Here is a 143854-nt window from a genome sequence, read left to right on the forward strand (position 1 = left end):
GTGAACCCCGCTGAACCACCACATCAAGGAAGCAGGCACCAAACCATTAAGTTAAATCCCTCGGATCCCACTCCCTCCGCGCCTCTTCCAGCCCTTGCTCAGCTTCATGCCCATCTTCTCCTCCCCACTTTCAGAGCCGCTGACCGGCAGCAGCCCCAGTGAAATCCAGCGAGCTGGGAACGGTTAGGATGGTGGAAAAATCAGGCTGTAAATTCAGAGGTATGCAGCCATTCAAGTTGCACTCCAACGGAGAACTGTGATATGAGACATAAACCTTGTGGTGACCGCTGAGAACAGGCTTGACTCAGCAGCACCAGCGCTAGCTTTACTCAATAGACGTTAATCCCAATTTATTTCCCAGGTCATTCCTCTTGCCCCCTGTTCCCCAAAGCGTTTTTGATGACCCCTGGCATGTCCCAGCCGTCACAGCCACCCGAGCCACCCTCACCAGCCCCTGCTGCCCTCCTGTCCCCACAGCCAAAGCCAAAACTCACCCAGCAAACGCTACAGAAAATTTCAGAAAGCAGATTATATTGCCATGCTCTGCAAGGAACTTTCAAAAGAGCTGTGAGCTCCCTTTGCTAATGAGTGGAAGACATGTATTACAGTAGAAAGCATTAGAGTTCGTTTTTCCCCTGATTTTTCCCCCCCTCAACTCCCCCTTTTTGGCAACAACTTTTTTGCAAAAGATACATTTTTCTAGGTTGGAAAATTTCAAATTTTATTCCTACTCAGCCCTGAATGATCTCTGAGTTCATTTCTTCACTTGCAGACTTCTCATTCTTTTTTTCCCCCTCTTTTCCTTTTTTGCTTTCAGTCTTTTCTACAGCACTTCCTCCACTTTGGAATCATTTGAGAGTGACCAAGAAAATCAACCAAACTGGGAATTTTCCAGTTCTAGAGCAATTTTGAAAAGTTACAGAACAGAAAAGGCAATTAAAGAAAAAAAGGAAAATAAATTTTAAAAATTACATTGAAGGGGAGAAAAAGCAGGAAAAAGAGGGGAAATCAAAACAGTTAAGTATTTAAAATTATTTTTCAGCAGTATTAAATCTTTAAAATGGCTCAATTTCAAACCTGAAAGAAGCAGCAAATTTGATTTTTTCCACAGACACATATAAACAGTAAAAGGATAAAGTACACTGAGATTAAATAAGAAGGAAAATTATCCTTTTACAGACAGAAAGTGATTGAGGAAAGCAGAAGTCCTTACGCACTCGAATGCTCTCGGCATTCAAGCCACCGAGACCTTGTGCATCTCAGAAGCAAAGGCTGAGGGGATGGGGTCCAGGTTCGTTTCTAACCACGTCTCCTGGCTTGCAGGCCATTAGGCTGAAGACAAAAAACTGCATTTCACACAGGGACGTGGAAGCTGCTTCCACACCAGCCAACGTCCCAGTGCCAGGGAGCACTCCCGCATGGTGGCACGCCATCACCGGGTAGCGTTATTGATGCCGTAGACCTCTCGCCCTGGACAAAGCTCTCCCTAGCCCATGCTAACACCCCGTCTTCCCCACAGTTTCCCATGATCCCGGAGCCGACGGGGCTTTTGCAGGTAAAAGAGGTCCACGGTACGGCAGTGGGATGCTCTGCGCCGGAGCGGTCCCAGACACGTTTGGTTTTCTGGCATGGCCACGGAGGTGCCCGCAGCTCTACAGGTAGGTGGTGGCCTCTCGGCTCTCCCGCTCTTTAGCCTGGGCGACGGCGACGTTGATGCACTGAAGCCACTCCTCGGCGTTCTTCTCGTCTTTGGCCTTGAAAACGTAGGTCTTGCTGTCGGTGAAGATCTCAAAGGCTCGGGGCAGACTGCGGTCCCTGCGCTTCTTTGCCACCACTTTAACGCTCTGCACCTTGCTGAGCTCGATGGGGCAGTCGTCGGGGTCATCTTTCTGAAACAGAGGGAAGACAGACAAAACCAAGTTCATCTAGTAGAGCTTCCACCACCTTAGCAAACAGTTGATGTCTCTAGAGCTGGGCTTGTAAACATTGCTCGTGTGGGCAAACACACTGATGGCCACTTCCCAAAAATGCCTTAGGGGAGTTAGAACGCCCCTTCCCACCCCCACGCGGTGCCACACTCCCCTACTGAACGCCATGGGCTTTCATGGGCTGTCATGGTCTACGGCACCCAACGGCCAAGGGTCCACGCTGATGCCCATGAGCTCTTCCCCCTCAGCATCTGTACTTTTTAGTTCCAGCTTCAGCTGTTAACATGGGCTTGGATCTTCCTTTCTCTGGCTTTTAATAACGGTGCCGGGCACAACTGGTCCCAATTGCAAATACTTCCTAGGTACAAAAATCAGCCAGTCCTTGGGGACTGAAGAAAGCTGTCTTCTCTTAAGCAGTGGTAAGTTGTTTCCCTTCTCAGAGTCTCCACCCGAAAATGGAAGCAGGAACTCCTTTTGCTGGTTTTGAAAACAGAAGGGATACCTTGAGTCTGACCCAGGAATGTGAGGGAAATCATGGCATTTCTCCATGGGGAATGTAGAATACGGGATGGCTCAGTTGCAGTTTTGTTTGAAAACGTATAAAGTAGGTAAGTCTAGGAAATCTTAGTGTCATTGTAAGAAATATGATGCAGGAAGCATAAGAGGTAGTTGTACAAAATCATGGAAGTTTCCTGCGGGAGAAGAGGTTCGTGAGCTCATTAAAAATGTACAAATTGGGTCTCTAGGTGAGAAGTTTAAGCCCAAGGCCCTGACTCCTCCAGAATATTTTATGTTTCTTCTATTGAGCTTCTTACACTTTTTACCAAGAGGAGCAAGGCAGATTTTCCAAAAGCTTTCTGTGCCTATCCTACAGGAAAGGTCTGGACTGATCCGAGTGAGAATTAGTGGCTAATTATCTTGCAGGAGCTGAGCATGACTGGGGAGAGGCTGCAGTGTGGGAGCTGCTGTCTCCGGACCTGCTCTGCCTGCCCCAGCATCGTCTGCTCTCCCGGCAGGCCAGCTCTGAAACGCAGGACCAGAACTGGGCAGGGACACTTCTGCTGCAATAATGTCTCAGTCCTTCTGGGAAAGAACCAGGAACATTTTACTCTTCTAAGGAAAAGCTCATCTGAAAAGACCATCCAAAAGAAGTCCTAAGCCCAATGGCTGCGGTTCCCCTCTGGGATTTGATAGTCCCCTACCATTACCACTGACCTGCCATTTTTCCACATCCATAATGAATACCCAGGATGCGTTTCCCAACTTTTGGAGCTCTTCTGTATTGTATACATATGTATTATTTACAGTCAAGCTCTCCTACGTTCCTGAAGTGCCACGGGCACTTGCCTGGGCAATCCCCTCCTCTCTAACTCAAAACAGCACTGAAGTCCATCCCTTGACCGGAGCAGCTCTCCGGCAAGAGACCCCTCGGCAGCGCCAGCGGCTGGGTGAGCAGACGGACCCCTCCGGGACACGGGAGGTCCCTGGGCTGCGAACGGCAGGGACGGCGCAGAGCCGTCATCCTCCCGGCACAGCTCCATCCCCTCGTGTTGCTGTTGCTCGTTCTGGGGTGGAACTTTTATTTGTCTGCCTCATTCATTTTTTATCAGGGATCCTATTCCACATGTGAGAGGTTTTCTTTAAATGGATAATTTCCCACTAAAATGTTCAGTTCTGACCAAACGACTTTCCATGAACAATGAAGTTCATCTCTAACTTCACATGGGAACAAATGTTTCCAGAGCCATCGTTGGTTCCCCACGCACGACCACAGGACCACAGCAGTGGCACACCCTCCCCTGCGTCCACAAACACCAATTAAGGCTTTATCGACAGTGTTAACTGGCTCTGCACTGAAATCTGACCTGGGATAAACATTATGAAAATTTTATCACGGAAAATGCAAAGCAACAATAGACTCGAGAACGAAAACTTTGCACCCCGTGAGCTAGATCCTTATACTTAGAAGCGTACCTAGCAAAAATATATACTCCCTTCATTACCACACAACATTTGACCTCAAGTTGCTAAAGAAAGTTGATTGTACCCTAGGCACATTTCTGTGGAAGGAATTTACCACAATTTTCCAGGAGTTTAGGATGTGGCTCTTTTTTGGACCTCTTATATTTTGGTTTTCTCCTGCCTCCCCTTTACCCACTGGCCATACAGTTGCTTACACAGAGCAAATATTGTCCACATGGTTACTTGACGAAGGGAGGGTTCGTGGTGGGGCTCCAGGAATAAGCAGGCACAGCCAGCTGGCCATCTCACAATACCTCCTCTGTGTTAGGTTTGTATTTTTAAGTGAGCAGCATGTGAAGTCCAAACACCCACGCAGCACCCAGCCCTGCTCTGCAACGCCAGAGATGATGGGGCAGAGCTGTCGTGCTCGGCCAGGCAAGCTCCGTCCGGCCTCGAAGACTGAAACAAGCACCAGACAGAGCCGGGCAGGAGCCTCTACCACCGCTTTGGCTGGTCACAGCCTGTAGCCCCGCGCTTGCGAAGCTTTCGGCACCCGTCCCCGGCCAGCGAGGCGCGGGGCTGGTCGTCCCGCCGGGTGCCGGAGGTGTGCAGGAGCAGACCTCCTGTGAGATCTGAAAATCACATGCTTTTATTGTCCAAAACCACTTCTGTGAAGCTTCAGACCTCCAGCCCTGCTTAAAGGGCTTAAAATTTTGTGTTTGGTGTCTGCAACAGTCAACCCAGGGCACGCGTGCGACCTAAACCGGTGGGCTCGGGGTTGCTCCAGGCTGCAACCCAAGCAATGGTTAACTTGACTCTCAAATTTAGGCCAAAAATGTAGAAGTAACAGGATATAACGCACCAGCTTGAAAGACTGATTACCAGGCGCAATAACCCTGCTGCTGTCCCGGGGGCGGCTGGACGCCAGCCTGCTACGCTGACGAACCAGTCCAGGTATTTGTGTTCAACTTCAAAAAAAAGCAAAGCAGCCTCGAGTTTGCCAGTTAAAAAGGGAAAGTTAATCTATATGAATTACGCTGTTTTGCAAAATCTGCTGGTCAACAATCTAATCTGCCAGCTTCACCCACCTGCGGTGCATTGTACGGTCACCACGTGAACACAGGGAGCACGGAGAATGCAAATCTAAGCAGGTGACTGCATCCCAGGAGTAATCAAGGTATTCTGTTGTGCCTTATGCCTGGCTTGTTTGGAGAGCTAATTAAAGCCATTCTGTTAAATACATTTCTATAAGCCAATCAACTTGCTAAAAAATGACAATTATTCTGACACTCTTTCAAAAGTGAGCATCAGCCAGTACTGAGCTGCAGCTATGGGACATGTATAGATTAAACCGTCTTCAGAATCTCAACCAAAACATCAGAAAAAGTCACTAGAAAGTAAGGAAAAGGCTGCTTCCTGAACTACCTGCTTTTAGAAGGATTGTATTGTCCCACAAAAGGCACGTGTTCCTCCTAGGCAGGACACCCTGTTGTATTTCTTATAGGAAGGGGCTCAGAAAGCCATTTGGGAAGCTTAAAAAGCTTTACTAAGTTTCTATAAAAATAAAGATTATTTACCAGAAATATTAAGGTTTGGCTATAGTTGGAAGATGCTGCTATTCCTGGATTATTTAACAGAGAGCTCTTGTAACAAAAATAAGTAGACTATTTTGCACAATGTTTGATAATGCTCATTGCAAAAAGCTGAAGAAAATGAGTTTCTCATAACTGAGAAGTAATAACTAATGAGGACTGGATTCAGTTACCTGCTCTTCCACGCCCTGGGACACACTTGTCTCTGAGTCCTATCGGTATAAATTTCAAACAATTTCACAGAAATTTCAACAGAATTTCTCTGAATTTAGATGAGGGTAGAAGTGAAAGCAAAAAGCCCTCTGTTCCTCTGCGAGAAAAGCATTTTAGCATCACCTTGCTCTATATACACAAGTGTATTTCCTGCACGTATAACACCAATTATAATGCTGTCATCTGAAGAACAGTTATTAATGTACAAAAACAGGCAAGCCTTTCAAGAAAGGTGAGCAGTTGCTTGACTTTGGAGACTGCCCTGAGGTGTTCAGAAGGGCCTGACTTTCCAGAGGTGCTGAACAACCATCTCCCCAGCAAACACTGCTGGTCCCATGAAAACTGGGGACCCAGAAATGACAGCTCGCTTGCAGCACGTTGGCTGTGGCCGCTACATACCTCGCTGTCCCATGCCATGCGCTTTGCAAGTGGAAAAAGTATATTTACCTGAGCAGAATTTATTGAATTTGTGTTTATTCAAGGAAATAAAGAATCACTGGTCAAGACTGGAAACGATTTTTTTAACCCACTGTACTTCCTTCAGGAACAGAAGCTTTTGCAATACCTGAGAGGTGGCCCTGGGATGCCTCGAGGCAGAGGGGACGATGCTCAGGCACAGGTCACCAGCTAGCAGGGTGTAAATTACTGAGTCGCAGCGCTGAGCCCTGGGCGTTTGTTGGCTGAGCAAGAGCAGCGCCAGTCTGACGCTGAGCACTCTCGAAAACCTCACGCTCTTGATCCAGAGAGAAAAATATAACCCAAGCTGGTGAGCAACCCCGTGGCTGAAGTTAGCCACGCAGCGTACAGAGACCACGGGCAAAGCTGAGCGGTAAAAACCTCTGGGGAATGGTGCTGGGGAGGGGGGAAAGAGAGAAATCAAACTGATGGTCTTCCGACTTACAGATTTTCCTTTCCGAAAAAGCAGCTGGTTGCCAGCCAGAGTGAAGTAGCGAGTTTTCCACCTTTTGATAAACTTCCACCGGACTTGCTTCTCTTTAAGCTTGCCTTCAATCAGAGGTTGGCCATCCTGATTTACAACTGCGGAGGTGAACACACAACGCGGGGGTTATTTCTGTCCTCCCTTTGCCCCAGCTGAAAGCCAGGCTTTTGCTGCGATGCAGAAAAGTTATTTTGCAGTTTAGCTGTGTCAGCTCCAAGACCGCATTCCTCCCGACCTCAAGCATTCAGCTGTCACTTCAGAAAGACATTTCAGCCCTTAGTCATATTTGCTTGGGAGGCCTAGCAGATGGAGCTGACAGCTCGGACTCCTCATCCATCCAAAAGTCCATCACTTTTTCTGCTCCCTTAGCCATCACGTACTTCTCCCCACCATCACGCGCTTCTCCCCACCATCACGCCTCCCAACTGTTGTATTATAAGTAATAATTTTTAATTTCATGGAATTGAAAGTAGTTATTTATGTTGTCTCTAAGGCTTTAATCCACACTACAGAGCTCGGTACAGTTATGTTCCTGCTGTGGAGTATTATGGATAGGAATATTTTGAGGATATCACTCTCCATTAACTGCAATAGCTTGCTTCATCGCAGCAGCAGCCCTACGGAGAAGGAATTAAGAGCCAGAAGTGGGATGCGTGCGTGAGGCTGAGAGACCAGGTGCCATCCCACTGGAACAACTGCCAACCTCTTGTAGGTAATTCCAGCCCAGAAGTGTGACTTTTTGCTGAGAAAGGGGTTGGTGAGTCCCAGGGCTTTGTTTCCCAGACATGACCCTTCCCTTCCTCACCCTTCTGAGACTCAACTCCTTCTTCCCTTGGGAAAGGGATGCATTTATTATCAGCCCTCCCTTATCCAGTGTTCGAGAAACAATCTAGCCCTGCATTTTGTAGAGGTCACTCCCTGTTAAATCTTTATTATCTTTTCTAGTTTTCACTTCAGGAATATTTCAAAAGTCATTTAACATTAGCAATCCATTTTGTAAAAAATAATCCTTACGACAAACCCAGAGTTACTTACATCCTGTAAATCTCACAGCACTGACCAGTTGGGAATGTGCTAATTTCTATCATTTTTGCATTTCTAAAATAACACAATTTATTTTGACATGTGGACTGCCAAAGGCCGGAGGAACTCACAGCTCAGCCCCCAGGGACCCGGTGTCTGTCCTGCTCCCTCAGGAACAGTCAGGGTCATTTCATCATGTTACCCATTGAGGACATGGATGTTTTTACCATCTTATGGCAAAATTTACTTACAAACTATTAGCGTGTCATTGGCCAATAACACTGCCTCGCCTGTGCCCTGGGCGGTAAGAGCTAAACCAGCATTTCTGCCATGTGTTCACCTAAACGCCGCCCTTACAGAGCCTACTTCAAATACAAGGGTGGGTAACTCTGCCCAAGGCAAAGACAAGGAAGGAGGAGAAGGAGAGACGCAAAAGCTTCTGTCCCCCCCGCTGATGACCTGCGCTACAGCACATTACCCAAGAATAATCTAAAATGTATAGAGTTCAATAACTGTAATGACTGTAATCAACATGGAAGCAGGAATACAGACACGCTCAGCTACCTTACCTGCAGCTCAGCCACTTTCCAGTCCGTTCATCTTCTATAGTGGCCTGAAAAGTGGCTTCAAGTTGCCTTAGAAAAATAACTTATGTTTGCCACTACAGATTTTCCTTCAATCAATTCCCTTAAAAATAAAAACCAAATAAAGTCTCTAGGAAAGGGAAAGAAACCCTTTTTTTCCCTTATTGCAAAATTATTGCTATATTTAAAATTATTTTCAGAATTCAAAGCACTGCGTGAATATTGGGAAGCCTTGTGCTTTCATTTACAGCGTGTTTATAAGGTTGTGGCCACTTCTACCACCAGCCCTGTGACCACGGTGCTCACCTGTGATCAATATTCACTGGCACTTACCTCGGCTAGAAGCACGCGAGGTTTTGGGAGCTGGAAGAGCATTCCCAAACCTTGCACGCAAAAAGGAATTTTCCAGCACAAGAAAAGCCCAGCAACCAAGGGGATCACCATGGGCTTTAAACCACAACCGCAGAGCAAGCTCGAGCCACTGCCCTTTGTGTATGGAGCAAACAATTTAAAAATTCTCTAATACCACGGCTGGGTTTCTTTTTTCTTTCTCTTCTATTTTTACATGGATAGACAGGACATGATGGATCAGATAGACTGAAGAGCAGTCCAAGGCGTAAGCAGTCTGAGAACGGATGTTTTTTGATGTGCTGTTTGCCTTGGAACCCTTCCCAGCATCTGTCAGACGGTCAGTTATCCTCTGGCTGGCCGTACTCACATACCTTAGCACGAAAGTTTATCCAGTAACGCTTTTGCTCAAAAGTGTTTGCTTTTGTCTGTGCATGAGCCTTTCAGAGCCCAAAATGCAGTAGGTTGGTGTGATGCTAAGGACGCGAGGTGAGTGGGGTGGCCAAGGTAGCACCTGGGGTTTTAAAGGCTTTATAGCTTTTTGGACACATACCTCTCTTCACTACCTCCTGTCTGGTAGAGGAAAAACAAACAATGCAAATATAATGCATCAGATTTAGATAAAGAATGTATTTTTTCCCCAGCTTTGTTTATGTTGGCAGAGAGGCAGGCTTTGGGGGTCTTCAGTGTGTACTATTTCAATTTCCTCAAGAAAGACTATAAATATTTCTGTCTCTGTAGATAGGGAGTTTTTGGAAGGAGATGGACTGAATGGAAAGGGGGGGTGGCCAAGTTTCAGCTTCGACGGGGAACTGCAGCTGTGATTTCCATGACAAAGCCAGGTCATGCTCTGCTCCTCGCAGCCCGCTGCTCGATGCAGCAGCTCTTTTCCATATATCTGCATGCCAGCACCAGTGCGTTACACCACCCAAACTGGCACGGGACAAAGTAAAACAGAGGCTTGCTCTCTCCCTGCGTAATTTCTGCCACTGCAAAACGGCACAAATTTACAGCGAAGCTGGTTTGGGGCTGCACCCATTGCACAACACACTCCTTAGTGGGACAGAGCCACATTTTACTATGTGTCCCTTAATAAAAACTTTGCAATTGTCTTAAATATCGTTCTCAGAACTACTACAGATACACATTTTCACTTGTTTTAGAGATTTCCTCAACTGACAATCTTTTATCCCCAGCCTTTCAGAGAAGCGTGGCCAGGGTGAGGACTGTTTTCAAATAAATATTCAGTTTATGTGAAAATCCTGGAAATGGGACCAAGAAAATGCAAAGCTGAGGGGGTTTAAAGTCTTCCTTGGCCATGAGGATGTTATGACGTGCAGTGACGTGGTGCTTCTGCGATAGCTCTTTGCAGAAGGTGGCCGCTGGCAGCCTCTGTCCTGCCTCTGTGCCCTGGTCTGCTGCCGGGGATGTGCACGGGAACAACACCCAAAATGATGGATTTTGGGCTGGATCCCTCTGCCTCCCTGACGTGGGTTTCTGAGGCACTGGTCCAGGGCAGATGCCTTTGTGAAGGAGCCTCGTGCCACGCAGTCTATGCTGAATTTACACTTATATAAAACACGTAGAATTAACTGCTGATGAATTGATGGCAAAAAAATCCTGCATGGGCACAATACCCATTTTCTAGACAAGAGAAACAATACCCCGTGGCAAAGCTCCCTAATAACAACTAACCTTGTTCAAACAGAGCAGAAAGCAGCTGAAATCCAGCTTACAGAGGTAAAAAGCTGCACACAAGATATCATCAAATGCCACTGAACAAAAAAGTACTGGAAAAAACAATAATCCATTTTGAGCAAGGAAAAAGCTGTGGGTTTTTTTTTTAGATAAACTTGTTTCTGAAAAAAAAAAAAAAAAAAGGGTCCATCAGACTTGAGACGAGCCTTGGCTTTTTCACCCGAGCAGGACCGTGTGGTCATTTCTGGCTGTGGCTGCACTGATGTCCTGTAAGAGGGGACACCAACTGCCAACAGCAGCTTCATGGGGGAAATGTACTGGGAACAAACGGCTGTTTTTCTTCCTAAACAGCTTTCTAAGGCTGTATCAGGTATTATCTGGCATTTCTGCAGCTGAGATTTGCTGGGTTACCCATAACAGTCATTCTTAAGAGTCATTCCTCTTTGGGAGCTGAGCAAAAGGACAGTCCCACAGGGCCGGCACCAGGTCCAAGTACAAGTCCTGGTGCTCTTGTATCGGCCACTTCATCTTCTGGTGACTTTGTTCACCATTTATAAAATCAGCATTATAATTTGTCAGATTTGTGAGAACAGATAAACAGTTTTAAATTTTTATAATTGGTTTTAAACAGCATCTAAGCTAATATTTTGCTTATTGTGCAAATGCCTCATCAAATTTCTAACTTAATGATGTACAGGGTAATATCCCTGTCATTCCCATAATTTGCCACTCACATGTGAACTCTCTTGGTGGAGGATGTTTTCTCACTATGAGAATATGCAGTTTGGTGTCAGGAAATTACCATCTCAGTAGCATGTGGGTGATAATAACAGGGCACGGCTCCATATCGTCTCCCAAGATGAAGTGTCAGAACCGCTATGACAAAGTCTACCCAGTGAGAGACAGAGAGCAAAGAGCTGTGAATCTGAGAAACTCAAACCAGCAGCACCAGGTAGCAAGCTTTCCTGGAGTGTGCATAAAAGAAAGAGGAGAAAACTTGACTTTAATAAAAAATGACAAAGATAGGACAGGAAAAGAATTTTTACTCCTACATGATAACAATAAAGAATTCATAATGTGCACAGTGACTTTCAGAGCATGATGACAGCTGTATAAACATCTAGATACAGCAAAAGAAGGACTTGATATGAAAAGACAATTGCTCAGTGGTTGGGTCTTGTGCATCTGCCTGGCTCCTGGTCCCGCAGGAATGGCCACGATACTGATTCCAGTGCAGTACAAACATGCTTTAACCCAAACTAAGAAGGTGTAAAGCACAAAAAGTTCAGAGACCAGAAGATACCGAGATGGTTGGTGGTCAGGAATGCAACATGAGAGAGAAAGTGAATGTGCAGTTTTGGCCGAAAGTGGATTCTTATGGCCAAAATCTTTCAAAACCAGGATTTACTAAAGAAACGCTGATCTCTCTTTAAGCACACGGTGGCTGGAAGCAATGCTAACAGAGCACTTCTCGTGTACATCCACAAAGAAGCCCATGGGGAATTCTGATGTCAGCTTCCAAAGTCGTCGTAATGAATCTGATGCCAGTATGTCTGAGGGCCTGATTAGAAGAAAAAGATCCATGAAAGATAAGAATGAAGCTATTTTCCAATATTTTTCTAAGTCCTTTTGCTTATTTTCATTGTGGTTAACTTCACAGAATCACAGAATAATTCAGCTGGAAGAGAGCTGAAGAGGTCTCTCAACCAACCTCCTGCTCAAAGCAAGGTCACCTATGGGGTCAGACTAGGTTGCTCATGGATTTATCCATCCAGGACTTGAAAATCTCAACATCATCTCTAGGCATGCTGTTCCAATGCTTGATCGTCCTCATGGTGGGAAAGTTTTCCCTCGTAGGCAGTCTGAACCTCTCCTCTTCCAATTTATGCCTGTTATCTCTTGCCCTCCCACCACACACCACCGAAAAGAGCCTGGCTCTGTCTTCTTGATGACCTCCTTGTAGTTACGGACAGACAACTACGGAGTCGCCCTTCAGCCCTGCCTGCACCAGCTCTTGTCCCTCAGCCCCTCCTCACGGGCCAAGAGCCTCAGCCCCCAAACCCCTTGGGGAAGCCTGTCCCAATCCCCATTGGGATTCTACTCGGTCACCACCGTAGCCATTCCATACCTGCTGTGTGCAGAGTAGGAGTAAGTGCACGGAGCAAAGGACATCATGAGTAAATCCATCCTGCCTCAGAAATGCAGAGATTTACTCTTCTGTCTGAACTCTTCCCAAACCCAAATGCAGTAGCTGGTGACTCCCACTGCTTTCCATGGCACAGAGCAAGCTTATTTGAAAGAAGCATCTGCACTTCTAATACAGTTAGAAGATTTTTTTTAAAATGCAATCAGCTGCCAATTGGCGTGTGCATATTCCTTATACATATATTAATTATTGGAAAGTTATGTCTGGTTTTGATTTCTTCACCTTGCATGAAAAAGGACAAATTAAAGGACTTCAGGAAAGTGATAGAAGAATTATTTAAGACTGATCTTTCATATGATTATTCATATCACGGGAAACTAATGACATGTGTTCTCCTTAATTTGCCCAAGCAAAGATCAAGATGTGACATGGTGAAGTCTACAAATAGAGATCTTCTGCATAGCAGGGAAGGGCGTAATGTGATGCAGTGTTTAGAGATAGACTAGAAATAAACCCACATTTTAACAGTGTGGTTAAATTACCTGAGCAACAACTTGGGCATGTCATGGGTTCTCCTTCACTTGACTTTTAAAAATCAGGTTTAGGCATCTTTAGAAAAATATGAAAAAGTAATACAGATCAAAGAGAAAACATTTCTTTGATATAAGCATTACTGGACTAGATTCTTTGACTATTGTTTTATACAAAGTCAAACTAGGTGATCACATCATCTCTGGGTTTGAAATCACTCTGTGTTCTGGTATGCTGACATGTATGTATAATGAGATCTTTAGCTTGAAAAAATGAGTTAAAGGATTCAAAAGGTTGTATTTACTGTATATTTTTCATCGCTTTTTTCCTGCAGAACACACAATGAGGCTAAAAATATTACCCAAACTCAAAATGAAAAATTATTTACTGTAATGTCCATTGCTTCCTAAACCGTCTCAATATAGACACACTAACTCCAAAATCAATTTAACCCTGAATAGTACCCGCTGATGTAAGTGTCCATTGGAATTATTTTCTATTAATTGTATCTTGCTTTCTCTGCAGAGCTACAATGCATGAAGCTTTAAGTAGTTTGGGTACTGGATAAAAAGTTAAAAAAACCTCCAAACTCTTCCAAGATGAACTCAAGACAGATAAAAAACAAAGCATTCAATCTTGCATTTGATGAAACATAGAATCATCCACAAAAATTCAGTCCAATCATGAATGATCTCAATGATAATAAACCTCTATTAACTTGAAAGAATGGAATGTGTGGGTGGCAAGCAGATGAAGATAAATGCAATTAACCTAAGGGAATATGGATTCACTCTCTCTCATTAATCATCACATTTGGTTTTGTTGAAAACCTGGAAAGGGCACATTACTGAATGCCACTTTTTATAATTTTCAAGCAAGCATTATAGCTGGGATATTTCAGTTCACTAGATAATCACCACTGCTAGCAAAAGATAAATGTATTCAGAAGTTAATATGGTGTAGGCTATTCTGAGTGAATTGCTTTTTTAAAGAGGAATTCATAAAAAAACCCCTCAGTTTTACCCGAATCATTGCCCATGGGCACAATGTCTCTTCTGCAGCCCACAGGGATTACTGCAATTTCTTTGTAAGCTTCCAGAATAGGGAATGTACTGCAATTCCCTCTCCGGCTATCAAGTGGTTTTACTGAATTTTTTTGTGCAAGAGCTTGTGAAGCCAACTGTCAATACAGGAGGTTATGTTGAAATGAGGCTCTTAAAGGCCAGCTTTTCCTAACAAGAGGCACACACTGCATTTACCAAAATTTCAAATGTCTTGTATCTGTGCTTGAATGGTTGTCATTTAAAAAAAAAAAAAAAAAAAAAGTGTAACCTGGTTTTCCTAGCTCTGAGACCAGCTGCACAGTCAGGGCACATACGTGTATTTGAGCAGATGAGTGGGATTTGTGGGAATGCTCTTCCTGAGTGGCAGGAAAAAAACAATTTGGGAGATTTAACAGCACTTCTGGAGAAGCATGGCTGTATAAGAAATGCTTTGCAATCAGAAGAATGCATGAGAAATATTCAAACTTTCTCTGGGTTAATTGCCACTTTGGGTACACCCACCACATTGCCTAAGCATAACTGCCTCTTTCCTCACAAACTCAGTTTCCAAGTGTAGTCCGGCTCCAAAAATCCTCCCAGCTACATCCGAAAAAACCATCATTAATCTGGCATCCTAAGGCAAGATCGAGGCTTTAAGGCATAATGCTTTCCTAAGTCTGGAGGATAAATGGCATCTTGCAACATGGCATCCAAAAAATGCAACGAAAACCAACATTAACAAAAAACAAAAGACAATAATAGAAGAAGAATTTGCCTCTGAATTCCTTCTTTAAGAAGAATTTAGTTGGTAAACAGCATTGCTGAGAGGAAGAAATTACTTTCTTGTCTTTCTAAAATATTTGGGATTTCAAAGGGTCTGTCCCATCGTGGAATGAAAATAAAGATGTTTTACAGCCTTTACGTTTCTTACCAATGCAAGGAGACCTCTGAATCCTCTTTCTTGTGTCAGATCTTATAAACCCAAAAAACCCTGGAGTGTTTCCCACTCTGGTATGACTCTTCCCAGCTGCCACAGCTCTGCATCACCAACACTAAGGCGAATTTGTCATTCACCTGCAGATTTTTATTCCGTTGAGCACTATCTTCCACTTTCCTTTCCTACACCTGAGCTTTCATATGACCCATTCAATACTTTATTTTCTTGGTCTTCTGAAGGCTTTTAGAACTGCGAAGCAAATCATGATATTCACAATGTGCTTTTCTTACAAAATTTTCTTTAAACTGAGACAAATTGAGACAAAGAGACAGCCCGGTGGCCAGGCAGGGAGGAGGACAGGCTGGAAACCTTTGTGAACAGGGGAGAGGCAGGCAGACCTGTGGGCAGCGATAACCCTGCAAACTCCAGGTATCACCCTCGGCGCCCGCCGTGCTTGAGGAGGGAAAACGTTCTTCCAAATGTCCAGGCATCCTCCATGCAAGAAAGCAAAGTCTCAAGTTATTGCGTCTGCTGAGAAGGTAGCATTTCACTTAGCGCCTTAATGCTGTATTTGCATTTTTTTTCCATTGGGCTTTAGTTGACATCATACAGACACAAGCTAGAAAAAAGGTAACTAAAAAAAAAAACAACCAATCATTTGTTTTTCCACTTCTAGAGGAGGCACTAGATTTACAAAGGCCTCTATAAATATCAGCATATAGGAATGAAAGTCTAATTTGTGCCCAGGCCTGCTGGGTGAGCTCCCATCACCCTCCGCAGTTGGGGGGCAATGAGGGCAGCCCCCCCTCGCCCGGCTGGCCAAGTGCTCCCATGCTCGCACATCTCCCCGCAGAGCAGATTTGGGCACTTCTTGGGAAGGAGAGAACCGCCGTGCTGCCGGGTGGAGACCGCTCAGGCTGTAGGGCAGAGTTTTGAATGCGTTCATCCCTTCCATTGACCCCAGAGCGTGAATGGAGAAATGTATTTACACTCTCCGGGAAGTGGGATCAGCACACGCATTTCATTGCAGCCTTCTCACAGCAGCTAGGGGAAACGGTGAACCCTTAGAAGAGACGTGGCCTTCTCCCTCATCTCTGTGGGATATCGCAACACCAAATCTATTATCTACAATGCTGAGACGTGATTTTTCACCAGCCTGAAACGATGAGTAAGTGGGAAAGGCGGCGTGCCGAGCTCCACGGCAGGCGTTACGCTCCCGAGGACCGCCGGCGTCAGACAGAGTATACAGTTTACCCTACTCGAGATGTCTGCTCAAGTGCTCTGCAAACAGACTCAAGAGCCTCTTGTCAGCGGTACAGAGACGTTCCCCGCTTTCGTAAGCTCTTGTTGCGCTAACCAAAGAGTACTGAAGAGCTCACTGGGAATTGCTGCCTGCTGTCGCAGCCTTTTAGTGCCGTTTGCCTTGAGTTCAGACCCATTTGAAAATACCAGCTCTATACTGGTCGTACCGGTGGGATCTAGATCCCAGTCCCAACACGGTGCTCCTCTCAGCAGAGCCGCGGTGCTGTGCCACATGGACCAGCCTGTGCCGCGTCCTGCTTCCAGGACCTTCCTTCTTAGACCTCTCCTTGGAGGACATGGTGCTTTGGCAGGAGAGCAACAGGGAAGCAAGGTGTCAGCTGTCCTTTGAGGTCTCCAGACTAGCGTCATCAGCAAAACCTATGGCATCAACAAGGAAATGGTGCCTCACATCACCCCCAAGGTTTGCCTTTGCCACCTTCATCTGGTCTGTTGGCTCCAATACAGCTGTCCTACCAGCATAATCAATAGCTTGCTACAAAAACTCCCCTTTTTGGACTAGTTAAATGTCTTTGAAAATTCAAAACAAAGCTATTTCATTAAGCTTTGAAATTTTAAGAAAGACAGACTCCTTTTCCTTGTAGCTTGACATGCATCTATCACCGATGTGATGGACAAACCACAGCAAGACCACAGTACTGAGATGAAATTTCAGCTCAAACCGTGATTTCTTTTATGGTTGTTGAGTCCCATGAGAGTCGTGGAAGGAGGAAGATGGTCAAACACCCACGAAATGAGCACGGGCAGCCCGGCCTGAAGCAGAGGCTGTGCCACTCTTGCAAGACTTACTAAATTCAGGTTTGATGAAATATAAAGAGATGCTAGCTGTTAAAATAAATAGCTGAAACAGCCAATTATTCAAAGGCTTGGCCCAAATATTCAAAATTCTTGGCAAGAATTGTGCAGACTTTTACAGAGTGGCAAAAAACATCTAAGAAAAAGGCCATTCCTCTGAATTTCAGTACACTGATCTAAAACACATGAGTATCAGAAAACTTCAAAAAAAGGTCACCAGGATCTTTTACCTGGGAAAAGTGTAGTTTCCACTCACCCTGTTTTCTGATATAGCTGAAGTATTACGGCTGTTCTTGAGCTTTGCCTTGTTCCTAAGAAGATGCATACTATGGATTCGATTATATTAAAGCAAATGATTCACGTCGTCTTCGTTCGCAGAACTGGGTGTAGTATCTATGCCAACGTCGCCTGACACGTGGCACCTGTGCAGTCTCCAGAGGACCTGGGACATGGTCCAGCAGATGCAACTCTTTTATCCGGACACCGCAAGATAGGTGCGGATCCCTCCCACTCCTCAGGGGTTAGTAGTCATGCAGATTTATGAGTCTACATTAATTTTTGGATTGTATCCCTCTAAGCATAGACCAAATAAGGTTTGTGCTTGACTGTCTCTCATCAGAGATGCTGAGACGAGAGGAGTTTAATGGAGAATTCAAATTAAAATAGACGCTGTCTGGGCTATGCTGGAAAGTTTGCTTTCCCTTTTCCCAGACCTCTGCCACCATCACCAGAGACACAGCGTTATCTGTGAGCTCCGCTCTCCACCCACCACAACTCCACCACCGCGCGCAGCCCACCAGCGCCGAAGGCAGACCGCTTACCTGTTGCCTTTTCAGGGTTATTGCACATGAAACACTGCCAAGTTCCCGCTTCCTCGCTGTAGCCGAATAAATCAAAGAACCTCACTTCTTCCAGGTGCATCTGCACGTGGTCCAGGTCCTAGGCCAATAATGAGAAAAACCAAACTCACTCACGAGGTGAACGGCTGTACGGTTAACAGCTCGTAACCAGAAATCACAGAGGGACGCGCAGCGGGCGCCAACGAGCGTCCTTTTCCATATGTCTCCTGCGGACACACAACCTGCCGGGGCAAATGTGCTAAGTAGGACGTATCTCTCTCTCTATCATCAGTAGCAGCTAATATATAAATCATATATTAGTCTGTAGGAGGCAGAGGACTGGTCTGGGATTTTTTTTTTGCCTCTTCAACACTGCTGCCAGCAGCACGTTTCCCACCAGCTGAACCACCTTTATTATCTCCAGCCCTCTCTCAGGACTTTTTCAATGAGCCAGAAAGTAGTGGTCTCTGCTAACATGCTGCAGTGCTGGGGGCTTCCTCCTGTCCAGCTGGATCCCCCATCAGAGCAGAGGAGTTAGTGGCTGGGGACCACTTTACTTTTACTTTTTCTTTTTTTTTTTTAAAGAAAGAATGTAGGCTCTGAAACCAGCCCCCTGTGAGAAGCACTAATATGAATGTTTAATATGAATGTTAATACGAACTTTTTCAAAAACACAGCAACAACGGGACTGATTTAGCTCACACAAAACATACCCAGGGAAATAAGATGTTATTCTGCCAGTGACAAGCCAGGGAAGTAAGGATTATGCATCTGCAAAGTAAACTGAATGTCTAATTTGATCAAAGAAACCTACAGAAAGTATACTTGTAGCTTCAAGTATGGGAAAAGCTGGAGGATACTCCTTTTGAGGCGATTAATAACACTGTATAATTCAGTGTGTTTTAAACTGCGTTATTTAATTTTAAAACAGAATGTGATCTCGCACTTAAACAAACGTTGGTGTTAAATAACAGCAACCAAGTTACTCGCTGCAAACACAAAGGGAATTGCCAGGACCGCTCAGAAAACACTCCTATTTATTTGTGTGGGGTCTTCAGAGATCTGCAACACTGCACGCTGCAGCCCAAAGAAAACACGGATTTACGCAGTCAGTGGGGAAAATGCCATCCCTTGCCAGGGACATTAGTTCATCACACTGAACAAGGCTGTGCAAGGGACGGAGTTGTTCGATTCAGGCCTTTTCAGAAAAGCTTTAGTGAAGGACAAGGGAGCAGGAGGCCGGCTGGCTCAGGGAGACCCGGCGGCACGGCATCTCTCTTCTCCAGCCTCTTTCAACCCGAGAAATGGGCAGGAGCTGGCTGTTTTCGCAAGAACCGAAATGCCCGAGACCACTTCAGTCCTCTGGCCATCGCCCTGGATAACAAGCTCAGCTGAGCCAAACATTGAGTTTTAACTTAACAGGGGTTCTCAGGTGCCCCCCGCTCCTGCACACCAGAGGCCATCTCCTGATGGATTTTAGGCTGTCTGAAGGAAGGATGGCAAGGCAGAACGGGGAGCACGACTCGCGTCACCCGAGAAGCTCCGAACGACAAAGGTTTTCTTCCCTTTCCAGCAGGAACATGCAGAGAAATGGGCTTCACAACACCCGGGAAGAGAACGATCGCAGGACGAAGGGCTCGGACACACGTTGGCTTTGTTTGCAAGATGGGTTTGCAGGGCAGCAGCCCCACAGCCCGGCTCTTTGCTCTGCCCTCGCCCGGGAGGTGAGCGGCCAGGCTGCAGCAGAGAGGTCCCCTGCACTCCCGGGATCCCTCGTAACGTTTGGCTTTGCAATTCCGTATGCCTCCGGTGCCTGCTCGCCGGGGTCAGAGCTCCATCCGTACCTCCGCGCAGCCGGCTGCTGGGCTGCCCTGCCCCAGCACGCTCAAACTGGCTTATACTGGGGATCGTGGGTAAAGCTTGATTATTTTGCTCTGTAACTGCTCTTTACACATTGCTGAAGTTCTTACTTTCCTCCAAAGAGGAATTCTGCACACTGGAGGAATTTAGCTGGCTGCTGCGCTACGCAGCAGGAGCGCCGCGCAGCTTCTCTCCCTATTTCTCTGGCCGAGAAAACGGTCCGAGGCTCCCTGCCTCCCTTCAGACACTTTGCGCGTGGTGTGGGATCCCGAGCAGATCCTCCCTGGGCCGGAGAGCCGAGTCCTCGGGAGGGACAGACCGCAGCAGCCCCCCCCCCGGGGTCTCCTCCCCGCTGCAGGCTCCCGACGGCGGGGCAGAGCATGGCCAGCAATGCGCCCTGATCCTCCTCCTGCCGTGGCATCTGGGAGGACGGAAGGTGGGCAAAATAACGATGGTGCTGCTCTCGGGGGGGCTGTGGTGGGGCGTCGTAAGGGCACGTGGATGACGCCGAACAGAAAGCCTGGGAGCTTCTCCATCCCGTGAAAAAAATCTTTTAGTGGCTGCAGTGAGGCAACTCTAGACTGAAAGAGAACAAGTATCCCTGAAATATCAATGCAGCAATCTTTCTTTTCCACTCTGTACTCTAGTACACTTGAAATAATCTGCAATAAGCCACTTATTTCAGGAGGGGAAGCACGAGGAAAAAGCTTAATTGGAGAGGAGAGATTTATCTCATCCCCATGCTCCATCATCTTGAAAACTTCAGTGACTCCATTGTGAAAACACCGCACTTCTTTCTGCTGCGTAAGTGAGATAGCAAACAAAGGCGAGGGAGGAACAGAACTAACAATAGCTTAAAAATGTTAATTATTCTATTGCAACACTGCTTAACAAAAGACTCTCTTTAAGGCATTACATGGGGCTCGTAAAGTAGTTACCATCTCACTCTTCTGACACAGCATGAGTCAACACAAAGAATTCAGCAACGAGCTCAAAACGGGCTTAGTTTTTGTAATGTGGCCTGCCTGTACTTTGATAAAGAACTATGAAGCAACCAAACGGAAATCTGTAAGGATGTACATCTGGAAACGCTTTACTTCTGGCACATCTTAAGCCGTGTTGTATAAATATTTTTTGTGGCATGAACAGGCTTGCCCAGTGAAACACGACATGCTTTCTGTAAGCCAGGTATTCGCTGCAATTCCTTGCACACGCATCTTCGGCCAAATTCAGAAATCGCTTACAGTGATGTAGATCTGAAACTATTTCTCAGAATTTACTCTGGAACAAATCATTGACGTAACAGATTTTTCTCCAGGTTTGCAAAATGCTTTAGAATACATACTGAAAAAGAAGTCTAAATTCATTTACCCTGGATTAGCCCCAGGGTCAGAGGGGTCAGACCTTCCCCACGTACTTACAGCACAGAAATTCCTCAGTTCTGATAAAGCATTCAGACATTGCTGTCACACTACGCATAAAACTTAATGCAAAATGTAATACAGGATGCTGACACTGCATTTGTATCAATAGATTTCAAAATATTTTAAATTTAAAGTGCTATGCTTACTGAAACAACCACACCCCCATAATTTTGCTTCCTGCACTACTGGCAGAGGAATAATATAAATGACTACAATAATTTTGTCAATCAATTCACAATATTTGAAGTTCTATTGGCAATGGGAAGAATTTCTGAAACAAAAATTTCAGATCACCGCAGAAGCTTAGTCTGTCAAGCAAAGTAAGGACTAGGTCATCCCAGGAATGCTGTGGCCAGATTTTTGGGGAATGTAAAAGCTAAAGGAAATCTTCCTTAGGGCAGGCCTAGGTCTCGCTCCCAGAAAACGCAGTGGGATTTTTCTCAGTAAACTGAACGGAAATTTCACTAGAAACAAACTCAGGTTCTGTATTAATAAGCAAAAACAAAACTGAGAAAGTAAATCCAGCAGCATGCTGTGGAGACCAAGACTGAATATTAAAGTCTTCTACCATTTTAGATGCTTTACACCTGCATGACTATCTTCAGCCTCCGAAGGCTGTTAGGCAATCTGCAGCTCCTGGAGTTTCCAAACTTCGGTTCACTGCTTAATTCATTAAATCAGTGAAGATCAGTATCTCATTTTCCAGCTCTGTTATTTTGGGAGCTCAAAGATACTCCTAATGTCATGGAGTGATGAAAGTTCCCAAAATAGGCCAAACACTAGTATCCGAGCAGTAGTAGGATTATGCAACTGATGCACTGGAGACTAATCACGTTTCTGGGGTGTTGGACACATTTTGTAGACTTTGTGTGCATGATGCACTACATCTAATCCTACCCGTGAAGGCACGCTCTTTCCTAAGCTCTTTATTCACCCCAAACTCCTATACACTCCACCAGCTCTGACTTTTGACTAGTAGATCTTGGCATGGACTCAAGTTAAGCCAGTATTGAACAGAAAAGCAGTTCTAATGCCTTTGGATGAGTCAGGCTAGGATTTCAATAGCAGCTAAAATACTTAGTGCAAGCCCCACTGTGTCTAAGTAAAACCGGCCCATAAGCTGGGTCTCAGATGTGGGGATCCCCTGCTCCTCTTACAAGCCACAGCAGGAGTTCCCACTTCAATGCAACATTATCCTGGGGGTTCAGAAGGTGTTTCAAACAGAAGTCCTGTTTTCAAATCAGCCATAACCTTAGTAAATTAATCTTATTCAGTCAGACATCTTCATGCGTACAATATTCTGAGAAAGAATATTTCAAAATCACGTTTGACAATTCATTTCATCCAATTGAGCTGGATCGAGATGTTGACGAATAAATAGAAATTTGTTTTACAATCCTACAGCGTCCTTTTCCAAGAAGCCTGATTAATAGCTTTGAAATAGCATTCGCTGAAATCCTGGAGACAGTAAACAGCTTTGAAAGAGTAATCTTTTAAACTGATGCGGGTAACTAACGGTGGAGGCGCAAATGATCATTTCCATAAAATCCAAGTCTCTGCTTAACTAGGTGAGTTTCCAAGCGGCTGCCAAACAGTCCATAGTGGCAGCTAATCTGAAGCTAGAGTTTGAGACTGCAAGCAGGAAAAAAATCCATATGTAGCATCACTAGTTTTCATCACGTCGGGAACAATCCACATGAAGCATGTATGACGGGCTGGAGAACAAGCCTGAAGCCCTTTCAAAGCACAGTACAAAACAACACTGTGGACCCTCTGCAGAGACTGAAAATGTAATGGCTGGTGAACATTTTTCAACCTCCCCACAAGCCGAGTGCTTCACGTGGAAGGGAGGTTAGAAGCACGCACTATGGATAGCCGTATGGCCATCCAGGAGAAGAGGACTTGGCATGTCAGTAAGTGCAAATGCTCAGAAGACGCCGGAGCTAAGGCAAAGAATGGGAAGGGGCAGGGAAAGAGGTTTTTTTTTCACGATTTGAGCACAGCAAAGACTTGCTGTAGCTATTGTAAAGGTCTTTGTACAGCTGTTGTAAAAGTCAGTGCAAAGTGGTTCTTTTTTTTTTTTTCTGAGAAAAATAAAAGCTTACCTTTTGGTGTGGAAATGTAGACTGGATCATGGCAGTTTCAAAACTGTGTGTCCCCTTGAGCTGTGTCTTCTCCCACAGGGCCTTAAGGACTTGCACAGAATTACTCTGTATGGACAAAGGTTCTGCAAACAAGCTCTGAAGAAAATGTTGAAAACAGGATTTCAAGCATTTTTGACTTGGCCATTAACAAAGAGTATCTTGTTCTTGCAGTGGGACAGCCATGTGAATAACCACGGATTAGTTCATTTCTCCATAAGGAGTTACAACTCATCAATACGCACACAATTAGATAAGTCCTCAAATATTTCCTTGGGGTTTTTTTTATTGTATATTACATGTCTTTAAGGTCTGTGGCTCACCAAAGAGTATCTATCAACTACCACTACGCATAGCAACATGCATGTCATTTTTGTATTGAAATGCTAGTTTATCAAAATGTTAGCAGCACTGGCCCCTGCGAACCAGGTGTAGATCTCAGTGGCGTGCATCTTTTTGGAAAAGATGTGTCATTTACCAGCTAACGTGGAAAGATGCTTAGCACCACTGCAAGTTTGTATATGTTTATTTGGACCTGACTGCAGCTCTTGGTCCTTGTGTGGGGAAGAGTGAAAGTGCAACGTTTGCAACTGCGCTGAACAGACAGGGGGATAAAATGCAAGAGAAAAAACTCCACAGAACACATTCGACACAGATTTTGCTGGCAGAGGACAGGAATTTTCGTGCCCTGAACATTCACAAAACAAGATGAAACCTGGGTTGGGTTGGGTGCTCTCACCTCCAAAGCTCCCTGTTTCAAAGGACAGCAAGGATACAACCTTATCCTGCCTTGAATTATTCTAATATTTCAACTGCATTAAGTTCCTCATTGTATAAACTGCGCACAAAATCAATGTTACAAGAACACTACTGCAGCTGAGAGAGCTTAGCGTTTCTGCCTCTCCTATATCTGTTACATGATCTTGTAATTAAAAAATGCATTTGCATGCAGAAGCCAAGTTAAGCGTGTACAAGCAAATCTGATTTTCCATATTTCAAGTATTTGATTTTGCAATACGAACAATGTCCTTTTAACGTAGGTTTCCTGGATGGACATTCCTTCTTCTCTTTCCAAACAGAAACCCAGCAATCCTAATCCCACTGTCTGGCATCCAACTGACACAGACACACTTCAGTAAGACTCAACCAGGAATTTTACCGTGGCCGAGGCAAGGCGTTTTTTCCAGCTAAGCTGTCAGAAACAGCCAGATCATTTTGTCCAAATTAAAAGGGAGAAGGAGTCAGCTCCAGGCAGCCACCTGGCAGGAGAAAATGGCAGCCCAATTAGTTTGTGTTTGGCAAAGTTATGAGTGACTCTAGGGAAGGCGTTAGAAAGGGACGCGTCAGGCAGCCCCTTCCTTGCTGGTGCTACCACGGCGGTGTGACACTGTCCTGCCTGATGAGAGAAACAAAACCATAAATCAGGATTATTTTAATGAACGAATCTGTGAAACTAAGCACCCTGTCTATTGAATAATCTCTCTAACATCACCGCTTATTCTAGTTTTGTTTGTTTTGTTAATCATCTCTGATCTGTAAGGCAATTTCTCAGATCTTCACTGACCTATGCTTCTCTTCCTACTGCCCTGCAGTAATAATTTACTGTTTCACAACTTCCATCCAAGGGTTTCAAAACAGGATATAACTATTCACTAATATTTTTAAAATGAAATAGAAAGCAGGGTTATGAAGTTAAGAATCTGTTCTGGAGACCTGAGAGAAAAAGTCTCTCTTCTCCCTTTTACTTTTGCAGAATGCAGCGTCAAACAGAATATGGAGCGACTGACAAAAAAGGAATAAAAATATGGCAACTGGTACTGGAATCTTCAGAAACCGTTTATTAGTCGCCTGTCTGTGAATCTATGATGGATCTGCTGAAAACTACATTTTTATCACCAGCATTTCATTTAACTTATTATTAACACACTATAAATATGTTTTATGTCAGATTTATCTCTTGTACAATTTCACAGGCTTAAATAACATTATCTCAGGGCTGAATTTAGTGCCCTGTATTTAATTTAATAATGGTTATATATCCAGTACTTAAAAGCTTTAGGATTTCGAACAAAAGAAAAACATAAAAAATCTGACATTAAACACCGCCCCGACGCACAGCCGGCTCAAACACTCTGTGCAACATAAGAGGAATCATTTTTTTTCCCCGTAAGAAAAAAGTTCTGTGTTTACAACATATTTGCAAAGACACAAAACCGAATTGCATTGCTTTGAGCCTGGCCCCAGCAGCTTGGGGGGATTCTGCTGGGGGGCCCTTGGCACGGGAGCTCGGGGCCGGGGGTAGCACTGGCACAGCCAGAGCAAAACTAGCAAGACCGTAGGGAATAAAAGCAAAGCTTCAGGGAGAAGTGGGATGGGGAAGGAAAGTAATATTGCCCCTGTGAGCTGGGAACTATGCGGAACTCGATAGTCCTGATAAAAGATGGAACTAGCAGGGCCAAAATCAGGGTAATCTGGGAAGGGGTTAAAGGGAGAGGTTTTTCAATGAAAAACGTATCGGGAAAAGGCTAGGCACCAGGGATTAAAGGTGGATCAGTGATTAAATTGTCAGTGCGACTGATTCAAACCATGAACCACAGACAGAGCAGAGGTCATTGCGTTAAAATCTGGTGGCAGGGGCGGCGGAGGCTGCACAGTGGCGAGCGAGGTATGCCAGCTCTGCTGCCCGTCTCCTCTGCTTCTTGTCCTCCTTTCTTGTTTTTGTGTGGCTTAGTATTTTTGTCCATATTTTTCAACACCTGTTTTCCTCTCATCAGGAATAAAATGATATGTTTGTAACATAATTCATTTATTCTCTCTAGGTCCTCTTAAAATTCAACCTCCTTCTTCAGGTTTTCACTTACAGAGTAATTCACCTCTTTGTTTTCCCCTTTCATCTTGTCTTCTCATTCCTGTTTCTGCCTCTGCTTCCTTTGCTCTGTTCTGTCACTGTCCTCTCCTTCCCTGACTACCTCCTACTGACCTGCATTTTTTGAAAACATTTGTTGTATTTATTTCTAGGAGCAAACACAGGGAAGAGTGATTTGAGCTGTTAAATTCACAGCATAACTCACCGTGCGTGTTTTAAATTTCAGATAAAACCTTTGTATTTCTAAGGTTGCATTAGGGTGGGATCAACTGTGGTGAATGGCTCTGCATAGGTTAAGAAACTGAACCTTACTATTTTAACACAAAATCCATCTGTTTCATCTTGAAGTGTGAATGTAGGGTTTTCTCTTACAATTTCATACTATTCGTAACCTATTAGGAAATTCCATGTATGTCCAAATACTGGGCTGTATTTCGAAACGGTATCACACATGAGAAAATAGCTCTAGGGTAGGTAGGAGAACAGCACTGATCAGCTTTGCAAATCCTGCTCAGTCAAAACTTCTGCAGTAAAAAAATCCCAGTGGGTGCTGCACCTCCAACCTCCACCCGCAGTCTCAGGGTTGATTCTGGTCCCCTGCAAAACCACTGCAATGCTCCTGTTCATTTGCAAGGCACCTGGGACTTTACTGGAAGTTTTGCCTGAATGAGGACAATAAGGTTTGGTCCCACTTTTTTATCCCCAGACTTTGTAATCTCTCCAGACAGTTTCAATTTGTTGTATTTTGTAGAAATATAAAAACTTAAAAACTGCAAACCCACTTCAACCTACTATAATGACTTCTGAGACATCACAAGGGTCACAAAGCACTGTGGATTAGAAGCGTATTTAAAGAGATTAACCATTAAAACATTTTTTTCCCAGTACAATGTGAACAATATAGAGGTGCCACTAATTTGTACTGCACGCACCTGCTGAAAGAGGAACATGATATGGATCCACAGTGGAGGCTGCTGGCTGATGAGGGTAAAACTGGATTTACTGTACAAGCAGTAGTGGCCCTTCAGGGGACAGCTGAAGAACAGCTTTGCTACACAACTTCTAACGGTATCTAGAAATAAATATGCAGAATATTAAAATCAGCTAAAGACAGAAACCTAACTGTACCAGCGTACGTGCAATCAAGCAGTGCGTAGGCATACATTTCCACTACGGGGTATCGGTCTGGGTCAAATCCTGCGGCGTTCAGAAGGGCATCGCTGTGTCTGCGCCCTTAAAATAAACACGAGCCATCTGACAGTACTAGAGAAATCTAGTCTCCGGTGCTTTAAATCTTACGTAGTAATCATTTACTCCCAAATGCAAAAGGTGCAAGACAGCACAAAGAAGATAAACAGCCTGACCATGTGCTTTCTCATGCATTCTGTAGAATCGTTTAGCTTATCAAACCAGACAGATCTGTCAAAACTGTGCATCTCTTATTCTTATTTAAAGAGTTTGCTGGAAAAAACATCCCATATTAGGAAACAGCCATATGGGGGCCTGACATCTGTGGGATCCTTGCCGAGACTTTGCGCAGCTGAAAGCTGGTGTCCGTAGGGATGGAGGAGTGCGGCGCGGGGCTCCCAGCTAGGAACGGGCTCGCTCAGCCGCTGGTAAAAGCTGCGGTACTTCCCCTTTGCAATGGATTCTCCAGAGCCAAAAGATGCATAAATCGGTGTACAACGCTACCGTGCGCATAGCATGTTTGCTGCACAGGCCGTCCTACAAATTCATCACCAGAAATACCACAGTTTCAAAGAAGAGCGTTAGCGAGCATCCACTGAGCCCTGCGTCCCCGCGGAAAGCCGACATGCCAGCTCCTGCCCCGCTCCGCGAGGGCTCCCAGCCGCAGCCCCTCTCCCCATCCACCCGGGAGCTGCAGCCCTAGAGCCCAGGTCCACCTGAACCTGCCCTGCCTACAGCTTGGCTTCTAAGGGCTCCAGGTCCTACAAACCCCGCTTCTCATCAAGCCTATGTGCTACAAGTCTGCTGGTCTTCCCTGATTTTTTACACGCTGAGCCAGGGAGCTGCAGCTTTTGCAGCCGTTCCCCGAGAGGGACAACACACAAGGGAGAGGAATCGTTGCTGCTGCCGTGCTGCAAGGGACAACGTGGCACGGTGACTTGCTCAAATCAGCAAGCCAGTGCAAGGGCAGCCACTGGCAGAGCCCACGGGCCACAACGGCCAGCACGGCCACAGACTTTGCAGCAAAAAACACACAGAGAAGGAAAAGGCACGGAGCTCCAGGTCCAACCGGACAAGAGACTGCAAATGCATTCAGAGTTACGCACCGGGACAGGTGGGATATGTCCGTTCGCAGCTGTGATTCAGTGTCACCCACTCAACACACAGGTTTTCTGCCAAAGTGCAGTTTGACTCACAGTCCCAGCTCCGGGACACTACAGACAGACAAAGCATCTCCAATTCTCGCTGCTCTGTCAAATATCAACCATTTATGCCACCTGTGATCATGTCATCTGTTGATAAAAATCCCGCCGCAGCTACATGCAATCCGAAGGTGTCCTTTGGGATCAACTGCTCAGTACAAAGCCATATGCTACGTAATGTTACCTGACTCTGAACTTCCTGTGCTGGTTTTAACTGGAAACGAAGCCCTTGAGATGCACAATTCTGCTTTTGCAAAATATCGACCTTGAACCCTCATTTTCTGTCTTTGGATGACTACTTATAATGATAACAGCATGTTAGGCATAACCTAATCAGACTTCTTTATTAACTTAAAATAGCGGTATCGTTTTATAGCCCCTTTGAACAGGAACAAGCAGCCATCCAAGGTAAAAAGGCATAGAAAACAAAAGGCGGAGATCCTTGGATGATGACCTTGATGCAAACACAGGAGAGAGCGGGACCCTCTTCACCCAGCTGGAGAGCTGACCTTGGAAGGGGAGGGGAACAACCAGTAGCCCCAGCTGCTGCTGCCGCACTTGCTGCCTAGCTAAAGGCAGAAATGACAGACAGACAGACAGACACACAAACCACCCTGCAGTGGCTGATGAGCCCGTCAGACTGATCCATGCACAAAGCCACCACTGCTCACCTCTCCTGAGGTCCTGGCCTGCCAGCACCTGCAGGGTCAAAGCCAAAGCATTTTCGAGAAGAGAGAGCAGCGTAGGCTCCTGCGGAGTCGGCCAGTCACGTCTCACCGTGCAGCGACCATAAAATGAAATCACGCAGTTGAGAAGGTTGACACAGGCCAGCTGTGCAGGGAGCATTACTCAGAGTCTCATGCTATCCTGGTGAGTCACCATGCGCTGAAGGTGTAGGAATAAAACGCTGTAAGAAAATACCCTAACTGGAAAAACGAGTTCTAACTCTTTAGAAAAATCTGGGTAACGGGAAACAGTTTAAATAGCACAGCCTTCTGGATCTACTGACAATGAGAGCCAGCAACAAGGAAGACTGATATCAAAGGCAGCCTTTCTGTCCAACAACAGAGCATCTTGAAATACTTGCGGTTTTTAAACATTTTTCATCTAATCAAGATGTGAAAGCATAGGAGAGAAATGTAATAAATTCAGTATTTCACATAAAACCACGATGTATGAGGAATGAGTTTATCAGAGGTACAAAAGTATGGGTCCCTAGACCAAAAGTATCAATGGATCAGATAGTTACTGAAAACGCAGAATATTCAAAACTGGGATGTTGGAACCTGCTGAAGATGCTACAGAGAGGCCAGGTGGCTGTTAGGCTGGGAGAAAAAAAACTTCAGAAGCTGGCAAGTGGAAACCACTCTATTATCCTTTGACAAAGCTGTTCGAATTTGCTGAGAAAAGGAAGTCGCCAGTGTCAAGCAGGGGCTGCAGAGCTCATCGAGACTCCACCGTAGCACAGGAGATCTGAGATGTAAAGACACGGGAAGATTAGAGTTCACAAAAACCACTAGAGTCACTACACATACTGTGGGGAAACACACACAAGCCAAAGCAATGCGTAATTATTTGGAAGTGAGCACAAAAAACAAACCAGACTGTAGCGACCATAGAGCAAGGGATGACAACAGCACTCCTTCCTCAGAGGAACACTTACAGGGTATAATCAGCAACATCACAGCAGATGAAGCTTGGATTATCTGGACACTAATGGGGTGTTCGTTAATCTTTAATCATAGGCAGTCACATAAGCCAATATGGGGCCAGAAGGAGTGACAGTGAAAGCAGAAGAAAAGCCACAGGCACTAGGTCAGAGGGTCAGACCAGGCGGTGAGCTTTCCTCCCAGGGACGGAGTTCACGAACCAAGTCAAAAATGATGTTGGGCTGACCAGGACTACAAACATCATCCGGATCACTCCCCTCCAAAGAGACGGGATGAAGGACCTAGACTGGCCCCGGCTCTCCTAACACATGGGTGGGCCAACAAGAAAACCCATCCGTATTTGTCTCTAGAGAGTGCATTTAGCAGAGGGCAACTTTGAAGATGTTTTGCTTGCTTTGAGACAGCGATGGAAAGCAGAGCTGAAGTGGGGCCACTTCTCTTGGCTTCACCAAACATACCAAAAAACAGAGGCACACTTATTGGTGTTAGGGAATATGGCACTCCTTCCTCTTGTGCAGGCCTGAAAAAATGACTATATTACAGGAGAATGTTGCCTTGTAGAAGGGAAGAATCTTCATAAAGTGGTGGCTTGATGCCAAGCATTGGGCATTTGTAGGCTGCTCTTTGAAGAAGACGATATTGATTTGTGCACATTGACTAAGTCCTGTGGAAGTGCTGTTTGGGCCATGTCAATCGCCTGAGCACAAACATACTCCAGGATCCACAGCGGGACAATATTAGAAGCGTGCATATGGCTGTAAGCTTTCAGCAGCAGAAAGCCAGGGCTTAAATTTAGACCAACAAAGATGCAAATGCTGCTAAACTGAGATAACAGTTCTGAAAAGAGAACTAACTTAGCTGCAGATCACAGATACATCATGCCCATAAGCAGCACACTCAACTTAGCAGGGAAAAAAGAGGAGGCATAAAATCCACCACTCTTGGATTAGTGCCTATGGGGAAAATTTGAGTTTAACCTAATTACCCAAACCTACTGGTTCATACCCAAACCTGCCAGTGTTCACATTCAATATAAAGAAGGAGTTTGAGAAACTGAAGGGGTTAATTAGAGTGACCCTAAGTCCTGGGACATATTAAAGCACAAAATTAAACGATGCCTCCAAGGAGGCTGTTGAGAGAATGCTCTTCCAACAGCATGGTCCAAACTAAAGACCCCTGGTTTATGCACCACAGATGCTAACAAAACCTTAACTTCAATATGCTCAACCAGAAGTGGAGGCTTGGCCTCGGTCCATGTGTGTGAAAAGTTTAATGCTTCATTATGGGAAATCACTCTTAGCTAAACGTGACCATAAACCACGTACTGCCACTGCAAAAAGGAGCTGGCAGTCAATGCCTTCCTCTTCAGTGAGTACAGCAGTTATTTTTTCAGTTACAAATGTATGGATTGACAAGAAACCTGGGAGGCATTTAAAGGCTGCAGGCAAACATTGGAGTGCATTAAACAACTGTGCAAGGCAGCAGAGTCCAGAGCTAGATTTCTTGTCACCCACAGTAAGTCCACATCAAGCTGACTAAATCCCACCTGGGCAGTCTCCCACAGAAGTCATCGCAGCTGCGAGCAGAAGGTGGCAGAGCTCCAGGATACCAGCCCCTGGTTAGCAATTAAGAAAGGGTGCCCAGTGCTGGGTGGGAGTGTGTTTGATGGGACTGTGGAGGAGGTTCCTAAATGCTGCAGAAGAAAAAACTGCAAAGGATACATGGAGAGACACAAAACCCTAACAAATTGCTTAGCAAGCCATTGTGGATGACACTGAGAAAAATACTGAGGCTACCAACACGTGTCAAAATAAATGTCGGCTCAAGTGCTGGAGTCCACGCTGGCTGAGCAAAAAGTTAGTTCCTGGAAAAACGCAGCATTCATTTGTCAATATCAACTGAAAAAAGCCTCCTACTCAGACAATTTTCAAACCTTTGGTATGAGATGAGCGATTACTCATAGCTATTTCTGCTACATTCGATATGCTGAATTTGGCAACGTCTGATAACAAGCCAAAGTTTACCATGTAAGTTTTTCAATTGTTTGCAATGAACCACCAGTTTCAACACGTAACAGCTAATCTCAGTTATCCCAAAGTCAGTAGAAAGTGGTATTTAAATAATAAATCTATTCTGATGAAGACTAAGATGACCCTGATCCATATCTAGCACTATTCTATTGTATTTCACTCAAGCGCAAACCAACACACCAGTACCATGGGAATTCATTTTTATGGTCATGGGAGACCTGTAAATAGATAGGCAAGGCAAAATGAGTTTCTTGTCATCATCTGGGCACATGAAACTGCCCAGAATGAAGCTCGGCACATTTTCAAGAAAATGACGTCAGAAAAATATTTACATTGTGCCATTTCACAAAATGTTTAAAATGGAAAAAAAAAATCATTTTCATGAATAGCACCATCAGAGACTGACCCACGGCATGTGAGATTGGCTCACTGGACATACACACACTGCAGAATAACCAGTGGCCCGTTGTATCACTAACTCCTGCACGGAGACAGACCTCTAACTAAAAATACGAATTGTAATAGTCACATAGGTTGAGTCATCGTCTTCCAAAATTTGACAGCATCCACTGAAGGAGCAGAACTAAAAGCACTGCTTTCCTGCAGTACTGCCCACGGGAGCACTTCCCACCTGGGAAAGTACAATTCTGCTTACAAATAACCAAGCGCTCAAGTGTTTGGCCAAAGTTTTGAGAGATCTTTAACCACTGCAGCTTTCTCCTTCTAGCATTATGAATAATAAAATAGGTTTAAACTTTTATTCAAATATAACCATGTCAGTAGAGTTCTCTTGTACTACATCCCATATAGAAACATTGCAGATGTTGCAAATACTGTTCAACAGGTTATCACAGTCTGTTGTGCTCAAAATATCCCCCTAAATGTCTGTATTGTACATGGCAAGTGTTATCCTAACACCCAGCGGTTGTTAGACACTAACTTTTGTCTGCTGCGTTTTAATTTTTAAGAAGCCACACCAAAGCATTGAATGTTTCTAGAAATGACAATATTACTCTTTACAAGTATTTCCCCAGTTGTGTAGCAATTTCGATTCAGGGTCTATGCACTGTATCCCACTGTAGCAGAGTAATAACATTCACCATGGGGTTTGATATTTCTAGTATAATATTGCACTTTCATAATATCTTATTCAAGGATCCCAAAGAACCATTATTTAAACCTCAAAATGTTCATCACAGTAGGTCATTTTTGCTGTACCTTGTGGATAAGTTAGAAGCGTGGCAGGATCATTTAGGAGCCAAGCATGCAACACATCCATATTCGTACTTGTACTCAGACATACTCTAACCGAGAATGAAAAAGGTGCTTTTAAAATCATTGCAGTATTTATGAATTGCGTGTACTTATGTACTCAGCATGATATGCAGTTTAAGAAGATACATTTTGGGTTTTCCTAAAACACAAGTACGTAAATCAGCTGAGCTTTAGGTGAGCTATGTTGCATACTTTTCCCAGTCCATCATTGCAAGTTAGGTAAACCACCATGAATCAAATATCAACCTTGTGTAATCCCACAGGATTTCAGAGGAATTAAAGCAGAGTTACAACATAGCAAGACCCATTCACACCTGTGGGAACGCAGTCATTTCTAGAGAAAACAACTCACTGCATTTGCACTTGGCAATGCACAGTGGCTGACAAAGGGGAATCTGATGAGTCAGCAGGGATCAGGTCTGTAGGTTTAGCCAGGAAAGAATCATAGAATTGTTTAGGTTGGAAAAGACCTTTAAGATCATCGAGTCCAACCGTCAACCCAACACCACCATGCCCACTAAACCATGTCCTGAAGTGCCTCGTCTATGAAGGGCAGCATACAAATGTTTTTGCTAGGAAGAACAACAACAAAAACCCCAAAACAACACTTACAGGCTTGAGTTAGTGGAAAAGCTTTGAAGGTGAAAAGAAACCAGTCTCAGCCTACAAAGGTGGAGACAACTTAGTTCCCTGAATCTCTGTGTAATTGCACGTGTGGAAACACATAACTGCTCACCCTGACTTCGCCTGGTAAGGAAAGATTAATTTAGCCCCAAGAACCTTTCAGGATATCAGTAAGATACAACACACAGGAGACTCCTGTCAACAAAACCTACTTGCTCTGCAACAGCTCCCCCAGCACACAGCACATCTTGGCAAGTGCTGGTAATCCAATGTCGACTAAAGGTCCTTTTGATGTGATTTAAAGCAATGAAGTCCAAATTATGGCAAAGATGGATCTGCAACTCTTTAAAATAATTGGTCAAAAGTATGTAGGGGAGAGAGGAAGCAAAAAATTAACTGATTTCCTTGAGGACATTAAGCCTATTACATTGGTCATATTTAAGCTACGCATTTACAGACTCTAGAACCAGTTCTGTACTTTAAAAACTACTGTTGCTTCTAAATGTGGAAAGCAAATTTGAAGCAGGATGTTTATGTGAACTTCTATTTCACTGAGTAACCTACCCCATGACCTAAATTAGGATTTATGGAAACACCATTTCAACCACTAGATCTGTGACTCTAATAGCACTTCTATACTGCTTGGGCTCACAGAGGCTTTGACTGTGGAAAAGAAAAAGAAAAGAAAAAAACCCAGAGACAGACTTGTCATATGACTATTTAAGAGTGCTAGCTCTTGGAGCTGAACAATGGATACAGTCATTTTTCTTGGGCCAGGAAAATCCCTTGTACATATCAACGTATCAAAACATACTGCACGAGGAGGAAAAGGACACTTCAGGGACAAGATGATGTGACACCAGGTATGTCTTCATTGTGGCATTGACTTAGACGGGTGAACGCACACACTGCCCTGGTCTGAACGCCAGTCACCCCCCGAGCCACGCTGCTGCTGTATTACTTGCATGAAAAATGAGCTTCTCATGCACCTGTGAGCCGCTGTCGGCTGAGCCACACTCTGACTTTCTCAGAATTACGGCACATTTTGTGCATCTTGTCAGCACTCCCTTTGGTAACAGCAGAGACACCAATTTCTCAGCACACGGGATCTCAGCCTGTGACCCCGTGTCTAGGTGGAACAGTGGTCAGCCTGGATCTGCCCCACACTCAGGGAGAGGCCAGGGAGCTCTGGTGCAAAGCAGGTTTATTAGGTGAGAAGTCTGCGTACGTTGATGAGAGTTTTGTTCAGGCTAAGCACCAGCTCAGTTAACTCAGGAAAGGAGAAAAGTTCATAGCTCTGCTTCATCTCATTAGCAGCAAAGTCATATCTACTGCTGCTGAGTATCTGGGGTAACACACTGAACAGGCAGAACAAGTGCCTGTTTTATCCAACTACTATGAATTATCCCTATTGACGAGCACCTAAGAGCAAACCTAAACCACGACATTTTAGAGCTCTGTGCATCCCTCCGCTCAAGCAGCTTCTCATCTCAGCATGCCCCTGGGCATCGTACCCCGCTGCACCCACGTCCTGCTCTCCTGCTTCGCTGGCAGCAGCAGCTGGTAACACTTGGGCACATCTTCTCCATAAAGAAGGATGAGTTCTCCTCCTTCCTCAGGCTGGCTTTGGCTTGGAAGGAGAGTCCGAGTAACACAAGGAAAGGATTTTATAACATGAAGAATATGTGAAAGGCAATGCTAGGCACAACACCCCCCCCCCCCGCCCCCCCATAGTCACCAAATGCCCCAGATGGCAGAGACTGATGAAGATCCCAAGGAAACTCTCCTCCCAGTCAAGAAACATTTCTCATCACATCTGTTGGCAAGTCTCAAACTTCTAGCAAGAGAATAAGTAACTACTTGTTTTTCTTACAGGAAACAAGAGAATATATGTTGCAATTTTAAAGTTCACTACTAAGTGGCTGTGCCTGGGGAAAAAGAACAAAATATAAACAGAAGAATGTCAATAGAGTTGTTAATTGTTGTTTATTCCAGCTTAACATGCTGGGCTAAACCAGGAGGGACACAGGCAAGTAGGTACAGAGTCACTGGTTCTGGGAACAGTTAATGCATTATTTGATTTACATTGGTAATCCTTTACTATTAAATAAAATCTGTTAATAGAAGTGAAAGTATGTTCATAAATTTCCCAAACAGAATCAAACCCACCCATAACATGAAACCAGGGAATAAGAAATGGATACAACTTTTTAAATTTAAGTTTTAAGCATTTTTCAGCTTCCTCAGTTTCCTTTGCCTGATCTTTTCAGTTTGGATTACAAATAAGTATGCAAACAATAAATATGTTTATAGGAGAAAATGCTAATTTTTAAAGCAACCAGCTTCAAGAAATGCTGATTTATGTATTTTTTTTAACACTACTACCTTTGCATGCATGCCATAACTCAGGCCAACAGACTTCACCTCCAGTAAGTTACACAAAAATTAATGAAGAAAGCATGACTATAATGGGGTCTGGACAGCCACTACAACGCACTCAATACACTGGGTCCAAATCTGAGTGGCGAAAGCCACGTTTGACAACATACAGATTAGCTTAACTTTATAAACCCCTCTATCTTCCTTCCCTTTACCATCAGGGCAATGAAAAGCCTCTGTCATTTGGGAAGGTACACCAGTAAAATCTCTCTGCCACGTTGTCCCATCTTCAGAAGCAAAAGTGCATTTACCTTTCCGCTGCCTGTGTCGATGCCTGAAGCGCAAAGAGCCCACAAGGCGTGCGCAGGAAAGCGGGGTCCTGGGAAAATGTCCCACTCCTGCCACTGCCGGGCTCCTCTGTGTCCCACCCGCATCCCTTGGGTGCCTCTGCCCAGGACCCCCAGCCTGGCAGAGCGGGCACAGGCAGCTCCTGGAGGAACCGTTAGCTCCATCCTTGTACGACCCAGAAGCTCAGAAGTCAAAGTCCTCTGGTTTGGCTTTTCCCCCAGGAGAGTGATACCACCACCCCAACCAGGAATCTCCCAGCTACCAGGTAAAGTGCATCTGGAGAGCAGCCTGTTTAAATTGATGCTTCCAGATTAGGTGTAAAGCACACATGATTTGCTATTATCACGTATGTGAGGGCGGCAAGTTATGAGCGCGTTCATGTTCCTATTACGCTCCCCGTTGTGCTGGGAGTTTCTCCACGGTCTGACGACGCAGATCACCGTGAGCACGATGGCCATCCTGTGAGTTAGCACTTCCATTCTCACTGCTGTCCTCACATTTGGGATGCATTTGAAATACCAGTCCTGTAGAATAAAATGCCAACTAATATTTTTTTTTGGCCTAGCAGCAGCAGAGTTGATCTCTGGAAATGCTGGCCTGAGCCTATGCAACTTTGTGATCCCACTGAAGGACCAGAGGTCCATCTGTTCCAAATCAACGTTTGGCTTATGGAATGCTGGAATTTATCAGACCAGTGCAGGGGTGAGCACTGCAGGGGAGCAATGAGCTTTTCCATCTACACCATCATATGGTACCGATTATCTCTCAGTACAGCACAAAACATAATAACAACCAGATTTAGGGCCAGCGTACTGCAACCTGTTTCCCCTGCTGCCTCCTCCTCTTTCAGCATTCTGTCATTAATCTCACAAAATGCTTGCTGTTTGTATTTCCTCCTGTAGGGCACTAAGGAGCCAGGAGTGACTTACTACTGTAAAATGGTTATAATATTTTTCATTGGATGGCATTGCATTTTGAATGTGCCTTCAGTGACCGAGGACTGAATGATGCATTACATCTCCCTGGGCTCTATCCTTTGGAAAAGGAGGGTAGGCAGGCTGGAGGTGTACAAATCCTTCAGCATCCTCTACACACAGATATTATCAAATGCTTTCTGTCCAACAGCTTGCTTGACACTCAGTGCTCTGAGCTGTAGGCATCAATGGTGGCATTCTTATCCTCATTATCTAAAGAGCAAGTAGAACTAGAGTGGAAAACAAGGACCTGCCCTCAAGTTATAATCAAATCCAGCAGCCATACAGGCTTGTGTCTGGGAACCATCTGACACCAGCCGCTCCCAGAGGCAGGATACACATGGCCATGCATTTGATTCACCAACCCTACATGTCTGGGAAACAAGAAGAAGTCAAAAATCATCCACCCTGCAGGGTTCGAGGGGAGACCCAGCAAGGCTAGAGGAGGTGGAGCCTGCCCGCTGCTCAAGAGCCCTGTGCTGCATGCAGGGGGAATTGGGGCTACAGCAGGTAAAACAGAGCGGGCTCAGGTCTCAGCTGGATGTTGTGGCACTCCCCAAACCAACTCTGGCAGGTCATAACACCAATAATGCCTAACACAGGAATGCCATCTTTCACCTAAGCCTTTCAAAGGAACATACTCAAACCATTGCCAGCACTATCTCCCCAGACAAGTACATGAGACCTAGAAAAGCAGAAAGGCTGAAGGACCTTTCAGAGAGTACCTACTGCAGCCAGTGGAGAAACTGCAAATGCAACGCAGGGATCTTGAACACGGGCTCTTGTTCTTAATCACCGGGATCCCAGCCACACTGAGGCAGCGGAAATCCTGCCCACTGTACGCTGAAAAGCAATAACCAAACTCGGGAGTATTCAGGAAATTATAGATGCACGAGTCTGGGCCACTGCCATCTGCAAGATCCTGGAGGTACTGATAAGATATAAGATCACAAACCATCTGGAAAAATATGGGCTGGTGAAAACTACTTTGCTTAGCTCCATGGAAGCTAAAGTGCTTGACGAATATGGTGGCGCTTTTTTTTTTTTAATTTTTTTTTTTTTTAGAAAAGATCCGCAGGATTAAGAGGATTAAAGTGACGAACATGACATAAAAGAATGCCTTGACATTGCTTAAGGTATGGCAGAGATGCGAATCTGGGCAAAGTGGTTCAAACTAAGCAGGAACTGAACAAAATCATCAGCCCCAAACTGAAACAAGCTAAAATAAATGGACTTTTGTGGGTTTGGATACTTCTTTCTGCCCCAGTTTAAATTCCCTCTCTGACTGCAGTGTTAGTTCTAAAAGACTCACTTATGCACATACACACACACATCTGGTAAGCTGCTGTAGCTTGTCTATTCTTCAAAACACCCTCAACTTGACCATTTTCTTAGTATAAGACATTCTGGCCAACAGCCCGGTCTTAACCCTGCTTCTGCTGTAGGACCATCACCCAATTCACAACTGTTCTCTGCCTGAAGCACATGCAGCCAAGAATAGTAAACACTAAACGAGATAACAGAGCTGAGGACATGTCAATTTTTCAACGTGTATAGGAGGCATCTTCAAACTGTCACAGACAGATCATGGATCCACCCTCACAGTTCTTAACCTGTATCCCTTCACACCTGTGACATCTAACACTTGAGTTAATATTACATAAATTTTTAAATATAATTTGATTGAGCTTATAAGTAAGCAAAGAGATGGAAAAAACACACCCTGTAAAGCAAAAATATTTTGTGAGGGCTAAGACCTACACAGCAAATGTCTGACTCAAGAGCAAAAAAGAAAATTTGCAAATCACAGACAATATTACAGAGCAGAGGATGCAATCAAAGACATGCAGGAGACCTGGAGCCATCATCGGATCTGCCCCCTTACCCACACTCAGAGTCAAGAGTGCCTATGACACTGGGAGTTGTAGTAGCAGTGCAGCTGGCTGATGGTGTAAGGCAAGCTTCAGAAGAAACAAACTCTTATGTTAAATCAACTGATGTATGTGAAAAAAACCAGAAATGTTTTAAGGAGCACCAACCCTTTTTCAGATCTGTCAAACCTCGCAGCCTTGCCTTGCCTTGGCCACCTTTCCAGCTTTCCTTAACCTCCACAACCTCCTCTGCCAGCGCAAGCCAGACAGCTTTTTCTACTGTTTAAGCTGAATCTTTTTTATTGGTATATAAGTTCATTATTTCTTGCCTTGTCCACCATGGGCTGTTCCCTTAACTGTCTTGCACAGAGCTGAAAATTCTTATTAGGTCCTCCCTCACTTTTCTCCTCCTTTGGTTAACAAACCAAATTTTCTCAATTTTTGCCCTTTCGAGGGATGTTGGAATGGCAATTCTGATTCGAGTCAGAAAGTCCCACCAGTACCTTATCCTGGTATTAGCTCGCAAAGGGCATGTAAAAGAGCTGTAAGCGAGGAGGGCAAGAACAGAACAAGCACACAGCAGTAATTTCCCTCCTGGTACCTCCATCTGTGGCTCTGGCATTTCCAGAGTCAGGGGTGGTATTTTGATAACCCTTGAATGGCTCTAATCCATGAATTTACCTAATCACTTTTGAAACCAGGTACCCTTTCAGCATATTTATGTATGTACTGTAGCAATCAGTTCTGCCATTTAATTACATGTATCTAATTATGTGTTAAGAGGTGCCTATTTTGTATATTTTGAATTTGCTTCCTGACAACGTCATTACATGTTCTCTAGTACCTGTATTAGGACAGACAGTGAGCCAGCACTCCCAATTAATCTTCTCAGTCATTCACGATATTGCAGATCTCTATCAGCTGTCTTTTTTCCGGGCTGTGGAGTCCGAGTCCATTTTTTTTCATGTGGAGGTCTCTGATTATCCTCATACTCCTGCTACCGGTCTATTTTGTCCTTCAAGATTCAGGCTCCAATTAATGCAGACAATGACATAATGATGTCATTTAATCTATCTGTTTTTCTTAATAATTCTTCTCTTGTCCATCTGCTTTTCTGTCAGCTGCTGAGCACTGAACTGAATGTTCTCTGTCTTTCTGCAAGGCAGTGACTCTGCATTTGGAAAACCTTCAGCAGCCTCTTGCTTTCATTCCTACTGCTCTTGTGCCCCGAGATCTAGCAGGGGCCATGCACGCTAATTCTGGGTGTACCCAAAGGCACGCAAGCTTCTTCTGTCCTCACCAGTATGTCATCACAGCACCCTTTCGGGGATGCCACCCAGTCTCAGTTTTAAGCAATAGGGAATTCACCGTGTTCACAGTCTGCCCAAAGGTTAGACATCATTGTCATTAGAAATGCAAGCAAGGGTTTGAATTCTGTTTAAGTGAACAGAATTTGACCTATCATTACTCAGAAATTCTTACAACTGACATTAATGCTCTGTTAACCTGTGTGCAAGCTGCCACTTGAAAGCCCAGGAAAGGCATGACTCTAATGAAAGGGTATGTGGGGAAACTTGCACCCTCCCTTATTGGCACACTGCAGTGCTATTTTCTTGCAACGCATTTTGCCACTGTTTCCTTCAAGTACTCTGTTTCACAGGAGATTGCTCTGAAGTGCCTATCTTTTCATATTTTCCACATTTTACTTAATAAATTTCCAGTTCAACAAACTCATACATAACCAAAATAAAATTAGCCAACTATGTATGTTAATATTTTCTAACTTTCTTTTACTATTTTCTAAACATCTTATTTGAAAAGTAAAACAGATACATTTGAATGGGCCTTTATAGTGTGCGAGAATCACAGAAGTCCAATAACTACAATGTTTTTGATGGAGTGGTTTACGTAATATCTGAAATATTAACAAAGCTGTCCCCTGCGTAATGAGCCAGACTGCATTTCTTCAACATATTTAGAATGAGTCACATAAATCTCCTGTTCTGCACATGTGTCCCTGCTCAAAGAATTTCCCTAAGAATGCTAGTTGAGGATTTTCAGGAAATTACAATAGTTTGAATGAATTTAGAAATAGCCACATGCTTAGAACACATCATAATAGGTACTTCAGAAAGGAAACTAAGCAATACATTTAAAAGTATTCAACATACTGTATTTGATTAGTGCAAGGTCATAGCATTCAGCACTTCAAAAGCCAGATTGTTCATTCTCATGTTTCCACTGTAATTTTATGAAACAAAAGTTTTATCATTAATTCTACCAAATAACTGTTTCAAATAGTAAACCTGGAATTTAAGATATTTAGGAAATTCTTCAGAAACATAAGCTTTTAAAACATATATAGTTATAACCCTTTTATGAGTGGAAACTGCTTTTCAACTTCTTGACCACTGAAAAAGTAAACAGACAAATATTTTATCAACAAAAGTTGATATTTGATAGACCTCAAGTTACATAGTATTAGAAGATGATATTTTAAGTGACTGAAAATTAATTTAATTTATTGAGTCAGCTACTCTTTGAAATCAGTGTGACCCATTGAAGGGTTGGGCTGTAAATAGCTCACGACCACCAGCAAGCAGTTAGATGCACACAAATTCATGTTAAAGGGAGTGACTGCTGCTCAGTATAAGCAAGAGGTTCACAACCCAACCTAAAGTATTTACTTCAAAGAGGAGTATCAAAGACCCGTCTTGCAGTGTATCGCCCACCTCCCCCGCAATCTCACAAAACCAGCTTCCTCACACTTGAAAACAAATACCCACCCTTGATGAAAGCAGAAAATATTAAACAACCCTAGGGAGGGGTGAGATAGGATCCAACCCAACCCAAAGCACTGGAGATCGCATTCTGTTGCGCCTTCAAGGAGCTTTATGTCTGGACTGAAATGTACTGACCTGAGGGTCCTGACCTGCTTCATTTCTGGGGTATCTTGTAAGTCAACTGATTTAATAATATGATAATAATGAGGAAGAAGATACAGATCTGCTCTAGACCAACCCAGCAGGCCAAGAAGAAGGCTTAAGTATTGGCACGTGCTTACCCACACGCCTGCGTGGCCAAGTCCGACCCATGGCACGTGCACTCCGTTGCACTCGACGCTCCACGACTGTTAACACAGCTCCGTAACCTACAGCCTGGAGCTGGGTGACATTCCCCTTGCCTGCCTGCCCTGCAGACGTGCCCAGAGGTATTGCCAGCTGTAGCCAACAGCCATGGCTCTTCGGCTCAGTGTGACAGGTCCTGCCCTTTTCCAGAGAGCTCGAGGTTCGTTCTCTATGACAGCCAAAAGGCAATCCTCATGTTAACCTTCATGGGAATCTGGGGTAGGTGGGGATTGCACTATACCCCTGAAGGAAAGAACAACAGCCCTGGAAGATTTCAAAACACTGCAATTTGTGAATGACATTGTTTTATTAAACTAATGTTCCTCCCCATCCATGAGCTCTGTGCTAGAGGATCTTTGCTACCCATTTGCTTGAACCCTGGGAGGACTTTCGGTGTAAAGTTCTTGCAATTGGAAAGGCTCAGACCTCTTACCTTCAATAACACATTGATCGGGGATAGGAATTTTCCTCCCCATCTCTGTGACATATGCTTTCACTTTACCCAGGTTTTCCTTCAAGTGCAAGTAGAGCTTGTCCTGGTATTCCACAGGTCGTGTCACTGCCTCTGCGCTTCCTTCGAGGGTCTTTTCTTTAGTAGACTCTGGCAAATTTGCTGATTCCATGTAATCGATACTTTGGTGTGAAACCAAAGAATTTCCCAGTTGCATTGCTTCAGTATCAACACTAAAAGGCAATTTGTCATTTTCTTGGCTAATGTAGATCTCGGTGAAGGAGATACCAGCAGTTATCTCCCTGTTCTCCTCGTCCTGTCCACTCTCTGAGTTTACCCCCTTCGCGCGGACTGCATGCAAAGCGAGGCTTTTGGACCTGGAAGGTGATTAAGGAGAGAAAAAATATTTTGGAATAGAGGTAAGACACAAAAAATCACGCGAACACATGCTCTTCCGAGTTACCTCTGTGCAGCTGGTTCAGAGAGCTGGGTGTGGGGCTCATTTAGCCAGAGGCAAGTATCTTGTGGTAAATATGCATTTCAAAAGCAAAACTCAAGCCACAGCTTTAATAAGCAAATGAAACTAAATAATATCCATATATCACAACATCTGCATGACATGGAGGGAGCTAGTCAACCTATCTGCAAGAAACTTATAACCCCAGGACTGAAGTATATGCTTTATTGATCACATCATAAAAATGCCATCCAGCAGCCATTTAACTGAACCAAGATTCAGCCTCCAGCTCTTCATTGCCCTGTACCTATATGCTGAGGATGAAGTTCAGCCTCCGTAAGAGTAAGAAGGGTGGAAGCAAAGTGACTGAAAGGGCAAATACTGGAGCAGGAAGAGAAAACCTCTGCTGTGAAGCTGCAGTGCACAGGCAGCCTAATGAGACCATGGGTGCACGTTGCTGTCTGAGCCCTTTTCTCACCTGGGAGAGTCACACTCATCTCACACAGTGCATGGGCAAAATTTGATTCCAACATTTGATACGTATGAGCAATAATACCCTAAGGAAGGTCTCTATCTTCCTTTCTAGTAATATCTGTATGCAAATATTTTCCTATCCCTTGTGCTGTTTTAGGGCACAGAAGAGATTAAATAAATAATCTAGAAAGATTTTATCCAGCCCTTGAATTCATGGATACGAAACTTGGTTAAAAGTAGACTTATGATGCCCACAGGTATCATGCAAGCAGACCAAATTCTCAATGTTTGGATAAAGGTTTATTACAAAACTGATATTCATGAAAACCACTCACACATTTTACAGGGCCATACCTGTTAAATCTCATATCCTTCCTTTCTTCTTTAGAAACCTGGCCTAAACTGTATCTCCGCACTGAGCCAGGAGTACTGTTGTCGACATTTATTTTCTCTTCAAAAGCCTGTATTTTAACTTGAAGCTTTTCATCTTCTTCATTTCCATTCATAACAGATTTTAAATCATCCAGTGGTATAGGGGATTCTGTTCCAGTATCATTTTCCATCCTAAGGAAGTAAAAAGCAGAGATTTAACCATGGTACATTGTGTTCATACTGATGCTGCATTTCTGCCTGTGACCTGTATTATGTATCTGGTAAAATAATTATGTTTCAGCAGAGATTCTCTTAGAGGTTAATTAATCATTTGCAGAAACATATTCTAGATCAATGTCTCCGTCAGATGGATCAGAAACATTGAACATCTCTGACAACCCTGGATTAGAAACTGCATGTGCTATATCTGCAGAAGCAAAATCCAACTCTTTCCCTGATAGTCCCATAGCAAAAAGGTTTTCAACTGAACTTAAACCATTCTCTCAGGCTTGCTAAACAGCGGCTTATTACATTATTTTTGTAAACCAAAAGTCAAGCTAATTGCAGAGTTTATAGAAATCTGTGGTTTTAAAGGTTTGACAAAAGTACATGCAGTTCCTACCACATTATTGTACTCCGAGTAAGAAAAGTATCTTTTAAAACTCAGCACATGGACAGAAACAGGCTCAGGAAAAGTTCCAAGCAACGTGACTGAAGTTCAGCAAAAGAGAATGAGAAATGAAGAGTTAAAATGAACTTGTAGGACTGCAGGACAAGCTGCTTTATTTTAAATTTATCGTTATGTTAGTCTTTGAATATGTAACCTTTTAATGCAAAATTCAAAGTCAACTTTAAATTTAAAATAAATTGAAGGGAAGCTGTTAATCTTAAAGGACAAAAAGAAATCTGCTGTCAAATATACTGCTGGTAAAGACCTGCTTTCTAGACATTAAAATATGCTCTGACCAGTGAAAAACGTTGTCTTCGCTGGAGGCCCAGCCGTGCTGCCGCAGGGGCAGTAATCACTGCTGGCCAAAGCCCTCGGGCGCAGCAGAAACCCTCTGCAGAAGGGTCCCAGGATGAAAGGTCCGCCACCCCGGCCCAGGGCAAGGGGAGACACACCGATGTCTCACCCTACGCCAAGGGCAGCCGTTTCCATGCCCAAAACTACATTTCCTAGATCAAAGTTTTCAGTCTGAGTGCTAGATTCCCCAAAACAGGGCTTCTGAAAACGGGGCTTGCTGGGTTCCTACACAGCTCCCAGCGAGACTCAGCTCCTCCAAATATCGGGCCATTTGCCAGAAACCTAAACCTTGGGTATCTGTACTCTCCCTTGAAGGTGCTGCTTGCCCTTTATGCAGCAGCAGCAGGACTGAATTTCCTGGGGGACCAACAGCACACTGGGGCAAAAGCCCTGTTGCTCCTTTCCCTCTTCTTCAGGGAGGTGCCTTCTGCTGCAGATTTACATGTTCCCGTCTTACTCCTGCAACTATGGAGTAACTGGACCAAAAAAATCATGAAGACAGTACAAAGGCAATCAGAAATCTCTTAGAGAATTAAGGGATATTTGACAGTATTTACTTTTTAAACTACCCACAGCTCTAAAACAAGCTTGTTTTCCTTCTGACCATTTCTTTGTGGGTTTTCTTTTTTTCCTGATGAACAAACATCTGAATAGCTAAATCTGTAAAATAAGGGTACGTAAAGCCACAAATGAGAGTTTTAACAGAGCACTTTCAAAGCACCAGAGTCTCAACAAGTCACGCTCACAGTTGGGAAGCCTATTAAAAACTCCCAAGTATTGCAAATTACCAATTGTGGAGACAAAAAAGCATGTTTTAAAAAAAACCAACCATGAATACTGCATCACAAAATGCAGTTTTTCATTTGTTTTGATAAAGGCAGCTCAGGATATTTCTCAGGGGAGTTGGCAAGTTTTGTCTTGTTTTGTTTTTAATTTAGGCAAGATCTCATAATACATTAACACTGCAGAACACTTTGAAAAAAAATATTCTTCTGTAATAAAGAACCGTGGCATGACCTTTACTAACAAATCTTTCTGGAGATGTGGGACAAGATTTAATTTATTAGAAAGCTGTCACTCCAATATAACTCTCAACACTGCTCCCATTGTGGGAACTAAGCACTAAGAAAAATGTCTGTTACATACGTAAATACATTTAAAGCCCTCTGGCTATGGAGAGGGGATTGATGGACTGATGGGGTTTATGAATGACAGACCCAAACCAGCAAGCCTTGATGATGTTTGGAAATAAAAATGGCCTTTTATAACAGCACCTTTTTGTCCAGCATTCTCCCGTTGAGCTCTGATGGCTTTGTGAAGGATAGACAAGAAAATGTTTCTGCTAAAGAAACACATTAATTAATCCGGTTTGCCGTACGTAAAGCAGCAGTAAGTTAGTGCACATGGGGCTCATCACTGCCTGGTGCTCCTCGAGCTATCACCTCAGTTTTCACCCTGTTGGTGCCCAGGATTTCAGAGCAACTGCAAGCACTGCGGGCGGGAGGCAGAGCGCTCAGCCCCGGGTATGCCCCACGGGACCACTTGCTCTCACGTGTACCCGCTTTGTGCTCGCATCAATTCCCGGGAAGCCAAAATCATGTACCCTAAGCGAAATGTTCAATGAAGCCTCCGCCCCGCACCCAATGGGATGCCTGGCAGGCCTTCCTGCTGGCCTCCCCTTCCAGCAACAGTCAAATAAACTATTGTTTGAAATCTTGGCAAGAGGCATTCGGTACATTGCTGAGGTTGCTGGAGCAGGATCAGCTTACCCCAAAGCTCAGGCTGTTTTCGAGAGGAAAAGGATGCATGAACCTATCAAGAAATCATAAGGACCTGGCTTGCAAAGATAGTGCTATGCTACCCATCGTTTCACTGCTTTTAAATTCTGTGTAGAAAGAAACCTAAATACACAGGTCAGCAAGTCAAGAGTTATACAGTAATTTGAAAAGCATTTCTCCAGGCCACCAGCACCATTATCAACATCACCAGTCAGGTGCTTAAAATGGGAAAAAAGAGCATACACAAATAGAAATTGCTAAAAATACACTCGAGATGGGATTGATTCCAGGGCTTCAGCTCTGATGGAGACAACACAAATGAATTGAGTGTGGGTCCTTGTGGTTTGTCAATGTACAGACATAATCACCTCCTCAAATACGACACGCAGGTTTGAAGGCGGCAAGTGGTGGATAGCGATGGCGATCTCAAAACCTCTGGCTCACGGTTGGGAAGCCCATCAGGAGCTTCCAAACATTGCTAGGAACGATCACGGAAACATCATCAGCCAGGTACCGTTCAGGGCTGAGGTGTCACCAGGAGCAGGAGGCTGCGCTCTCCGGCACGTCCCACGCAGCGCCGCTCACAGCCTCTGCTCTCACAGGTACTAATGGTGGAAGCCAGAATGTTTTAATTGCTGATGCCGGCGGACGCAAGGCAGCAGGCAGTGGCACACGCTGCCTGGCCTGCCTGCAGGGCAGCTGCTCCTACGGGCCAGGCAGGACACGGAGCGGCAAGGGGAACGGATGCTTCTCGGTGCCTGCACTGAATTAAATCACACTGTAGTCCCTTACTGGCATAGGAAAGTCTTAGATGCTATTACAGCTCTATTCACCACTAGGAATGTTGATTTAAAGAAGGACAAATACTGTAGAAAATGAAAGGCAAATGAATGGTAGAGGAATGCTCAATGATGCCATGTGCTAGACCTATCCTCTGCTTTAAGGAGAAAAGCTAATTTCATCCAGCCACTACACTAAAATAAGTAGCACTGGTATAGCCTGTTATGCTCAGTTCTTACCCAGAACAAGGGCTTGGAAGGGTCATTAATTTTTCTTTCTTTCTTTCCTTCCTTTCTTGCCTTCTTTTGATTGACCATGCTATACTTCTAGGTTGGATCAGTTCATTAAAACTCTGTATGTGTTCTTAAAAAGCACCTCTGAGACTGAATAACTTGCAATTTTGTGACAGTATGGGGCAACAGAGCATCGCATGGTTTTAATTATACTCTCTACTAACTGCATGTAAAATTTCCTGTGTCAAACAACTCCAAGCCAGCCATCGCTCTAAAGAAATCAGTTTCTTCTTATGTAAACACATGATTCTGGAAGGAATGGTTATAATCCAGCCACACATTTTAAAATCCTATTTTCCTTTCACAGCATAAATACTCTGGATTGCTGTTCTTTAAAAAACACTGCTGTTCAGTAACTGCAGCAGCTCTGGGGCTAGGAAGGTATTTCCATGTCAATGTCTGAACTGGTCCCACTTAACGCTAGTACAAGTCAGAATAAACTCCACTTAAATCGGCAGAGGAATGCTCATTTTAGCCTTAATTGCTGTGCCATACTTGTTCTTGTCCTATTTAGCTGACACTTTGCTTGATACAGGCCTGAAATGTAAAACCAAATACCTAAAAAGTGTAATTGTGAAAAATCAGTGTTTCACTGTGATCTCTTATAGCCACATTGAGATCACAAGCTGGTGGCTGCTGCAAGCAACCAGGGTCACAGAGGATTGGGGGGGTGGGATAAAATTTGGAAAAAAAAAAAAAAAATTCAAGCAGCGGTCAGAGAATAAGAAGTAATTTCAGAAAGGTTTGTTTGAAAGGGTCCAGGCCTTGCCACTGGCTCAAGACAGCTGTATGCAGGGCAGACCCCACTGCAGCAGACACATCCCGGGAAGCAATTCTTTACCCAGGAGCATGAGGAACAGGTTTTCCTTCCCATCACTTCTGGCTACACTCACGCCTGCCTTGTGGTGAGCACAGCTGCATCACAGGGACTGTCCTGTCTCATAAAAGCAGCAATTTATCCACAGAAATGTTAAAAACTGACAACAACAAAACAAATAGTGTGGAGGAATTTTAAGTTCCTTCCACTGCAGACTTAAGGCCAAACTCTGCCTTTCCTTAGACCAGAATAAACTCTGAGCTGCTCCACTGCAGCCCTGGGATAAGGTGGGTTCATTTTCCATCATCTGCACCTACATATTACCCTTCAAAGTCTGGCCCTCTGACCCCACAGTAGCTTTCATATTCCAAAGACAGCAGTTACATTTTCATTCCCTCTTACGCATGGCTGCGTTCAAGCTTGTCACTCAGAAGCAAATGCAACTTAAACAAGCAAACAACCAAAGCCTTTTCCTTTCATGCTCAGTAAAATTAGTACAGTTTTTCTCCTGAAGGAAAATAAGGATGCTTTCTGAAAAATCCACTGAAAAATATTATCATTTCCTCCCTTCTCCTCCCCTAGACTCTCCACCCAGACAGTATTTTGCATCTGTAACCACACTCACACAGATAAAGCTTCCACTCCTCAACAAAGCAAGTCCTTAACAAAGGGTAATTTGAGAGAGAAATGGGGAAACACAGCAAGAACATTTTAATGAAAATCTTTTTTTTTGTACTGTTTTTTATCAGCTCTAGAGATAGATGTTAATCACAGAAAGGAATAAGGAATAGGAATATCACAACATTTTAGCAAATAAAGTAATCTTTCTACCATAAATCAAGGGACCACGATGGGCTGTGTAAATAATTATTATGCTTTGTTACTGAAGCCTCATTTCCTGTCCTGCTTCATTGCAGTTCCCAGAGTACATGATATCCTTCTGGTCCCCTTCACTAAGTGGCACACTCTTCTTCACAGTTGAACTTGACTAGTTTGAAAAACATGTATGTCATTTCATGCTCGCTTTGCTATCTTCACTTAGGCTTTTTCACTATCTTCAATGAAAATTTTTTTAATAAAACGTGTGCTGAGGGCTCGATTTCAGCTGAGGTTTCTGTCACCAGGTGAAGTTCAGATGTTTCTTACAGCCTTGTTGCAAAATAAGGGACTATATCAGGGTTCCTCTCCTTTTTCATTTTTAACTCTCGCCAGGATACCAATTAATTGTTTCTCGAATGACCTCAATGTTTTGGCTCCAACTCTACAAGTCTGTCTCTAAGGCTATCCTTCATGGTTATGAGTTTTCTGACATCTGTGTTAAATTTTTTCAAAGAATCACTATTCCTTTGTGCCCTCTTGACCTATTTCAGTGTACACAGTACTAATTATAAGTCTCTCCCTAATTAAAAGTGACTGCTACCATATATTTAAATAACACTTATATTTTTACAGTGATGAATGCAGCAACACTCCCAATGCTTTAACCTTAGGATACACATTTAAAAGAAGCTGAGCGAGCAGAACATCTTTTTGTACAAGCTTGAGAAATTTTTCTCAGACTTTTTTTAGCAAACCTTTATCAGAGCTATGCCAGTCATTGTTCTCATCAGCTTCAGTGGTTATCTTCTAGAATAAACTCAATGATAATTGTGTAGCCCGACTTCACAGATTTATTTTTAACTGAAGCTTTTTAGATTGCCTTAGTCTACTTATCTGAGACATGGCTTTCTTCCTATTCTTTAAGTGCTAAAACTTGAACAGCTGCTTTATTCTTCAGTGCCAAATGACGCAATTTCTGTTGTATGATGTTCAGAGGTCATTCTGCCTGGTAGCATGAAGCTGGTGTCTGCAGTGCACCTACATCTCTTACTGTCACTCTTTATTACAGATTTCTGCCTTAGTGTCAATCATCCTTATGCTTGCATTTGAAATGCGTACCTCAGGTTACTTCTACAAGTAGGGATGCTGCCCATCAGGTGCCTGTAAACTATTTTGTATGCTTACCTGACCCTATAAATAACACAACCCAATGGCTGAGTGAGTATATACTGGAACAGTACACGAGGGATATCAAGATCAATACGAAAGTGGCAACGTAGCAACTTACAGGAACTGCAGTACATCTTGCTTTCAGCTGATTGTTCATTCATCCCAACTTGAATATATTTAACATAAGTTTATACAGCCTCACACAGCCATGGAGATACCTGTGGCTTTATCATACAAAAACTAGCTTTACCTGGCTCCTGATGTGTTGTCATTCTCTAGCTGTCGGACAAGGAGTTTGGCTATGGCAGTGAAACTGTTGCTCATGCGGTAGATATCTCTGCTCTGGGTGCCCAATATGCCCGAGAAGGTGTCAGTGAGACTCTTAATTTCCAGCAAAAGAATATGGTGAAACGAGTGCTCCATGTTGGCCAGCTGGTTCACCAAATACATCAAGCATATTCTGGCTCGCTCCTAGACAACACGAGGAGGCAAGAACAATTTTAAACAAACTAATTTATTGCGTGCTTGTGCAAGGGAGGTTTGTGTGCATGCTGCTGATTAAAGCATTGTCACTGGGGAGTAGTGGCTACCCCATGATAACTAACAAAAAGGCAACTGCATCAAACACAGAGTTGATTTTTGTGTACTATTGACATTACATTTCTACCTCTTGGTATTACCTAACCCAGCCTAACTTCAGTACACCTTGTCTCCTCCTCAAACGTAAAGTCAGAGTCCCTAAAGCCTCTTTGAAGGGCCCTGCTTTGCTCTAGGGTAGTAGATCAGCCTGGCTCAGTGATCGGAGCATCGGCAGCAGACCTAGCTCCCCTTTCATCTTTGAGGAGTCTTATGAGCCTGGCCAAGCTACTCCACCTCCCTGTACCCAGTTTCTGTACCCTTTTTTTGCTTTATCCTGTGCTGTTTGTGGCAGGCAAACTCTCTTGTAAGGGGCCAAGCGCTCACGCACGCTGCTCCAGTTCACAGGGTCTTCTCCTCCAGGGTCTTTTTCCTTGTGTCCATACCCCACCTGTTGCACATTGAACTCGCAGAGGCATTAGCATGGACACAAACATGTTGTAACCTGCCGGCAGACCTCAGCCTAACAAACCCTGCAGCTCAGGTCTGCACTGGTTTGTGGCACTGCATGACCCATGACAGATTGCGGTTTTGTGTCTTCGTTACAGCCTCATTGTATTAATGGGCTAATGTCCAGATTTTTGCTTTGTCCATGTTACTCTCCACTCCATAGCTGCAAATAATCAATGGTCACCAGGAAATTGCAGTGAATTCCGCGTATGCCATTAGCTGTTACAAATACTTTGCCAGGAGTGAAATCTATTTTTCAGACCGTAAAATATTTCCCAATCACAACTTCCTTTCTGGACCTGTTGGGTGTTGCTGATTTGCTATATTTAGCAGTGTCACCTAAGAGCCTGTCGTCACTGATGCTACCCAGACTAAGCAGGATTCTTCCGGCTCAGCGTCGGCAGAGGAGTGAGGTGCAGCGGGCAGGAGCGGGGGGACTTATCAGCATCTCTTCTCGCTAATGGCAAGAGATTAAAGCACCTCGTAAATCACCGGGGTTCTCTCCTTTCATAGCAATTCATTTAGGAGCAACACTCAGATTAGACCCATGACTAACACTGCAACAAAGAGAAGTTTAAAATGAGATTTTGTTTTAAGATCTCATCACACGTGATAAGGCACTGTCTGGCAGCTGTATCAATCACTGCCAATGCACTGAAGTCTGATATGCCCTCTGTAGCCAAAGTTTTGCTAGCCAATTTTTCAGGGGGATGTGATCTCGCAAATATATCAGAGAGATCACATCCCCCACAAATTAGGATTAAAGGGGCTGTTTCAGATCATAATATTAAACACGCAAATATTTTCTAGCAAAGATACTTTATCATCTCTGCTTGGCAAGGGCACACAATTCCAGTTCCAGCTATTTCTGTATGTACGTGTACAAATTCACATACTAAAACAGAAACCCCAAAGGTGAAGAAATGCATTAGGGTTCCTCTGTTTTGTTATAATTGTCCTAAGCGTGTTAGGTTCCACAGTCCTAAAAATATCTAAGTGGGAAAAGCAGCACAGAAAGCAGCAGTTAACTCAGGAGTTCGTATCAGATCCTCCACTGGGTTAACTGGGGATGGCTCCGCTCAGTGAAACCCACTTGGTACTCAGCAGATTGTTACAGAAATTGGGAGATATTTTGCTTTTAGACCCTGTGCTGAAATGCAAGCAAAGGCAAAAATGAAAAATTCTCTTCTTCCCAAGGGTTAGCAGAAAAGAAGGGGAAGTCACATGCCATGCACATACTCCAAACACTGCAGGACAATAACATTATTACCTCTTGTCTTCTGAGACCTCGTAACAGGGGAGAAAAAATTGCTGAAAGTTTGATTCCAAATACAGCTGGGCCATAAAAATACACGGGAGACTTTGGCAGAACATGGCCCGAGCATCACAAGCAAGAGATTTTTTGAAGAAAAAGTCAACTTATTTCAAACAAAAGAGGATCTGCTACACCATGCCATGACAGAGATAAATGAGAAAAGCATATCAGACAAATTGCTTCCCTTCAGCCATATGTGGAAAAACTACAGCTACATCCTCAGATGGGCTGGATGGTGTGATGGAATGAGCTTTTTTTTCTCAATGGCTTGAAAGAGGTTGACTTTTTGGTACATATTCACTAGTTTATTTGGAAGACGATCCTCCCTCCAAGAGATAAACACAGGCTCAATTAACATTTAAAACACATTTTTGTTTCCTAAACAAACTGTGCAGCAGACGTAACTGGAAGAGAAATTTTGACCATTTTCATGTCACTTTGATCCAGCTGGAGTGTCTCCAGCCATGCTGAAATGCTGCTACTCGCCTGGAGTGAGGTAAAAGAACAATAAACTCTACTGAGTAATATAATATGTAACTGTTATACAAAACAAAATTACAGCAAAATAGCTCAACATGAAAGCAGTCATTATCCCTGCCACAATTTTTATCCAAAAATTTTCAGAAAGCCTATTTGGTTGTACGTAACCCATTGTTATTCTAACAATGCTTATTTTATGTATTCATGTATTTTTTCATAAGCATCCCTTGCATTTTATGGCATTACATCTGCCAGTAAGTGAAGATCTAAAATACAACAATGAGGTGTGGCACAGTATTTGGCTTTACCTTAAAATCAGGCTCAGGAGACTACAAAAAGAGATCACGAGGCTTTCAGAAGCAACTCTGAATTCCAGTTGGTTCAAAACATACAGTTATTGAGGAAAAAAGATCATTAAAATCTTTGATTGACCTATGCCCCAAGATGGTGTTTAGCTTTGCACAAATTTATCGTTAAGGGACAAGTTCTGATTTCAACTTCACCCATGAGACTGTCACTGACATCAACAGAAACGGTGTGTATAAACAAGGGGGCAACCTTTAAATAAAGGGATCTCTTTTCAGCCAAACCTCTCATCTCTCCAGGGGTCTGTCTGAACTGCCAAGGTGGAGAGAGCAGTTCAGTGAAAGCACAAGAGGTTGCTTCTAGAAGCCAGCAGAAAGGATTTTCTGCTCATATCTGCAATCTATATTGTAAAGGGCCAAGCCTCGATCCTTGCCACCTCTTTTCCCCAAGTAAACCTCCCAGCGAAATAAAATATCGATTACTAAAATTCCAACACTACCATTGTTGTTTCATTTCCCACTTGTTTTGCTTGGCTGGGAAAGGGATGCTGATGCTGATTCACATCTATAAGTAAGAACTAGCAGCCCATCTGTAACACGGCTCCGTTACAGGAAAAGGAAGAGGGGGAGAAGTGACAGCAGAGGTTTTGAGGAAGGCATTGCCACGGTGGGCTGCGAGACGAGACCATCAGCAGCGCATGTGTCTGCAGGGACCATTTTGCTGCCTGCACGTTTCTACTTGGACCTAATCTAAATAAACTGGCTGCAGTGATGCTTGTAACTTAGCAGTTATGCTTATAGGTCAGAGTATTATTTTAATTCTTTCGTGTGGGTGCACTCATTGTTATATACTGAGCCTTTAAGATCTGTCCAGCTTTTATGATGCCAGATGTGTTTCTGTGGATTTTATCGCAGGCTGATTGTCTGCATTGCAGTGAGTGATGCCCCATACATCACAGAAATCCATGGCATTTTTTTTTTCCTTTCAAGAAGCCTGATTTGCATGGGAGCATCCAGAGACATGACCCGTCTCTCGGCTCACAATAGGGTGAGGGTAAAATCTGCACAAGAAACTGCCCAAGTAAAGCAAACAAAACCTTTACAAGGGAAAAGGAGGACTATGAGAGATCCACTGTGTTACTAAACACACAAGAGCCACAAGGACCTTTCGGTCAATGTCTGGTCTGATGCAACCCCAGGCAATTGTAGACCAATGAATGTCCTGCCAAAGTAGCTCCTCATACCCCCACAAAACTGTGGGCCATAAAGCACTCAAGTTCCCTGAAATAAAATAAAAAATCCTTAGGGTAAAGAGACAAAACTCGCAAGTAGAAGGTGAAAGAAAGACTATCAGTTATAATGTCTGTGAAGGAAGAGGGAAATTGCTATGTGAAAATGCCCAGGTGATGTGGGGCAGCAGACTGCATCCCACATCACAAAAAACCCACGAAACAAAAGTATTCCACAAAGAGAAAATGGGAAACTTTAAGCCCCACCAGCAACTCTAGCATACGTTTTGCACCCAAAAGGGTGACTCGCCTTGGCTCCAGCATGCAATGCCCAGCCATCACCCAAGCACGTTTTAAGGCTCTTTCTGCACCATTTATACCAGAGGGAATAACTGAACTGGTAGCATGGCACTGCCAGAAGCACATCCAAGCCCTTTGAGAACACCAGTGACACAGACGTACTGCTCGTGACCAAGGAAAGGCAGTGTCACCTGTGTCCAGGTGACAGAGCTGTGCAAGCCTGACACTGATGTCAGGAGCCTGGTGGACTGATACGGCTCAAAGGTGACTGCAGAAACAAAATCAAGTTACCAGAGCACTGGTAACTACTTACACATTTCAATCAGGGCAGATCTTCCATAATTCAGATATTTTTTAGAAAATAAGAGAGGAGCTATTCACCTCACATTGGAAAGTTCACCCCTGCCACCCTTTGCGTGTTGCTTTTATTAATGTTTTTGAGTATCTACTGAAAGGTCTCCCGGATGTCACTAAAACAGAGCCCACTACAAACAAATTAAAAGCGTGCCATCTCTGCAAACACGCAGTGCTGGTGGCGGCAGAGCAGGCTGGAATGCAGTCTGCTGCTAAGTCAGCAGCTTGCAGCTTCTTAGAAAAATAAGACATACAACACGGGACATAATACCAGTTACTTGACACTTACAAGAGAGATTGGACATCAATTATGCAATGCAGGCTTGCCCAGGCTGTGTGTGTAACACTTGGTAGCTACGTGTATCCATGCAAACCAACAGATTAAAAAACATAAGGAGAAAATGTTTTGCAAATAATTTCTTTGTAAACTTTACTATAGCCTATAATTTCCAACAATATATGAAATACAACATGTGCAGTTCGTTCCTTGCTTTTTCTTGGTATTGGTATAAAAGAATAACAACAACAAAAGGCAAAATAAATTCAGTCCCTTTTAAGTAGCAGAACACAGCAGAAAAGGGGCCTCAGAGACACTCACATGGGAAGAGCTGGTTCAACACGCTAAAATACAGAATCCAAATTAAATCCTTAAATTCTGATCCCAGCTGTGCTCGTTTGAGGATTAGCTAGTTATAAGCTGTAAGGCTTCTAGGAGATGTTGACTTTTAAGTACTAAACGCAGAACTAAATGTGGTCAGCTGCAGTTCTTATAAAGGTAAATTTTGCTGGGGTTATGTAAGTAAACAAGGAGAGAACAACAAACTTCATTTGGCTCACAGTCTTCAATGTGATTTTGACTTCATCCCCCCCAGAAATAAGATTTACAAAGCCAAGCCAAATCTGGTTTTGATTCTTACAAGATAAATTAATATAAAGCTCAAGATTAGCAGAAACAGCAAGTGTAGTGTCTTCCTGTGCTGTACCCCACCGCGATCAGACACCCATCGCCCAGCCAATACACACTCATAACTGAATGCCAAAGCAGAAAGGATTGGACTTGTTGCAACGAGTGAAAGAAGACTTGCGTAACATCCTTCCGTGCCAGCGAACAGGACTGCCGAGGGGCTGCCCCCTGACCCTCTGCTCCTGCCCCACGCGGCTTCTCCCTGCCTCACGCCAGGCTCCCCCGCTCCACAATATCCATTTAAATTAGTGCAACTGTCTCATCTAAGAGTATTACTGAGACAATTCTGAATTTTTAAAATGGATGTGCAAAGGAAAATTTCCCCTTTAACTTCCCTGCATTTCTCACGGGTCTTGTTTTACCTTCAGCAACACCTAACAGGGCATAACGCACCCTGATGCCTTACGATGGGTTTGCTGGACTTGCCTACACCAGGGTAGGCGATATGCTTCAAGTTGCCTAACCCCCCCACTCTCGAGATTTAAGGGACTAACTTTGGTTAGGGGCCAAAAGAAACTATTTTCTCAGGAGAGAAAAGTCTCTCTGGAGATTCTCTGATTACCACTATCATTGATGAGAGCACATTGTTATCTGTATCTAAACAAGTAAATAGAAGAACTGTCATCTTAAAGACAGAAGATGAATATGTGGAGGATTTTTCCCTGCACAGCAAAACAATGTCACTTTTCTCCCCTCCTCCCTCCAAACCGGCCTCCAGCGGAGTCAAAGGAAGGACAACCCCAAGGTCTGATTCAGAAAGGCGAAAGCTGCAGTGAAATCTCTAGCCTTTATGCAGACAAACTCCAGTAGACTTAGTGCAAGTTTTGCCTCAAGGATCACTGAAAGGACACGGAAACTGCGGGATTCAGCTCTTTGCTGAAATAAATTATCCAGGTTACTGTATGGCAGGCATCAGTGCCACACTTCAGCAAATGCTTAGATTTATTACATACCATTCATTTTCTGCTATATAATTGAGTTTTGTCACAGCCATAAAAATTTGAATTATTTACCAGAAACTCTTTGAGTTCAGCAGAACATTATTTTTGCCTTTACAGAACTGTGATTTGAAGTGGAAGGAAAATGTCTGTTAACAGTGGTGAAAGACACATAAGCTCGTACCTGGGAATGAAAATAAAATCTCATTAAAAATCATGATGTGTCATAAGTAAGTCTAACCAGTTTGGTGTCCTCAGGACACCCAAGGTTGTGAGGAATCAGGTAGTTTACAAGCTTGTGGTAGCAACCTCCTCCAGGCTGTATTTTTAGGAGCTGGGGACAGCAGTGGGGTAAGATGAGTCTTGTCAGGTTCTAAGGCATTTCCTAGTCCCAGCTAGACAGGGCTAACATCGGATCTTTGTGATCAGCATCCGTCACTGCTGGGGACGCAGGGATTTTCGGGCTGCTCACTGGAGCTGGTATTTTGGGGAGGTTAGAGGGCTTTGGGACCTGAGAACTACCCGATGGTTTCTGTACACACTGTCTTTGAGTCTGTGGATGGCACCTGGATTAGGTGAACATCGCTCCAGCATCCAGACTGCACACTTACGACTAAAGCAAAAACTTCAGTGCAGATTAATTATGCTGCCATGAAACTCCCATAATTTTTTAGGAGCTTGTCAGTGTAAGTCCTTTTTAGGCATAATGTTCCCATTGGACCAGATCCCAAACCAAGTTAACTGTGAAGATGTTCCTGTGATGAGGCTTGAGCCCAGCATCACCACTGAGCATTTCATTATAAAGACATTTGTCAGAAGTATCCAATTAACTATGGCTACAAAGCCAAAGTATCTGGATTACACTATACAAGGAAGTTCATATTTCACTGCATGATTACAACATTCCTGAAGACTATATGCATCTAAAATATGATATCATACAAAGGGTGTGCAAAATACTTTTTTCCTCTTCTCTGCCTTTCATTTCACATATAGGTACACTGCAACGTAGCTTAGCTAAGCCCCTGGAATAATGACAGTTACCTGCTTTAGAACATATACATGCATAGAGATACACAGTTTAATACTACTACTACTACTACTACTACTACTACTACTAATAATAATAATAATTTAGATATTTATCTTTACAGTTATGGGAATTTAAGTATTCATCTTTTTCATGTTCATTAAGCTCTTCTACAAAGTTTCTTTCTTTCCCGCTAACCTGAACCCCATTTCTGCAGAGACCCTTTACTACACGACAGTTCCTTGGTTAGAAGATTGAAAGACAGTCTCAGTCACTAAAATACCACAGCTGATTTTTGTGGTACTTGCTCTCCTAGCCATATTGGTATTACAGTCTAGACCCATCGTGGTCTTAGGACCAGGAACATGTTCTGGTAGGGCAGTCTGGTTACTCATGAAGAAAGGAATACTTAGGTATATTACTTTATACAAGATTTAGAAAAAAACAACCCCAAACAACCCAAGCCCCAAACCAACCAACGAACTTCTTTTGTTTTTAAACTTACCTCATCAACATGTCCAACAGCTCCAAAGATCTTTGCTGTTTGCCCAATCAAATTTGGCAAACTCTCACCAACTTCCTTCAGCATTGGAAGAAAAGTGGCTAAGGCTGTTGGTTCATAGGTGGATATTTCTATAAGTATGTTTAGAATAATGTCACTATGGTTAGGGTCTTTCAAGTGTCCAAATAGAAAAGGCATACACTCTTTCAGCACCTATTAAAAAAATCAGACAGAAACAAATTTTGAATACATTTTTAATTACGAACACATATAACTAAAAGAGGTACTGTACATCGGAGCAATAAAAATAAAACACTAGACTTTGATTTAGTAAAATAGTTTTCCACCCTTGCTGACCTTTGCACAGAGCTATTGCTGAGGTCAATCAAAGTTCAGCTCAACATATGGAATAAGGGTAAGCTGCAGCCTTGAAATATTGCAGTTATGCATATATAAGTAAGGAAATGCCCAATTGTTTAAAAAGACAAAAAAAAAAACGCCTCACCAAATATTTCCCTTGCTCTGGGCCTGTCCTATACTTTATTGATTAAAACAACATAGGACTTAGTCTTCCCCAATGATACAGTAAATTAAAGTACTAGCAGAATTTTTTGGTTTCTACCGGAAACTGAATAATGTGACATGGTTAATGGCTGGAACAGAGGAAAAAATAAGAGGCAAGATCTTCATTGCACAAAAAAATGCTGTAGGCAAGTTGTCATTTCTTGGTAACAGCACAATTTTCAAGAGGCTGAGGGTGTAGTCCTTAAAATCATCTTACAAACAGGATGCAGTGTATACAATTATCTACCAAATGATTATTTTTCACATAAACACACATGTACAGTAATACACCTCTGATTCAAAGAAACTGTTGCATCTGTGCAAAAGACATTTCAACACAGAAACAGGGCACAAAGTAACCAATTCTTCTGTCATTTTTCTGAGGATTATCAGTTTTAGCAAGTTGATACCTGTCGCTGTGGCAAAATACTGCAGGTAGGTGGCTGAATAAATTGTTAGTAGCAATAGATGATAATAGTAATAATGAGAATGCAAAACAACTGCCGATGCGTCAGCTCCAGTGTGGAGCCCTGCAATAGCCAGAGGTGCACCGCGGCCTCTTCCAGCTGACAAGTGCTTTGCTTCTGAAAGGAGCTCTATTTCATCTGGGACTATGCATTACAATAAAGTTTCCTTGGCTACCTGGGGAAAGATACTAACTACTGTTGATTCTTCTTTTCCAAAAATTTTATGAATTTCATAAATTCACAAAGCAGGTAGTTTTGTGCCTTGTTCTAATGCACTGGGTGCTGTCAATGACATGCAATTTCCAAAGCATGGTATATTTTCCCTTAGATAATTAATCTCCAGCTCACTTCTAATCAATTCCTAACTCATTTTAATTTTCCTTAATATGTAATTTAATACAGTTCATGAATTCTAACAGAAACATAGTTATGGGAATTCATACTCAGCTGACAGAGGAAGAGCTAAAAACGTTGAAAACAGTTCTGGTTTAACACAAACTTTTTGGTCCAGCAGAGTCATTGTTACGTTCTCTTTATGATTAGATGGAGAATTTGGAATGAAATTAAAGAATTCACGGGGATTTAATGTAGGAAAGCACTGTCATGCATGTTAAGGGACTCCTCACTGTTCAGAGAGCAGTGAGCAGACAGACCTTGCCAAGTCATCTGAAACAAATAAACTCCTCCAAAAGGAGGTGCAGTATTTAGCAGCAAGATATTCCAAACACGGTTTTACCCCAAGTTTCTTTTTTCCTAGCCACGATCTGGAGGAGCCTGAGGAGGTGGTGTTGTTCGGCTTGATCCAGCTGAGCCATCAGTGCCACCAGCTCCCTCAGATGGAGGTTTATCGGCTGCGGTTGCTTCTCGTACAGAGCAGGCAGGACACGCAGCAGCATCAAGTTCCCTGAGAACAGAGCAAATGAGAGGCCAGTGACTTACTGTATGGCCATAGCCTACAGCTGGAGAGAGCCCTAGAAAATCAGCACACACCTGGAGACACTAGTTTTTAAGAATCATCACTACAAAACCAGGGAGACATGGAACACACTGTAGAAAAATATATACTAGGCCAAGAAGACAAATAAATAACCTAAATAGAATGAATCATTGCAGGCATAACAATGTAGGCGTAAAAAAAAGAAAATACTATTAATGATAATTTTCATTCTCAAGTACAATATCATGAGAAGGTTGCTTAATGAGCTTTCAGATTTGAATGATTTTTTGTTGAGTCCTACACCAAACTAAGTGTGATTTAAATTAACAAAAAAATAAAGTAAAAAAAAAAGAAAAAAGAAAGAAGGCAGCTAGAAAGCACATAAAAGCTATGTTTCTCCTTTGTCGAGATTCAGACTTTCAAATTAAATAAGCAGCATATGGAAAGAATAGCTGGTTATTAAGAGAACTAAATATGCGTGACATAAATTTGAACATAAATAGTTAAGGATGCCACTTCCAGGAATAGAAAGGAGCCAGAGAGAGTCAACTGCAGACAGAGATATGCAAAACCCTCTCTCACACATTTTCTTAAGATGTCTGTGCATAATTCAATTTGAAGCCCAGGCTCATACCAAAATATATAACTTCATATTGCTGCACATGCCTGCCTCAATATATTTAAGTTTCACTTGAACAACATATGGAAAACATCTGCCTATTGCAATGTAGTATGGCTCCTTTTTGTAAACCCTTGAAAGTCCTTAAGGTCTCTTTGGATTTGGTTTCCAATAGGAACTAGCACTCTGGCCTGCTGCTTTTTCTCCCTTTTAAATCTGAGCCTTCGAATTTTGGAAGATAAGCAGGTCACTTCACGGATGGTAGAAAAAGGATATATGGGTCAGACCGGACCACATCGTGCTCTTGCCAGATACAGAAAACGCACCCCAAGACACTGTTAGGTCTTGCAACATTAACTCTGAGCCAAGTAACTAACGTATAATTTATCGCAGGTTCAAACAACTTTTAGTCGAACAGCTTGTAATGATCCCTAAGGGGTCCTTACACTTTGGAGGAGAGCCTCCACACTATTTAGCCAGCCACACTTCTGCATCCTATCCTGAAGCATTTATTCTGCTTGAAGAATTGTTGGCTTCTCCTTGAAGGCAGCTCTGAGCCCTCTGTACAGGCACTGCAGTGCTAAAGGCAAGGTTCAGACCCCACCTCTACTCCCATGCACATGGCGAATTTCAGTCTTGTTTTGTGCTATATATAAAGCACAAAGGCCAGTTGCAAAGGAAAGATATTTGCTGATGAATTACCCTAAACAAATTAGCAAGCTGTTCAGTTCTGGTCACTTTCTAGCCACATTCTTTGTGCAAATCTCTTCCTGATGTTACAAGTGAGTCTGTAAAAAAGTGTCACATTTTTACGAGTCTCACTAACGTACCGTGGGATTCAGGCAAAGCACCAATCCACCCAAAGTTAGAACTAAAATGGTGGGAGCATGCATTTACTTGAACTTATCTAGACTCACATCTGAGTTTGAAATTGAACAATTTTGTAACTGAATACACTAAAAATTATTTTCTTCTCCTGATAACTCAGTGATTACAGAAATAAGTCCTTTCTTTGCACTTGCACACATTTAGTTTCTACTGGAAGATTTCTGCTCATATGGAAGAGAGCCCTTAAGCTCCAGTCAAATTTCAGCAATGGTAACAATTGCAAAAGATGAAATTCCCATGTTCCTGGACAGACAAAATTCATCTCAGCTGTAAAAGTGTAGAGCGAAGGAATTCAGCAGAGAGTAACAAAAACTAGCAGCTTCAAACAAGGAAAGACAGGCACAAACCTGAGACGTGCTATTGCCTAAGCTGGGATGTCACAGATAGGAAGGTGTCTGGAAAGTAAGACTAATTATTCAACCTGAGAAAACAAGCATTTCAAGTGTCGGATGTATTAGAGGAGGGATGCAATTTGACGTGACACAACATGATGGATTGCAGCCATGAAACTTCTCTGGACAAAAATACTTCATACAAACACAAATTTAGGCAGTTTCCTACAGCAAGCATTGCTGCGTTTATATTCACTAACCAAGATAAATGAAAAGCAAAGGCAATTTAGAAGCAACCCCATCAATTTGGAGTGATATTTAAGCGACCTCACTGACATGGAATTGCTTCTAATTGAATAACCTGTGTATACAAACTTGTAAATAATCCAAGCAGATACTACAGTTTGTGTCTGTTCTTCATATAACTTCAGAAAGGTCATGGAGCACAACCCAATTCACTATTTTCTTTTCTTTTCATGTTTCAAGTTAGCTCTGAGTACTTCTTGCCATTTGTTTGTCACACCTTTTCAGTTTCTAAGGGTATGACGCACAAGCAATTCACCAACCATTTGATTCTCAGAGCTCGGGCAGTCAGAGGCGATATTGTACCCACTCCCAAGTAATTCACTTTTTTCCATCCTGCTTCATCTGTCTCAGTCTAAACTAAGAGCCTGAAAAGTATGTTTGTTGTCTGAGAATGGAAAAACATTATACTCTACTCCTTAATTACCTTCTTTCCCTCTTCCTTCCCCTACCACCCTTACCCCCAATACTTTCCAGATTAGATTTTCTCAGACTTTCCAAGCAGACCACACACTGGGAATTATGCAACTCAGGCAGAAACTAACGTACAGTTGGGGACACTCGATGGCTTTGCACTTCTGGCTGCAAGTCAGGCAGGGAGGAGGCACGTACAGCAGGAGCAACCACAACTGCGTGCTGTGACGATGCCAGCCCGCCCCGGCTGCCCCAGGACCATGCCCCAGGCGCACTTTGGCCGTGCTCCCTGCACGGATGACAAGCAGCAAAGGTTGCCTTGTGCTCCCTGCCCAACCCAGCAGCACAGAGAGCTTGTAAAAAAAAAAAAAAAAAAAAAAAAAGGAAAAAAAGAGCCTTGTAGCACACTGCAAATGTAACATGGACAGAAGGAACTCTCGAAGCTATACAGCGGTGTTTTGACATTCCCTAAAAATTGAGTATTCAAAGATAAGAGCCCACACCTAATTTTTTTCCCCAGGATGACTAAAGTTAGGCATGTACGTCCCCAAAATGTTCACCTCTACTTCACCAAAGTTTTGAGGTTTCTAACATATTGCGTCGATGTTACTATTTATTATTTGCAGTTGCGGAAGAGCAGCTGGAGGTCCCACAGTGGCAGAAACCCCACATACACACAGGGTGAAACAGTGAGACCAGTTTGGCATGCAGGAATAGCACAGTACCGTGGCCAGCGGTCCAACACGCAGGTAGCCCAGGTTTGCACTAGCAAGGCTGGGTGCTGGGAGGCATCTGGTGCAGCACCAGGCTCTCAGCAGCTTTCTGCGGCCCCCGGAGCAGCGGGCTGCCCGGGGGTGTGTGGAGCAAGCCTGGAGGGGCTGGGGAGCAGGCAGCTCCAGCCTTACCTCCCTCCTCAGCAAAAGGAGAAACCTGCAAAATGCCTCCTGGTCCCCGCTGCAGGAGGGAGCAACGCTTGAGGCCACGCACGCTGTCTCTGCTGCCTCATGCAGCTGCTCTTCCCACTCATGGCCCGGGTGTTGGAGGCAGAATGAACAAGAACAGAAGCACAGGGCCCTCTTTACACGCTCCTGCATCAAGTGATAAAGGGCTAAACCAGACTCACATGGAAAGGGAACACTGATTGGAAGCTAGATGCAATTATGTGGGGTTTTTTGCTATTCTCTGAATATTTCATAGCCAATATATAATTTGTACCATATTACCCCTAATCTCACCTAAGCAATGCATCTCTGAAATAATTAATGGCCCACTGAACTGATAAGCCTTCCAGAATTTAAAACAGATTAACACCAATAACAATAATACTTAGCACTAGATTAATGTCTAATCCAAGAGTGCCTTGTTTTGTTTTTTCCAAGTTAACAACTCTAATCATGCAGCTGCTAATCTACATGCTCGCAAAACAAGATACTAGCAGTAACCTATTATCCACATAGTTATGATGTTGTTATTGGTAATTAGGGCTAGACAAGCAAAACTTTAACAAGCTGTCTTTATGAGTTCTCCTTTATTGCTTAAAGCAGTAAACTGTCAGTATATAATAGAAGTTTTTATATGTAACTATCAAAAAAAAGCTACAATATTTAGGTTAAACCATACGCGTGTATCCAAACCAACTCCAGGTATGTTTATTTTTCTATGAATCCCCTCGAGAGCCCTGGCATATACCAACTACAAAATGAGTTTGCAGAGAACACTTTCCTTTCCGCAAATAACACAAAATAACATAACTGATGCAGCCAGTGCTCGCAGGCAGAGAACTCCAAGTGATTGCACTCCCCACTCTCACCCTCGCATTGATACACGTTACAGCAATCTGTACTTGGAGGGGAAGCAGCAGCTTGCAAGAGCAGTTTTTCCCGTTTCTTCCCCTTCGTGAGCCAGTACATCTCCCCCCAGTGCAAACCTGGAAGGCTGGAATTGAGCAAGCTGCACGCCCCCTTCTCCTCTCGGCCAAAACCAACAGTCAGAAGTGCTCTTATTACAACACTGGCACTAGCATTGCTCATTCATTCAAGCTGAGGCGCTCGGAGCATTTATTAGGGGCTCGCTGTGTCTCACTAGCAGTCTTGTCTCTGCCGAAGTCTGACTTAGACTTTAGCTCCAGACAGCCCAGCTATTTTCAGGAAGCAGCTAGAGAATGCTGCCCCAAGAAATACTTTCTCTGCTTACGCTGTTCTGTGTTTTCAGGGCTTCTGTTTCTGTTCTGGATGAAGATGACGACTATGATCTCATGTATGTGAATATGGATAATGAAATTGAAGGTCCAGTTCTTGGTACTGAGGAAAGTAAGTAGATTTAAACTAAATTTGTGTTAAGTGCAGAATTGCATTCTTTGTTGCCTAGCTCTTGTAACAGTTATTACAAACATAAATATTTTTCTCAGAGGAAGAAGCATGTGCTTGCACCAGTAGGTTATTATGGTCAGCAAACGCTAAAGCACTTGGATGGCGTGCCTTGGAATTTGCTTTATACTCTCTATTTTTCAGTGTTCCTGCAAAAGACTGCTGATGACAGTTTTAAAATAGCTATAATACACACCACTTTCCTGCTTTGATATAGAGGGACACACACTGACAGTCTGGAGCTTGTAAGCCTTGCACAGAGCCAGATTTTGCCAAATACTCCTTCTGTTTAAAAATGTAAGTACAAAGGAATAGCAACATCTGTATCTTCCATTCCAGCTGTTTCGTGCGACTGCCAGCGAGAGCACACTGAGTGGGACAAGCTCTTCATCATGCTCGAGAACTCTCAAATGAAAGAGAACATGATGCTGCAGCAGATGGACGAGATCCTGAAGGTGGACCTGCAGACCCTGAAAACAGAGCTGAGCCAGCTCACCAGCAACCTCGCAGGCACCTTCGCCACCACCATCGAGAAAGTCACCTCCCACATCATGTCACAGGTAGAGCAGGCGCTTGTAAGGAACACTGACCAAGCTGAAGAAGCCAAGAGGCTTCACGAGTCTGAGCAAGGAAAGGTTCTTGAGCACATTCTGCTGCTGAGCCACAACGTGTCCGGCAGGCTCGGCCGGCTGGAGAGCGCTTGGCTGAGGAGGTCTGAGGCGGAGGCTCAGGAGACAGCTTTTCAGCAGGATAAATTCAGCCCCGCCAGAGGAGACAATCTCATTTTGAACTCTCTGTGGAAAGAGCTACAGCAAACCAGAGCTGAACTGAAAGCATCGCAGAAATGGGCGGCTCAGCACATACTGCCAGCAGGTAAGTCCACATGTGCTGTGCTTTACCAGAGAGCTCTCTTTGGTGGGCCTGTCCAAACAGATATCCTACAAACACCCCTCTTAAGCACCTTTCTCTGCATACAACTCCAAAGCAATCTTACGAACACCACAGCAGCTTTGAGCAGTCTGTACATACAGGGAGGAAACCCATTAACTGTTCTCAGAAAAGAGGCGCTGAGATTTCCAAACGTGGGATCAAAGAAGGGTTTAATCAAAGTCCTTAGAGAGGGCAAAGCCAGCTAGATCCCACCTCCTGCAGGCTCTCCCAGATCAAAACAGTTGCCAGAGAGCAGCAAATGTATTTTAAACGTACAAATTATGTTCTCTCACCTTTTACCTTCCCAGCTGGTAACTCCTACACATACACACTAGTTGCTGAGCTCTCCTGTTCTGTTCATGCATGTACCTACTCCTCCCTCTTCCTAAACTAAACGTTGTCTCCTCACCAACTCCAACTGCCCAGGAGCAGAGCTAGATCTGAGGACACGCTGCTGATGTCAACCAGCTAAGCACGCTTCCCGCAGCAGGGAGGGCACATTCACTGCATGCAACTGTCAGGACAGAATATTTCCTCAAGCATGGAAAAATTAGTAACACTGTGTTATTGTTGGTTTGTGGGGGTTTTTTTTCCCCTTCCAAAATGTTTGCATTGGTCAGCAAGCGAGGTGGCCATAGCAAAAGGAGCTCATATCTCAAATTTCACATCAGTTTTTCTGTGCACTGTAATATGACACCCAAAAAGCAGCTACAGCAACTTGGGTATGGCAGAGCAGACCCCCATCTATTTAAAGTTGGATGCAAAATTGCTACATGCACAATATAACTACACTGAATATAACTCTGCCTACCAGATAGCTATCGCTGCCTGTCTTTTAAACATTGACATGTCTTTAACAACCGTATTTTCCACAAATGGAAGTTACTGCAGCTTAAAAACCCCACAGAAATCTACACTCGCAGAATCCCACGGGTGTGCGTGAATAGGAAGTTAGGGGTACAGTTACACCAGCCTGGCCAGCGACCCTGAGCAGCACCACCAGCGTGAGCTCTTGCACAGGTGAGCAAAGAGTGCTTCTTGTTGCCTTTGCTTTGGCAGTTACAACTGACACAAGCCTATTGCAATACAAACACAATAATTTACATCAAAGCGTTTTACAATCTAACGTGAATCTATCCTTTCATGTAGGGCATGGATTCAGCTTTATAAGTAAATTGCTTTTACTCCTTTATTTATCATAACACTTCAGTAATCTTTGTGTACTGGGAGCAGATCTTACAGCATATTCCTTTTTTCCCAAGCACATGAATCTTGCCTTCCAGAAAGCATGATCTCATTCTTTATCACTCTCCTGTAACACAGCCAGCCTTGCAGTCAGTTACTCTGCACTAGGTGAGAGTAAAAAACTTGATCGGCGTTAAGGATCTCAGTCTCATCAGTGGAAATCCAGATTATTTCCACTGGTTCCTATATGTTTTTATATAAAATGTTCTTATTTTTTAATTTAAAGGATACATTTTAAGTACTTCCAGAGTGTCTCCTAGAATTATTATTTTTTTTTCCAAAAGAATTTTTAGCAACTGAATTTCATTTCTCACATCTTGAATTACTGCCAGCCATGCTCTTCAGGGATTTTCTAATCACACTTTTTGTTCTTCAGTGAAGCTGGTTTTAATTTTGTTTAGGCCTTGATAATAAAGCTTGAAAGCTTCCTAATTAAAAGCTTTTCCACAATAGTGTTCCTAAGTAGCATTTTAAGGAGTATCCCCAACAGTTGCTTGCTGACCCTGCCCCTTCTCAAAAGGGCCAATGAAGAAATGTAAAATCTGCTCAAAGTTGAAAGGAAGCCATCTATGAAATAACACAGCAGCATGATCCTGGAGGACACAAAGAGTCCTTCATTCACTGAAGCAGAAATTTCCACACGCTTTTTAGACATTTTAGATCCTCTAGCTTGTTTAAACAGGAAATGAGCCAGCTTAATTGTAGAAGGGAGCTGCTTTTTCCCCCATGTCACCTAGAATATTAAGTTATATACAATTAGGGAATGGTACATAGAATACCAAAAATAGCTTGGGTTTACTGATCATCAGTCACTTTTCCAAGTTCCATAAATTTCTGTTAGTGGTTTTAGCTAATCTAATTTCTGTTATCAACATATTGATTCATTGGAGATGAGAGATTAACTGTTTTTAAAAGACCAGTTGTCTTATGTATTTCCCATGCTTAACCAGTGCCGATGAAAGCTACTGACCAATAGCCCTCCCTAAAGGCAGGGTCAGAAAAGGGAGTCGTTATCATAAACAAACACATCTCAGCATGCTTCTACCAACACTCCCTGCGCTGCTTTTCCGTAGCCCCTGTCCCTGTCTCCTCTGCTGCCCAGTTATCCACAGGACAACCGCAGGACGCTGCATAACTGCCCGTGACAACTACCCAGCGGCTCCATTTCCCCAGCCGCAGCAGCAGTCTCACACTGCTATCCCAGGAACGGCACGGTATCTAAACCCGCTGTTTGACAGACCTCTGAACTCATCCCCTCACCATAACATTGCTGTTTTCATCACTCCATACTGAAAAAGAACACGGAGGCTAAAACAAGACTTAAATGAAACAGAGGGGACTACCCGACATAATTACCCAATGTTAAGTGCTAAATTCTTGAGGTGACCCAGCAAAAGAGAAGCTCTCCCAGGAGGCACCTCCAAGCAGAAGGTACCTGCCCCGCATAGACCCTCGGGGAAGCCCTACTTCCCGAGGCAAGCACCAGAGCAGGCAGGCAGCATTAAACTCAAATGTCACTTAGCATGGCACAGGACTATAAAATACACTGCTATTGCAGTGAGGGAAGAGCCAAGCCTTGTTCCTGCAGCCTGATTAGTCCCTAGACCCATTGCCATAGTGTTCGGCAAATTCATCCATCAGATCTGACAGCTTCTTCAAAGCATCCTACATCCCACTGGATGAGCTGAGCTCTCTGCTCCCTTTGAGAAACCCAGAAGCGAGCATATGTCAAGGGTCCTAACTGTGCATGTACAAATAGACCGGTTTTTATTTACCTAACAATCTTTCTAACTTTTTCAGGGTGTGAAACAGCAATTCTATTCCCCATGCGTTCGAAAAAGATATTTGGGAGCGTTCACCCAAGTGCTGGAATGACCCTTCACTCCTTTACTGCTTGTATCTGGATCAAGGTGACTGAGGCGTTGGACAAAACTATTGTCTTCTCCTACGGAACCAAGTTAAATCCATATGAAATCCAGCTTTATCTCAGCCAGGAGTCTGCAGTGCTTGTTGTTGGTGGTGACCAGCACAAGTTAGCTGTCAAAAATGTAGTTGTTCCTGGGAAGTGGATCCATCTCTGTGGTGCCTGGAGCTCAGAGAATGGATCTGCATCCCTGTGGGTGAAGGGAGAGCTCGCAGCCACCGCCTCAGACATTGCTAATGACCACACCATTCCAGATGGAGGGATTTGGCAGCTTGGTCAAGAAAAGAATGGCTGCTGCGTTGGAGGTGGATTTGACGAAGCTTTAGCCTTCTCTGGAAAATTAACTGGCTTTAACATGTGGGACAGAGTGCTCAGTGCCAAAGAGATAGCAGTGCAGAGCGGAGAAGAAGCATGCAGTATCAGGGGCAACATCATCGGGTGGGGAGTCACAGAAGTTTTGCCATACGGAGGAGCCCAGTACGTTTCTTAAATTCTGACAAGGCAGTTTCTGAAGCAGAGAACGTATTTCACAAAGAGCCGAACACCACTATGTACAAGTAAACAGAGCCATAGGAGCCTGAGTCTCAAACTCCCAAGGAAGATGAGCGTTGGAAGTTTACAGAACGAGGTACTGTGGAGACAGGATTTGATCTCTGCCTGCTGTTTTGGCAAAACACTGAAAAAAACCCCCAAAACCCCCACATCAAGGCATGACATTGGAAAAGCTGTTCCTGAGGTCAGATGACTGGTGCCTCTCTAGTGCAGTGTTTTCTGATGTATAGAAGTGAGTGCCACTGTGGACATTTTGGAGCCGAACAGTGCTCCTGGCAGCCCTGCTGAAGCAAACACATTGGGTATCCGGCCGACCAGTCTCTGCAGAACAGACGTAAGGCTGTGCATCTTCCAGGCTCCTCCACTCATTGGTTTTTATAGTGCTAATGTGAATTGTACAGAGGAACCACATAAGCCAAGAAATGCGTTGTTCATTAATCGCTGTTAGTAATTTGTAGACTATAAGAAAACTAGCTCCTTGTTTAAAGCATTATTTATGCCATGGATTGACCGAACATATAAAAGTAATATTTTCCCCATCATAAGCTGGTGTTACATTTGGAGCTGTATTATATTGTAAATTGACTTTGTAATAATTTTATTGAAATTATTTTTGTAAAGTTGTTCTGTAAATAAAGATACTTCACTAAACTAAAACTTTCCACGCTTCTCATGAACTGAAACACTGAAAGTGAGTACCAGTTGGGAATTTTTCCATGTTTTGAACCATGCAGTTTTAGCTGCTAATAGAAAAGAACATAAACATCAACATCTCATACAAATGGAGAGACCCTCAGAGGACCAAAATCCAAGCATTAGCCAGACACAGCTTTAAAGGCCCGTTATGATAACAATCCCTCTTGTGAACACTGTCACGTGCAAGGATCTGCTACTCTAGGAGTTCTCCCACATGGATGTGGTCACTTGTACAGAAGAGATGCTTTACATACTGACACATGTGTGTTGACCTGAGGCTGTGGTAGCACGGCACTTGGAGACTGAAGGAAGGATTGGTTTTGAGATATCCTGCCCTCCCCACAAAAAAAAAAAAAAAAAAAAAAAAAAAAAAAAAAAAAAAATCAACCAGTACCCCATGCATAATGCTGGCCATCTGAGAAGGACATACTCAGTTTTAAGATATGTTTAGATATCCAAAGTAACCAACTTGTTCGATTCTAACAGGAGGTTTGTACAAGGCAGAATTGATGAATATTCGGTAGCAGCGGCTTTCTTCTCTCACATTCACAAGCTTATCTAAAAATCCAATAAAAACCTAGGGCTGGATACAGCGCATAAGAAGCCAGTGCAGAGAGCCAAGACACCGGTGGTGATTTGCGTGTAGAAAACAGAGCAGAAGTAGACAATGATGAATAGTTATTCACTGTATATGTAACCATTTATGACAAGAACGATTATTTACTACCTGTTGAAGCCTCTTAACAAGTTATCATGGAGAATGTCTTATTCAAAGCAATTCTTATTTCCACTGGAAACAGCCCACCCTTCTGCTCTATTCACACGTTTCTCCATCTTTCTTATTCTCTACAGATGTCCTAAGAACACACTTTGAAAAGTTTCTTGACATGTTGCTGCTATGCTTATTTCCTGAATGTGACACAGCTACCAGATCCTTCCTTCCACGATACAAAAGTAGTAAGAAAAAGCTATGACAAGGTAATTTCCACTTTACTATGCCATTCAAGGGGGCTATACTTCATACCTAGTTATAGGACCTACTCCAAAGTTTTGTCAACACTGTTTATTTAAGGTAAAAATAACTGCTCCGATTGTTGGAATTTCTCCTATTACCCCACAATAAAAATATATCTAAATTAGAAATGCTTAGTGGTAAGCATGACAAAAATCCCTTACTAAATAATATCTGCAAATAACCTTAACTACAGAACAATGAAAGATTACCTCCGTTCATCTGCTGTCAGCCAGAAAACAGATCTTCAGAGTTACAAAAAACACTTGAGGTCCCAACATTGTGCAAGGGCAAAACAGCTCTCAAATCCTCTTTCCATACAGCGCCCCCCATTAAATGAAAACAAATGTCCGTGAAACGCAGCAGAAAAAGCAAAATCCTCAAAAAGATTACCAGAAATCCTTCCTGCCTACTTTTCTTACTGTACCTCATACCTGAAATGCTTTGTTTTGGAAGTAGCCTTTTCCTATCTCTGTTCTGGTTTGGCAGATGACCAAATGCAAAGACAGTCCTTTCATTCTCACTGACTCAGCTGGAAAACTCTCCTCTTTCCAACTGCTTTGCTCTTCCTTTATCACTTCTGTGGACTAGCAAAGCTTTCCCACAGTCTAGTCCCCTCTGTCACCTCCATCAGGACACTTCTCTTTCCTTCCTAGCTTAACTATGTTTTTCTTTGTCAACAGTTACTTTGCCTGTTTGGAAAACACCAAGTAAATAGTATTTTGGGGGAGTTTGGGCTCCAAATATGGAAAAGCCACTGTGACCCTGCTCTTGCACTGCAAACGTAGAAATGAAGGAGCAAGCGCAAGACATGCATTTCTGGAGTATGTTGCTGAGCCCAGTTCTGCTCTCTAACAAGCCTCTGCTGAATGCAACTTCCACATCCCTTGCCTGAGCTCCTCTGGAAGGTGGAGCAGCTGTGGGACTCTCAGATTACAGCAACAACTTCAGGGTAGTTTTGCTGCTGTCCCCTGGAAACGAGAATAAATCTGCCTGATCCCTTATGCTGATGGAAGGTGTCAGCACAGGGCCTGTCAGCATCATGAGCACGGTACAGACATTTATTTGCATGTTTAGAAGCTGAGTTCACACTAACTGGAACAGAGTAGTTAAACACTCTTTCTAAAGAGCTCTTTTTTAGCTAATAAGATAAGAAACTGATTATGCAGCCAAACAGTTGCCCCAAGTAATCAAAAAATCCAGTTAGCTCTCAAACACTCGCAGGCAGCAGGCCAAAGTCTACTATCAGTCTCACTGGTGCCATTAGGCTGAGCCCTGTCTGTGCAGCACCAGAACAAGGCCCTTTTTCTCCACGCTGCTTTGTAAATTCATCCTTAGCAGCTTATCCTCTAGCTTCTCTTCTCCCTTCAGCAAACACTCAGTCTTTAAGTGTGGTTCTTAGCCTGCTGCAAACCAACCTTTTCATGCCTGAAATACAAATTATGTACAGTGCAATTAAGCCACTATGCAAAACAAAGCACTTTGCCTATTCAGAGTGCCCTCTTCCAGTCTGGAATTTCCAAACCTGATGTCCACAGCAACATCTGCTGGTAGAACAACATAAATACACAAAAACAAGCAGGCTCAGTCATGATGAAACCTTCAGTTGTGGGTGTTTATCACTTTTCCCAAACCTATGACTATACCATAAAACCTGTTTCACTCTATTTCTTTCTATTAATAGCACTGAGTTACAAGTGGCAACGCACAATGTTAACACATAAATACTAATGTCACAAGTCTTAAAAGAATTATCCATGTGGCTTTGGAAGTTGTTAGCAATATTCTGTTCTTGGACTCTACTCAATTAGTATTATCACATAGCTCATACATATTTATCATATTTATCACACATTTGTCCTTAAACAAAGTAGACAGAAATATGCAAACTCTTACCACAATGTCTTAGGGACAAAATTACTTTCTAGCTTGCTATCCCTCCATAATATGCTCCATTTATATTTTTTAATAAATACAGAACGCATACGTTTAATTTGAGGGCTTAACATCTTCATAAAAATGTTCTTGGAATAATTAGACAGCTATTGCTACTTATTGCTATTGCTCATACTTGAAGAAGAACAAACAGTGATTTAACTACTGCAGTAGCACTGTATTGCAACAAATACCGTGAACATTACCAGTTCAACTAAATTGGTCTTCCTTTTGTAGAGGTATGAATATTTTTGGCTTTTTAAACCACAAAAGTAAAATGTACAGAGTTTAGCATCAATATTCTAGGCAAAACTAACAATGTAGGCAAAATTGAAGAACCACTACAAAGCTTTTATACTTTACATCTGACTATTTTGCCACAGAATGGGATTCATTTCATCCCCATTTATATTTTGGAGTATTGCCAATGACACTAATAGAAAGGATAAGAGCCCAGTAACTAGCGTCTCATATCATGGCTTATAATTTGAAGTCCATTAGTACAGTATACTAACAAGTACAGATGTTATTTCCTGCCCTATGGGTCATCCAATCTATAATGAAACTTCCATAGTCAACAAGGTTCAGTAAATTCACATATTCTTGAAAGGTCTTCCTTGATATAGTCTGTTATTAGATTGTGTCTAACATGTTTTATAGGCATGCTTTATACATACATGCCTCATACATGTTTTCATGTATAACACGTTTGTTTGTATATATGGCTAATACAGCCTAACTAATCTAACGGTGGGCATGCTGCAGGACTAAATCCAAAATCTCAGTGCTTTCATACCTTGAAGGACACTTTTGACAATAGTGTCTGTGTGATCAGCCAGCAGATCTGCTTTAGCAATTGCAGCCAAGGATAGATAACTTGACATGTTTCTGCACAGTTCCTTATTGCCCCTCTGAAGAAATTTCACCGCCACTGGAACAGCTAAGGCCATTATGGGAGGTCGATTGTAATTCTGCAAAAACATGAAAAAGCACTGAAAAATAACCAGCTGAAATAATGATTAAAATAAAGTCTCATGCTGATCAGAGTAGAAAAACAAAAATCAAAACAACAGGGGAAAAAAAGCAAAAAACATGTCAAGAAAGGTTATGTTTTGGTAACACCACTGGAGGCAGACTTGAAAGAAAGAGCAAGTAAAGAACTTTAAAACTACTGCACCAGGAAATGCTAGTAATGCGCTTATTTTTTTCTTCTGCAAGAGAAGGAGAGAACATGATATGAGGTGTACGAGTTAAATGTTAACTGCTGTAACATTTCTAACACGGTATTTTGTATTTGGTGCTCTCAGAGAATACAGCAGAAGCTGTATCCATCATTCACACAGCATAGGTAATTTTCATCCCAAAGCATAGGAAACACCTTGGAGCAGTCAGTGATTCTGTTGACTGGTAAATATTGCTCCCTGCAGTAAAAGAGGTATTGCTGCCTTTCATTCCTGTGTCACAGTGACCTGCCCCACACCGAGGTCCAGCCCCAAGCAGGGCAGCCCAATGTGCAGGCACAGTCAAAGCTCAGGGAAAATATTTCAAGCATGGGTAAATCTTCCCCAGCACAAGTCACAGCTTCCCTCATCTAAATTGTAGCGTGTTACTACTCTGAGTTTTGGTCTATCTTTGTGCTGGCAGAGACCATGTGAAGAAAGGACTCCTCTGTTCCCAGAACAGGATCTCAGGCTAAGCCACTGGGACTAAATCAAAGGCAGACTGGTCAAATGAGAAAAAAGAGGACGCATGTGTAAGTGTACTGGGAGACTTGCTCACAGGGTAATAGCTTTAGTATTGATCATCAATTTTCCTGTAATAATTAAGATTTCCTTTTCTAACCTCCAGCCAATTTCTCTGAACACCAGGGTCAACTGAAATTTTTCAGGACTGCTAACTTCTGTCCTCAAAATGGCACCAAGCTTCAGCAATCTCAGGGGTATCTGCACATACACTTAGGTTTTGACATTAAGGTCAGAAAAGGTTTTCTGCAATTATTTGTATATGTAAAATTGTGTACACAGACTATACACATCTATTGCCCATTAAATTCCCCATACATAACTGCCCTTGAAACTAGTAGGATATGTTTATGTGTAACTGAGGACCTACAGTCTCTCTTGAACCCTCCTTGATCAGTGCTTTTCTCTCCTCTTCACTCAGTTTTGAACATCTCCTTGAAACTGGAGTACTTCATTGTTTTTGAAAATAATCCTGCAATATGATTATATTTAATTAGCATCTGAAATCACAGGCAACCACTGGAACCCAGATGTTTCAGAAAGCAACAAAACAGTGCAAAGAAAGGCAGTCCAGACTTAACACATGCTCATTCTGGAGCAGTGCTGAAAAAATAAATTTAGACCTGAGAAAAAACAAATCTGTTATTCCACATACCCTGCTACATTGCCTCCCAGGCCAGCTCTGCCTTTATCAGCAGTAACTGCCTTTGCCATCAGCCTCACAGAGAGCAGGACTGACCCTAATTAAGGCTACATTACATTACTCAACCAATGCAAAAGAGCCAAGTTTAAGTGGCTATGAGGATTTTTCCTTGCAACAGAGACTTGCCAAGCAGTGGACTGCTGCAGCCGCTCTGGGACAGTTCCTTTCTGCCAGCCCTTAAGGAAGAAGGGGCTGCAGCAACTCCTAGGTGTCAAGATAGCTCATCGTAGCAACTGCCATATGACCAAAACCTGCTTCTTTAATGAGAATAGCCCTTAAAATGAATAGAGCTTTATGCAGCAGCATGTTTAAATCAACATAATGCCTCATTATATTTGGCTGAGAGGTACTACTGAGTAGGAGCCAAATTCTGCCTCCAAGTTATACTCTGGGACTCCACACAGAAAGAATGGGAAGATAAGGTTTGGCCCTCTGACTAGAATTTAAAAGATCTAAGAAAATTCCAAAGAACAATTTTTTTTCTCCCCCTACAATAAAGACAAAATACCTAGTTAAGAAAAGGTTTGAATTCAGATGGGAGGAGAAAGGTTTCATTTGTTCCATTATAAATATCAGGGCATGAATGCACGCTTATGAAAATGTGAAGGTGACAATGAAAAACAGATTTCAATAATATGATATAGTGATGTTTGCAAACCTAGGGGACCTCCCTGCTGCTAATATCAACAGAAACATGCTGTGAGATTCAACCCAGCTGTCAGATATTCATTATTACTTCAACTATCCCTCACGTATTGTATAAAAACTCATTTTATGCCTTCTTTCTTCTTTTATGCAAAGGAACTTGCTGATAATAGCTCTGTTTCAGGGAGCAATAAATGTACTTTTATAACTTTCTCATTTTATTTCAATGAGCTCCTTGAAGTAATCTGCAACACAGTGCAATCCCAAAACATTTGGATACGAGCTAGCTTGATTTAGGCACACAGTTGCCAACAGCACAAACTGAAAGCTTAGACAAGCCACTGCATACTTCAGTATTCTTATGAAATATGATTGCTAAAGTACCTTGAAGACCAAATATGATTTTACAATGTACAGTCTCTTGTCTGGAAAGTTTAAGTTGTGCTGCTGTCAGTATCCACGTCCAGTTACTGTCTCACCTCCGGGTACGCAAGACCAAAACGGAGATAACCGACACCTCCAGGAATGCGTTGCCTAATCGGAAAGGGTGGTCCCTACCAAAGCCAGTAATTCACAGAGAAAGGCAGAGGGGACGTAACCCCCTGATTTACCACTGACCTTCGTAGGATGTATTAGTGTGCCCTGTGCTGGGGTGCAGCTTACGGTTCATGGCTCAGGGGTGCCAGCACAGTGCAGAAGAAATCTTGCTGAGCCTCATCCTCAGTCTTGACCAAATGTCTGGCTAGAATAAACCTCTATGCTTCCCAAACCAAAATCAATATGAACGTGGGCTTCAGAAAAGAAGGTTTTTTTCTTCTTTTAGTATTTTGCTATAATACACTTTTTTGTGCGTCTTTAGAGTGACAGAATGGGGGTAAACAGAACTGACCATACTAAAGGATTGTCAACTAAAATTTCATTGAAGCAAATTCAGCATTGATGTTATTTTTTCCGGAACATTTTGATTCTTTTGGACTTCAAACACTTTCAGCCAAACTAGATGAGGAATCTCAGTAAGTTTATGGAACAATATATTCTACAAGGGGATAAGCAGTAACTTTCATGGGACAGTGACTTACTTGTGCCACTATCATTTGAATTTTTATAACAAAAGAACAATCCCCCCCCCCGATCTGATTTCAGAGGCAGAGGTAAAGAAGGCAACTATGAAACAGCAGACGTACTGCAAACATCACCCCGGAGTAGTCTGTATAGAAAGGCACTTCATAGCAACTGTTTCTTCATCTGAGACTGAGCTGGTCCCCATGAACTGTACACACAGCTGATTTAATACCAGATTCCCTCTTCCCCCCACCTTTAAATGGCTTTTCACTCTCTGCTTACTTTCTTAGAAAGCCTTGGAATACCCCATTCCTCTCTCCAAAAGGCTGTTATATACTAAGATGTCTTCTTTTTAGTCTTGCATTCACAGGGAGCGATAGTTCATAGACTACTGAGTTCAGATAGGACCCGATTTTAGCTGTTCTTCTAGAAAATGTTTTTGAGACCTAAATACCTTTTCGATCTTCTTGTTGCTGTCTCCAACACTTAGTAAAGTATGCTAAGAAATTATTTCAACACTCCTGGCCAGAGCATAACTTCTTTCTAGTCCTCTAAATAGAGTAGTAGAAATTAGATTTTAGTTCAGAAGTCAGTTTTCTATGTTGTATATGGACTTGGCTTTTACAATCAAAATGTTAAGGGAGATCCTCCTTACTGACAGCATGTCTAGTGACCTAAATTTCACATCATTAAAATCTCTTTGGCATTTTGCTGCCTTCCAGAATGATTCAAAAGAATAACCTCTTCCCTGATGCTAAGTGCTTTCAAATGAATCTTTCTGTAACCACAGAAAGTGATAGTCCTACATCTCCCACTTTAATACTTACATGAAATGCAAATACTTAGAATTAATGGAGAATTAATGAAATCTGGTACTAAACAGTCAAGACACTTCTAAAGATAAGGAGGCTGCCAAAACTTTTGATTCACTGCAATGGATGCCATACACATGTAATAATATACTTTAACATTTGGGGTCATATTCTTGGTTTTAAACAAATGCAACCACTCCCATGCACCCTCAAAAACCATAAAGTACAACTGCCTTCTAAAAGATAAAACTGAATAGCCAACAAATGCACTACACTCCCTTGCTTTCAGCTCATTCTTACCTGCAAGATACAGCTCATGATATCGGATGCAATTTTTGCATGTGGTGTGTCCTCATCTTTTCCAGAGGGCTTCAGGTTGTGTTCTAGACATGACTCCCAGAGAGCCACAAGGGCTTTCCCGTGCTTTTCTATGGACGCTGTCTCCCTGATGGCAGTGGTGATGCGAGTGATGCAGATTTCCACCACAGCCTGGTCATTGTCATTGGTCTGGTAGTCCTGGTTCAAATGAAAAGACATTTGCCAATGAATGCCCATCCTTTTCAAGGACCCCACAAAATTAGCCTGAAGGCATGAAGTTTCTGTAACTGTCCAGTATCCATTTTCTCACTTCCACCTTTACAACAAACATTTAGTGCAATTACACACAGAAATTAGTCATCCCATAGACAATTCACTGGTTTAGGTCTTAATTCTCATTACTGTAAAGGTATGGATTATATCATCAAATGATTTTTAGTAGTCTGTCCTGAAGCATGGCTTTCTTGACCACAGATTGTAGCCACACACCATAGAATCACTTACACAGGCCTCTTCTCCCATAACCGTCCTAAAACTGAAACTGGAATTGATACACCCACAATATATATAGCCAAGTGCAGTGTCCCAAATATTTCCCATCGTGTTGAGTCCCTGATGTAAAAACAGTTAGTTTCAATTAGCATTAATGTAACATGAATAGAAGTTAATTAAATAGGCTTTATCAGAAAATCCTGTAATCCCCAGTAATTACTGACACAGATACCACATGGATATGAAATGACAGTGCTTCGCCGTAACTAAAAGACTCAGAATACACAATCGCCGTCCCTCAGTCTAACCTATGCTGCTCCACCCTAAAAAGTAATGAAGATGAAAGACAGACTGAAGTAGTAATCAAAAGTCATTGGTTTTGCTAGATAAAGTATGGTCATTTTTAAAGGGCTGGAGCTAAGTTCAGCACTAGCTTGCAGAAGTGCAGCTCCAGAGTTAGCTCTGGGTGCTCTGCGCTGCAGCGTGGTATGACAGCGTATCACAGGCAGAAACCACAACGTTTGGGTCTGTCTCAAAGCAATTCTCTGCCTTTATTCACAGCTAGCCCTCTACAAGCTTTGCTTGGCATGACAGAAAAATCCATGCACTTATTAAAAAAGGAAAACACTTAGATTTTTCTTTTGTATAAGGTTACCTATTGATAAAGAGGTGAACAATTTAACAGCCGCTGGCTGAGAGGGCAAAGAGCAAACCCCTGGCAAAAGTCACGGTCTCTGGCTGTGCGTGGACATGGAGAGCAGAGTGGTCCTGTCCCCACTGCTGCGAAACTCCTCACATTTGCAGAAAAACCTGTGTCAAACCCAGCCTGCTCAGCCAGCGCTGGAGCAGCTGCCCGATCTCCGGAGCCCTCTGGTGGGAATCGCTTGGAGGTAGGGGATGGCTCTGCACGATGCTTTAGCTGCTTAACGCAGACCAGCGTGTTTGTGAAAACATTTTTTAGCCAATTCAGGCATTTTCTCTCAAAAAGCATGGTAGTGGGAATTTGTGTAAAATTCCTGATAATCTGCAATTAGGCGAGTCGAAGTACATCACAAACAGCAGACAGCAGACACAACGGCCAAAATAACTTGATTAATGTTCTGAAAGACTGTGCAGATATAGTTGCTGTCAAAGAAATGACCAAAGAGAAGAGCCAGCATACAGTGGCTGTCCTGATGGATGAGTCAGTTCTTGTTGCAACTGGCAACGTCATGATCAATGCTCCGAGAGTCAGAGGTTTGCACCTTGCCAAAAGTGATTTCTAAAAATCACATGCTGTATGAAGTGCCAGAAAAGTGCAGTTGTGAGAACATGTACATGTTGCTAATTGAATATGCTAAGCCTCAAAAAAGATTTTTCCCTTCCCTTTGGCAAACTGGAAGCAGGAAGAATAAAGAGCTTTTTTTCTTTTTTTTGGACAGCACTTTCGAAGAGTTTACCAAAATCTGTAAGCCTACCATCATTCAGAACACTTTACGCTGCAAACAGAATACATACTATATATACAGTGTACCTGTAACCACCTGTTAATCTTTAATATGCCTTAAATAATATTTAATAAAAATTATGATAGAGAAGAACTTGAAATATCTTTAAAGGAAATCCAGCTAGTAGGAACTGGATTTGGTTACCACATTTTTAAATCTTACAGTTTGCTCGGCATTCCTGAGTTTCTAAAAAACTTAAATCGTGTATGTCCCTGTCTTTAATATTTTATTTATACAACACATTTAATCTCATGCAAAATTATTAAGGACAGCGTTTCACTTACCGCAGATGAACTAATTATTCTTATTTGTTCAAGAGCTTCTGAGAGGCTTCCTTCAATTTCAGCATCCTCTAAGGAGAAAAGATCCCCTGCACGTGAAAGGTCCTTTTGTGCCAAAACCAGCCCAAACAGATGATGCATGGCTGCATTCGCTGCCACTCAGCCAGACCTCTGCATGCACCATGTGCATGAATGACTCAGATGAGGACAGAATGGAAACAATCCTGTGGACTAGTGATCAATTTAATATGAAGAATAACTCTGGGGCATATTTCAAGACTTCCTTGGCCCCCATCTAAAAGGGAAAAAAAAAAAGGGGGGGCGGGGGGGGGGGGAATTAGCAAATGCATTGACTGTCATATTCCAGTTTAGCAAAGATTTTTAAATGGTGTATGTGAGAAGCATACAGGATCCCCTGATCCAGGGACATCCTTAAGCATGTACCATGAACTGCATGTTGAAGGACCTTTTGCCCTCAAACACTAAATAGCTTAAAATTAGCTAAACAGTACATAACTCTTAATAAACAAAACCAAGTTTTTTTCATTTCAATGCATATTACCTGAGCAGGATGGTGACTGGGACTAACTGATAAGGATTACAAACTGCCTTTCTGTGGTCAGTAGCAGAGTGGAGCTAAAGGAGGCGGGTGAAGCCGCTTGGTTTGTTTTCTGGGTTGTTGTTTCTTGACTCCAGAAATACACTATTAGCAAGATTGAGAAGATAATGATTTTTGTTTAGAAAAACAGTCAGTTTTACTGCCAAAATGATCCCTGCAGTCTTTTCAACTCCTGTAAAACAAACACTTGGCTGAGCTGAAACTATGCACTTCTCCTTGGCTGGGGAATTTAACAGAAGCCGAGCCAAGTGGGGCCGGGCTCAGCACCACGCATACACTTGTGAAAGAGGACAGTCCTGCACTTGTGTCCCTAAACTCTGGTGTTTAAAGCATCCACAGAGGAGATATTTGCCTTAATTATAGAATTTCATTTTTTCCACATTTCAGAAGTGCTATTTGTTATTCTAAGCCTTCCAGGACTTGCCTCTTGCTGATAGGTCCCCTCTGCTCATACACCTTTAAAGCGAGGGTCTTCATGGCCAACGTCAGTGCACATGAGAAAGGGACTAACAGCACGGGGTTCTTCAAGCCCAGAACATCCCATGGGGCTTAGACACCCTCCTTGGGCTTTGCCAAGGCAGGTACAAATCCATGCCAGCAGAAAATGTTTGTCCTTGAGTCTTCCAAGGGTCTCCATGATGGCCCTGCCAGTAGGAACAGGGGAAAGGCAGTCCGTCCTCCCTCAGCTCCCGATTGTGTACTGCACTTCTTCCAACCTTTCCGACCAACACTATTCACGATGACAAAGAAACCCAGCAAACCGTGATTTCTCAGCTCCAAAGAGCACCTCTAAGTGCGGGGCCCTCCACGGGCTGCTAGCACTTCAGGCAGAGCTGCGAGGGAAGTGGGGCGATGGAAGAGCCTGCTGTTCAAGACCCTGCTGAGAAAGGAGCGAACCACACAGAGGACATTCACCGGCACTCATAGCAGCCACGCTGGCTGGCAGCACGCTGAGATTCTGCCAGTCAAAAGGGACACAAAGACACATAGCACCATTGCCCTGCGTAAGCTCAGAAGCACATGAAAGGAGAGGTTACAAATGGGAATGCCTCTGTGCCCCAGGAAGCTGCTGCACAGCTCAGCAACTTCACCCCGAACAAGCTCTGCTTGACGGTCACCTCAAGCTCCCTTTAGCTTTAACTGCATCTGTGTTGGCCATCTTTTAGTACACAAGTGATCATTCTCACTCCTTCAACACCAACATCTTCCACATGATCAATATTTTCTCCATAACAAAGTATGTGGAGATAAACACAGCACCATTCACAGAAACTGCGAAGTAGGCTGTTAGTTGCTGTTTTGTGAATCAAAATGTCTTTCTGAATTGAAGTAAACATACCTAAATGTAAAGGCCTCACATATAATATATGTGTATATACACATCCTTTACCTTTAGGTATGCAACAATCTAAAAGTTTCAGCTTAGCCACTAGTGGGTGTCTTTGCAGGAATACAACAGATACATGACCATCTAGCTGACAAAATTGTGACATTAAGGTAGGCATACACCATATATGATACTCATTAATTCAAGAGCTTGAGTTAGCTTCAAATGTCACACACTGGAAAAGCAGTTGCTAGAACTGGACCAGTCTGCCTTGGTTTGCACACATCGCTTAAATGACCTAGCCTGCGTTTCCAATGAGTAAAATTTCCCTGCAGCTTTATATAGAGGAAAGAGAAATCTCTGAGATTTGACATATATTAGCTGAAGTAAAATATAGAAGAAAAGGGAATCTTATGAAAAACAGGCTATTTGTACTCTGGACAGAGTGATGAATAGGCTGAGTAAGTGTGACAAAGTAAGGACTCAAACTTCCCCACATTTTCCACACAGGCTTGCATTAGATGAACCTGCTATAGGTACCACCATGGTCACCCCAATGGCACGTGCCAAGCGGGGCAGGCAGAGAGCTCCTGCCCGCTGCTGCCTGCCCGCTGGAGCACGTGGAGGCCTGCAGGAACCTCTGCGCAGATCTGTATCTAACCCAGGCATAGCTTGACATGAGAACATGCATTAAAACACAAACATTATGACACAAATGAAAACTTTCCTTCTGTCTTCACTTATTCATCTAATACAGTGTATACCAAGCACATCTTCCAGGGGGCCAACTCCTCTAGGTTCTTCTCTTGAGCTGATGAACAAAGTACTACATTGTCGCAAACTAGATCTATAATTATTATTTGAGATACAGAGTATCCTTAATCCCTGTTACTCTATTTTAAGCTATTTTTCAGGAAAAAAAATGGAAAATGTCAAATAAGGGGAAAAACACTGAGAGCCTTCTGGAAATAACTCAGTGAAACAACATCTATTTTAATAGCATAAACAGCACCTAGCACTTGATCTGCCACAAGCCTGATTGTAAGGTTTTTTTAATTTTCCCAAATCTATCAATATCATTACACAGGACTTTTGGTTTGATTATTTGCAACAAGACAGAAGCAGAAAAGAGCTTGCAAATAAGATTGCAAACCCTGAAGCACAACAGGCTATTGTCCTCCTGACAATAGCTAATGGCATAAATCACCAGTCACCGAGCTGAAGGGGATGGTATAAGTACAGAGGAGATTGGGCCCATGTTCTCATACTCAGCAATTCTCAAATTCAAAAATAAAAGTTCAAAAAGCCGCAAACACAAACTGATTTTTTTACCTGTTCATGTTCCACAAGGACACCTTCAATGATGGTTACAGGTGCAAAGCTTGTGTTCTTGGAAACAAAGCCTGACCATTTGCTTTGCTCTCCTGCTACCCCAGGCAGCATCCCAGGGCACAGCAAGTGGAAAGCTGGGGAATCGGGTGGCAAGCAGTGAACCTGAAGCTGTTAATTGCAGTGCCAGGAGTAAGGCATTTCAGGAATGCAGACTAAAGCAGCCTAAAAGTTACCAATGGCTCCGTCAGGTGACTAAAGGAACCTAAATGCAGAGAGGCCTTATCTCTGAATGAAACACTCTGTTTCTAGGACAAAATACAAAGCCTACTCCACTTGAGGGCAGTTGTTTTTAATAGAGAAAACAGAACTCTCTGTGTTAGTGGAAAGCTATCCTTCCCTGGGAAGAAGGTAAAAAAAACCTCAGTAAGCTCACATTGTTTGAAAGAAAAAGAACAAGTGAACAAACTTGCTACAGAAGAGATTCTCTGTCCAAAGGAATAAATGCTATCATTCTGGAAAACTTTACATGAATACAAAAGAGGGTCTGAAGTTCGCTTTAGCTTTTAACGTTACTTCCATAAGTAGCATAACAAAATCTGCACACATAATTTAGAAAAATGCTCTAGGAACGAAGAACCATTTGAACCCTCTCTTTGATCAGCTGCACTGAAACACAGCAACCCCTTCTTGGCCTTTTGCAAATGATATTCTACTCAATGTGCTTCTGCAGAAGAAGAGTTTCTCAGAAAGGCCCTGTTGTCTACCTGATGAACAGACACTTTTTATCTAAGTTTTATAGACAACACTAAGGACAATACAGAAAAATGTTTACTTACTATAAGCTCTTTGAAATGGAATTATAGCAAATCTTCTTAATACTTACATTATGTAACAGCGCTGAAAATACTTTTCTTGCATAGGTCCTAAAAGGAGAAAATTGTCCTTTAAGCATCTCCTTGCTCACTACAAGATTATACTCTGTCCTACTAATAGGTAGCTGGCACTGAGGAAAAGCATAATATACGTGTCTTCTAAAATGTTGTGGGGGTTTTTTTTTTAATTTATTTTTTAAAAAGGGTCAGGTTGGATGATAAAACTCCTTCAGAGTATGGTTCCCAAGATGTCTCATCAGCTTGACTCCACATCACGTATCAGCGTCTTCTCATTCAGATAGGACAGAGATTACTGTATCTATCAGACCAGCGTCCGAGACAGATCAGACTTATATTTGTGTCCCATACACACAAGCAATGGAGAAGAGGCAAATGGTCTTGCCAAAGTTTGTAAGTCCTGTGTGGCTCCCCATCGGCAGAGTGTCTGTGAGGGGTCGCAGCAGGGATCCACACCTTCTTATGGTCAAAACATGGGAAACAAAGCAGTGACTCTAGCTCTTGTAGCAAACTTCAACTCGTTATGCAGGGAAAAAAAGACTCAGCTTATTACACAGGCCATTTCCACTGGTTCATGGTGCAGTCCCACATCTAATTCAAAGTTTTGATTCTGATTTTCAACACCTAGTTTCCCTTTTCATGACAAGCTGAAAGAGCCATACGTTCCCTGGGACCTTGAAGCTGTTCCCCTCCAAGGTGAGTCTCTTAACTTGCTGGAGGCACAGCATTCTTACCAAAGCTCCTTATCAGAAGCAATCAGAATAAAAGCTAGCCTGACAGGTTTCAGAGCTTGAAGCAATTGAATTGGTCTGTTTGCAAAATAATTCCCCCAATAATAGAAGATTAACAATAAAAATTCCATGTAAAAGGGCAGTTGGACCTAAGGGCATCCAAAAGCCAATTGAACTTTGAGCTAAAAGACTGAGTCTTAGAGTTTTATCAGGAACTTGGATTCTGCAGAATGACATTAGAAGGACAAAAAAAATTAAAAATATATCTTTTAAATCAAAGAGGAAGGGGAGAGGATAAAAATTTTAAAATTTACAGTGAAGCAAATTCTACAAGAAATTAAAATAATTTCCTTAACTTTCAAAAGACTTGACATGTAAGTATAGTTGCTTGATTTTACCAGATGGTGCTATCCCACTGAAAACAAAAGTGCAACCTTCCAAGAACTGTGCAATAATATTGTTAATCTAGTTCCATGCTAAGCAACATAAATCAAGAAAAACCTCACTATATTTAAGGAATTTTAGGAAATGCAGGCCACCTAGAGTTCATGTTAAGTGAACCTTATAGTATCTTCCAGTTTGCTCACTGCAAAGCAAGAGGCAATTAAAACCTTACTATACTGTTGAACCAATCTTGCACATGAACTTACATTAATACTGCATTTCAGAAGGAGGTTAAGCATGCGCAGTACTAAGTCCTGAGCTAACTCAGCCCTGCAGCAAAATCCATAACCCACCACCATCGGGAATAGTCCCTGCAGGCTCTCAAAGCCACTGTCCAGTTGCAGCTGAATACATCAGGAGACAACAGGCTGCAAGTACAAACCATCCCCTTGCTGGAGCAGCACCGAGGACAGATGATACTCCAAACCCAGCAGACAGCCAGAGCTCCCAAGTGAATCCAAGATTCATTCAGCACTTCCCAAACCCCATTCTCCTCTGTAACACTCAGTTTGCCATGGGCACCACGCATGGTTCTCCTCAAATGCTGCAGCACAGCTCCTGACAGGAGCACTTCCAGCTGGTGTTTCTTGTTCTGTAGCGAAGGACCAAGAAACCACAGGCACCAAAGCTCTTTGATTAACAAAAGGTAACATTCATTTTCTGAAATATTAAAGAAAGAAATCTAAACGGTATAAAGCGAGCACCCCGTTCAAAAAAGTAACTTAAAGTGTCAAGTAAATTACACAGGAGAGGAAGGTGATCTGAGAACTCCCCTTAAATGGAGAGACTTGTGTCAAAGGACTGAGAAGCCAGAGGTCTTGCTTTACCATGGCGATCTTGGGCAAATCATAGTCCAGTGGTTTGACTACTCTATCTATAAAAAGGAAAAGAAAAAGAAAAAAAAAATCCATTTTCTTACCTCGCAGACAAGTTGCCATGCTTAATACACTGGATTGTATGAAGTGCTTTGGATGCCTTGGATGAAAGACGCTACAGGAAAGCAAAAGCAAAATAGTATTAGTAACTCTTTGCCTTTTCAGCACTCTGTGTGCAGACTATAAAATATATGCCACATGATACCTCCAGGAATACAACTGTGTATTTCAACAAACAGGGTTTAATATTTAGGACATGGTCCCAGAAAAACCAAACAGGACAGCAGCTCTACTAAACCTTGTGGGAGTTTGTGATGTTATTCACACACGCATGGATTGAACAAAATGACGTTTAGATTTCCATTCTCTCTGGGGGTGGGGACAAATGTTTTCAGCAACTGCATATTTAGTTTTATTTTACTTTTCCATGAATAGGAGGAAGGTTAGAATAATCTTTAAAGCAAATTTTTATTCTGTGCATATGATAGGATTCCCTTCTCTTGAAATCCTTCTCCCCCATCTCACAGGAAAAATCTGTTTTGTGGAATTAGAAAAAGTATGTCTCAAACAGTTACAGAAGTTTGTAATATCTCCAAGACTGCTGGATACTTCCTTCCCCACATGCACCCATCCAGGAAAAAAAAAGAAAGCCTAGATACATTTCCCGCTTATTTTCAGTCTGAAACTTTCCCAATAACATTCACATATGCAATTTATGGACAGAATATTGCAAGATATTTCAGAGAACTTTCCCCCTCCACGTTAGACTAATAATTTGATTTATTTTTATGTTTGAAAAGCATTTACTGACTAAAATAGAGCACTCTTTCAAAACTTTTAAATAAAGTTCTCACATTTTTCAGTGAAAGAAAAGGATTAAAGATTATATTGAAAGAGCATCATTTTCACACAGGGTGAATAGACTACAGCAGTTCCCATGGGATCAGCTGCATATATTTAAACTCTTCCCACAAGACAACCATTGTTTTCTACAAGCCTCTCTCTTTTTTTCTGTCATGACAGGTTTCCACACTTCATGTCGTCTAGAAATCCCATGGATGCTGAGCTGGACCGGATGATGAAACAATAAATTATGAAGTCTACTAATTAGGCTAGGGTTATAAATGTTTTCTGTTAATGAAACACCTTGCTGCAGTCCTGGGAACTGTGAACTGACTTGCTCTCAACATCCAGCTCTTATACACAAGGAAGCAGTATTCTTACTGGAGGCAACTGCAAAATAATCAGAAGAATTATACAGCCTCTCTCAAGATCTATCTCTTCTACCAGAATTGCAGGGCTATACTACTATCCTTAGTTTGAAATAAGTTCAATGTTCTTCCTAGATGTGTAAACCAGCTTGTAAATATTCTCCCCTGTGATAAACTGGCTTGATCAGTAGGTTTTATAGGTCAGATGCTGCTCAAAGTGAACCAGATTTCACAGATCTCCGAGGCAATTTTGGCTGCACAATCCATGCAGAACCCAACTGATGCAGAGTGGTAAGAATGTACTTATAAACTTGCCAATTGCTACTTTTGCAAACAGTTTATAACTTGACCAAATTTTTTTTATATATATATATCTATATCTATATATATATATCTACTTGATGACCTATGTGCTGTCAAGACAGTTTTCTACAATTTTCAGTATATAAGAAATCACAAAGTTTTATATTTGACTGCTGTTTCAGAACACACCAATGCTACACATAACACTTTGTAAGACTTAACATTTTTTAACATCAGTAAGACAGATTTGTAAGAATTCCATTTCTAAATATCTTCATGATATTAAAATATTATGCTAAAATAAACAACACTCTGCTAATATGGAATAAATTGCTTCATATAACAAATACCAGTACACTCATTGTCATGGTGATGCTGTCAAAAGCTGGTCATTTTCAAGTGTTGCTTAATGAGCTTTCATATCTGTGAAAAATTTTCAAGACTGTAGTGATGTTACAGAAAAGGAACTCATTTATACATTTTGTAAAATTTTATAACATGTATTTCTGTCTAAAAAGAGTGAAAGACTAAATGGAACAGAGCATGAGGGACTACAGGATAGGGTCCCTAAGAATGCCACTCTGGAAGTGAAAATTGAACCAGAGCAATAAATAAATGCAAAGTCACTGTCCCTCAAAGTCTCCTGAAGCAGCAGTCACCGAACAATTCCTCCCAGGTACCTGGCAATCCACCCCAGTTTCTTCAGCACATGTTTTAACAGGGCCAACAGTTTCCCTAGCCTGCATTTTCAAAGTTCCCCTAATGTAAGGCAATAATTCTACAGCACTGGGCACAAAGTGCCTCCTGAGCATGGGGAGGAAAGCGAAACACACTTGAGCCCCAGGATGAGTCAAGAGCACTGCAGGATTAACTTACATGCTGTCACACACCACGATACACAGGCACTGCTTTTTCTTTCTGTGGCACTTCAAGCTAACTTATAATGTTTTTCACAAACATTACTGTAATACATTTATACATATAATAAGCACAGTTCCTGCATTCACAGAAAAAACCAGTAACAGTCACACTATTAAAGACTACCTTTGCTACACTCTCAAAAACCTCTTCCATTATTTAATATTTGAATCTGCTACTCAACTTCTTTCCATGCAGTAATTTATTCATTATTGAAAATGTTACATGAATGCATATTTAAGTTAGTTATTCATACCTCTCAGAAGAGAAACCTCTGAAAAACATTAATAATTGAAGGCAAATTGTCGCTCTTTAGAGAAATTCTGATAAAATCCATTACAGTTGTCAGTCTCCCTTCCATCCCCCTGTCTCTGGTATGCGAGGCTGCTGGCTCAGTGCACAGCCTTGTCAAACCAACCGTACAGTCTATTCAGTTACCCTGGAGTTGTCATGTGGAATCAAGCAAACAAATATCTTCTCTCCATTTTCCCCAACTTCAGCACTCAAAAACAGATCAGAACTAATTCTTCACAAAGCTTAACTCCAGCAGCAGCTTGAGTGAAAATGCTCCGAGCTTGATATGGAATTTGAATTAGTTAAAAGGATTTATCAACAGCCAGTGGTTACATTCAGTTAATTAGTAACTTGCTTAAGAGTAACGAGGAAATTGCAGAAGTTTAATATTACTTATGGGGCCTCTTCTCAGAAGTTGGTGAGAAGGCTGGACCCCTTCACTGTCTTTGGAGGAACATTAGCCAAAAGAGAAATCAGGAAAGAGGAGGACACTGGAGAAAATTCATCCTTTCAGTTGACACCCGTTGCATCTCACCAAATCATAGAACTTCAGCCAGCCCTTAGAAAAAGCATAACTGCCCAGGTGGAACCAGTGCCCAGGACCTACCTGAAAACCTCCAAAGCTTGGCAGCCGTAGCAGAGAAATGATTTCTAAATCATTCTGGCGGCATTCTGCACACAAGCTGAATATGCTTTTCTTCCACATTAAGCACTTCTGTATACTTTTCCCTTTAACCTTCCTTTAATAAATAAATTCCAGATTCCCAACAAATCAACCATAACTAAAGCCTACCCTACACAGACCCGAAGGAACTTGATGGAACTGATACTGGCTATGTCCTCCTCTCCTGGGAGAGCACAGGAGCAAACCCACACTGGGAGTGTCCCAGCACTGACATTTTTCTAATAACAGCCAAAGTAATATCAAATGAACCAACACTTAGAACAGTGAAGTGTAAGGTCAAATGCTCTTAGCCAGCTGCTGGAAGAAAATAAAGACTGTTTGCCCAAAGATAACGAGGGGGCACGTTTGTACCATTCTTGCTAGGGCTTTTTGTCTTTTGGCAATACAGAAAGGATTTATAAATCATACAGTTTAGAAAAAAAAATCTGCTCCATAGAATACACATTCAGTCATATGAGTCCTCAATTTGATGGCAAATCCTCCAAATAGCTTTTTTGCTCCCGCTCATTCCACCATGGCATCTACAACCAAATACAAAATTAATGGTGGGTGAACACATACCTTTAATGATGCTAAGTCATCATTGTTGTTGTTACTGTTTTTTCAATAAAATGCAATTGTGTGTTCTCTACATCTTCCTTTTAACTTATTATGTATATGAAGAATACAGCTTGCTTGTCTCCTACCTCTATGAGACTGTAAAAAAACTTGCAAGCTGATAGCAGAACATAAATATTCTCACTCTAAAAATAATTTTCTAAATAAGAGATTTAAAAAAAAACTTTTTTCAAAAGGCAGCATGGTCTAACTAGGAGAGCATACATGAGAGTCTTGAATTTTACTTCGGGACCTAGTAACTACATAAGTCATTGTACAGTAGGAATTAAGAGGTTGATTCCTTCACTCACTGTGAGCCTACTTTTGACTTCTAATAGCAACCAAAGTAACATTTCCCCCCAGCATCTGACAATCTTTTAATTTTTCATGTGGAAGGAAAAGTAGAACCACGAGCTGGTTTTGTACTTACTCAAACACAATTACAGTTGTAGCTAATGACCATCCTCAGAAGATTTACGTGGAAAAGCTTTTCTGATAACTATGCTGGAAGGATAAAACCAGTGTTGACTGTCTTCTCAGACAACCCATTCTCTTAATGTCATGAGGTGGACAGTAGGAAGGGGTTCCTCTTACTCTGAGGTGAATGCGCTCTGCTCCCAGAATCACCTGTACAGTCAGTAAGAAAACCAAGACAGACAGCAGACTGGGGAATATAAGGCAGCAAAGTAAGGATCAGTGAGAGAGACCCAAACAAGCTTTGAAAAGAAGACTGATGGCATTACCATGGAGAAAGACAGTGACGTGGCCCTTTCCAAGCTAGGCACTTTGATCCCTTCCGTTCTGCGCACTCCCCAAAGAGGTTTGTCATGCTAGCATCACCCTTTACAACCCTGACATAGTCATACCTTAATTCTTTTGTTTCTGCTTTTTCATTGATGGATTCATTGCTATAAACCATTAATGTCACTAAGACAATGAAATCTTAGCTAATGGAAAATGGCATGTGAAAGAATATAGCAAGAAGACTGACTCAAGCCACCCAGCGCAGTTGTCTTGGAATTTCTCTGACCTTCCCCTTGCTGTTTATAAAAATTGTCATCAACTACACAGAGAATCAAGAAATTACCACTGGATCAGGGTATGCTTGGAAAGACAAATGAAGTCAGAGACAGCAAAGAGCACTCGAGCAACTCGTAACTCTAAACCACATAACGCACATGGTAAACAAGATATTATGATAATAAAGCAAAACAAGATATTATGATAATAAGGCAAAAAGATTTTCACATACATTTCACTATCTGAAAAAGGATAATTTACTTTATGAAAATAATTTTTCCCATCCTAGAAAAAAACCTTGGTTTTAACTTTTATTATAATAACTACAATGAATTGATGTCCTTCCTAAACAAAGCCCTGAAAATATTTATTTTGTTAGACTTCTTTTTTAAATAAACATCTTGTTAGGAAAGAGACATGCTATTGTTCTCTCTCTCTGACTAATTGGTGAAGAGAAACAGAATATTCCATATTCATTGCATTTAGCCTAAATGAGTCATGTTATCTTCTACTCAGACAAAGCATTTTAATTTTAATAACGACAATGCTGACAGCTACAATACTGTTCTTGCAGAAGTTTGCTTGTAAATAATTAACAATTGTTGTATAATGACAGTGGGTTTTTTGATAGCTCTATTAATTTCACAGTCAGGCTGGAGTCTCTTTAATTTAGGGTTTTCATAAAAATCCAACCCCCTCCCAACCTACTAACATAAAAGGCTAATGGAAAAAACAGGTTTACATCCCTGCAGTCTGTCTTGATGCCAAAAATCTGTTGTGTACCAAGAGTCAGCTATGGAAAACCAAGGAGAATAGTATAGAAATCACAGATCATACCTCCAAACAGTTTACATGTTTGACTAATAATTATCCAATTTCAAAGTTAAAGTCTGCATTGCAGTAATCAACAAGTTCACATAGCAAAAATCTGTTCTGTGTTGTAGGACCTGGTGGTCAGTCACTGGTGGTGGCATTGTCAGAGGACAGATTCAGCAGAGGATGGGGCACCACCTATTACTGTCCTTTAAATACATGCACTCATGCCTCTCAAAATCTTGCCAAGCAAGACACTGATGAATGTTCCCCTAACCCACTCATATTTTTAAAACCTGGCAACATTCCTCTGATTCTGATAGAATCACCAAGGACACAAATACCTTGAGGACCATGAAGATGTTTCCCGTGTAAGCAAGTTCTTCATTTATCACATGACATATAGGTCACTAATTCACAGCTACATCTTTTACATACATATTAGGAATTTCATCCAAGAATTGTAGAACCAGAGGCAATGTTTCCTCTACCATAATAGGAGATATCCAATTTTATTTTTTTTTCCATTCAGATAACACATCCTGGTGTTTCCATTCCTGTGAGGATGAAATATGTCACTCCAGACATAACAGAGCCTCTCAAAAGCCCACTGAAGTTAACAGAGAGACTCTTACTGTCATTACAAGGATCTATATAGTCTTTTGTTCTCCCAGTAGGTATTTCCTGAAGTTACCTTATGCCCGTTTGCTGTCCCAGACAAAGAAGTGGATAATGACACAGATATTTATGAAGTAGTCTTTGGTTTCTATATGGCCCAGGTAACAATAAGCATTTCTGGGCCATGCATTTGACTGGCAGCAGCCCAAAATTTATTGTACTTGCATAGTTTCATACACTAAGTGGATTAGTCAGGATTGTAAACTGTCCTGCCAAATAAAAAAAAAGTTTGATGTCAACTTAACATTTCTATCAAATTCCATATTAATTACTAAAGCTATTTTCTAACTATTCTAAATTTTTTCCCATACTAGGTATTGCTTATATTCTACTTCAGTTATTGGCAAAGCATGGCAATCTTGCTTGACACTTTTAGAATAGCTGTTTATTTCTAAAGACCAAATCATGTGTACCAGACAAAGTCAAAGCTCCTGTTGAAATTAAAAGAGGTTTTCCCCAAATGAAGTCTAAAAACTATAGGATTTGACCCATTGTCTCAGAGGAGCTAGACCCTGCCTCAGCACTGTAGATGATCGTTAGTCAGGTTCGTAGGTGGTTATTGCCTGGCAGCCCTATCTTGTAACAATACACAGAGCTCATTATCAGCTGCACTGCTCCAAAAGGCTCATCTGCATCACAAAAGACAACATCTGCCGTGCATCTAGATGCCATCTCGTTGATAAAGTATATCAGAAACAGAAAAAGTTTGCATACTCATTTCTTTATAGCCACTGCTGTTTCAGAGGCAGTTCCAAAATACTCATAGGCAACAAACAAATGTCACTGCGGGTCCATCTGACAGTACTTCAGATGCTCCACAGCCCCACTTGCTGTGATGGACAAGCTGCAAACACACCCAATCTCTTTTTTACATATACACATGCACACACACTCTCACATTCTGCATATCAGATAACATTTTTGTTAACCACCCGCATCATTTTCCAATTGAACTGCATATTTGATTACTTCAGGCATCTATTTCCATTCACTTTGTTTCCCACATACAGGGCTTTCTTAATTGAGCTGCATAGTTTATGAACTGTGCTAATTGAGCTGCGTAACTCCGCTACAGAGTTTTTATATACTGTACCAAGCAGCATATCAAGTGTTTTCAAGTGTATCAAGCATATTTGTGCCACCGGAGTTAACAAGCCCTGCAAGTTGAGGAGTACTTTAACAGTTCAGCTCTATTTTTCACTACTTAGATTTCTGTATGTTTTTCCAAATTTGTAATACCAGAATGGGTTGAAATCTGCTTTGAATTTGGCTTAAGCAAAAGGTTTTTTAAGGACAGCCAGGACAAATTAATTAAACTGTTGACGACAGCTCAGGTAACCCTTGTATTCTGTCCCTGAGAGCAGAAGTCAAGAAAACTTACCCTAGGAGAGCAAAGAAAAACTGCCTGACCACAAAGGACTGCTCCAATAGGTGCTCACGCTCCTGGTTTCTGATTAAGAGCCAGAAGCCTTTAAAAGGGTCCTAGAAGTAGGAGGGAAAAGCAGTATTGATAAGTAACCATGAGGACATGCTGTTCTCAGCTGCCATGAGTTAAGAGCTCAGCAATCAGGGCATGCCTGCTGCAGAGAGACACAGCCTCTGGAGCCAAGACGGGTTCTGCACAGCATCCAGCTGTTTCTCATCCTAATTAAGTCTATAGGCTAAGAGTGATTATTAATATTAAACACCTATGCTCTGAAGCTACTAATGAAACCAGATAATCCATACCATAGAACCACATTTAAAATTAATACGGGCATTTATGCTAACTTACAAGAAAGAGAAGCAGTACACACGATACAATGTGCTCATGCCTTTCTTCTGCACAGGTTCTCCTCTTGGCTATGGATAGATGCCACAGTAAGAGCCAGTATTTAAAATATCTGTCAGATGCTTAATAAGCTTATCATCATTAACACTATACCTCACAGATTAGCACAATGCTTTCAAATACAAACAAGAGGAATAGTACTTCCACCAGAAATTCTAATTTCAATAATGGCATCAGAGCTAAGTAGTGGCAGTTATTTGGAGGCTTAAGGAAACCAGTCAGCAGAAGGAAAAAAAAAAAAAAAAAAAAAGCAGCAGCACCTCATGGGACAAGTTATTTCAATTAATTAATATCAGGACTAATATGGCTATGGCTATGTAAATGCCTTTCCAGGACAAAGTTTTGTTTGCTAGATTTGTAGAAGAAAGCCTCTTTATAAGTGAGCACCAAACCATAGAAATGTAGGACTGGAAAATCATCAAGAGATTATCTAACCTACCTTCTTATGTTGGGCAAGAGCTGTCAGGTCTAGGCACACCTGACATTTGTTCTGATCTTGCTTCCCTAAGCAAAGCTTTTCAACACTTCATAATTAGGAATCTACCCAGTAGCCAAAGACTTCTTCCAACTCCATTAGAAACAGAGGACAACAGATCACTGTTTTGTTAAGGTGTTTGACTTTACAATTCTTTGCTCTCCCAAACATCTCCTTTTGGAGCAAACGTCTCTTTCAGCTTCTCACTCATATTTTCCTGCTTTTTTTCATTCTTGCTGAATCTCCTCTGGACTCTCTTTTCTGGAATTTCTCAGCCCATTTCCACAGGGCACTTGTGCCATCAGGGAGCAGCAAGTGACTGCTGATGCCTGCAGGCCTGGATTGGGCTCCCCCCAAATTATCTGTGAGGTTTGATCATTTCCATAATGGTCCCTCTTAACCAGCTGTGCGATCCAGCCCTCCCCCACACCTGCAACTTTTGTTAGCTTCTCACGCCATTATCTGTCACATCTGGCAATTTCACACGTTGTGCCCAGTGCTTTTCCATGTCCTGTTCACTTGGCTTAACCTCAGACCAGGGCCTGAGCAAAATTTGCCTCACAAAATTTGTTTCTTTGTGTTTGTTTGTGGTGTTGACAGTTTTTTTTGGGGTGGTACCACTATACCTGTTGTCTTTTTCCTTAAGCATTCCCCCTAGCCTGAGAACGTCCTACTCCACAGACGTGGCACACAGCCAACAGTATGAAACCAGGTCCCTGAATTTTTCAAAACATATTGCAGAGGAACCATTTTTCTCATAAACTAAAAATTTAAACCAATAGTCTCTGCAACATAAGCCAACATCTCATCCTTTGTGTGCAAAATGTAGTTCTCGTTTTTCCCCAGCAGGTCTGAATTTATCAAACAGTGAGGTGTACACATTGCATTAAAATCAAGTCATAGAAAATCCAGTGTTCACCTTTCAAGTCCACCTCAGTAGTAAACTGATTCAATTTTGCTGTCAATTAAATTAGGGAGAAAAAGGAGAAAATGGGGGGGGAGAGTTTAACACATTCTGAGGTAAATGGTATTTCAGAGAAGTTTAATCTTACTTTTGAAACATGCAGACTCATTGCATACATCTACTTGGAGAACTCTACAGAACACCTGGAAGGCTCGACACCAAAATAGTGACATCATCACCTAACTGTATTAGGGTTTTCTTTTTTTTCCTCAGCAGGACTCATGGGAGAAGACAAGAATTTAGGCTGGGGCCTGAAATTCCCATTCCAGTCTAACTGACTTCAACCATAAAGGTAATTTTCTCCTAATCATCAAGTTAAATTGCCCCTTTAGTCTTCCTCATCAGACTGTAAATAGATCCTCTCTCCTCTTGGAAGGACAAAAATTAAAGAAAGAAAAGACATGGAAAAAGACTGAAACCCATACAAACTAGAGGTAGATACCATGAACTCAGGAGACATTGTTAGGAGGTACCAGACCTTAAGTCAACAGATTCTTGAACTTAACTTTAATCATATGAGTAACAGTCTCATTCTTTTTAATTATTTATTGCCCCATTTCACAAAGTCAGAGAATCACAGCATGGCTGAAATTGGAAGGCACCTCCAGTGATGATCTAGTCCGACCCCCTGCTCAAAGCAGGGTGAGTCAGAGCAGGTTGGTCAGGGCTACCTCCAGCTGGACTTTGAACATCTCCAAGGATGGAGAGTGCACAGCCCCTCTGGCCAATCTGTTCCAGTGTTTGACCTGCCCCACAGTGAAGAAATTTTTCCTCACATTTAACTAGAATTGCCTGTATTTCTACTTGTGCCCACTGCCTTCTGTCCTGTCACTGGTTACTGCTGAAAGGAGTCTTCCTTCACTCCTCCCCATCAGATATTTATATACATTGATAAGATCTCCCTGAGCCTTCTCCTCTCCAGGCTAAGCAGTCACAGCTCTCAGCCTCTCCCTCTACACCAGATGCTCCCACGCCCTAATCATCTTCATGGTTCTTTGCTGGACTCGCTTCAGCATGGCCCTGGTCTTTCTTGCACTGGGGAGCCCAGCAATAGGCCCAGCACTCCAGACACAGCTCAGCAGTGCTGAGCAGAGGGGAAGGATCACCTCCCTCGCACGGTGGGCAACGATCTGCCTAAGGCAGCCTGCTCTGCTGTCATCTGCCTCTGCTGCAAGGGCACGTTGCTGGCTCATGAGCCACTGAAAGTCCTCTGTACCCATAAACTTCCGTAGACACTGGTTCAGCTTTCCACGCATTGTTTTCAAATGTTTTCATTCACTGCTTTTGAGAATCAGGCTTTAGAACAATACAAACAGGCACTACAGAGAAAAGTCATGGCTGTCACAACTGGACTCAACCTCATTACAAGACGACAGACGTTAAGTGTGATACTGGTATTGTAATACATAATGACTTGTAAGAGAAAAAGGATTGGTATTTTAGAGTTAAAACTGATCAAACAGAACTGTCAGCCTTACCTGGAAGTTTTCTGATGCTTAAACAAATCTTCTCCAATTCCACGTTCTCATTAATTCTTGCAAAGAAACTCTTTCCTACCGATTACCGAAATAATATTCTGACAATAGAGAGGGTAAAAAAGAACAGCATTTTCTTGTCTAAATAATTTCCAATATCAGTTCCATTTATCACATCTCATTAGCAGAAAAAAACCTATAAAGCCTTCCTGAACGTCTTCAAATCTCTCTGACAAATTTCATTAGCATTATTTCACCCTAAAAATTATAAAATCTACTTTAAATTTGCAGTCTAATAGTACCTTCAACCACCCTACATTATGCTCCCAGAAAAGGGTTAATGGCATGCATATATACAGACCATGGACTTTTTTATTTTAATGGCAAGGCAACAAAGAAATTCACTTAATGACAAGTTCTTGGACTAATGTATTATTCATTTTGTTATGTGACAGCAGAACAAAATTGTATCCATAAATATATAATGTTGTACACCACTTTTTAATGTAGTTTACATTTATGAAATAATTGGCTGTCTTTCACCACATTATCCTCTCTTTATTCACTTTTTTTTTAAGCGGATGTCATAAAATGCAGTTCATGACATAGAAGATGTGTTCATTCCAGGAACAGAGACAGCAACTGGCCTGGAAAAACCTGTGAATTTCAACCTCTGTTTCTGAAAACGTTTTCTAGTCTCTAGAAGGATTTTGGACGTATCTTTATAGTGTTTTTCCACATATAAATTGCTACTTTACTCCTTTTTCCTTACGATTAATGTTATGTATTAAATCATTTGAGGTCAACAAATTGATCATCAACATACTTACGTTCATGTATCTAATGATATGTGGAGTTTTGACTTAAATAATAAAAATACTTAAACCTCCTTACTCGGTATCCTAAAGCAAGGCAAGCCATGAGCAGAGAGATGTCTCAGCACAGGCACTGCCCTCACTGGCAGGGCTTAGCCTCGCAGAGGTGGGTGCAGGCAACACCCACCACTAACGGTCCCAGGAGAGTCAAGCGGTGAACCAAGCCCCAGATACACCCAGGCGGTCCAGCCAGGAGCAAAAGGAGAAGAGGCCGGAAACAGGACTGGTGGCAAGGCTACAGCATAAGTCCAAAGTCCATCCAGGAAACAGGGCTGGATGCAAGCTATAACGTGCTTGCATGAAGGGTCCATCCAGGAGCCAAGCTGCTAACAGCATCGGTCCGAGGTCTATCCAGGACTGAGGGACTCAGCTTGAGCTGAACTGGGGCCCCTGGGCAGGTGTGGGTGGAGGTCCCAGGTGAGGCTAGTCAGGGCCATCCAGGCCCATCAGCGCCCTCAGAGCACAAACACTTTCCAGGTTCCACTACCTGTTTGCTCAAATTTTGTTTGCCTTCATAAATTGTTATGAGGAGCATTTGCAGATTATTTTATCCTCTCCAGTCGCCTGCACGGTCTCTCCAGTTACTGCCCTTGCGTGCTTCAGGTTCACATCCAGTTCTGGGTTTGGTACCACATGGGTTACTTACACCGAGAGGCCTTTTCTTTAGGCAGTGGCGGGGGGTGTAGGAGACGGGTCCTCTGCGGTCCTGCTGCCAGTACGGCCCCTCCTGCAGCGCAAGCAGCTCTTTCCAGCCTGCTCCCCTCTTCTCCTGCTCTGCACCAGCCACGAGACCCAATTCTGTTTACACAGGTGAGGAGACGCCAGCTAGCAGGCACTGTAACAACAGGCACCATCTCAGCCAAAACGTTATAAGGCGAGTAACAAAACCTATTCCTTCCACAAGTCTGTATGCTGCTAAAAATTTTACAAATCTGCATGCTTTTTGCCCATCAACAACAGATGAGTCTCATGGACGTAAACGGGGAATTTCACAGTGCCAGACAAATGCTGCTCGATTGCCAAAACCAACACTGAATCATTGCTTGAGCAGCAATTAAACTAGAACAATGCAGATACCCGGAGCCTTCCTTTAATCATTCTCCCAACCCTGTGTTAATTAGCTAGGCTGCAGTAACTACAGAAATGATGAGCCTATATGAGAACGAAAAGTAAAATTGTAATACAAATTCAGTAAATTATACAACACTCTTTCCTATCAAAATATTTTAAAATATTCATGTCCAAGAGTGCACATCCTACAAAGATCCCAGGACTGTTCATCAGACTTCTTTGTATCGCCGATTGCTAACGCCATTACCGATCAAATTAAAAGGCGGCGTTCCAGAGCTGCCGAGGCTCGGCCAGCCCAGCGGGCACCAACGCCGCAACGGAACGGTCACCACGGTCTTTGTCAGGCGCCCAGAGCAGAGGCCGGGCTCGCGAAGGGCACGTCGGCTTCAACCCTGCGGTGAACGCGCGGGTAAGGGGCCCCTTTTCCACAACACCCCGCTTCTCTCTTCCTCCCGACAGCCGCTCTGCGCGCGTGCCGTACGCAGGCCCGAAAGCCACGTTTTTTTTCCACGAAAGAGGGGCAGCGCCGCTGGCGTAACTGCCGAGGTCTTAAAAACACCACAGTTGTTGGCACCTCGTCAGCGTTTCAGCCGCCTTCGCCCCTACAGGCCCGCGTCCGCTGCCCCCCGCCTCGCCCTTCCACCTCAACGGCGCAAGAAAGATGGCCGATAGCGGCAGCACGCGCGCGGCGGTTGGCTCCTTCAGCCTCAATTCCCTCACGCCGCCGCCCCGCGTTCCCCGGGCACAAGCTCGGCCTCGGCGCCGCGGCTCTCGGTCGCCGGCGGGAGGCAGCTCCGCGGCGATAGACCGGGGCTGAGGGGAAGGAAGGCCGGCCCGCCCGCCCGCCCGCCCGCAGAGGGCGCCCCGGCCCCGCCGCTGTGGCGGCTCATGGCGGCGCCGGGGCCCTACCGGGGGAAGGGGAGGGCGGGCGGGCGGCCCGGCCCTCTCTCCCGCCCGTCCGTCTCCCCGCCTTGCCGCGGGTGGGTGCCGCGGGTGGGTGGCGGGGGCTCCCCCGACTCCTCTCCGGCGGGTGGCGGCCGCCGTGCGCGGGAGTTTAACCCACTCCCTGTCCGCAGGGTCTTCCGTGTGGTGAAACCGACCGACCGACCGCCGCGCCCGGCCGGATCCCCGGAGCAGCAGCAGCCGCCGCCGCCACAGCCACAACCACAACCACAGCCAGCCCTCGTCAGGTCGGTGCCAGCCCCCGCTCGGGTGCGTGTCTTCGCCTCCCCACACAGGCCGAGCCCCCTCCGCCATTATCACGATTCCTTTAACGGTGCCTTCCCCGCTCCCGTTTCTCCTCTGACGACCAAGTACCGTCACCGTCCGGGGTACGGGGGGGACAGGCCCCTTCCCCCGGAGCACCCCGGGGCTGCAAAAGGCCCCACAAGCAGCCGCTGCCTCTTGGACCCACTTTCCCCCGAGGGACGGTGCTCCCCCGGGGGCTTTAGGGCTGGGACGCCGGCTGGACTCTCCTGAAGAAAGACGCTTCCTTATGTTTTGTTGGTTTGGGGTTTTTTTAATTATTATTTTTTATAAGCTAAGTTGGAAGTGTTCTGTGAGAACTGGGCTTGGTTTCGAGGTAGAATTTGGTCATCGGCTCTGAAGAGGCGGCGTTCACAATCAGGAGTGTGTAAAAATACGTTTAGAGAATAGCTGGAGACAAAACGCGGTCACCTGGTTACCGTTGGGAAGTGTTTGAAGAAGCCCTGAATTACTCCTTAGTTTAGCTCCACTTTTTTTTTTTTATTTCCCCCAAGAGTAATTAAGTTATGAGTACTGTACAACTGAACGTCCTTTTAGATTTCAAGCTGTTATTAGCTGCTGTTTAGAGAACTTGCAAATCTGCCAAACACACATATCTGACATCTTTACACATTACTAGCCATGTCTCGTTATTTGACATCCAGGAACACGCAGCAGCCAGAACGCATGGATGTTCACGGCAGCTTGGCAGCTGGGGAGGCAGAGAATCTGCAGCAAGTCTCCCAAGTTCCAGGGAAAGCTTGCTTTTCCTTGTCTGCACTGTGAAGCTATTCTTAATGAAGTGGATTTCACTTTTAAACCATTGAATACTTCTGTTTGCATATTTTTACTCCAGAATAAAGTATTCAAATAAGAAAAAGAGTGTCCAAACAGGAGCCTTAAGCTACTGATTCCTTCTTACTAAGTATCTTACACCATAACGGTTTTACTTCTAGCTAGACAAACACTAAAACTTTTCAGAAAGATATGATGTCAAGGTTCCAAGTTCACTGTCCTGTGAAAAGAATACTTTTACTGTAACTTTTCCAAATGGTAGTAACTGGTATTTGGGCAGTAATCTAAGAAAGCATGTGAGGTTGCAGGCAAGGAATTGTTATAGGAACATAAATCACCTTTTAATATTATTTTCTTTTCTCATCATTGGCAACTTAAATACTATAGGAAGAAAAGAGATGTCATAGCAGTCTCCTTATCCTCTTTTCAGGTGGGAAGCATTTAATGCAACGAAAGAGAAGTGAAAGGGTTTTTTTAAATGTTGAGGAAAATTTCAAATCTCTCTGGAAGACACGACATATTGGGGGAGGGAACCGTCTGTATTGGTCTAGCTCAAACACCATTATTCTTTTGAGCTGAAGGTGTAGTTATGAAGTGCTTTAGTGTCAGAAGACATAGCTTATTTGGTGAAGGGTGTATCCTAATATGGCACACCCAGTCCAGGTGTGAAAATAACTGAAGATCAGACATGGACACCATTGCCTTTTGCCTTCCCAGCAATGGCAGGAGGAGTTCAGCTTTTGTGGCCGATATGTTCAGTTGATGGCACCCAGTTGTTCTAGCCGCTGCTGGAATTGCTGGTTTTGGTGATTGGGCTCTTACTAGGACAGAGTATTTTACTGGGGATTTAAGAAAAATAGCAATTATTGTAAGATTAAAAATACAGTCACAAGGACTGGCAACACGAACATTATTCTGCTGTATAAATGTTAAGTAATAACAACCCAAGAATATCCACATGCTTTAAATGTGTTAAGTGTGTTGTGTGGCAGGAGGCCAAAGCTCAAGTCTTCCGTCATCTGGGAAGTGTAAGTGGCCTGTCTAATTCCCACCACTTTTTAAACTGTTTGGTTTTCCATAATAGCTGCAGGGTTTTGGAGCAGGGTATAGCATAAGATCAGGTGGTTGAGTCTGAATTGCCTTGTTTAGACTTGCTGCCACATAGTCCTTGATCTTGTAAGAGAACTTTTGCATGCGTGAGTCCAACTGCAGTTATGATATTCAGACATGGTTTTAAATACCATGTTTAAACCTAATTTTTCAGACATGCTTTTAAAATACAAATACCATGTTCAATTTTTTTTTTCTTTTTTTTTTTTTTTTACATCTGACATATTTTGCTTATCTTGAAATGGGCATTTGGGGATGAAGCTTAATAAAATGTATAAGGTTTTTGTTACAATGTTTATGAATGATTGCAAGTTCATGCCTAAAACCTGCCTCCTAAGTAGTACCTGTGCTTTGATGTTTCTCCCATTTTAGTGGGTGGTAAAACCCTGCTCAGCTGCAGAGTACCAGAATGGGAAACTTACTTGAAACATTACTCGCAACTTTTTTTTTTTTTTTTTTTTTTAACTTTAAAAATTGCTTTCAAAGATAGCTACAAAGTCTAATAACTTCACCAGTATAAGCTGAATATATCTAATAGGTTAAGGTGAATTCTCAGTGTATGAATACATCTTCTTTCTTTATTGTTTAATTGGTTTAGGTCCAATGATGACGGTTCTCTTGAGAGGCAGCCAGTTTCTGCAGAAAACTTGTTCCAGCTTTTAATGCCATGGATACCTGAAGTCTCATGAAAAGAAAAAGCAGGTTTCTCGACGACTAGCAAAGTGAGTCCTAACTTTACAGTGAATGATGCTCTATGAAAACAAACTTTGTGAAACTTTATCAAGATTTGAGAGTAGTTTGATGCATAATGAGGGTGGCTCCAACATGTTACATTGCAGAAAGGGTATATTGTCAGCCCTTCCAAGCCCTGTCCCCAAGTGCGTGGAGTGAAGAACATCAAAAATCCCAGCCACGAACATCAGGCTTTTGGGGATTGTTGTCTGTGAGATACTGCATAACATTATTTGCTTCTGGAGGGCTCTTCTTACACCTCAGTATTACTTCTTCCTGTTTCCTGAATTCATTGTGCATCTGAGGTGTTCCAAATGGTCTTAAAAATTTTGACCATCTTTCTTGTTACTGGTTCTACATCTGGCTTTAAATACTAAACAGGTGAACCTACTAGTATAGTACTTATTTTGTTTGGGCTTTTTTAAACAGTGCATTTGCTCTGGCTTTTTTCCTTAATAGCTTGTTGATTTTAGACTCCTCTGTATGAGGAATTATTAATGTTCAGAGGACTTACATTATCATCAGAATGAGTAGGTTATCAGCTGGGTTTTGTCAGCAGGAAGTTTCAAGGAATAGTAATAGATAATTCTGCATTTTTTGTTAAAATTTTCTTTGTTTTTGTAATGGTTAGCCCTCTAAGTAAATATTAACATTTCAAATAGGATGGATGTTTCAGCAGGAACAAAAAATACCAGAATTATTATAATTGGCTACAAGAAAATATTTTTAAAGGTCAAACCCAACCCTCCCTTGCTTCAAAATTTAAGCCACATTGTACTATTATGTTTCATTCTGGGGATTTTGGGGGTGGCAGTACCCTACGTTTGCCTTCTGCAAGTTTCTTATGCTTTCCATCTTTCCTCTGGAGTATTAAATAATACAAACTGTTTGACACTATGTTGAATCACTGGTTAGTCTGACAGGCTAGCTAGATTCAAGTAGACCTTAGAGCTTGTCTGGAATCTGAGTCATAATTGACTTGTTTTTTATAACATTATCCTGAAATTAGTTGCATAGAAAGCAACATTATGTTTTTTAAGTGTGAGAAGAGTGTTCAGAATCTGGGCTAGTACTGTTAAAGAAAGTACTGTTACTTTATTGGCATAATGTTGAACATGAAAATCAGAGTTTTGGTCTTAAGTGCAAATAAATGGCTTGGCTTACTTTACCCTGTAGCAGAATGCTGGCACCTCAGTGTAAGTGGCAATCTTAATCTACACAACCTCAGACTAGAATGCTATAGTGATATAAATCTGCAGTGTTACATATTTGTCAAGAGCTAATGAATGCAATGGACCACAAAGTATTTTTCTTTCTTGGAATTCTAACTTCTCTTCTGTAAGCTATAAATATAAGCAAGCATTGTACTGTTAATGTCTTATTCACACTGGCTATATTTATTTCTTTGAATTTGGCAGGTTCGTTTATGAGATTGGAAATTACTGTGATATCAAGCATCCGTCTGGATGCAGAGGTCTTTTCACAGAGGATATTCAGCATTGGTAAACGGATTTGCGGATTTGCATGGGGTAAAAATGGAGGCAGAAATAAACTTCTGAAATTGAATCTCGGTCCAGGAATGATGGCTTCTCAGCTGTATACACATGCTTTCAATATCTCCCCAATAGAAAATAGGAGATTGTGCATAAATGGAACACCATGGATTTGGCATCTCCTAGAAGAATGTGTTGAGAATGCGTGGGAGTATTGGAGCGTTGTCATAGGACTGATTTCCATTGTCTGTTTTCTGTTTGCTGCACTACCGTAAGTTTAAAGTCTTAAGCAGTCCTCAGATTCAAACATGAGTAATCTTGCCTGAAGCCTTTTTCAAAAGCTGCCTTTTTTTTATTTTATCTTGGATATGTTTCTCTATCTGCATAATACAGATATAATATGCCAGAGAAGCATGTTGTTCATGTTTGCAAAAATATTTGGTGGTTGACAAATGAGCTTGATGTACTGTTCTGTTGTACTGACTTGACACTAATCTCTGCCACTTAGAGCAAATGAGAATAAATCACCTCTTCTCTCTTATCTTCTCCACCCTGAGATGTGTGTGCACGCACAGGCACACTTGCAGCAGAAGTTGGCTCAGTGTTTATTTAAACCACATGCTATGTCACCAGTACTGTTGTGCTGGCTCCTGCCAACGAAATTTGGATTGGGAAAAGGTCAGAAGCGGCACATGAGTTAGCACTTCGGTAGTGCTAAATCAGTTGCTGTTTGGTCGCTGGCACTGGGTTCAGGTTTCAAATATGTAGGTAGGAGATGACAAAGGAAAAGTAGAAATGCTTCCAGCAGGTGAAAATGCCTGAAACAAAATGGGATTGACTCCAAAGTCTGTCCCCATAAGGGGGATATAATTTACTGAACTAGTAAAAAGGCTATGGAAATCAAGCAAAATAAAACCACTCATAGTAAGCTGTTGAGCTTCAAAAATATTAGTTGAAATATTCGTTGAAAGGGGGCTTTACATTAAAACTGTCATGTTAGTGAGCATGGAATTCATCAAGATATGTCTAATGGACTCACATTTGGGATTGCTTCATAGTCCCTATTGTGAATGTGAATAATAGTTCTCCAATTTAGAGGCATAAGTGTAGTTGTTAGCTCTTTTAGCAGCTTTGTTCATTCTTAGTCCTTCTATGTTAAATAACAGTGTTTTTCTTATTTCAATATTTTAAAGGCTGGTATTTACAGCAAATTAATATAAAATGCTTATGGCATAGGTCTGGTGACCAGAAAATTGTATTTCAGTGCAGGCCACAAAAAAGGAGCACATGCAAGCAGTAATGAGGTTGTGATTTGAGTCTTTTGTTATGTGAGAGTAAGACATGGTGAGCTATAGTGATACTGAGTTCTTCTTCAAAAGGTAAGTGGAGTATTGCTGTGATAAGTCTCTTGTGGCTAGAGTTTTAATCTTTATTCAGATTTTGAAAAATGTACTTCTGAGCATATTAAACATTTTTTACTTATACTATTTTACAATTACTTCTGGAATTTGTGCCAGTCAAATTTACGTTGCCTGTCAGAATGGAAGAGTGGATCAAGCGCTGTCTTTGGGCTTTCTGCTGTGTTGGATAGCTGGAGATCTTACAAATTTCATAGGCTGCTATTTAACAAATCAACTGCCAATTCAGGTAATCTGTCAATATTCCTACTTTTTGATTTATTCTTTTCAAACTGTCTCTTTAAAGTCTAGGATAACTTAATATTGCACAGTGAAGTACATACTGGGGAAGAAAATAGTTTTGAGTTCTGTTCACGGATCTATCATCTGTAAAATAAGTCATAATTTCCTAAATATTTACATTGATACTGTTACGTGTTATAGGAGTCATTTCACACTTGTAATTAACATTCAGAGGGACTTGCTGGGTATTACTTGATGATGAATGAAGTGGGGAATTTTCATTTGAGCTTTGGCTTCAAAGTAAGCTTGCAGAGGGCTGGAAGGAAGTTGTGTTGTTTAGCTTGTAATAGATCAAGCTGTTTTGGGGCAGCTACTCTTTAAACTTCCTCTTGTCTGTTTGTTTTTTTAAGAAAACTGTTTATTAACAGGGAAATACTAGTTCAAAGCTGTTAGTGTCTGACTAATTTGAAAATATATTTTCTTCATTAGGGGGAGGGTTTCTCTGAAAGAAACAGTCATTTTCAGCATTCCATTAATTGTGTCTGAAACTTTCTTATCTGCAGTTTTTATTTTTGACTCAATTAAAAGAGAAAGAGGTATGTGTCAGCCACCTGCAGAAGTTTTCACAAGCTGGAGATGGACTCAAGGGTGGACAGAGTTGTCTTCTCTTTTACAACTTAACGTGTGGCGCTAACCGTTCCATCTCCCCATTACGAAAAGGGGAAAAGAGAATGTTGGTTTTGTCTTGCTGAAATAAGAGGCACTAAGTAAGAGCAGTAGCTTCCGAAGTGCTGGGAAACTAGGTGGAGCAGACTTAAGCTTCTGGGCAGGAAGGATTTATCAGTCTGCCCAGGTAGGAATTTGTGCTATGCATCCTGGAAAATGACCAACTATTGTGATTGTGTCAGCAAGTCCGTGTTTCGTAAGGTTTACACTGCATTCATCTACAGTGGTCTAACTTGTTTTGTACTGGAAATGCTTTCTTTTTCTTTTTTGGGGGGAGAGTGCTTTGGTATTTGTCATTCACATTATGATTATGAAGCAAAATTTCTATACATTTAAGTTAAGGTATTTTGAAGTATTTGTATACTGAACAGGCAAATGTATCTTCTCTTTCAGATTGTCACTGCCATTTTTTATGTTAACATGGATGTAATTATGATTTCACAATTTGTCTACTATAAGCTGAAGAATCAGAAGATGACAAAATGTAAGGTTTTTCAACAATTAAAATATTCTTCATATTGTAGCACAGTCTTTGATATTTTCTACAGCGTTTAAATATTTTTTTTTTCAGAGGGATCAAAAAATAGAGTGCACAAATTCTGGTTGAAGTTGTTAGGCCTATTGCTTCCAGTTTTCTTAGGCTCTTGTGAAAATCCTACCCTTTCTCTTCCTTTCTCTTCTCTTTTCTTACCCATATAGTATCTGTAAATATTTTCTATGTAATACTTTCAGTTTATATAGACATAAAAAATGCAATAGTTTTGTGGAATCCAGTTCCATATTTTAACTTACTCCGTGGTTTTACTATCTACTTACAGCTATCTAAATATATGTATAACTTGAAAGCAAGCATTATTTCTTTGTGTGGTTCAGTTAGTTTGCTCCATGTTGATTGAAACCGGACTTCATTTGCTTATAGCATAAAATATCTTGACATCTTCATGTGTTCTGTTTCAATACATGTAGTTAAAAAACATATTCAAGGGGAATGAAATTACTTGAGTTGTGCTTCATAAAATCCTGGCAGTAGTTGTAGTATTCAGCCTACCAGTGGACTACTGTTTTAACTGAAATGGAAGACAGAAAGCCCTGTTCACATTGTATCAAATCAAAAACATTAACTCATCAATCTAAAAAAAAAAAAAAAAAAAAAAAAAAAATCAAAGAAAATCCATGGTACAGCAGAGGTAACAAAAAGCTGAAGTAAAACAGATGCCTGCCCAGCAGACTAAATAGGGATAAAGCAGATTCATTCAATATGGAACTGATAATAAACCTGGAGATAGGTCAGTGCTGAAGATATTTCCTTCCTGCTGCCTACTCTTGAAAACAAACACAAGCTTTTGTACATTTTAACTGCCAGTGCCTGTTGCAGCTCAATGGTTTGCATAGCTGGAGAGCAGGGAATGGTACTGTGATTAAAGCTGCAAAAGAGGACTTTTCAGTACCCAGTTCTGGAGCAGTCACCCTAGACAAGTTGGTCAATTTTGCATCCCAAGGTGCAGCCTGTGGACCAGCACTACTAAGCCTGTGTAATTAGCCCTGCAGGTCTTTAGGGCAGACTTAACTAATGCCATACAGCAATTTGTCCCACTGGTAACAGTGACTGCAGGACTTTATCAGCATCTTACAGATACAGAAGGTACCGTAGCTCCAGAGTTCTGTAGGATTGTCTGCCATTTTCAAGTTGTCTTGTAGGTGTCTCTTGAGACTTGCTGTATGGAGTCTGTGTCCTTGAATATGAGAGTCTCGGTAAGGCTCAGTATCTAGCTAACAGTGGACATAGAGACTGGTCCAGCACAGCACTTTAGATTACATAGTTATCTTAGAGATTTTTTTGTTAATTTAAATTTCAAATATCCTTCTTTTGCAGGTTTTAATCAAGATATGTTGAAAGAAACTGTTACATTCTATTCTACTTAGCAGTTTTCTCTTTCTCAACTGTTATATAATCATAAACTATTAGAAGTTAATATAAGAGATAAGCCGAGTATGACAATTTTCTGTCATTAACAATGACTGTTTAAGGAGTTCCTGTCCCGTTCCTGCACTGCTACCATCGGTTGTTGCACAAAGACACAGCACAACTATGATAGTGAGCTGGAGTGGGCACAGAGCCCAGAAGAAAGAGGTGGGCTTACATTGCTGCCAAGAAAAAGATACATGAAATTGTACCTTTAAATTTACGTAGTTATACTGCAAACAAAAAGTAACCTCCAATCAACAGCAGATGTTATTTTTCAGCTAATTTGTTTGTATGTCATTCTAGGCAGCAAAAGCCTGAAGAATTTCTGTATAACCTGGATCATGGTGTGTATAGCACTGTGTGTTATTTTACTCTGTCAGCTGTTACTAAGAAACCAAGACCAGAATACAGTAATCGAAAGAAGTAATGTAAGTTCTTCCCTACTTCCATTCCAAAAAAATCCCACCCAAACGTGTCTTGAAAAGATTGTGTACACTGAGCTTTAAAGAAATTTGGATGGTGTTTTTAACAATGATATAGAAATCATAAATGTGGCACTGTGTGGATCTTTTAACTATGGACCATGCATCCCAAAATAAAGAAGTTAGAAAATTGCTTCAGCTTCCTGTGTTTCGGGTTTATTCTGTCCCTGTGCTGCTCTGCAAAATAACATGTATACGTGTTGTGTTTCTGCTTGTGTTAAGTACTGTAGACATCCATGTAGAGACTACACAGTCACAAGTGAAATCAATAAAAGTGGAAAATTACAATTGTACCTGCTGCTGCTGTCATTTCAGCAGGAAAGTTCACAGGCTATTCTAGCAATTTGATGGCCTTCATACTAATGCCAGTAAAATAATTGTAATCCAGCAACATTGCCCAGCAGGGAAGCAGCTTATTTTCAAAACACAGCTAGAGTGAGAAAACTAACATCTCTTAAACTGTGAAAAATGAGTATTTTGCTTCCTCCAGACAGGACGATTCATTTTTTTAGTGGCCCTAGCTACAGTTCTTAGTTTTGGTTTGAATTATTGTGCCCAGGCTTTTTTAGCAGGAGGAGTGGATTGATATTAGTGTCGTATCCTAAAGCCCGGCACTAGTTTTGATCTCAGTCATGGCTATGATGCAGCAGTGTGCATTGTTGTGAGATAAAGATTAAACCCTTTCTAACCCTCTTTGGTCATTTGAAGAGCAGCACTGAACTGCTTTGAAAGGAGTTCTGTCCAGAAAATCAGCCAGTGGACTCTCAGTTTAATCCTCTGAAATGCCTGAAAACATTCTTGCCAAAATATATGTACCTTTCTTTTTCAGAACTCTCTTGATATGATTGAAATGTCAGGCTTCATTTGTGGCTATATATCCTGTGTGTTTTACTTGGGAAGTAGATTTCCTCAGCTGTATAAAAATGTAAGTAGGTTTTTGGCTAAGTATACTTGTGTATTTTACAAAATGCTCTCTGTTGCTTTAGATGTCGGATTTTCCCTAACAGTGAGCCCTCTTGAGCTCAAAAGCCTACTTTGCTTTTGTGAGTGTCTGATATGGTCAAGAAAAAAAATGGTTTGGTTTTTTTTTTCCCATTCAGAGGAGCATGGTGAGAATTTTAGGAAAATGGTGGTCTTTGACTGATGGAAGAGGTTTGATAGGCAAGGGAAGAGGAATTGAAATATTTACAGTTGGATTTACCAGGTATAAGCAGAAACATGCTTTGCATGATTGTTGTCGTGAGCAAGTGATATCTCCCCTTTTCCTTTACCAAACTATTGTACCTTAAGAAACCAACTGTGGGATCAAAAGTTAGAATTAGAGGGAAATTAGTTTAGAATTTTACCCCCTTTTCACAAAGATGCCATTACTGGCTTTTTTTTTTTTCCCCACAGCCTCTTTACTAACAGTATATTTCAAAACAAAACAAAACCACCCCAAAAAACCAAACACAACAAAAGACCAGAAGGTTTTACATTGTCAATTGTATACAGGCATTTTAATTGATTGAAGTGATCAGCTCTTTTTCAAGCCTATTCGTATTCCTCCTTTACCTTTTCCTTCACAGCTGGAATACCACAATATTTTCAAAAAGGTCTACTAAACAGGCTGATAGAGCAACAGATTTCTTAAGAACTAAATATCATTTGGAAGCAGATTATCCTTGCTGCTTTGCACTTACATAAAAATTACTTTAACTGGAGCTGCTTCTAAGAAACATAACAATTTCTATAGTTTACAGTGATAGGTGCTGAAAGTACTACGGGTGGAGGATTCAGAGCCCAGGAAGAGATGGACAAGAATGACTGAAAGTCTTTGGATGTGTTATAGTACAAAATGCCAAAATTATCTATAACTGGCTACTGTGATACATGTTTTAACATTTCTTTGTATTTGTGAAAAATTCTTTGTATTTAGTTCCGAAGAAGATCAACAGAAGGCACCTCTTACCTGCTGTTTGCATTAGCCATGATGGGAAACTGTACATATGGCCTGAGTCTTGTTTTAAAGATGCCAGCTACTGAATCCTTCCGGGCCCTCTACTTTTTACACCATCTTCCATGGCTCATTGGGAGCTTTGGAGTTTTGTTTCTAGACATTTTTGTATCCTTTTCCTGTTATAGCTAGAGTTTCTCAGGATAGGCTTGCTAATAAGTAGATCAGACATCAAGTTGATTTTTTTTTAAATCAGATTTTTTTCTATGTTTCTAACCTGATCATAAAATCTTCTTTCTGAACAATAATTTGTATGCTTTTTATAATAATAATTCTTGATAAGAATAACAAGTTTGTAGAAAATATCTACATTAAAGCTACATTGCACAGGTTAATTTATATCTTGTAGCCAATACGCAGTATACTATAAGTTGGGGGGGGGGGCTGTTACACATTGTGCTGTTTTTCTTAGGTTTGCTGTCTGATAAATGTGAAAAACAAAAAAAAAAATACCCCAAACACACAAAAAACCCACAACAGTTCTCAAGCCTGCTTGTTTTTAAATGCAAATACAGAATTATAGCTTTGAGGATTTGGTTAAATTGTAAGTGTTATTGCAAGATTGCATTAACGTCAGAGACAAACAATGAGGTTTTGGCAAACTTAGTTTCAGAAAATAGCACTTAGCAAAGAAATGCTGCAGCTACCCTTAATTGCATAATTCGGGGCAAAATCAGATGCATTGAGACACTGAGTGCCTCTGAAATCCAGCAGCTATGCTCATTGAGTCATGCTAAGGGCTAGCCAGCTACACAGTTATCTAGATTAGTATGCCAGTTTCTTGAAAGTCCTGAGCAAACTTAAAACACTGTAGATTTTTATTCTTATATTCAGGGGACATACGTAAGAGGCCCACAGTATATTAGTTACTGTTAGACGTGCTCTTTTCTAGATTGAGCATTAGCATCTTGTGATCAAAAAGTTAAAGCAAAATGTTTAGAGTACTGTTGTACTTTTGCTTCAAAAGCCTAGTGAACAGTAATGTGGTGGTACTTGGTCTTACTGTTCACTATAGGTTTATAGTCACCTGTTTTGTTACTGTAGCTTGTATTTTCACTTGAAAGAGTACGAAGAGGAGATTTTCTGATTTTTCCTGAAGTCAGAATTTTGGGTTTGTGTCTGAAAACATCTCGGTACTTAGCTCCATGAACTCAAACTGTAAAACAGGATAAAATGAAGAGTGATTTGAGGACCATGCTGAAGCATACTGTGTTAATCCATTCCATATTAAAAGGAAGTTCTTTACCAGATTTACCTGGAACAGTTCCAGAAGTTATGATTCCCAGGCATCAGTCTTGTCTTTCTGATTAAAGTACTTTCATAAGCCACTCCGATTAGACTAGCGATGGGACAGCTGACCCTGGCCTATGGATGGACTGTTAAATTATACTGTCATTCAGAATAGCCATCTGTGCTTTTTGTGTCTCCAGCCATGGCGATTTAAGTGGGCAGTTTAGTAAAACATTCTGCATCGTGGGAACGCAATACTCCACTACAGTGGTGAGACTAAACTGTGGTTCATGGCCCGTTTTGAAATAAATTGTAGTTTTATCTTTTATGAGACAATGCTGTTTCTTTTGCGTGAGCAAACTGTAGGGATTCAGGGTCGCTAGCCAGCCCATGTGGCTGGTTTGAGCTCTCGGACCTTTTGTTCCATGAACGAAGCAGTGACTCGTTCTTTCTTCCGCCCCCAGCCCCCCAGCTGGAAACATAAACCAGCCAGTATTTATTTACCCAAAAAAACCCTAGAACTTGATCTTGATGACCCTTACAGTACATTATGTGCATATTTGCAGATGCCTTGCTATGATGTACTCTGAAAAGGAACTTTTATATTGGCCACAAACCTCCCCCCTCCCTGAGCCCTGCCCCAGGATTGCAATGCCAGTGTGCACATGACATTCATTTCTGGGTTCTGTCTTGATTGGAGTCTGAATCCAATCTTGCTAATAGTCCTCCAGTTCAAATTATATTGAAAACAGATGCTTCCAAATCAGGTTGGGGAGCTTATAGGAATCTAGTCAAGTATATAGTGTTAGCTGAAAATGTATGATGTATTTGTAATCAAGAGAAAACAAAAGCAGACCTCCTGCTTTGAGAAGCCCTGAAGGTAAGGAAGTCAATGCTTTTAAAAAGAGAGCTTCATTACTGTCTCTTGCCAAGCAAGAAAATGAAAAATCTAACAAACTGGTATGTCACGTTAGACCAGAAAACGAAGAACAGGATCACCTGGGTTTTGGAAAACAGAGGAATTAAAACAAAAAGTCGCAATTTCTAAAAGGGAGGTGTTTCATAATTGATCATTTGTGTAACAGACAGTCTCTGTTTTGAGGAGTAGTTGCAGAAATTGCCTAATTCTGGTAGACTTTATTCCTGATAGTGGCTGGACTTTCATTAGGTGGAAAATAAACTCTCATTTCTCAAGGTCCAAGCCAGGATTAAGAGTTCACTTACTCTGTGTCTGCTGCAGTATTCTGTTGCTTCCATCTGACACAGCCAGCATTGACTGTTTTTAGAAACAAATGGACTCCCGATCATAGCTGGAGCAGCAGCTCCAGCATTACTTAGTGCAGGATTACACTGGAGTTGTTTCGGCTTGGTTTAACAGGATAACACAGTCATCCTGTTTCTTTGGTGTCTACAGTTAAAGTTATTTAGTTGCACAATAAGCCAGTTATTTTTGATAAATAATGGAAGTGTCCAATTACTTGTAAAGTATGAATTGTCCTCTTTTTCATTTTAAGAGAAGTTTCATAGCATTACACATTTGAATTATAAATTCGACACGATTTTGTTTTCCAGTAAATGTTTCCTTCCAACTGCCGTTTTGCAGTGGAAGGTGGTTGGAGTTTCTCAAGAAACCACGACGGTTGGGATTTAAGTGGGCCTGATAGGGTGCCTTGTCAGTCAGATGCTTAGTCCAGGTTTACCTGCTGTAGGGTTCCATGGTGGGCCTTGTTAGAGCTTTATTTTATGTGCATGATTACTTAATGCTTCACTTGTACACAAGGATGCAATACTACGTATTTTAAAACACTAAATCGGTTGATGAGCAGTTCTGCCCTTAGACTTGTAGCAGCAGCTATCACAAAGTTTCTAAGAGACTGAATCTAGTGCAAGGTTTTCCAGAAAACTTGGTCCATTTCTGTAAGTCTACTATCCTCTTTCACCCTGTTTCCTTCCTCCCCTGCTCCCACCAAAACCAAACAACTCTGCTTTGTGTTTAGTTCAGACAAAGCCCTTTACCAAGATTTTTGCCTTTTTTTTGTTATTATTTGACATCACCCTATTGTCAGAGAACTGTGTTCAAATCCTGCACATGTACTTCTTTTCATTAAGTGTAGCCAGGTTGTTAACTGGGTAGCCAAAGTATATTCAGCAAGAGCCAAGCTGTTGTACACAGACTCTTCTCTTGCACCTTTTGTGATTTGCAGGGCAACCATTTGGAATCCATTATATGCTTCTACAAAACATCATGCTTTGTAATTTAATTACACTGTGCAAAGAATATAAGTCTGACCTGACAATTCAGCCAGGAGAGTTTCCCAGCCAAATGTACAACTTATTCTCTGTGCTCCTGTAAATAACTGCTTTTGTCTCAAAACTGTTTCATTTTTTGAGTTGTCATTAAATTGTTTAATTTAATGAAACAAGTTTAATACACTAGCTCAGTGGCTGTCATGAACTTTACTCTGAGAAGTCAGTTTGGTTGTCTCCTCTACTTTGGACTGTCTGCATGCTTAGGTCTTAAAGTTTCCCCCAGAAAGTCAGACTTGAGCAGCAAGTTAGTTTCTATATTAAGTAGTCTTGGCAGTTTAGCATTTATTTTAAAAATATGAGCAGCTGAGTACGTATGCTACAAAAACATATTCTGGAAATACTGTTTGATAAGCTCCACATAACTTGTGTTTATAATTTATTCCTCCTTAAAAGCTCTGTTGCTGTTGCCAACTTGGTGGCTGAGAGTGATAATGCACAGTGCTAGAGCTCAGGCTTGTCCCAAGCCCACAGTGTGATTTCAGCAAATTTGATTCCCAGTTCACAGTGTCTTTTTCCACCAGTGCAACTATTAAGACTTGGGGAGGTGCTCAGCTGCAAGTACAGTAAGGCCTATAAAAAAGAAAAAAAGAAAAAGGCAGGAAATTTAAGTGGTAGCTATATATGCTATAAAACTAATTTGCTAAGCTCTAAGAAGAAAGCATTCCCCACATAATACTATAGAAATACTAAAAAAAGGAGTGCTGACCTGCTGTCTCTGAAGGAAATCCTGTCTAGTCTTTAGTTGGGGGGCCTCAGAGGTGGGACGTTGGAAAGCTTTGGGAAGGTGGGATAATTCTTGGGGCTCTGCCTAGGATGTAGAGAATTTCCTCTCCATTCATCCAGGCCTCCCAGAAAGCTTTTTTTTTTCTCTCCTTATTTTTATAAATAATTACATACGTTAGCCTCAAACTTCTCACAACCATTGTCTACCAGCCAAGTTATTTTAACTGATCTAAAGTGTTGGTGGAAGAATTCTGTATGTCAGCTTTCCTCCCAGAGAAACAATTTCATTTTTAAAAGGGAATTTTATGTCTAACAGTAGTGGTGATCCAGGCTCTATAAAACCTGAACTTACATGAGCACACACTGGACTTTTGTACAAGGTGCCCAGGTGTACAGATGGCCACTTGTTTCTACACCACAGACGTTTAAACCTGCTTTCACGCAGATCCTTATGTTGGAGGCTCTCTATTTGACCTCATCTACTACACCTGCATCCACCCATCTACTGTCCTCAAAGCCTTCTTTGTCAAAGTTGGATAGCAACTAATGCTGGGTTTAGCATAGTCTGCTGCTGACATCACTCCCATCTTTTAGGAAAAAAAAACCCAAAAGTGCCCAAAGTGAGTGAAAAAGTAGGAGCGAGAAACCCTGCCATACAGAGTATAGCCACTTTGCTGGCTGGTGATGGTTTCTCTTTGTGAAGACAGGCTTCTGGTACCTGCAGCTTTGCATTTCACCTCATTTCCATATCGATTTTCTGTGACTAGGAAATCTTTCTTCTGTAACATGCTATGCATATTTCTTAGAAAAGAATACTTAAGGGAAGGACATAGCTGGATAGGTTTGTACGATATCTTTGTATCTTAAAATGGTATTTCTATCAGAAAACAAAGTGTTTTGTATCAAGTTCAGTACTCAACTATCAAACTCCTCAACTGTCTAGCAAAAATTCTGAAGAGTAAGAAATCTCTCTCCTGTCTGTTCTGGATGCACACCCCTGATTTTTTTTATTTAAAGGCTATCTATGCTCAGAATAAAAAAAAAATGTTTGATAGCTGGAGCCATCAAGAAAAAGGACAGGTACATACTTGTTAATCCTTTTTAGATTAGCGATGTTTCCAATGGTCTGTCTTACAATAGAAATAAATAATTATGTTTAATTGCACAATTCTGTGTTGAAAATAGCATTAAATATTGAGTCATAGTGTTGTCTGTGTGTCAGTGCCTGTAAATATCAAACGGCCTAGAATTTTACAGGAAATGAGAATTTTGTTTTCTGATCTATTGGTAAGAAAAGTTTTTAATAACTTTCTCTCCTTACCAGCATCCACCCTCAGCCCAGCCCGCAGTATTTAGACCACTGAGGCTGGAGTAGTACAGGACAATATGTTTGATTCCACCTTGTTCCAAATGAACCTTGTTCCTATCCTGCTGCTAATGAATTTCACACTTAGGACCCTTGCAAGCACGAGGATGAGGTAGTAAAGGATATTTTCATGTGTATTTGAGCCACGTAACCAAGGGAATCTGAAGTTTTGAGTTACAATTTTTCTGTATGCTCCCTTTTCTAGTGTTGCAAGTAAAATATGATTAAACTTTTTGCCATAAATAAGTACGGACAATGAGCGTTAAGTAGGATTTGGAAAAGGTTATATGCTAATGTAGAAAATTCCACAGTCGGGATTAAATAAATGGATAATACTTACTCTACAGTACACGAATTAGATACAGCAAGTTTTAAGCTTTCCTCTGCGGACTGTGGTATTCAGAGTCTGTGCCAGAACTAAATGGATGGCTGCTGTTATTCTGTACAGCTTATTTTGGTTTTAATTGAAAGCAAGTACTGCAAATGCTACCTCTGTATCCTAGTTAATTACTTCCTTACCCCGAAATAACAGGTGACTGTGCAATTCATCCTGTATCGTCAGCACAAGGAGGGACAATCTGGTTTAGTAGCACTGGAAGTGGAACCTTTGCTGGTGAACGAGGAGACTGCCTAGTGCCGTTTTCATCGGATTTTGCTCTTGGATGACTTTGACGAAGAGTTAAGATTGCAGTTGCTTAGGGACCAAATTTATTACTTATTTCTTCTTATTTATTTTGTCATTAATTTGTCATTACTTATTTGCAAATGACATGCCAATAATAAAATATTTAATATTTACTGTGTTGTTTCAGGATAGATACAATTTTTTTTTCCTGACCCCCCCCCCCCCCCCCCCTTTCTGATTTTAGCTGTTTCTCCCCAAAGTGTGATACGGAGTCACAGCAATAGGTGCTGTAGAAATATTTATTTGACATCATGATTCAGTGCATATCATGGGATGACTATTTATTTTTAGATGAACACATACATCTAGTTAAGAGTAATGTGGCTGGTTTAAAAACAATGGATGAGATTACCCCTGTGCCTTGAACCCAGCCTGGACTTACAGACTGCTCGGTCCAGTTGCATTGTATGGTAAGACTTGGCCTTTTTTCATTCATACTCAATTTTGTATGCATCTGAATTAAAAACATCCTATAATTAAGTAACTTCAGTGCAGAGGATCTGTTATGGATGCAAAACCAGAATCCTGGTGTAAGTTGGTGGGAGCCTCATGTACAACTCGTTGCAGAGTATCACTATGCATTTTATTTTTAAGAGTTAAAGTATTTATACATCAATACCGGTGTGTTCCAAGGATTATAATTACTGTATGTCATCATATACCCCGTATAATGTTTTTGTACAACATGCATTTTCTTTGCAAGCTTCTGGTTTAGATAAGTACCACAGAGAAAAATCAGAAACTGAGGAAACCGTACCTTGCAGTTTGGATTTTTTGCAATACTGTGTTGTGTTTGAAGAAAAGTTTAATAAAATTATCTCAAAGAATAAACTTCTTATTAATATTTCATTGAATATACATATAATGATTCACTCTTCAATAAATAAGTTTGTGAACAGAAGGGCTGCTTTTTTAAAAAGGTCAATATGAGCATTTTATACATTTGTGGGCTTACCATGAAGCTCCTTCCCTTTGATTTCAGGTAACTGTTAAAGGGATGCGATTTAAATTTTGTTTTTAAATAATAAAAACTTATAAATAATGAATTTATTTTTAAGGAACTAATGAGTGGAATTGATCATATCTAAATTGCTGCCAAAAGTGCACACTAAAAATGAAGCATTTTTCTCTCTGAACTTTTATAGAACTTCGTGCACCACTGATAAAACCCCATGTAACAGGGTTGGGGTGGTTTTGGAGTGGGGCGGGGGCAACCTCATCCCTGCTGCTGCATATGGAAATTTAATTTCAGCTTCTGTTGCAGCAGTAACTTAGACAAGTAACTGAACTCTGTGTCCTTGCTAGAAACGAATTGGATCCTGTAAAGTGATGACTGACTGCGAGATGGTGGATTAGGTGTTAGTGGCACAGCGTGCCGTGGAAGGATAAACCCGTTCCGGCGGCTCTGTAGGTCCGGATGGCTTACGGTCCTGCCGCCCGACGAAAATGCTGCTCGGCAATCCCCGCGTCGGTGGTGTTGGTTTAGGCAGTGCCGCAACAGCCGAGCAAAAGGGATTTGCTAAGTGGTGTTGTGAAAAGCCAAGTACTTCTGAAACGTTTTACAGCGCTGCGAGACGCTGAGGGTGTATGCGAGATCTACCCCGGTGAAGTCGGTTACTTTATTAGTCCCGGTGTGTACTTAGGGCGAGCATGTTTGCCCTGATTTCTGAAGCGAGTAGGGGGTATTAGAAGTTAACCTTTTCAGTACATAAATTAAAATGCAATTTGTCGTACTTGCAGATTTATATGCTCTACACACGAGATTATCAAACTCTTGCCTGGCTGGTGATTGAAACCATGACTTGTTCTTTGTAATGCAGTTAGAATTTGTTCTTACATCGTTTCTTCAAAGATTATTTCCCCTTTTATTACTATATGTAGTCTTATTTTGGGATGTCTTTTTATCCCCGTTTCATACTGCCGTTTACTAGAACAGCCAAATATGGGGTATGTAAAGCTACTGTGATTTAATTTGAGCCTTTAATGGAAAATATTTTAACTTTTTAAATGTGAAGCAATGATAGCTAGTTATTGATAGTTCATATATATGTAATATTTAGTACATGGGTTAACTAAATACCTATACTTGAGAAAACATTATTTCCAATTAGCTATTTGACTGCAAGAGCTGATCAAATACATACAGTTGTCCTGCTGTTTCCTATCGCCCATTAGGATGCAAGGTCTTTGTGATCCTTTGCTCAGCCCATAATTATTTTCTCAGAACCGGACCCTGCCATGTCAGAAGGAGAAGGTAGAGCCTTGCCCAAATATACCAGGTTAGAGACTAAAGGGCAGATCCTGATCACCTCTTTGTTAATCTCAGGCAGGAAAATACGACATGTAGCTTCTGTTGCAGCTACTTTGTTGGAAGCAAAGTGTATTAATCTTCTCACTTTATGCTACTAATTCTTCCCTCATGCTGCATGTAATCCAAGATTAACGGCATTGTTTTCTAATTTTATTTTTTTAACTATCATGGAAATCTCATTAACTAAAGGAAACATCTAAAATGTCTCCAGGGCTTTATTTTTAAACAAATCAATGAAATAATTCAGCTAACGTAGTTCTCCATCGTCCGCAGAAGATTCTTCCAGGAATGGAGTTACTCCTGGCCATTACACATCGGTTCCGATCGCTTGTTTGAACAAGAAAAATATGTACTTAAAGCTTTAACTGAGGGAACCCTAAGAAACCGTTACCCACGTCCAGGGCTGGGTCCCTTCAAATGGCATTTGTTAGTACTCAGGTAACAGACAACGAAGACGACTTAATGGATAACAAGGAAAAGACACGGAAAACGCTTGGGCCAGCGGCTGCGGTGAGCTGATTGCCACGACACCGAGCCAGGGCACGGTGGGTCCGTGCACCCCGCGCCGGCTGTGCCTGCGTCCCAAAGCGAGCCCAGGCAAGTCCCCCAGCGGCACAAGTACTTCGCCCTGCTTTCCCAAGGGCAGACGGCCGGGAAATTAATGCTCTGCACATGAAGGCTGTTGGTCCTGTGGGTGAGGGTGGTGGTCCGCGCGAGCTGCCGCGGAGGGAGGAGAGATGCGGCTTTGGTACCCGGCCGGGAACGGAGCAGTGATGCAGCCCCGCTGCGTCCGCAGCCGCCTCCTGCTACGGGGCCAAGGTCTGGGCGAGGTCCAGAGGTTTCGTTCCAAAAGCCGCCGGTACGGCTCTTGGCTGCGGACGTGCCCTTGCTCCCTACAGCGGCCGTGCAGGCAGGAGGCTGATGCTCCCTGGGCGACGTCCCTGCTGCCGGCGGAGCCCGGTTCTCGTGCTTGGGGCTTTTTTGCCGCTGTGGGCAACAGACAGCCCTGGCAAGCGATGGGGATGCACCCAGAGCTGCCTTTGCAGCACAGCGCTTCCTCCGACGGATCCGGATCCGTCCCCTGAAAGCTCCTCAGTACTGCAGCGAGGGCCGCCCCAGCTTCTCCTCCAAATCCTGGTTCGTGGGCATTTCCCGGCCGTTCTTCTGACAGTCGGGGGTTAATGGGCTCCGTCACCGCCAGGAGAGGTAAATCCAACCACTGCTGTGGTGCATTTTAAGGAAATTTTAATGGTGGTAGGGACGATTCATGAATATTAATAGGTTGTAGTACTTTGGTGTCTGTCCATGTGGCTGCTTGCTAGATGCTGCTGAAAATATATGGTATGGAGACAGGGCATTGATTCATATCGTGATGAGAGGAGTCGCCATAATGTGTTCCAAACAGCTTTTAAATGATGACTGCAGAGAAATTAAGACCAGTTTAATCCGACTAAATAATACTCCTAACAATAAACCATTAAAATCAAGTTGACTTTTAGATTCTAGCAATTGTATCAGACAAGGTGATTACACTCAACATCAGTATTGATAATCATTAAAATAGATTAAACTATCGACTGAGAAATAAGAAACGCTGGTTGACTCCGGCAGAAGTGCTGGTGTGACTTTACAGCAGTGCCCCTCCTGCTCCCTGAAACTTCTCGCTGCTATGTGGAGGTTCAGGCAGGTACCAGTTACTGTTCCTCAGGAGCATCACGTGCCTCAAAATTAGCACCTATTGTAACAGCACATTTTATCTTTAAGTGTCTTTGGAGGAGAGGTTGCAGACTTCAGGAAGAAAGAAGCATTGCGTCATTTTGTCTGGCTTGCTAGTGGGTCACAGGCTTGTACCTGCTTCTGCTTGGAGCCCAAGGCATTGTTCGGCTGAAGGACTTCTTCCAGGGTCTTAACACACCCAGAGGGAATGGCCTTCGCTGGGAAATGAGCCTTTATTTCTCAGCGCAAGCTCAGCGACTTTCTTTGCATTTCCTTCAGCAGCAGCCTGAACTTTCTCCTCTTAAAGGCAGTTCTTGTAGATAAGGCCCGAAGTGACTCGTACGCGAAATGACTCGGTTCTTCTGACGAAGCCGAACGTATGGAGCTGCCCAGGTTACTTACGGGGACCGCAGCGTGAGCAAAGCCTTAGCATCTGCGGTGGGGCGTGGATGGACCCCCGGTAGTCCTAAACCCACCAGCCCATGGGCCAGGCATCTCGCACAGGCTAACGCTGTCTCCTTAGGGGACGTCGGCTCAGCAGGAGGTAGGACACCCAGCTGAAACCGTTGCAGGTTCAGGGAAGGCTGGGGACTCCCCCAGGCACCACAGCCCGTGGGGCAGAGCGCCCGGTGTGGATGTTGGAGGGGGGGAACGCTGGAGCAGAGCGGTTGGGCTGGGTGACATGGTCCTCTGCTCCAGGACCAGCCCCTGGCACTGAGGTCATGGTATCTACAGCAAAACCAAAGACTTTCGCAGGACCAGGAGTAAGTGGAGATAATGGGAAGGACCAGAAGAAGCCAAGGAAGGGGGAGTAATGCTGGGGGAGAGGAGAGGGAGGTGTGTGTGAAGGGGAGGAGAAAACACCTGGTCAGAATTGATCTTTTTTTTGCCATCGACAGCACTTGCTGCCTGACGGATTGGCCATTACACGGGAGCTTGATATTAAAAATATCCTCCATATCAACGAGAGAAGGTGTTTTGCAAGTGGGGAGAATGGATGATGCAGAAGAGTTCTTGGGCACGTTGGAGGAGAAATTGCTCGGTGTCCAAAACGGCTTCTTGGAAATACGGTGTCCCGCTCCAGAGCTCTCTGCGAGCAGCCTTTTAGTCGGTACTTTACCCTCTGCCCTTTGCTGTAATGCAGTCTGGCCGTATTCGGGGCGCTCTGGTGAAGTGTGGATGCTGCTTTGCTATGGGGATATTGAACACTCGTCTGTGCCTTCAATTGCAAAGGGCTTTTTAAAATTGATTACTGGTCTGGCTCAAGTTATTGTATGATCCTGTAAATATAGAGAGAAGATGGGCATTTTATGATGTCTGACTTTCCTACAATATTTTTTTATTAAGTAAACTGTAATGGAAATATTGGGTTTTCATTTCGTGCTTGCTTCTTTTCCAACAATTGTCAGTAAATCAAAGTTGCAAAAAGCCATCTCTCCCTCTGCGCTGGCAGAGCTAACAGCAGCCTGGTGGTCACTTACTTTTGGAAATGATTTCACCTTATTTCTAGGCACTCAGCAGACTTCAGTGCTGATGTATTGACACTTGCAGCTTTCAGATCAAGGAAACAGTGGAGGATAGCATTTCCAGCAGAGAAATGCCCATATTTTAATATAAGGACTGCCAGCTGTAGTTACGCCAATTCGCTGAGATACAAAAGTGCCACGCTTAGAAAGCAAGCAAGTATTTCTTCCCCTCTTCTTCCAGCATCTCTGTTTGTTTGCTTGTCTCCATACAGCACTTCGGGCATGTTGGGTAGTGCAGAAAGGCACTGCGAGCCCCTAGCCACGGGGCCAGCGGGGCTGGGCTCGGGGCACCTCTCCCATCGCACACCTAAGGACCTACAGCTGGGCGTTTTGACTGTTTTTGTAGCATGGGCGCATTTGAGTTGGCCCTGGACAAGTGTACGGAGTCAATGATGTCTAAGCACATCTACGATCATTAATTTGGAGGTGAGTCCTGCAGTACAGCCTCGTCTCGGTGCTCTCCCTGGGTTGCGAGCAAGCAAAAACATACGGAAAGAAAGTTTAAATGCTGAACATCATAGAATTTTTTTCTGCGTTTCTGTGTCTGTTTTTTTAAAGTACGGAAGCTGGAAGCTTTCTACACGTCCTAGGGTGCTGCAGTCCTCTCTTGTTTATATATTTGTAGTGAAGAAGCAAGAAATGTTTGATGTAGGATGAAATGGTAACGGGCTGTTGAATTACTGGCAGCTGCAGGGGCAGAGCTCTGCTAGACCACCCCCCCACTTCACAACTGGTTTGTTTTGTTGAACCAAAGCTGTAGTGAAAGCAGTTCCTTCCACTTTTATCTTCGCTCATTGTTTTTTTCCTAAATATTAAGATGGTTCAACTAATCAGCAAAGCACCTGCCTGTGAACACAGGCAGAGCCCAGCACGGGCCGCTCGCTCCCGTCCCTGCCCTGTGCTGCGATACGGGGCTGAGCCCGGTGAAACCTCCTTTTAAACCTTTGTCCTGTCGTATGCTTAAAACCAGAAAGAAGCCGGCCCCGGGTTTATTTACGGATACGTGCCCATAGCGGCTCTCCCTCACGTCGGGGATCGGGTGGCTGAAGCTGCACGCCCGTTTCACCGGGCTGACCTGGCTCGCTGCCGCGGTTTTGCTGGTTGTGTGCTCGGCCTTGCGTTTCAAACACCCTTGGAAGGCACCCTTCAACGCCGGGGTGCTCAGCCGAAGAGCCATTGCTCTCCAGCGTGTCCGCTTTCATTTCGCCTTCGCAGCATATGAGCGCAACCCCAGGGCGTCTGCTTCGTCCTCGGTCGATCCTCGGCGCTCCGCTCCTCTTTTACGCGTGTCCTTTACCAACAAGTACCTTTCCCTCGTCCATCCTTGCTGCATCGTGTCAGGGGGTCCGGTGCGTCGAGCGGGCGACGGTTGGGTGGTGGCAGAGGGCTGGGAGCCCCGCGGCGTGCCGGGGCATCGCCGCCTGCTCTGTAGGATGAAGCTGGAAGCCCACGGTCCCAACCCAGCCGGAGCCGTTCCCACCAGATGGAGCAGTTGCTGTTCCAGTGCTGCCGAGCCGTGAAACCCCAAACCCTGCGGGGATGCATGCCCCCGGCCCCCAGGAGGGACCCCGCAGCGCATCCTCACTAAGTGCCCCGCAAGCGCTCCGGCTGATCTCGTCTTTGCTCCCGGGGTGTAAATCTGGAAAGAAAGTCCCAGAGCCACGCTGAAGCACTGCCTCTGATTTGGTCCTTTGCTTTGCTTTTTGGCAGCTCCTCGCTTTTCGAGCGTTCCCAAGCCTCTGTCCGTGTTTTTTCTAACTTTGTCGTTTGCAGTACGGGCCAGGAACGGGGGACTGGTGCTTTTTTAGCAAACTGTTTCTTTTCACCCGGTTTGGCCCAAATGCCAAACAGGTGCTTAAAAATCGTGCAATGCTTAAAAGTAAAATGTGACCTAGCTGCGGATCCGGGTGTGCCTTTCCCGGGTGGGAGCCGACGATGTGCTGCCCACCGGCTGGGGCACGGTGACCGTGGTGCACGGGTCTGGCAGCTCGCCCTGCGTCACGCCAGGTTGTGCTTTGGTTCCACGGGTGCCACCGACAACGTGGCGTGGGCAAGACGTACCCGCGTGGGGCCATGTCTGGTATTTGACCCGGTGGGTGCGCTCCCCAGAGCTGCAGCAGTCGGGTAAGGAGAGGCACGCCGGCGATGCGCCGAATAACCGGCCACCGCCTCAGAGGGTCTGTGGTGACCGTACATTTGCAAAACTGTTATTGTTTTGCTAAGCGTCTGCTTGTGAATAGAAACACGGAAGGAATGATGCCAAACTGCAGCAGGGTTTTTAAGCCCTCGTTACCCAAATTTTCCCAAGGAGCCAGTCTCCGTATGGGAGAGGGGAGCTGCCGAGGCGAGCGGCTGGTGAGGCACCGGCCAAAGCCTGGTCATGTGCTGGGGCTGTGCGAGGGCCTGGAAAAACATCAGCGCTGAGCTTTACCCATCCCATCTGCCCTGAATCCCATCCCACGCCCTTGCTCCTCGTGGATCTGACACCTGCTCTGTGCAGGAAAGCAGGGAGTATTCCCCCAGCCCTGGCTGCAGAGAGATGCTGCTCCCCAGGAGGACAACCCATGATGTTGGCCCCACACATATCACTGACCGGTACCTTCACGTGCTGCTGCAGTGGGAGTAGGAAAGCTGTTCAAATTACCAAGCTTAGGGCTTCTTGACTTTGCTTTGCTATTGCTTTAAAGAAATTGTTCCCGCCCCATCTGGCCTTATTGCAAGGGTCGCATATTGCCATGGAGTGGTGATGCCTTCTTCCTGCCTGCAGGTACCTTCATGATAATTAGGCTCAAGTTTTTCATCTGATCTGCTGGAGATGAAGCTTGGGGTCCAGGTATCCCCAAAAGCTGGAAGGCTCAGCCTGAGCTCCAGATGTTGCAGCTCAGAACTGGCTCTGTGCTGGTGAAGTGTGAAGTTATGATTTATTATTACATGTAGCGTAATTCATTTTTACATTGAAAGTAATTTTATGTTATATAGTCAAATCTCATTTGTTATTTATTGCATCCTCTCCCTGCACAGATGTGGATGCTTCACCCTCTCTCCTGGTGGATAACGTCCTTCGTGCTTTTCCTGGTGGGGCTGTGGGGACCTGCTGTGGGACAGTGGGCAGCGCTGGGGGGGCAGGCAGCTCTCCTGCCCGGGGACTGGAGGGATGGGACGGGGTCAAGTGTCTCCAAAGGAAACCATCGTCTTTTGCCCATTTGTACCTATGAAAGCTCAGTAACTTCTGCAAAGTGCGACCTCCGAGCAGCTGAGCTGGCCGGCAGCGAGACAGGAGCCGTGGCTTGTCCTGGGAGATGTGTCTCAGCCAAACATTTGCAATAAAATGCTTGGATGTCGAGCTGCTGCTGCTGCTGCTGCTATGAAAGACCCCCCCAAAAGGATGCCCTTGGCCTCAAAACCCACGTGTTTCTTGTGTATGTAACTTTCCCATGCCTATTTGCTGCCTTTTCCTGGTGCTGCCGTGGGAGCATCACAGCAGGCAGGGTGGGCAGGCGTAGGCACTCACAGGTTCCTACTGTGCTGCCTGGGCACCAAAATACAGATCTAGGTGCTGCTAAAGTACAAATCTTGCTGCTCGGTGCAACGACAACCTGCAGCACGAGCGCTTTCATCTGCCGCCCTCCCTGCCAAACAGCTTTCCATCCAGCAGAGCATCTCGCGGCGAGCCGAGACCACCCGCTGCCCAAAGAGCACAGTCCGTCCCTGCCCTGCGTTAGATCCACGTCTTACCAAAAGAAACTGAGATTTTTTTTTTGATGCAAGTCGCTGTGCATTGAGCCCAGATCACTGATGTGTGCCCCTGCTCCATATTACACACCATGTCTGGCTCAATTTAGAAACGGTATGAGCTAAAGGGGCTTGGAAGAGGGTCTGCATTACACCAAGGTCTACAGGTCTTCGGTGCCAACTCCAATTGCTGCACACACACAGTGTTTAGCTTAGGATAGATTATAATATATATTCCAGATGTATTAAGCTTTAGAGCATAACTTTTCTCCTAATCTTCCCCATGCCAACATACATCAGTTCAATCTCCCTACCTACAACAGACAAATTATTTTAGTTGTGCTTTGGAACCCGATGTAACCGACAACAAATATAACGCAATCCTGGCGGCTACCACTGCTGCGTGAAGATGCCCCAAGCACAGAGCTGGAGACAGGTTTTATTTTAAGCCATCTTTATTCAATATTTCATTTTGTACTTAAAAACGGGTATATGATGGGGACATATTAAATGTTGATCTTCTTGCTCAGCTATCTGCTAATGTGATTTTTGGTACCACATCACGGGGAAACTGAATTCTTTTGTCTTTATGTAAAAGTGCTGTCACAAACCCAAGCAAGTTTTCAGCGTGATGAGACCCTTAAAAAGAGGGATTTTTTTTGTTGTTGTCGTTACCGATGTCTTCTGAAAAGGATATCCTTAAGATATAGGAACAGCTATAGCTGCCGGTATTCTGAATCCCTCTGATGCCTTATACTGCAAGGGGAGCCTTGACAATGATGGATAACCTCCGCAACTTCTCAGTAGCGGGTTTGGTTTATCCTGCCTTTGCTTTGTGTTTGTTCCAGGTTTTTCACGCAGGGCTACACACAGCGTTGGTACGCTCGCCGCCTGCCTCCCTTCTCCCCGCCGTGGGCAGCCCTCCTGAAACGGCACGGGAAAGCACCGAGACACCCCGGCTGGGCAAGGTTTTGCTCTCGCAAGTGAATTTGGGTAAAAAAAGGCTGGGAGCTTGCAGCGTAGGAGTTATTTGTCAACAACTCCATGTGTGCATCAGAGCAAACTGTTTGCAAACAATGCTGGGAGTAGCAAAACCTTTCAGGAGCCTGTTGCTCGTAGCCAAACGCCTTTATGTAAACAGCCAACCTCACCAAGACATCCCTTGTGCCCCTGGTCTTTGCAGCCGCCGTGTCTGGCACTGCAGGGCTTTCCACCATCTCTTGTCCATGACTTTTTTTCCCCCAGATCCGTTTAAGTTCTTTGTTTGGTTTTGCTTGAAACATTTTAATAAAATCACTGCACTAATAGGGAAAGACTTTTCTTGACAGCTTAGTATTTCTTGTATAAACTCATTGATTTCATTAAGGTGATCTGGTGGTAGCGAGGAAATGAGTATGCACTCGGGAGTGAGGATTTAGGGGAGCTGTTTTGTTGTGTTTGAGGTCTTGGAAAGGAGACAAGTGAGTGCTTTGGCCATATTGCCCAAGTAATAAAACGTTTATAGACATGGGAAATGGCCCATGAGACTTTGTAAAATCTTCTTCGCTTAAAAAGAATTGGCTAGGCAATAGCTCTAAAAGGGAAAGAAGAAAAAGATGTGGGAAGAGGATTGATGGGAAGAGGAGCGAAGGCGCTGAGAGAGAAGGTGTTATCCTGGAGGTTATCCTTGAGGTTGTCCTTGAGGCTGTTATCCTTGGTCCGTTGTGGGCTCCGGGGCAGCAGCCGTCCCTCGCCCACGCGGAGCCAACGGCAAAGGGCAACCCCAGCCCCGTGGGCAACGCCAGCGCGGTTGGACAACGCCGGAGAGGACACGCGTGAGCTGTGGTTCGGAGCAAAGGCTTTAGGCATGCCCTGGTACAGATGTGGTAATTAATGCTGTTATGGTTCGTTACCGTGACCTCTCTCCCGCTCCCCACGCTTGCAGGGTGGCACGTTCCTACTCGTCGCCTGCGGACGCAACAGGGCTTCCTTTTGCACACCTTAGCATTAATAACAAAATGTTAGCAAATTAAAAAAAAAAAAATTTAATTTCTGCGAAAATTCTGCTCTCCATCGGGGGCAGAAAGGAAGTGGGGACCGCGGTGGGCTGAGCTGAGCTGGCTGGAGCTGGGCTGGGGGGGTCTTCTCGGGGATCCCCCCAACCCTTCCTCATCCTGTGATCAGGGTACCCGGGTTCACCTTCCGGCGATCAACTCCTCGTCAACAGAGTCATCGGGAAAATAACTGCCAACGCCAGTTCTTTGGGGGTGTCTGAAGTGTCCCGCGAAGGCCAGGTATTTTAGTGCAAGCTCACCTCTAATTAATAGCAGTATTTGTTTAGACAGATCAATGTCCTTGACCTCAATGCACAATTTAAGCTATTACTGTATCACTAAATATGAAATGAACTATAATACATTTGAGAGGCAAACCACTTATATCGAACCCAGTAATACAGATGAGAATCTTTTATTACATCCAATGAAAGCTGTGTGGTTATATTTAAATACTCCAGCTGCTAAAGGCTGCAATGAAAGACTTTTCCAGAGCTAATTTACCGAGGAGCATCGCGGAGGCTAACCCAGGCCTCCAGTGCACGTCGTCTCTCCCAAGAAGAAAAACTGTTTTGGAGTGAGGAGCTCTGCTACTCGCGATTAAAATAGATCACTTAATGTATGCTGAAAGTAGTGCTTGCAGTGAATGCGCGGAGCTATAAAAGTGAGAGGAAAGCTAAGAGCGAGGTGTAAGAGGCACCGAAGGTTTGCAGTGGCAGCTCGGGGTCTGCTGCTGGTGTCATCCCCTTCGCGTGGGGCAGGGGATGCGCCCCGGGCAAAAGAAAGAGCAAACAAAACACGGGGTGCTACCTCAGCGCTCATCAAACCCCGTGCAATTATGATGAAGAGATTGCCTCCAACGGAAGCGACGAACAAGGAGGTGTGATAACTAACTGAAGGCTTGGCCTCGGTAACTTACTTCTAATTAGCGGCAAGTTTAAAAGTCTCCTCTAGCACATGGGTAAACAATATCTTGGAGTAATATAGGGGTTGTCAATGATGCTTTTATGTTCAAAAAAGCCTGTATTGTACTCTGGGTCAATGAGAAGCTGTGAGAGGTGAGGACTGTTCAATACTCATGGCCTAAGATCTGCAGAAATCTCCATAATATAGAAATGGATTCTGCAGGGACAGGAATGCTAAGAGGCAGCATCACCACTTCAGGCAGTCGCTGGTGTGGTGCTCCGCGCAACATAAACATCATCCTTAGAGGTGTACCGTTATACTTTCCTATTATACTTCCTTTAAGAACAAAAAAAAAGCTGTAAAAAAGTACAAGTATTAGGAAAAGAAAGCAGTACTGCTGGTACGGGTTCCGCCGTCGGTCAGGATGGTTTCCTCGTGTGCAGGGCTGTGGTTGTGCGTGATTTCCTTAAATCGTTGGCATTTCTTCTGTGGGTCAGTCGTGCATGGTGCTGTAGCTTTCATGGCCACTAGATGAATTAGATCAATTTTATACATTCATTATATATTTTGGGGGAAAAAGAGGGGGCGCGGGGGCAGTTTTCCTCTCTCCTTGCAAACCTTAGCTCCAGGAGCGCTCTCCTGTCTCTGGCTGCTGTGTAGAACGAGGGTTTTTCATTTACAGTCCCAAAGGTAAAGTTGTTATTGAATGCTGATCATTCCTCTTTAGTCTAAATTAATTAAATGACACAGTATCTATTGTATGAAATAAATGGGGATCATTTTACATGGTATACTGTATACAGCGATTATAATGTGCGATCTTTCTAGAGAAATATGGGAAAACAATGTCCTTTGCTGGAACAGGCACGGCATTCCCCTGCTCTGCAATACATCTCCTTGTTAAGCAGTAATGCAATGTAATCCGCAGCGACTTAATAACTAACATGACAGATGTATAATCTAGAGTAATGTAAAACGTTGTAAGCACAAGATGCACGTGACTATCCTTCATCCGAAACATGTGTAAATCACCAGCATTCCCGCGCCCGCAGCAGCAAACAAAAGCTGCGCCCGTGCCGGCGGAAACGGGGACCATCGGCACATGAACGCTGAAACGCTGCTCGTGTTTTCAATCTGCATTAAATAATTATGCAATCAGATCTCCAGCGATACTCATACCCCAAATTAGTCTACCATAAACCAAGTCTGGTTTGCGAAGGCTTCCTCCCCGGCTGGTAATCTTCGCTGCCTCCGAGTATTTCAGAAACAAAGCCTTTACACTTACTGATACACTGCCTTAGAAGCGCTCCAAATATGCATTTACTGCAAATTGCAATTTTTTTACTGAAAGTGGCGATGCGATGTGAAGCAATGCAGTGGTACACAGCCGTCAGCCAGAGGAGAGGGGTCGCAGCACGCATCCGTTCACAGCACAAGTGACGGCCGCTGTTGGAACCGAGGTTTGTCTTCGGAGTAATTATTAAATCTGTAGAAAGTGTTGCTGAGAGAGGAGCATCAGCCAAAATTCGTCATAAATCATTTTAAATAAGAAGACCACAGTCAATAAAACACATGGAGGAGGAGGAGTTTTGGAAATTCCTTTGGAAAAGATCCAGCCTCTCTCAGAATTATCCTCCAAGATGTTTATAGCACTGGGGAGCAGCTCTGGGAGCACGGGGGATGCAGTGCCCAGCGATGTGCCTGGGAGCCGGCTGCCCAGCCCCGCGCAGGATGCGGCCCTGAGGCATGGACCAGAGCTCCCCGGAGGCTGACGGGCAATGTGTGATGTCAACACAGAAAACAGTCATTTTAATTTCTATTTATTAAGTGTCGGTTAGTCTGTGCTTAATTACCACCAGCGGGCATCCCGAAGCTCCTGTCACCCTTTCCCCTTCTGAATGTTTGCTTATATAAAACACCTCATACTAGGCAGGAAAAATTATAGGCTGTGTGAATGTATACACTTACTCCTTGTATGTGTAGTATGCGGTATCTTCCACTACGAAAGTTTCTGTGATATTGTCCTGGAAAAGAAGAAGTATTCAATGCTTAAAAAAAAAAATAAATGGAATTTTGGGTCTGTAATATGTGATGTTTCCAGCATCTCTAGGAATCGTTGCTTCTCATCGTGCTGGCAGTGCTGCTGTTGGGGTACAGCTCCCTCGATCCCTCCACATCTACAGCAGGAGCTTGGGGTTTGGGTACTTGGGTTTTGCTCGGGATGGAGGGCGCAGTTAGAAATGTGTTTAGGAGAAGGTTTACCTTCATTCTTGCCATTCCTCAGGAATGCAGTGCTGTGGGCTCAGAGGGCCACAGCTGTAAATCTGGCTGGGATAGAACATCTTCATACAGGAGACAAAGGATAAAGTACCTGTGGCCAGGGTTGCAGCATTCACGCTGGTGCATAATCCCAGCTCTGTCTGGGAGAAATATCAACCCAGAAATGTGCCCAAATGCGGAGCTGCAGGGAAGGTTGGTCTGAGCCAGGATCTGTCCGTCCACACCTTCGCTATTGGAGTAGAAGCAGCCACGAGACAAATGTTTTTGAGCATCTGGGTTCAGACTTGTCAAGAAATTTTGTTGATGATGTTTTCTGCAAAACTTCTCGGCACTGGATTGCGCACGCTGCTGATATTTGCTTTCAGAAAGAGCAAATGGTTTTTGCATTTTCCAACCACGCTAAACTTGGACTCCTGATACTTGATATAAACCCTGTCCCAGCTGAGCTCTTTGCAGATGCCCTGAAGGAAAATGGAAATAGGAAAGAAATATGGAAAAAGGGAAATCAAACAGAGTACAAAGAAATGAAGAGCCAAATTTTAGGGAGAGATGAGCACTTCTGCACACAACGCTCCCACTCCTGCGCTCTCTGTGTTCATATATCCTTGTTTTGACTCATCCTATGACTCCAGCTGTGGCAGAAGGCTTCTGAGAAAGCAGTTCAAATACAAATTTTATGTTAAAGTGGCGGAATCAACAGAATTATTCAACTAGCGCTGAAACAGCCTTAGTAAAACAAGTGTGTGTAGCATTTCAGCTATTAATGTATTATTCCCTAACAGCATTTCTCATTCTTTGAAAGAGCAGAAACGCCTGATTTGGAACTCTCCGGCTTAGACAAGAAAATAAAATATGCAAAAGCTCCTCCAAATAATAGTTTTTATTAATCTCTGGTGAAATCGCACAGAAACCTGCTCAGGGTGATTTGGCACATTGCTCCTGCCGCCTGCGAGCGGGCAGCCGGGTGCCCTCTCCCCGCGGGTCCGGGGCAGGGCTCCCCAAGCCGACCCTGCGCCCCACGTCCCGATGCCATCATGGGTGGAAGGCGAGCTCGGTGCCTCGTTTGCCTAAGAACTTCATCAATGAGTAATTAAATGTCAGGAGCCGACAGGCCCCACGTGTGGGTGGCATCTCTGGGCAGGTGGTGGATGGGCAGGATTTTACCGTGGAGAAGTCAAGGAGCTCTTCATGAAAACGGTGACGCTGTTTTATACGTCTTTTCTTAAAACAATCTCTATGATGCAGCAGAACCACATTTCATAAGTTTTTGTCAGACCTGCTATTGACTAATACGGTTTTGTACGTAGTGTCTTTGCCACGCACGTGCTGGGAGCAGCGGCGCGAACCTCGTTGGGGTGGGAGATGCAATCTGGCCATAAACCAGCACACAGGACTGCATTCGACACTGGTCTGCGGATTTGATAAATTCCGTTTTGGCATAAATTTAAAAATCCTAAGACAAATTCTCCGGAGTTTGGCGGTTGCGTGGGGCACACAGAGGTGCCCCCAGCTGCCGCGAGCCCCTTGCGGGCAGGGGTGCTGCCTGCGGCATCTCTCCTGCCTCCCGGCTGGGCTCCGGTGGGTTCTGGCTGATAATTCGGGAAGTGATTTTCCATCTAAGGTGAGTAAAGGAATACAAATCCATCCTTTAACCACTTGGACTAAGGCAGTAATAGCATCCCGGGCAGCTGGGGAAGAGTTGCTAGTGCTGGACGAAGCGGCTGGAGAAGAGCACCGACCCGACGTCGGAGCAAGGCTTGCTTCTCATCCCTGCGGTCGCTGCAGCCGGGCGGGCAGCTCTGGGCACGGGAGCTGGGTTAAACAAACTGGGAGGTGACGACTGACGCCGCGGGAAGAATAAGTGGTTAAATATCGATATAAATATTTAAACTTCACTTACGGCCTTCAGCGTCTATTTACTCAAAAGTATCCCCTTAGAAAGTTTATTCGACATGATCTGCAAGTCAAACAACTTTTCAAAAGGCACACCGAGGGAAGCACAAAGGACCGAAACTCTCTTTATGTTGTCGTGGGGGTCGCACTTTAAGCCTGCTTTAAAAACGGGTGGCGAGCGTGAACCGGGGGAGAGGTGGGCACGGGGGGCGAGAGGAGAGCGGGGGCCGGGGCGGCCGTGCCCGGTGCTGCCCGCCGGCACAGCGGCTGCCTCCCCGGCAGGGGTAGGCACTCGCCGCAGCCTGGGGAGAGAAGAGGCACATGAAAGCGGGCCTGGATTTGCCTTGCAATGACAGCTGCATATTAATCTAAAGAATTTCTGAAAAATCAAAAAGACATTTTTCAGCAAAATACACCCCTAGAGCCTCAATCATAAAGCAAGGGAATAAACTTGAAACAGGATTGATTTCATCTTAAAGGGAATATTTCTTTGAAATGCTACCAACTGCAGTTGTCTTATTTGGTTTTCAATACTATAACAAAATTGTGCCATATTGTGTCAAATAAGGAGATAATATAACAGCTTTAAACAAATTTTGTAATTATGGGATCAATCAGAAATGAATTAAATCCATGTGCATTAGGTAAGCCGTGCCACTGAATACTGAGTAGCTCCAAATACCAGCTCTGAGCCCTTCTCCAGCGGCTGCCGTCCGAAACCTGTGAGTTTGGTGTGACACCAGCCGCGGGACGCAGGGGATGTGGCAACCCCCAGCAAGTGCTCCAAGACCAGGAAAAGAAGTACAAGGTATGACGTCTTGGTTAAAAGCAAAGAAAATAAAGAGAAAATTATAAACTCCCCAAACAAGTCTGAGCCAATAGAACAAAACCACCAGCTCTTCCAGAAGCCTAGGGTTTGGACAAGTTTTAAACGCTTTTCTCTGCACAGTGATGCTGATCAGTCTCTCACACTGTCAGGTATTTTTCTCACTGTTTTCTTACTCGGTTTCAAATCTCCACGAGCCACAGTGCACAGAGGTTCAATAGTAGTGATTACTGAACCCATCGTGAATATTGTGACTATATAGTGAATATAGACCCCACTTTGGTTATGGGACATCCCTGGTATTCAGGAAGGAGTTTTCCTGCTTGCTTTCTTCATCACATCACCGTAGAGCCTCCCCGGGCTGCCGAGGATGGGCAATTATTTCAGTCAAGCTTCAGTAGCCTTTAACCACAGCCCTTTGCTAAAGTTTTTTCCACTGCTGAGACCTTCATGTAAATATTTTCAGGGCTCTGGGCACTGGACTGACATGGAGTGGGGAAAATAAAGGAGCTTGAAGGATGTGGCACTTGCCCTCGCAGGAAAATAGAGCCTGGGAACCCTGGCACCGCTGGTGCCTTCTCAAGGACTCGGGGCAACTATTGTCTCTTGTGTAACTTCATTAAATGATATTAAACACCCTTTGCTCACCCATGTCATATATGCATGCATGCGAAAATTAATGAATAGCAAAAAAAATCCATGAATAGCAAATTTTCTAGCAAAATTTGCGTTCGCTTTCTTTAGGAAGTTTGATGCAAAGTCTCCTTCATTTGGGTTCCTTAGAAGTCCCTCCTTTTCCCGTTACAAATATTTGAGCCAAAGTAAGACCAGAATATCTCCTTGGGCAGCTTCCACCCAGGAGCTGCCCCGCGGGCTGGCTGCCAGCACCCAGCCTGCACCCACAGCCGTGGGCCAGAAATGCAAAAGCATCCCCATCAGCTGGCTCCCTCTCACTGTGACAAAAGCTTTCTGCCTAGGAAAATATTGGATATTTTGGAGCCATTAGGAAAGAGGCAAATCACGCAGCGTGGGGTGGGGGGATGTGTCGTTTCACACTCGCCACCAACACTCGGAGGCTCGTGTGATCTCCCCGAAGGAGACTCCAACAGCAAACACCTACTTAAATTTCCACCCTAATGAGCTTTGTAAATATTTTTTTTTTACTGTTCTTTAAAGAAAAATATATATATAAAAAATTCTGAGGAGGTTTGGTGCTGCTAGAGGACCAGGATGAAACTGGGAGAAGTGCCTTATGCCCCCGCGGTGCGGGGCCAGCGTGGGTGCTGCGGGAGATGCCCCTTGCCAGGGCTGGCCGTGGGTTGGGGCAGCTCCTGGGAGGGTTTTTCACCTCCTGCCCAACCTGCCTGGTCAGCACGTGGGAAAACCTCCATATAGCCCAGCACAGACCTTCCCTGGATTTGCCTCGGCAGGCAGGAGGAGACCCTGGGGGATGCTGAAGCTTCCGCTTTGCAGAAAATACTGCGATTGCTTCAAATACGTTGTCAGAAAAAAGGAAAGTGGTTGTCTTTTTGTTTTCTTCTTATTTGTTTAAATAGGAAGAAAGCAAGAAAAGGTTTATTTAAGTGCTCCTACAGGCTCTCGAGCCTCCCCACAACCGTTCTCTTCCTCTGCTGAAGCATAAAGCCAGGCGGCAGGTGAGAGCCGTCGTGGTGCGGCGGGACGTCAGCACTCCCGGGAAGGGGAGCGGTGCCGTTTTGGTGGAGTTTCTGAAGGCTTTAAAGAGCTCGTCTCTGAACAGGGGCAGGCAACAGTCTATTTTCTTGAAACTCGGCTTCACAGAGAGCCCTGTTCTCCCGTGACATCTTCAAACGCGGTGCCAGCAGAGGCGGTGCGGCTGCGATTGAAACCGCCGGCTTGTCGGAAGCCACAGCCGGCGTGGGTCCTGCAGGGACCGGGACGGGGAGCAGAGATGAAATATGCTCCGCTCCTTAGAAGCCTGGCCCTCTCCTTCCTCTGCCTCCGATCATCGATCTCTTCAAAAATGTGATTTCTCTGTTTTCTTTTGCTTCTCAAACCAGTCCTTCGCTTGTGCAGGAGGCTCTGCGAGCGGCGTGGAGGCTCCCAGCCCAGCCACAGGCATCAGGCACCTTGGGTGTTGGGGTGTTGGGGTGTTGGGGGTGCTGGGGGTGCTGGGGGTGCTGGGAGTGCTGGGGTGTTGGGAGTGCTGTGGATGCTGGGGGTGCTGGGGGTACCCTGGGAGAAGTGTGCTTGCCCCTCTCCGCTCCACCTCCGGTGGCCCGTGGGCTTGGTAGCAAATACTGAAGAGCGTTGTTTTTGTAAATGTGCCTCTTGGTTTTCATCCCTTAGGAAGTAACCGGCCTCGGGGTGAGGTTCTTCAGTGCCACGCGCCTGCTTCTGCTTTCCGAAGCAACTTGAGCAAAGTCAGCAGAGGTATTTGGTGAGATGAGGTGAAAATAAGCACAACTTCAAGCTCGCAGGACGCTGAATCCCTAAAGGAAGCATCCACGGCGATGGGACCCCCAAGTTAAGAGCAGTATGCAGTCAAGGGACCTGCACACTGACCTTGCACACCCCCCCCCAGGGCTTCCTGCTGGGAGGTACTGGTGGGCTATGGGACAGCTCCCCGTGGTGGCAACGGTCGCAGGGGCACTGTGCCCCCTGAGTTAGTGTGAGCCTGGACCTTGCATACCAAATCCTAATCTAAAATATAACGGTCCAGACAGGGATGAGCACATCACCGTGCCGTTTCCACATACAAGGATTTAAATACAGGACTTTCTCTGTATCTTACTTTGCACGCCTGATACCTTTTGGCTCTCCCCATCTGCAGAAGCCCTGGCTGTGAGATGGGTTTTTCTTCTGTGCTTGTCCAGCCACGAGCTGCTCTGGGGTGAGAGCTGGGATTTTAATTACAAGTTGCAGCACGTGGCCAAGCCCTCCCAGCGAGGATGTTGGGCTGTGAGAGCTCAGTGCGGCTCGGGATAACCCCGCAGTTATACCACGTCCCCACACCAGTGCTGCTGCTGAGCACACCGACCGTGCCCCGGCGAACAGCCTCGCGGGGCTCGAGCTCCCGCACGCTTGAATTACACTGCTTTCCGCTCAAGAAAAATGTATGACGAAGAATCGCCTACTGCTGCCGGAGAGATGGGTCAGTAAAACTATGTCCATTCTGCCCCGGGTCGTCGCGTGTCCGTGCAAAACATTCACCGCTGTGTCTGCACGTGCTTCTGCATTAGGTGACGGATTTTCTTTGGCTGAATAGTCCTTTCTGGTTTCAAGCGAGCAATGCACTTGCACAGGTGGTTTGCAGGACCAAGCCATCGGCTGCACATCTCTTTCATCCCCCAGGGAAATGAAAATTTATCTTAAAGGAGTTTCTTTAATGATTTATTAAAAAAAAAACCAAAACCCACAACCAAAAAAACCCCGAAACAGTACTTTCAAGCAATCACAAAGGGAAAGCAGCAGAAGATGGAAAACTGCAGAGGGCGGTGGGACAGACGGTGAGTCTCGGTGATGACAAACAGATTGCTGGTGCAGAAGTTCAGCCTCCCCTCTGCCCATCGGGCTGTAGTTAGAGTTATCTCCGAGAGATCCCACAGCGGGGGTTTCCCACGTGCGTGTCGGCCGAGGATTTTCCAGGAGGTTGGTGCTGTGCACCTGCGACCGGAGCTCAGCCTCCATCTCCAGAGGTGATTGCACCAAGGCACGACAGGGTTTGGAGCCCGGCTCGCCCCAGCAGCGATGCAAATGAATGGGTTTACGACTTGTCGGATAAATACAGTGTTTGTTCTTCCTAATGGATTTCAGCAAGATATGGTAAATATTAACTCCCAGGTGGGGCAAAATGCATAATTCATCAGCTAGCACATTCCGACTGCTCTGTCTGTCTCATGATTAACATGTGTGCTGGTTTTGGCTGGGATAGAGTTGATTTTCTTCATAGTAGCTAGTATGGGGCGACGTTTTGGATTTGTGCTGAAAACAGCGTTGCTAACACAGAGACGTTTTTGTTATTGTTGAGCAGTGCTTACACAGAGCCAAGGGCTGTTCTGCTTCTCACCCCATCCCACCAGCAAGCAGGCGGGGGGGGCACGAGGATTTGGGAGGGGACACAGCTGGGACAGCTGACCCCGACTGACCCAAGGGATATTCCAGACCATAGGACGTCATGCTCAGCATAGAAAGCTGGGGGAAGGAGAAGGAAGGGGGGAATGTTCTGAGTGATGGCGTTTGTCTTCCCAAGTCACCCTTAGGTGTGATGGAGCCCTGCTGTCCTGGAGATGGCTGAGCACCAGACTGCCCATGGGAAGTGGGGAATGAATTCCTGGTTTTGCTTTGCTTGAGTGGTGCTTAGCTGCCAGCTGGATTTTAAACAACAACAACATGCAAGGCATTCATTATATTTTTCAGCCAGTGTATAGAAGAGTGTAGAAAGTTATGCAGATGAATACCAAGCACTTATGTTATATAAAATCATCCTGCTCCATCGCAAGACCTGCTCTGCAGCCATCCATCCCTGTTACATCCCCATAGCGCACTGGGAGGTTTCTGGGGTTGGGTAGGTAGAGGTTGGTCACTCTGTGACGCTGGCACTCCTCACTGTAGGAGGCGGGTGCTTTTCCTGCTGCGGACACGCATGAGTTTATCAAAATAGCCACTGTCAACCTGTTTTTTTCGGCCTGCAAGCTCAGGTTTGTCATCTCACCCTCTTATCAACATGCTCTTGAAGGTAAATGACACTTGGCCAAAGAAACTGCTTACATTACTGACAGCATCCAGTGTGGGGCCACAAAACATGGTGCCTGATCCAGAAGTGACACAACCACTTCTTATTCTCTGCTTTACAGGCAACATTAAATCTCTTCCCATGCTAATGGATCTTCCTCCTCAGCCGTTACATCTCTGACATGTGAAAGACACGTTTGTCCATCCTTTTCTTCTGAAAGCTCGACACACAAGGACAGATGCTGATAACTTCAAGCTGCAAGACCCTTGAGCATCACTGACCCTCGTCCTTCTGCGTCTGCTCTCCCAGCTGCACAGGCTTCACCAACCATGGCCCCAGCTGTGAAACACCCTGTTTATCAAGCTATGTCCAGCATCTGATGGATCTTCTCAGGGTCGTCACCGTTCTCATCATAGATCCAAAATAACAAACCCAGACCTTCCACCTGCTTTTTCCAGCTGAAAGGAGGATGACTCCTGCACCTGATGTGCTCTCCTGCCTCTTGGATGGTCCTAGTCGAGAACCAAGTATGCTACCAATATTTTCTTTACCCATACTAATCTACCCATACTAATGTAAACATTTTGATGTTTGCATCCTAAAGAGTGTGATTCAGTGGGCATGAAATTACACTGTGTCCACGAGAGGGCTGCTGAGCAGCCCCAGGGGCTGGAGGTGAGCGATGCTGCTCATGAAATAGGATGCTACACAAAATCTAGCCCAAGAAAGGCTTGGCCTTGTAGCTTGCTTGTGAAGCCCACGAGCAGCACCCAGATCTCCGGTTCCAAACCAAGCCACCACATCTGTAGCAGAAACATCTTGCTTTTTGCCGCCTTTCTGTCCTCACAAGGTGTGAAGCTCTGCATTCATTCTGGCAGGTTAGGAGGGTACGTGCAGGTCAAATGCTCTGTCCCCGGAACGCCCAATTATCCACCCAACATTTTGGTGGCCAAAAAAGTTCTTGGCGAATGGAGTGACCCAAAGGAGGGTGCTTGCAGGGACACAGTGGGAGTACCCTCTGCAGCCCCATCCGTGGGGGGGGCCTGCCCCACGCCTGTCGGCTGGGCAACACCGAGCCGTACCTTGTGAAGAGCTTTTTCTGTATGCACATACGGATTTTTCACATGTGTTCATTTGCTCTAACGTGCTATGTGACCTGAATGCACAACGGGGTCTTCGAAAGGAGGCGGCGCGAGAGCGGGGATGCTCCGCTGAGCCCTGCCCTTGCAAGGCGGTGGGCGAGCAATCACTCTGCTCACGCTAAATCTGCTTTAAAATATCACTTGCTCCCTCACAAAAACCCACCAAAGGAATTAAGAGTGAAACTGAAGACCGCAGCAGGGTGATGCAGGTTAGCCGTCGGGCCAGGACCAGCTCTGACTACGTATTTCTGGGGAAGATGGGTTTCAGGAACTAATGAATCCTCTCCCCTATGGACGGCATACTC

At 43.3% G+C, this 143854-nt stretch overlaps 3 protein-coding genes and 1 long non-coding RNA gene across 17 annotated transcripts; 3 read left to right on the top strand and 1 right to left on the bottom strand.

Moving 5' to 3' along the window:
- Positions 1 to 1045: 1045 nt before the first annotated feature.
- Positions 1046 to 97575, bottom strand: VEPH1 (ventricular zone expressed PH domain containing 1). Of its 7 annotated transcripts, XM_030028909.2 has the most exons (15): positions 91450 to 91752; positions 88806 to 88876; positions 82547 to 82838; positions 80266 to 80481; positions 75798 to 75972; positions 61577 to 61752; positions 59821 to 60030; positions 51565 to 51785; positions 44616 to 44825; positions 43313 to 43707; positions 27123 to 27262; positions 23289 to 23423; positions 17882 to 17999; positions 6597 to 6733; positions 1046 to 1889 (listed from the first exon to the last, which is right to left on the bottom strand). In XM_030028909.2, the coding sequence occupies exons 3-15, from the start codon at positions 82682 to 82684 to the stop codon at positions 1653 to 1655; spliced, it is 2508 nt and encodes an 835-aa protein (XP_029884769.1). In that variant the 5' UTR covers positions 82685 to 82838; positions 88806 to 88876; positions 91450 to 91752; the 3' UTR covers positions 1046 to 1652. The 7 variants fall into 7 exon arrangements, with proteins under 7 accessions (XP_029884769.1, XP_040982789.1, XP_029884764.1 ...); XM_041126855.1 differs by lacking the exons at positions 1046 to 1889; positions 6597 to 6733; positions 17882 to 17999; ... (3 more) ...; positions 44616 to 44825; positions 51565 to 51785 and adding an exon at positions 86705 to 86744 and having other exon boundaries at positions 59874 to 60030; positions 61585 to 61752; XM_030028904.2 differs by lacking the exons at positions 1046 to 1889; positions 6597 to 6733; positions 17882 to 17999; ... (4 more) ...; positions 51565 to 51785; positions 91450 to 91752 and adding an exon at positions 97551 to 97575 and having other exon boundaries at positions 59874 to 60030; positions 61585 to 61752.
- PTX3 (pentraxin 3) lies at positions 66274 to 71494 on the top strand. Its single transcript, XM_030028902.2, has 3 exons — positions 66274 to 66650; positions 67047 to 67580; positions 70683 to 71494. Exons 1-3 carry the CDS (start codon positions 66503 to 66505, stop codon positions 71294 to 71296), a joined length of 1296 nt encoding a protein of 431 aa, XP_029884762.1. The 5' UTR covers positions 66274 to 66502; the 3' UTR covers positions 71297 to 71494.
- LOC115347471 lies at positions 90229 to 100687 on the top strand. The gene is made up of 3 exons (XR_003925500.1): positions 90229 to 90263; positions 98764 to 98842; positions 100604 to 100687. It is a non-coding gene; the product is annotated as an uncharacterized LOC115347471 (long non-coding RNA).
- A 2156-nt stretch (positions 100688 to 102843) lies between these two features.
- LOC115347377 (lysosomal amino acid transporter 1 homolog) lies at positions 102844 to 121324 on the top strand. 8 transcript variants are annotated; one of them, XM_030028726.2, is made up of 10 exons: positions 102844 to 102951; positions 103048 to 103161; positions 105720 to 105843; positions 107272 to 107617; positions 108864 to 108993; positions 110106 to 110196; positions 111982 to 112106; positions 112990 to 113085; positions 114079 to 114264; positions 120318 to 121324. In XM_030028726.2, the coding sequence occupies exons 4-10, from the start codon at positions 107280 to 107282 to the stop codon at positions 120417 to 120419; spliced, it is 1068 nt and encodes a 355-aa protein (XP_029884586.1). In that variant the 5' UTR covers positions 102844 to 102951; positions 103048 to 103161; positions 105720 to 105843; positions 107272 to 107279; the 3' UTR covers positions 120420 to 121324. The 8 variants fall into 8 exon arrangements, with proteins under 8 accessions (XP_029884586.1, XP_029884589.1, XP_029884591.1 ...); XM_030028729.2 differs by lacking the exon at positions 102844 to 102951 and having other exon boundaries at positions 102971 to 103161; positions 107272 to 107382; positions 107482 to 107617; XM_030028731.2 differs by lacking the exon at positions 102844 to 102951 and having other exon boundaries at positions 102971 to 103161; positions 107272 to 107355; positions 107482 to 107617.
- The last annotated feature ends 22530 nt before the right edge of the window (positions 121325 to 143854 follow it).

Source organism: Aquila chrysaetos, chromosome 10 (assembly GCF_900496995.4).
Source record: "Aquila chrysaetos chrysaetos chromosome 10, bAquChr1.4, whole genome shotgun sequence".
Lineage (NCBI taxonomy): Eukaryota > Metazoa > Chordata > Aves > Accipitriformes > Accipitridae > Aquila > Aquila chrysaetos.

Bases quoted from the DNA above. Each gene is read 5' to 3' on its own strand.
- PTX3 (XM_030028902.2), top strand. From the start codon at position 66,503: ATGCTGCCCCAAGAAATACTTTCTCTGCTTACGCTGTTCTGTGTTTTC. The intron at 66,651-67,046 runs GTAAGTAGATTT...CTTCCATTCCAG, and splicing joins AGTTCTTGGTACTGAGGAAA to CTGTTTCGTGCGACTGCCAG. The intron at 67,581-70,682 runs GTAAGTCCACAT...TAACTTTTTCAG, and splicing joins TCAGCACATACTGCCAGCAG to GGTGTGAAACAGCAATTCTA.
- VEPH1 (XM_030028909.2), bottom strand. From the start codon at position 82,684: ATGCATCATCTGTTTGGGCTGGTTTTGGCACAAAAGGACCTTTCACGT. The intron at 80,482-82,546 runs GTAAGTGAAACG...CATTTGAACCAG, and splicing joins GAATAATTAGTTCATCTGCG to GACTACCAGACCAATGACAA. The intron at 44,826-51,564 runs GTAAAGCTAGTT...TTACTTCCTTAG, and splicing joins GACAACACATCAGGAGCCAG to GATGGAAAATGATACTGGAA.
- LOC115347377 (XM_030028726.2), top strand. From the start codon at position 107,280: ATGAGATTGGAAATTACTGTGATATCAAGCATCCGTCTGGATGCAGAG. The intron at 112,107-112,989 runs GTAAGTTCTTCC...TTTCTTTTTCAG, and splicing joins CAGTAATCGAAAGAAGTAAT to AACTCTCTTGATATGATTGA. The intron at 114,265-120,317 runs GTATCCTTTTCC...CCGAAATAACAG, and splicing joins TTTTGTTTCTAGACATTTTT to GTGACTGTGCAATTCATCCT.